This window comes from Hypanus sabinus, chromosome 3, assembly GCF_030144855.1.
Source record: "Hypanus sabinus isolate sHypSab1 chromosome 3, sHypSab1.hap1, whole genome shotgun sequence".
NCBI classification, from domain to species: Eukaryota; Metazoa; Chordata; class Chondrichthyes; order Myliobatiformes; family Dasyatidae; genus Hypanus; species Hypanus sabinus.
The window spans coordinates 183,931,839-184,076,017 of NC_082708.1; the positions used below are offsets into that span (position 1 = coordinate 183,931,839).

At 43.4% G+C, this 144,179-nt stretch overlaps 2 protein-coding genes across 2 annotated transcripts; both read left to right on the plus strand.

The window, feature by feature from the left end:
* Positions 1–3,405: 3,405 nt before the first annotated feature.
* mrps26 (mitochondrial ribosomal protein S26) lies at positions 3,406–15,595 on the plus strand. The gene is made up of 4 exons (XM_059965753.1): positions 3,406–3,712; positions 4,468–4,614; positions 7,167–7,290; positions 12,526–15,595. The coding sequence occupies exons 1-4, from the start codon at positions 3,510–3,512 to the stop codon at positions 12,655–12,657; spliced, it is 606 nt and encodes a 201-aa protein (XP_059821736.1). The 5' UTR covers positions 3,406–3,509; the 3' UTR covers positions 12,658–15,595.
* An 11,694-nt stretch (positions 15,596–27,289) lies between these two features.
* Positions 27,290–86,995, plus strand: aup1 (AUP1 lipid droplet regulating VLDL assembly factor). The gene is made up of 12 exons (XM_059965754.1): positions 27,290–27,540; positions 28,770–28,907; positions 41,788–41,938; positions 44,416–44,603; positions 47,519–47,591; positions 54,202–54,275; positions 65,771–65,837; positions 71,274–71,379; positions 76,179–76,337; positions 83,909–84,090; positions 85,735–85,826; positions 86,613–86,995. The coding sequence occupies exons 1-12, from the start codon at positions 27,500–27,502 to the stop codon at positions 86,677–86,679; spliced, it is 1,338 nt and encodes a 445-aa protein (XP_059821737.1). The 5' UTR covers positions 27,290–27,499; the 3' UTR covers positions 86,680–86,995.
* The last annotated feature ends 57,184 nt before the right edge of the window (positions 86,996–144,179 follow it).

A 144,179-nucleotide genomic window follows, 5' to 3' on the forward strand; every position in this document is an offset into this window, starting at 1 on the left:
TAGAAATACAAAAATAAATAATACTGAGAACATGACTTGTAGAGTTCGTGAAAGTGAATCCATAGTTTGTGCTCAATCATCCGTTCAGTGTTGAAATGAGTGAAGTTATCCACGATCAGGAGCCTAATGGTTGAGGAATAATAATTGTTGCTGAGCCTGGTGGTGTGAGTTCTGAGGCTCCTGTACCTCCTGCCTGATGGTAGTAGTGAGAAAAGAGCATGACCCAGATGATGGAGGTCCTTGATGATGGATGCTGCTTTCTTGTGGCAGCACACCTTATAGACGTGCTCAGTGGTGGGGAGGGCTTCTGAGAAAGTAGAGGAGTTGCTGTGTCCTCTTTGTCATGGAACTTTGTAATGTGCATACCCTCTGAAATGATAACACCGAGGTATTTAAAGTTACTGATCCTCTCCATCTCAGATTCTCTAATGAGGACATCCAGTTTCCACCTCCCATAATCGATAATCGTCTCTTTGTTTTAGCTGACATTGAGTGAGAGGTTGCTGTTGTGGCACCACTCAGCCAGATTTCCAATCTCCCTCCTGTATGCCTAAACAGTGACCTGATTACAGTGGACAACAAAGATTTTGCTTCCTGAATACCTTCAGGTGTATCTTATGAATTTTGGGCTACTGATCATGAAAATCACCGTGAAATTTCCCTATCTGGTACCATTTTTAATAAACTTATGTTTATTATTTCAATTCATAAATGAAGTCAATTAAAATGTTGCCTACAATGTAAGCTGGAAAGTTTCCTATCTTGTCCAGACATGCTTAGGCGGTGCGGCTGCTGCATGGCAGGACAGGATTTAGTAATAATTATTGGTTTCAGGACTGGAAGAATGGAATTTTCTATCGCCAGGCACAAAAATTTCTATGAAGGACTTTGAAATTTGAGACAGATGCTTCCCAGAATGACTGATGCCAAGATTAAAGAAAGCATTTTTGTTGGTCCACAAATCAAACAGGTCATCAATGACAGGCAATTTGAAAAATTTCTAGTGGGACCGGAGAAAATCACATGGAAGGCACTCAAGGAAGTTGTTGAAATTTTTCTCGTCATCTACAGAGCACCAAACTACGTGCAGCTGGTTGACAACATGCTTCAAGCATATAAAACCATGAAGTGCAACATGTCACTAAAGATTCATTTTCTGCATTCCCATTTAGACTTCTTCCCTGCAAATCTTGGTGCTGTTAGTGACAAGCACGGTGAAAGGTTTTTCCAGGACATTGCGGTCATGGAGAAAAGATACCAGGGCAACTGGAATCCATCAATGCTGGCGAATTGTTGTTGGACACTTAAGTAAGGAGCTTCAGACACTGAGTACAAATGAAAATCATTAACAAGATATTTTTAACTTAGTTGAACTATTGCAAAGCGTCAGCACTATTATGCAATTAAACACATTATATTCAATAAAAGTTAGTTTGCTGTTTCTCTAAATACCTACATAATACAAGTAGTCTGAATTTGTGTTCATCTTCAAGCATTCTATCATAAACAAAAGAAAATTCTGAGGAAGCAACACTTTTGAAAAAAATTTGTTGTCCAGTTTATTGGTCAGTCCTGCTCAATAGCACTGTCAACACAGAAGTACACAAAGTAGGATACGAGCTGACCCGATAGAGGTGTAATAGAGCCATAGTGTAAAGTCAGTGCCTTTTTCCCAGGGTGGCCATGGCCAATACCAGAGAACATGCTTTTAAAGCGAGTGCAGGAAAGTTTGGGGAAGCTGTCAGAGGTAGTTTTTCTCACACGTAGTGGTGGTGGGTGGTTCCTTAAGGTTGTCATAGCTTGGGGGAGGTAATGGGGATGAGCTTCCAATGGTGTGCGTCTCAAATAGCCCCTGACAACCAAGCTCAGTTCTTGGCCTTTACATGTGACTTAGCTACTTAGACTGGCAGAACCATTTCTACTGACAGAAGAAGGAGCAAAGGCAGGTTGCTGGTGCCTTAAAGCCAGTTGTTTCGGGCAGATGGGGCTCATGAGCCGTGGTTGGCAGCTCATCTAGGAGAAGGAAAACTCTGATCTCAAACCTCCACTGCCTTGCAGCTACACCCACTCATGGAGAAGGCTTTGGGAGTAAACCCCGAGGATAAAGCAGCATTCTGCAGATTTCAGATATGCACCGCATGAAGTGAATAATGAAGATCTCGATCGTGTATTCAATGGGTGGATTAATCACTGCAGAGTGAACGTTTGCCACTTAACAGTGTGCTGATCAGGATCTATCACAATGAACTGAAAATTGAAAGCTATTGCGAACATTCAGCAGGATGGTTGCAGAAATTTAAGAACAGGCACAGCATTATTTTTTAAAAGGTTTGTGTTGATACAGTAATGCATTTGCTGATGATGAAGCAGCAGAGAAATTCATTGATGGATTTGTCAAGATCTTTGCTGACGAAAATCTTAACACACTGACCGGCTGCATCTGTACTTCTGTGTGATGAACAAATGTAAGGAAATTCAGAACTGGGAATGATGGTGATGGCAAACAGCTGCTGATTGTTTCATGCACTAAATTATTTAAAATATTATATAAAACTACCTTCAGAGGGTACATATACACTGAATATGTAATGTAAATCCCATCCCCAAGTTATCTCATTATATAAATACAAATACTGTATTCCCAAATCCAATACGCTTCTGGCTTCAAGAATTTCAGGAATGCTCAACCTGTACTCTAAACACAAAACATTCTGCAGATGCTGGAAATCAAAGCAACACACACAAAATGCTGGAGGAACTCAGCAGGACAGGCAGCATCTACAGAGGACCACAAACAGTTGATATTTCAGGCTGAGACCTTTCATGAAGGCTGGAAAGGAAGGGGGCTGGGAGCCAGAATAAATCAGACGCTGGGGGAGGGGAGGAGTTCAAGCCGGCAGGTGATAGGTGAGGCCAGGTGAGGGAGAAGGTTGGTGGGGTAGGGGGTAATGAAGTAAGAAGCTGGGTGGAAGAGGTAAAGGGCTGAAGATAAGGGAATCTGATAGGAGAGGACAGAAGAGAAAGGGGAGGAGGAGAAATGTGGAAAAGTGACGGGCATCAAGCTGGGTTAAGACAGGAGTCAGAATAGAGAGTGAAAAGAGAGAGAAAGCTGCCTGCACTGCACCTTCTCTGTAACTGCACGCTAATTCTGCATTTTTTTTTAACTTCTTCGATGTGTGGAATGATCTGCCTGGAGGGCACACAAAGGCTTATTGTACCTCGGTGAATGTGACAATAATAAACTAATTCAAAATCCCTAACACAAAAAAAGTAGATGCCTAAAGATTGCAAAGTTTATCACCCAATTGTTCGCCCTTTATTTTTTAAAAACCATTCAAGCAGCTGCGAGAGCTGTTGGTTTCGGAGCCCACGTGGGCGAACAGCTGGGAGACCTTTGACCCCCGCTGGATACAGCAGACGCTTCCGGTCATGGCGGCGCTCATGTGAGAAGCCGGAGCTGCTGCTCGACCGACCGGCACCCGGACTCTTCGCCGTCCCGCCCGGCCGAGATGTGGGCCCGCTGCCGCTCACTGCTCGCGGCCCGAGCCTTGGGCGCCCGCCCGGCCCCTGCCCGCGGCCGCAAGTCGCGCACCGACCCGCCCGCCAAATCAAAGGTGGATCGAGTCCGCGTCCCCACGCTCGTCCACCCCGAGGAGCTGCTGGTGGTGCAGGAGCGCTACCGGCAGTACGACGCCATCATGAGAGCACTGAGGTCGGTGTGGGTGGGGAAATCAGCAGTACGTGGTTGTGTTCGGGCCACATCTGCGTCGAGAACAGGGGCAGAGAATGTGTGATGGCGGGGGGCGGGACACAAGTGGAAGCTGGACGGGGTGCTGAGGCACATCAGAAATATTGTCGGGGAGGGGGACTGGGAACCACCTGGAATCAGGGCGGGAGGTAGGCGCACATCTACGATTTGCACGGGGAGTTGGGACACATTTAGAATCTAGATGGGGGCTGGGGCTCATCTGGAATATGGGGTTGATGCCCGTCTGGAATGTTGTCAGGGGGCCGAGACACATCAAGAATCTGGATAAAGGTCCAGGACACACCTGGAATCTTGGCAGGGGCTGGGGCACATCTGGAGTCTAGTCAAGGGCTAGGGAACATTGGGAATATGTGCCAGGGGCTAGGACACATCTGGAATATGTAAAAGGGGACACCAGCAAAATAGACAGGAATACACTAATTATGTGCAGGGATGTGGGTTTATTCTGTCTTGAGTATATGGCTGGTGCACTGTGCTACCAATCGAATTGTCTCACAACTTGGATTGTTCAACTTGTTTCTCAGGGTTTGAGCTGAGACTGTAAATAGCAATGTTTCTCTTTCACCTGTCTTGTACTTGGTTGCTCAGTAAAGAGTCAGTATGTGAAGATTAGGACACAAAGTGAGATGCAGGAGAAGGTTATTCCACATCTTTTCTTTGCCCCACTGTTTGACTTATTTCACCCGCTCTTTACAAAGGGCTGAATTCAAGGAGGCAATGTTGCGGAAACGTTACGAGGAGGAGGTGGGCTCGCTGGCAGAGGAGCGAGCCAAGCAGGAAGCTGAGGAGCATAGACAGCTGATGGAATTCAATGACCGGGAGAATGAGCGGCTGCAGAAACTCCGGTGAGTCTGTGTAGAGGCAGTACTTCGTCAGTCACCACCCCTCAAGATCAGAGAGCAGCCATCTGTAAATCATAAAACTAGACATTCTGCAGATAACACCCACAAAATGCTGGGGGAACTCAGCAGGCCAGGCAGCATCTAAGGAAAAGAGTAAAGTTGACGTTTTGGCCACACACAAAATGCTGGAGGAACTCAGCAGGCCATTCAGATTCTACAAATGCTGGAAATCCAGAGCATCACACACAAAGTGCTGGGGGAACTCAGCAAGTCAGGCAGCGTCTATGAAAATGAATGAACAGTCAATGTTTTGGGCCAGACCCTTCTTCAGGGTTCTTCCAGCATTTTGTGTTTTTAAATCATAAAACTCCTGTCTCAAGGACAGTGGGTAATGAGGGCAGGCAGCTGTATGTCACAGCCACTGACTCATCAGAGGGCGATGAAGGCCAGCAGTTAAAGTATTATAACTCATACTCAAGGTTATGGTTGGCAGGGTGGAGATGTGTCTCCACCAGAGAAGATACAAGGTGCCCCTGCCCTATGCCAGCCTGCAGGTCACCCTTGAGCAAGGTGTAGCATCTGCTTAGCCCCTGATCTGGGTCATGTGAAGCCACGGGGGCAGGTTGTGGTGGTCATACGAGCAGCTGGTGCATATCACAAGTCCTGGTTATGCGACCACTGACACCAGACAGACAATCTCTGAAGACTATTGATAATGGCTGGGGTCACCCATTTTGTAAAGACATTGCCCGGAAGAAGGCAATGGCAAACTACTTCTGTAGAAGAATTGCAAAAATCCCATGGAAAGACCATCATCACCTATGTCATACAACATGGCACATGATGATGTCATACGACACGGCACATAACAAACGACTCAAGGCGAGGGTAATGAGGGTGGGCAGCTGTAAATCGTAAACTTCTGATACAAGGTCAGGAGATGATGAGAACAGTTCAAAGTAAGTTTATTATCGAAGTACATATATGTCACCATGTATAACCCTGAAATTCATTTTCTTGTGGGCATATTCAATAAATCCAATGACCATAACAGAATCAATGGAAGATCACACCACCTGGATCTACAACCAGTGTGCAAAAGAGAACAAAGTGCAAATGCCAAAAGAAAAAGAGAATTTTAATAATAAATAAGTGACAAATATCAAGAACATGAGATGTAGAGTCCTTGAAAATGAGTCCTCAGGTTGTGGGAACAGTTGAGTGGTGGGGCAAGTGAAGTTCAGGAGTCTGATGGTTGAACTTGAACATGGTGGTGTGAGTTCTGAGGTGCGTGTCCCTTTTTGATGGCAGCCGCAGTAAGAGAGCGTGACTTGTTCCACAGCCACTGAGCCGTCAGAGGGTGATGAAGGCCAGCGGTTATGTTCTGTGTTTTGGCTCAAGGTCAGAGGGCAACAATGGCAAATCACAACGATAGATAAGGTACAGGCAGGAAAGTTGTTTCCACTGGTAAATGAGACTAGAACTAGAATGGGTGGCATGGTAGCTTAGCGGTTAGTGTAATTCTATTTCAGCACTAGTGACCCAGGTTCAGTTGCTGCCGATGTCTGTAAGGATGTTCTCCCGAAGGATGATAAGTATGTTCTCCCTGTGATCACGTGAGTTTCTTCCAGGTGCTTCATTGTCCTCCCATATTCCAGAGATGTATAACCATATAACAATTACAGCACGGTAACAGGCCATCTCAGCCCTTCTAGTCCGTGCCGAACGCTGACTCTCACCTAGTCCCACTGGCCCGCACTCAGCCCATAACCCTCCATTCCTTTCCTGTCCATATACCTATCCAATTTTACTTTGATTGACGATACCGAACCTGCCTCTACCACTTCTACTGGAAGCTCATTCCACACAGCTATCACTCTCTGAGTAAAGAAATTCCCCCTCGTGTTACCCTTAAACTTTTGCCCTATAACTCTCAACTCATGTCCTCTTGTTTGAATCTCCCCTACTCTCAATGGAAAAAGCCTATCCACGTCAACTCTATCTATCCCCTTCATAATTTTAAATACAGTTATCAAGTCCCCCCTCAACCTTCTACGCTCCAAATAATAAAGACTAACTTGTTCAAACTTTCTCTGTAACTTAGGTGCTGAAACCCAGGTAACATTCTAGTAAATCTTCTCTATATGGGTAGGGTGCCACTGTTACTTATTACAGCTCATGGCATTCTGGTGTTCAGAGTTCAATTCCGGCACCACCTGTGAGGAATTTTTGCGCTCTCCCTGTGTACGTGTGGGTTTCCTCTGGGTGTCCCCATTTCTTCCTACAGCCCGAACACTTCCTGGTTAATAGATTAATTGGTCATTGTAAATTGTCCTGTGATTAGGCTAATGTCAACTTGGTGAGTTGCTGGCCAGTGCAGCTTGTTGGGCCAGCAGGGCCTGTTCGGCACTATTTCCATAAATTAATTAATTAAGTTGGTCACATGGGCGTAATTGCACCCTCCCCCCAGGCTCGTTGCACTGTTAGCGCCTGTTTCTTGCTGCATCTCTAAATAAATTTTAAATAAGCGCTGCCTTGTTTTTGTGTTGGAACAGAGAGGAGCGACTCCGGCAGGAGATGGAAGTAGAGCGGCAGCGGAAACAGCAGGCTGCGGCCTACAGAGAACAGAAGCGGATGGAGTTCCTCAGTGAGAAGGAGAGGGAGGTTCTGCAACTTCAGGTGAGCTCTGCGCTCTGGTACCAGGGCCGTGTTCACTCTTTATTTATTTATTTAGAAATACTGCAGGGTCAGTCATTTCCAGCCCACTGAGCAGGTCGTCCAGCACGCACCTATTTAACCCTAGCCTAATCACAGGACAATTTACAATGAACGATTAACCTATTGACCGATACATCTTTGGACTGTGGATGGAAACTGGAGCACCAGTGTATATTTACAAAATAAACAGCATTATTTGTACACAGTGGTTTAAAGTGTTTACAGTGCAGTGAATGGGGTAATAAATAAAGTATCCCCCTAACTAGAATGGTTGATCAGATTAACTGCCTGAGGGATGAAACTTCTATGATGATGTGAAGTTTTCGTTTTAATAGCACTATAGAGCTTTCCTGAAGAGAGCTTTTGGAAGAGACCGCTTACAGGGTGGGTAGTGTCCATGATAATTTTTCGGCTTGCACTTTTGTTCCGGGTACATGAAAGTCCTGCAGAGATGCTGGACTGCAGCCAAACATTTCAAGCAGTTCAAAGTTTTAAGTAAATTTATTGTCGAAGTACATACACTTAGTGACCGCACTATTAGGTACAGCTGTACGCCAGCTCATTAATGCAGATATCTAATCAGCCAATCATGTGGGAGCAACCCAATGTATAAGAACGTGCAGGCATGGTCAAGGGGTTCAGATGTTGTTCAGACCAAACATCAGAATGGGGAAGAAATGTGATCTAGTGACTTCTCCCTTTACCTTTCCCACCCACCTGGTAATCCTCCTTCCCTTCCCCCTACCTTTTTATTCGGTGTCTTCCCTTTTCCTTCTCAGTCTTGAAGAAGTTCACGGCTCAGAACGTTGACTGTTTATTCTTTCCATGGATGCTGCCTGACCTGCTGAGTTCCTCCAGCATTTTGTGTGTGTTGCTAAGGGCCTTTAGATAGGCACATGTACAGAATATGCAGAGAAGTTTTGTAGGCAGAAGAGACTAGAAGGCTCCTAAAAAATATGGTAGCATAGTGATAATGAAAATCCTTTAGTCATGTCTAGGACCACGCTAATGTTTGTAGTGTCATCATCATCGTCGTTGTTAAGTGCTGTGTCATATGACGTATGACCATGGTTTCATGACCACGATTGTCCTTCGCAAATTTTTCTACAAAAGTGGTTTGCCATTGCCTTCTGGCCAGTATCTTCACAAGACGGGTAAGCTCAGCCACTATCAATAAACTTAATCGATTGTCTGCCTGGTGTCAGTGGTCGCAAAACCAGGACTTGTGACCTGCACCGGCTTCACAATACCCTGATTGGGGGGGTGCGGCTAAGCAGGTACTACACCCTGCACAAGGGTGACCTGCAGATTAGACAATAGACAATAGGTGCAGAAGTAGACCATTTAGCCCCTCGAGTCTGCACCGCCATTCTGAGATCATGGCTGATCATTCACTATCAATACCCAGTCCCTGCCTTTTCCCCATATCCCTTGATTCCCCTATCCATCAGATATCTATCTAGCTCCTTCTTGAAAGCATCCAGAGAATTGGCCTCCACTGTCTTCCGAGGCAGTGTATTCCACACCTCCACAACTCTCTGGGAGAAGAAGCTCTTCCTCAACTCTGTTTTAAATAACTGACCCCTTATTCTCAATCCATGCCCTCTGGTACTGGACTCTCCCAACATCTGGAACATATTTCCTGCCTCAATCCTATCAAATCCTTTAATTATCTTATATTATATTATATTATAGTGGAGGGAAGAAATGCCTTACACCTTTGGTAGAGACGTATCTCCACCCCACCATCCTTTGGAGTGCAGCAGCTAAATTACTGCTTGGATCATCGTAAAGCTTTTGTTATTTGTCCTGGTTTGAATTCCTCCTTGGCATACACTGGGGAATTTAAATTAAAACGTTTGGGCTGGAATAAAAGCCAGAATGGTTGTCAAGAAACTATTAAGTGGTCCTTAACCACACAGAAGGCATCCAGTGCATGCCCTCTTCTCATTATTGCCTTCAGTTAGGAGATACAGGAGCCTGAAGACACACACTCAATGTCTTAGGAACAGCTTCTTCCCCTCCACCATCAAACTTCTGAATGTTCGTGAACACTGCCTCACTTTTTTCTCACTTTTTGCACTACTTATTTATTTTTTATATATATTGTGTCTTTGTTGTTGTGAATTATAGTAATGTTGATATGTACTGCTGCCACAAAGCAACACATTTCACGGCATGTGTCAGTGATGATAAACCTGTTTATGATTAAAACACATCACAAATGTCGTCCTCTGGTCTGACAAGTATATGACTCCAGGCCCATTAGGTGGTTAGTTCTTAACTGCTTTCTGCAGATGTCCAAAGAGAAGTTTAAGTTGTGCTGCAGATACACTGCGAGATCCACTTGGTTCATAGCCTGATCCCTGCTTCTAGGGAAAGTAACGTTCACTCTGGTCCACAGTGACACCTGTTAGTCACTCTCAGAAATACACTGGGTGCAGGCAGTAGATCACAATGTTGTATTCTTCGTACAGTTCCTGCAGAAATATTGGAGACCTTCAATTGAACAATAACCACACTGATTTTTTAAAAAAAAGCAATTGAACATTTCCATGGGGGTTTAACCTTTATTCTTACTGCTCCTTATGCTTTTGGTGCTTACACCAATGAAGGTCCTCCCTCTCTGTCTCCATACTTCCACACACACACAAAGAAGGATTTTTCATTGCTGTTTTTTTTTTAACCAGACAGGATTGTTAGCCCTGAGCTGAACCCCCAAACCTGGATGAGCGGTGGACCGGTCTTGGTCTGGCCTGTTTGGCATGGGTGATCCAAGAACCAAAGTACAAGGCCGTGACTCCAGCCAATGTAGCTCTCTGGGTCAGTGAGGCACACAAGCCTCCAAACCTACAACACGGTTATGGTCCCCTTGGTGGTTAATCTTCATGTTGAGGAAGAAATCGTGATCAGTCTTCCAGTATGTTTCTGTGGTAGGGATGAGTCAAAGTCGAGCTTATTGTCATATACTTAAGTACACATATGTGCAGGTGCAAAGAGAAACTTGCATGCGGCAGCATCATTTAAGCACCATTCACAAAGGAAATATACATGAAACACTATTTTACAGGAAAAAAACACGATTTAGAACATCGAACACTAAAGCACAGTACAGGCCCTTCAGCTCACAATGTTATGGTGACCTTTTAACCTACTCTTAAGATCAATCTAACCCTTCCCTCTTACACAACCATTTATTTTTCTATCATCCAAGTGCCTATCTAAGAGTTTAAATGTCCCTAATATATCTGCCTCTACCATCAATCCTGGCAGGGCATTCCACACATCTAGCACTCTCTGTGTAAAAGACTTACTCTGACCCCTCAATACTCCAATCACACCGCTCTCTCTGGGATAACCTATCTCTGACATCCCCCTATATTTTCCTCCAATCGCCTTGAAATTATACTGCCTTATTCACCCTGGGAAAAGTTTTCTTCCTCTCCTCTCGATCAATGCCTCTTATCATCTTGTACACCTCTATCAAGTCACCTCTCGTTTTCCTTCACTCGAGAAAAGCCTTACTTTGTTCAACCTATCCTCATAAGACATTCTCTCTAATCCAGTCAGTATCCTGGTAAATCTCCTCTGACCCCTCTCTGAAGCTTCTAAATCCTTCATAATGAGGGACCAGAACTGAACCCAGTATTCCAAGCGTAGAAATATTTGTTATACAATATGAATTGATCTGTATGAACAGCAGGCAAGTCAGGCTTTTCAGTGTATCATGGTACATGTGACAATAATAAACCAATACCAAACTATACATAAACAGATCAAGTCCAGTTTAAAAATAATATACAGGACACAGAACACAACAGTGCATAAGTAGGCCTCCGTTAGTCTCGATAGACCATGGATTTGCGCCTTGAAAAGTTTCCAGGGCGCAAGCCTGGGCAAGTTTTTTTTTATGGAGGACCGGCAGTTGCCCAAGCTGCAAGTCTTCCCTCTCCACGCCACCGATGTTGTCCACGGGAGGGGCATTAGACAACAGTACAGGAATGGGGAATAGGCCCTTCAGCCCACAGGGTTGTGCCGAACTAATTAAACAAGTAATTAAAATCGGAATCATAATCACTCTATTACCAGTCTGTGAAACACACCACTATTGATTGTGGTCTGGTGCCAAGCAAAAAACACAGGACAATACCATAACAGACAGCACAATAGCAACCAACAATTTACCGGACAAACAGTCATGAGCAATCAACAATTAGCAGAGTGGTCACACGTGCAGATGTCAATAATGGAACTGAAATAAATGTGAACATTTTAATGGGATCAACAATTATCAACAAAACAAGGAGAGCAAGAAAGACTATTTCATGGATTTTGTGCATGGACAGTTAGGGTATTACACCTGAGTGGGACTTGTTGAGAAATTGGACAGATACAGGAAAGAAGCTTCCTAAATTGTTTTAAAAAAAGTTTAAACTAGTAAATAAACCTTTCTAAGTGGTCCTGTCAGCCTCCATAAGTCTCTATCCCTCCATTTTATTCATGTTTATGTGCCTCTCTAAGAGCCTGTTAAATGCCTGTATTGTATTTGCCTCCACTCTTGGCAGTGCACTCCAGGTACTACCAAGGTGGGTCATCTCCTACCTGACGACATGAGAGCGATTTCTCCCCCTCCCCTTTCCTCTTCCATTTTCCATTCTTGCTTCCCTCTTGCCTCTTCTCTTTAAGTGCCTATCAACTCCGTCTGGTGCCTCTTTTCCTTTCCTTTTCCTGTTGGTCCACTCTCCCCTCCTGTCAAACTCATTCTTCTGAAGCTCATCACCTTTTCCACCTGTTACCTCCCATCCTCCGCCATCCACCTTGCCCCTCGCCTGGTCTCACCTGCCACGTTGTACTCCTACTCCTCCCCCTCCCCCTCCCCCTCCCCCATCTTGTTCTGGTCTCTTCCTCCTTCCTCTCCAGCCCTGAAGAAGGGTCTCAGCCTAAAGCATCGATTGCTTATTCATTTCCGTGGATGCTGCCTGACCTGCATTTTGCTGCCTGCTCCTGCATTTTGCGTGTGTCTCTCTGGATTTCCAGCTTCTGCAGATTCTCTTGTGCCTCTGCAGCCTTTTCTGATCCTGCGCCTCCAGACCAGAAGGTGATGCTGCAACCAGCTGGAAGTCTGTCCCTGCTACACCTGTAGAAATCTGTTGGGGTTGCTGGTGACATTGATTATCTCACTCTTCTAATTTACAGGAGGAAGCAAAGAATTTCATTACGCTGGAGAACCTGGATCAGCGCATCGAGGAAGCAATGGACAACCCACAGAACTATAACTTCGCCATCGACAAAGAGGGTAGAATTGTGAAACAGACGGTGCTGCAGTAGGTCAAGCCCAAGCGTAGTCTTGTTGCCTGAGTTCTTTAGTGGCAGTGTGTAGGGAATTGTTTTCCCCCTGCAAGGGAAGGGCGGGGAGGGGAGGTCTTTTGAGAATGAGTGAAGTCCATCAGAGCAGCCCTACCAGAGTATCGACACTTTCAGTCACAGTACGGGTGAGAAGATCAACTTTACTCACTATATATACTTACATGTATTAGAAATTTACTGTCCTGTGTTGGTGTGACATATAAGAATAAACAACAACGTTCCAACAATTATAAAGCAGTGTATAAAATAAAGTTAAAAGTACAGCTATGGGATAAAATATGTATAAATATACAATACTAGTAGGTATTTACAATGTAAATAGCATTATAAAGACTGGCTTAAAGTGCTTACAGTGCAATGATGAGAGGTAGAGGGTTTGTTGGGGGGGGGGGGGAACTTGATTGGTTGATCAAATTAACTGCCTGGCAGAAGAGACTTATAAGATGGTGTGAAGTTTTTCTGTTTCAATAGCCCTGTAGTGCTTTCAAGAAGGGAGCTTTTTGGGAAAACCAAACAAAAGAAATCCAAGCAACACACACAGAATGCTGGAGGAACTCAGCAGGCCAGGCAGCATCTATGGAAAAGAGTAAACAGCCTAAAACCCTTCAGCAGGACTGGAGAAAAAGCTGAGGAGCAGATTTGAAAGGTGGGGGGAGGGGAGAGAGAAATGCCAGGTGATAGGTGAAATTTGGAAGGAGGGGGATGAAGCAAAGAGCTGGGAAGTTAATTGGTGAAAGACAGAAGGCCATGGAAGAAAGAAAAAGGTGGGGGGGAGCAGCAGAGGGTGGTGATGGGTGGGCAAGGACATAACATGAGAAAGGGACAAGGGGATGGGAAATGGTCAATGTGGGGGGAGGCATTACTGAAAGTTTGAGAAATCAATGTTCATGCCATCAGGTTAGAGGCTATCTGAATGGAATATAAGGTGTTATTCCTCCAACCTAAGTGTAGCCTTATCACGACAGTGGAGGAGGCCATGGATGGACATATGGGAATGGGAAGTGGAAATTAAAATGGGTGGCCACTGGGAGATCCCACCTGCTCTGGCAGACAGAGCATAGATGCTTGGCGAAGCCAGTTTGTTGGGTGGGTACTGTTGGCAAAGATTTTCTCCTGCCTGCATCTTTGTTGGCAATAGGGCTATTGAAGGCGACGGGAGCACCCTGTTTCTTCCCACAGTTCAAAGCTGTGCCAGTTGGTAAGTTAGTTGATCATTATAAATTGTCCTGTGACTAGGCTAGGGTTAAGTTGGGCGGGTTGCTGGGTGGTGTGGCTCGAAAGCCAGAAGGCCTGTTCCACACTGTATCACCACAAATATAAAGTCCCTCAGTCATGGCAGACTGCAGCTAACGACCTTTTCTGCTGATCTGACAGTTCACTGTAATTTTGTGTAATGTGAGCGGATGCTGCTCCAAACTGGACAGTAGGGACCATAAAGCTGAGAAGAATATGAATTGTAAAATATCGTTTTTGTACCAGTGGCAATAGCCATCCTCCTCTGTTGCTTACTGCTCTATTACAAACCTGCTGAGATTTAAAACAATAAATTCTTGTGAAGTGAAGCCAATTGATTTCAATGTTAAACTTCAGCTGTGCGGGCTGTGCACTTTACAATGTAATAAAGGCTGAGACACATTGTATCAATAAATAAACTTTAATAAGCATTGTGCCACATTCTATCAATAAAGACACCACAGACAAATGCCTAAGGTTGCTTTACAGCAATAAATATACTTCAATAATCATAGAATAATAATGTATTAAAAAAGAAAATATAATGGTGGCCTGAAGCTGCATTGTATCAATAAATGTAACACTGTGGATATGTTCATACAGCAGATAAGGAAGTGCATAGGAACTCACAGATTGTAACAGGATTCTTTGTACAAATACGTATAAAATGGGTAGATGTAGTGTGGTTTATTTCGAATAAAGAATCGTTCAGGTTCACATTAATTTATTTATCATGTGTACAGTGCAGACCACATTGTTTCCCACACTACTGTGTAAAAGTCGTGGGTACATATACTGTATATAGCTAGGAGGGCCTAAGACATTTGCACAGTCTTCTCTTTGTCAACGTGAAACAGCGAGTTTGTAAATCTGGCGGGAGCAAAGGATGGTGAGAGGGGAGTGCCGCGGGATGGGGGTGGAACAGGTGGCGGAGGTGGTGGGGCAGGTGCAGACACACTCAGCCCTGAGACACCAGGCAAAGTGTGATTCCAAACAATTGGTTTATTGATCACTACAGAAAGTCTGGTGCAACAGTTCACAATAGAGATCCATATCAGAATCACTCATGTATGTCATCAACTTTTTTTTGCAACAGCTCTACAGTGCAATGCATAAAATTACTACAGTACTGTGCGAAAGTCTTAGGCACCCTATCTATCTTGCACTGTATTTATTAAGCAATACAGTACTGAGTAGGCTCATTCAGCCCTTTGAGTCATGCTGCCCCAGATTGTTGGAATTGTTGCTCGCCGCTGCTTGCGCGTGGGAGGGGGTACTTTGGGGTTCTCAAGTTTAAGCTGTCGTTCATTCTTTGGGACACTTCTCTGTTTTTGTGAATGTTTTGCAAAGTAAAAGCATTTCAGGATGTATATTGTATACACTTCTCTGACATTAAATTCGACCTTTGAACTTCTTTCCTCCCACAGACGCTGCTCAACCTGCTGGGTTTCTCCACGAAACTTATCCTTAACATCTGGATTTGTTGTGACCAAGCTCAGTTCCAAAGAAAATATAGTAGTTTAATGAAGGGGGTCAAAAGGAATTGCAAAAACTTAGCAATCCAGTCTTGGTTTTTCATTCCATCAGGTATTAACTTATTCTTCAAGGTCTTGGCAGGATTGGGATTGAGCAACGCACAAAATATAGGAGGAACTCAGAAGGTTAGGCAGCATCTGTGGAAGGAAATGAGCAGCTGATGTTTCAGACTGAGACTCGAATCAGACCCAATGAAAGATACTAATAAAGGGAATCGGCCAGAAGTATCACTTCTGCATTTCCCTCCACAGAGGCTGCCTGACCTCAAAGTCAAAGTAAATTTATCATCAAAGTGTGTATATATCACGTATACTACCTTGAGATTCATTTTCTTGCAATCATTTACAGGAAATAAATATAATAGTATTTATGGAAAATATACATAACAAAGACTGACAAATATCCACTGTATAAAGGAAGAGAAACCATGCAAATAAACAAAAAAGTAAATCAGTAATACCAGCTTGTAAAGCTCATAGCAGGATGGGGATCAAACTACATACAGAAAATGTTGGAGGAACATCACTCCAGACACCCACCACTCTATATAAAAAAGGTCAAAGTAAATTTATTGTCAAATTATATAAACAACACTGAAGTTCATTTTCCCATGGGCATACTCAGTAAATCCATAACAGAATAATGATCATAATGGGATCAATAAAAGACTGCACCAATTTGGTTGTTCAACTAGTGTTTCCCTGCTCTGCCATGTACATTCTCCTCCCACGTCCTCTGGTATTAGACATTCTGACTCGAGGAAAATGACACTGGCTGTCTTTTCTATCTATTGCCTTTGATAGTTTTATAAACTGCTGTCAGATTTCCCTTCAGTCTCTGCTGTGCCAAATAATACAACTCAAGTTTGTCCAATGTCTGCTTATAGTACATGCTTTCTATTCCACACAGCAGCCTGGTGAAAAAATGTGGCAAATGTTCAGGGGATATTTGCGTGGGGTTCTGGGTAGATACGTTCCAATGAGACGGGAAAGAACGGTAGGGTACAGGAACTGTGGTGTATAAAGGCTGTTGTAATAGATTTACAACATCCTTTCCTTTACAACGAGATGTCATGAAGAACAGAAGAGCTTACAGAAGGTTCAAAAAACTAGGTAATGGTGGAGATTCACAAAATTATAAGGCTAGCAGGAAGGAGATTAAGAATGAAATTAGGACCGCCAGAGGGGGCCATGAGAAGGCCTCGGTGGACGGGATTGAGGAAACCCAAGGCATTCTACAAGTATGTGAAGAGCAAGAGGATAAGATGTGAGAGAATAGGACCAATCAAGTGTGACATTGGAAAAGTGTGCATGGAACTGGAGGAGATGGCAGAGGTACTTAATGAACACTTTGCTTCAGTATTCACTACGGAAAAGGATCTTGATGATTGTAGGGATGACTTACAGCAGATTGAAAAGCTTGAGCATGTAGATATTAAGGAAGAGGATGTGCTGGAGCTTTTGGAAAGCATTAAGTTGGATAAGTCACCGGGACCGGATGGGAAGTACCCAGGCTGCTGTGGGAACCGAGGGAGGAGATTGCTGAGACTCTGCCGATGATCTTTGCATCATCAATGGGGATGGGAGAGATTCCACAGGATTGGAGGGTTGTGAATGTTCCCTTATTCAAGAAAAGTAGTAGGGATATCCCAGGAAATTATAGGCCAATGAGTCTTACTTCTGTGGTTGGTAAGTTGATGGAGAAGATCCTGAGAGGCAGGATTTATGAACATTTGGAGAGGCATAATACGATTAGGAATAGTCAGCATGGTTTTGTCAAAGGCAGGTTGTGCCTTACAAACCTGATTGAATTTTTTGAGGATGTGACAACACATTGAGGAAGGTAGAGCCATAGATGTATATGGATTTTAGCAAGGGGTTTGCTAAGGTACCCCATGCAAGGCTTATTGAGAAAGGAGGCATGGGATCCAAGGGAACATTGCTTTGTGGATCCAGAACTGGCTTGCCCACAGAAGGCAGAGTGGTTGTAGACGGGTTATATTCTGTATGAAGGCTGGTGACCAGTGGTGTGCCTCAGGGATCTGTTCTGGGATCCCTACTCATTGTGATTTTTATAAACCTCATTTATATATATGAGGAAGTGGAGTGATGTGTTAGTAAATTTGCTGATGACACAAAGGTTAGGGTGTTGTGCATAATGTGGAGGGCTGTCAGAGGTTACAACGGGATAGGGACATTGATAGGATGCTAAACTGGGCTGAGAAGTGGCAGATAGAGTTTAACCCAGATAAGTGTGAGGTGGTTCATTTTGGTAGGTCAAATATGATGGCAGAATGTAGTATTAATGGTAAATCTCTTGACAGTGGGGAGGATCAGAGGGATCTTGGGGTCCGAGTCCATAGGGCACTCAAAGCTGCTGCACAGGTTGACTGTGTGATTAAGAAGGCATATGGTGTATTGGCCCTCATCAACTGTGGGATTGAGTTCAAGAGCCGAGAAGTAATGTTACAGCTATGTAGGACCCTGGTCAGACCTCACTTGGGGTACTATGCTCAGTTCTGGTCACCTCACTGCAGGAAGGAAGTGGAAACTATAGAAAGGGTGCAGAGGAGATTTACAAGGATGTTGCCTGGATTGGGGAGCATGCCTTATGAGAATAGGTTGAGTGCACTTGGCCTTTTCTCCTTGGAGCGATGGAGGATGAGAGGTGACCTGCTAGTATTGTATAAGATGATGAGAGGCATTGATTGTGTGGATAGTCAGAGGCTTTTTTCCAGGGCTGAAATGCCTAATGTAAGAGGGCATAATTTTAAGGTGCTTGGAAGTAGTTACAGAGGATGTCAGGGATAAGTTTTTTACACAGAGAGTGGTGAGTGCGTGGAATGGGCTGCCAGCGATGATGGTGGAGGCGGATACAATAGGGTCTTTTAAGAGATTCTTGGATGGGTACATGGAGCTTAGAAAAACAGAGGGCTATGGATAACTCTAGGTAATTTCTAAAGTAAGTACATGGTCAGCATAGCATTGTGGGCTGAAGGGCCTGTATTGTGCTGTAGGTTTTCTATGTTTCTCATTACTATCAGTAGTCTGAAGACCCATATAAAAAGATTCAGAAACAGCCTCATCCCCTCCACTATCTGATTTATGAACAGACCATAAACGCTACCTCAATATTCCTTTTTGTACGATTTAATTATTTTGTAATTTATAATAATTTTGTCTTTGCACTGTCCTGCTGCTTCAACATAACTAATTTCATGCTGTGTAAGACCTAATTAACTAATTTCATACCATATTAGTGGTATGAGACCTAGTTCTGATCCTGAAATCTGATCTCCTTACCCAGCCTAATGTGCTTTCACTGTGGTTAATACCCACAACCTGTGAAATGTTAAAAAAAGAAGTCTCCAGACTAATTATTGCTATATGCATTCAGTGAGAATGATTTGCAGAGATTTGGGAACACAGCCCAGTCCACCAGAAAATCCAGACTCTCCTACCCATTCCCACAGTGACACGTCTGTCCTCAGTCTCCTCCGCTGGCAAGGTGAGCGGAATTAGAAACTAGAGGAACAGCACCTCCTATTCCACCTGGATAGTCTACAACCTAACTGAAGATTCAAATTTGTTTAATATATATCACTATCAGTGGTGGGGGTAGAGATGCGTCTCTACCCGAGGAGGTGTAAGGCCCTCCACTACCCTGTAGGTCACCCTTCGGCAAGGTGTGGCTCCTGCTTAGCCCCCTCTCCTCCCCGATAAAGGTCACATGAAACATGGGAGCAGGTGGTGGATGGTCGTATGAGCAGCTGGTCCATATCACTGATGCCAGGCAGATGTTTACTGAAGAGTACTGATAATGGCTGCGGTCACCCATCTTGTAAAGACACTGCCCAGAAGGTGGCAATGGCAAACCACCCGTTCAGAAAACTTTGCCAAAAGCAATCACGGTCATGGAAATTCCATGATCGCCCACGTTGTATGACATGGCACATGATGATGATATTGCTGAGAATATAGATGATGAAATTAGTAGGTTTGTGCATGACACTAGGATTGTAAACAGTGCACAAGGTAGTCCAGATGCAAGGTCTGAACCAGTTGGGAAATTGGCCGCTGGGAAGGCGGTTGTGTTTGAACTCAGGCTAATGTGAAGTGATGCATTACCTTCGTTACTCTTTATTGGCCACAATGTCATTTGGGATCTCCTGAGGCTTGTGAAAGAAATGGAAGTCCATCCACCACCATCTCATACCTTTAACACTCTCTCCAACACACCCTCATCCACAGCACGTTCTGTGAGCTATAGAACACTTAAACAGTATTGAGACCAGCTCTCTGGTGTTGTAAATATCCAGGAAGCATTTACACTAAACATACACTAACTCAGTTTTCTTCTCCCCACAGTCTTATCAACTCACCCCTTGTGAGGGGCAATTTACAGTGACCAGTTAACTTTCAAGTTTCAGTATTGTTTAATGCAACTTCCAGTTCACAAGTGCAAAGGAAATCGAAAGAATTATTAATCCAGATCTGATACAGCATGAAAAAACAGTTAATATAGAAAGCAATAATAAAAAACACAGTAAGTATAAATATAAATACATAAGGTAGCTTTATACATACATTGATTGCATGTCCACAAATTGATGCTAGGTACAGGGGTGTCTGTACATAAGGTGACTGACAGGAAATGATGAAGTAGTGGTGGTGGGGTGAGTTAGTGGGTTAACTGCACGAATGCTGAATTTTCAAATTTTTGGTAACTGCACAGTAACGTAAAGGGTGGCTCTGTAATGTAGCAGTCAGCGCACTGGTTTACAGCAATCGGACAGAATTCCTGTTGTTTTCTGTCAGGAGTTTGTACGTGATCGTGTGGTTTTCCACCAGGTACTCCAGTTCCAAAGGCGTACAGTTAGGGATAGTGAATTGTGGGCACGCTACCTTGATGTCAGATGTGTAGCAGCTAGCTGACTGAAATATAAAAGCAAGGATGTAATGTTGAGGCTTTATGAGGCCTCACTTGGAGTATTGTGAGAAAGGATGTGCTGACTTTGGAGGGGGTTCATGAGAACAATCCCGTGAATGAAACAGTTATCATATGGGTGGCGATTGATGGCCCTGAGTCTGTACTCATACGAAGTTAGAAGAATTGAGACCTAGCAAATGTTGAAAGACCCAGATAGAGCGGATGTGGAGAGGTTGTTTGCTATGCTGGAGGGAGGGTGAGTGTGGTCTAGGACCAGGATGTACAACCTCAAAATATAGGGATGTTCATTTAGAACCAAGAGCAGTAGGAATTTCTTAGCCAGAGGGTGGTGAATCTGTGAAATTCATTGTCACGGGCGGCTGTGGAAGCCAGGTCACTGGATGCATTTAAGTCTTGATTAGTCAGGGTGTGAAAGGTTATGGGGAGAAGGCAGGAGAATGGGGTTGAGAGGGAAATGGATCAGCTATAATGAAATCCCGGAGCAGACATGATAAGTCAAATGGCGTAGTTCTGCTCCTATGTCTCATGGTCTAGCTCTTGCAGGCTGCCCCCAGCACATTCTTAGACAGTGTTGATCATTGACACAAAAGATCCATCTCACTATATGTTTCAATGCTCACGTGACGAATAAAGTTAATCTTCTTTAAACTCTGTCCCTTTTCCTCTATCCTTCTGTTGACCTGCCCCCAAACCCTCTCCATCTGCTCATCACCCACACTCCTCCTACTGTTTACCATCCCTACCTCCTTTTATTCAATACTCCACTGTCTTCTCCTATTTGTCTTCATCATCTTTAGCCCTTTGTCACCAGCCCCAGCTTGTGACATCATTCACACTCTTCCCCTCCCTTGTCTACTTATCCTCCTCCCACCTCGTCACCAGGATCAGTTTATCACCTGCCAGCTCTTGCACCACCTCTTTACAGTGGCTATCTCCTCACTTTCAGTCCCGACGTAAGTTTTTGACCTAAAATGTAGACTGTCCGTTTCCCTCCCCAGGTAGTGCCTGACTCATCGAATTCCTTCAGCATTCCACGTCCCATTCCCATTCTGATATGTCTATCCATGGCCTCCTCTACTATCAAGGTGAAGCAACACTCAGGTTGGAGGAACAACACCTTATATACCGGCTGGGTAGCCTCCAACCTGATGACATGAACATTGACTTCCCTAACTTCTGTTAATGCCCCTCCTCCCCTTCTTACCCCATCCCTGATATATTTAATTTTTTTCCCCCAATCCCCCTTTTTTTTTTCTTTCTCTCTCTGCCCATCACTCTGCCTGTTCTCCATCTCCCTCTGGTGCTCCCCTCCCCCTTTCTTTCTCCCTGGGCCTTCCCACCCATGATCCTTTCGCTTCTCCAGCTCTGTATCCCTTTCGCCAATCACCTTTTTAGCTCTCAGCTTCACCCCACCCCCTCCAGTCTTCCCCTCCTACTTTCAAATCTTCTACTATCTTTCCTTTCGGTTAGTCCTGACGAAGGGTCTCATCCTGAAACATCGCCAGCGCTTCTCCCTATAGATGCTGCCTGGCCTGCTGCATTCCACCAGCATTTTGTGTTGAATCTCTCCGTGGATCCTGTGTTCATTTCCCAGTCAGGAAAGCAGCCAACATAATCAAGGATCCTTCCCAACCTGGTCTTTCTTTCTTCTCTCCCTCCCACCAGACAGAAGATTCACATACAACCATGGCGACAGCATTTATCCCGGTGTTGTCAGACACTTGAACAGACTTTGCATACGTGAAAGATGAACTGTTCATCTCCTATTCCACCTCACTATTGTTCTTGCACTTTATTTCATTAGCTGCACTGCAATTTGTCTATAACTGTAACATTACACTCAATACTTCCTGTACCTAATAAACTGGCCACTGTGTCGATGTTCATGGACTTTTGCTGTATACCATCCACTTCAAGGTTCAACATGTTGTGCGTTCACAGATGCTCTTCTGCACACCACTGTTGTATCGTGTGGTTATTTCAGTTACTGTCACCTCCCTGTCAGCTTGACCCAGTCTGACTGTTCTCTGACCTCTCTCATTAACAAGGCATTTTCATCCACAGAACTGCTGCTCACTGGATGACTTTTCGATTTTTGGATGACATTCTCTGTAAACTCTAGAGACTGTTGTGTGAAAATTCCAGGGGATCAGCAGATTCTGAGATACTCAAACCGTCTGGCACCAACAATCATTCCTCAGTCAAAGTCACTTCGATCACATTTCTCCCCATTCTGATGTTTTGTCTGATCTACATCTGAACCACTTGACCATGTCCGCATGCTTTTATGCATTGAGTTGGCTGATTAGATATTTGCATCAATGAGCAAGTGTACCTAATAAAGTGGCCATAAAGTGCATACTCTGCATTGTTTTCCTTTAACTCTCTCAGTATGATTCTGTTTGGAATGAACTATCTAGATGGCAGGAAAACAAGGTTTTTTTTTACAGTCTCTCGTTACATGTGACAATAAGCCTCAGTACCTCAGATTTGCCCAAGATATAAGACAAAGTGTAGGCAATTTATCTGAAGATAAGATCATAAAAAGCTGCAGAAATTTGTCAACTCAGGCAGCTCCATCATGGGCACCAGCCTCCCCAGCATCCAGGACATCTTCAAGGAGCAATGCCTCAAAAGGTGGCATCCATCATTTAGCATCCCCGTCACCCAGGACATACCCTCTTCTCATTGCTGCCAGCAAGGAGGAGGTACAGCAGCCTGAAGACACACACTCAATGTTTTAGGAACAGCTTCTTCCCCTCTGCCATCAGATTTCTGAATGGACAATGAACCCACTAATACTACCTCACTATTGTTTTTTTATGTTGCTCTCATTTTGCATAGCTTAATTAATTCCATTTTGTTATTTCTTATTGTAATTTATAGTTTTTTTTCCCAAAGTCATTAAAACATACAACACAGAAACAGGCCCTTCAGCCCATCTAGTCCATGCTTAACTACCTAAGCTGCCTGCTCCCATCGACTCGCACTGGGACCATAGCCCTCCGTACCCCTATCATCCATGTACCTATCCAAATTTCTCTTAAACATTGATATCGAGTTTGCATATTATGTACTGCTGCTGAAAAAAAAACACATTTCACGACATATGCCGGTGATAATAAACCTGATTCGGATTCTGGAGAATATAATCAGAAGTTAATGAAATGAGATTAGGTAGAAATAAAATATAATAAAGTTGTGAGAAATAAATCTGTTTTATTATTACTGTCTCATGTACCGAGGTACAGTGAAAAATGTGCCATCCATACAGATCATTTCATCACATCAGAATGTCAAGGTAGTACCAAGGGAAAACAGATTATTCTGAAGATTGCAGAATAAAGTGTTATAGCTGCAGAGAAAGTGCAGAACAAGCAGACAATAAGAGGCAAGATCACAAGAAGATTGACTATAAGGTCAACAGTCCATTTTTAAAGATTAAAGATTAGCTTTATTTGTCACATGTACAACAAAAAATTGAAAGATACAGTGAGATGTATCACTTACTTCAAAATCATATCAGTGAGGATTGTGCTGGAGGCAGCCCACAGGTGTTGCAACCCTTCTGGTGACTACATACCATGCCCGCAACTTGCTAATCATAACCTGTACGTCTTTGGAGTATGGGAGGAAACTGGAGCACCTGGAGGACTTGCTAACTCCTCACAGTCAGTGGTGGGAATTGAACCCCAGTCGGTGATCACTGGCACTGTGAAGCAGTTGCACTATTTTGCTACCACTCCACAACATACATAACTCTAACCAGAATGTCCTTGGAATGTGGGGAGGAAACCAGAGCACTTGGAGGAAACCCACAGGGAGTATATACACACTCCTCACAGGCCATGGCAACCCAAATCCTACAGCAGGTGCTGTAAAGCATTACACTAACTGCTACGCTGGTGGGACCTCAGGTGATTTACTAATGACAGATTACTCTTTTATAGCATTTCTAACACAATTCTGAGCAGCACTGAAAGAAAGATCAGAAGAAGGGACTGAGATAAAATAAAATAAATAAAATAAATTTTTAATGGGCTTCTGTTGGATCATATTTGGGGACCATTTTGATAACAGTGAGATTAGCCAGCTGGAGATGCAGTGGCGTCAGCACCAGTGTTCGAGGTGAATGGTTCTGAATTCGAATCCAGCAAGCTCCTTGCACGCTTTTCAAACGTGCAGGTTTGAGCATCAATCTAGTGACCTGGCCTTGTAAAGACCAGACAAATGCTACGGAAACAGCAAAAAAAAAGCCGACCGATGCGTTACAATGTGCGAAAAAGTAACAAGAGTGAGAATCAACAAGGTCGTTTTGACCTTGCCCGTCATTGTCTCCTTGCACTGCACTTTCTCTGTAACTCTGCATTTTTACTGTTTTACCTTGAACTACATCAATGTTCTGTATAATGATCTGATCTGTATCAACAGTTTACAAGACAGGTCTCTTCAGTGTACCTCTGTACATAAGACAATAATGAACCAATTCCAATTCAGATAGAAGCTAATCTTTCCTCATAAAAACCTCTACAGTTCTGATGCTAGGTCTCAACTGCATCCATGATAACCTTGAATTTGACTTGTCCAGATTAAACTTCATCAGCCATTTCTCTCTCCATCTACTTTCAATTGGTCTGTATCCTTTGACAGCATTATGGGATCATTATCCAAATGAGGAATCACACATACATTTTCATCCAAATCACTTAAACACTGGATATGTATGGCCTTGGCAATAAACTCAAAACTTAAAAGAGACAGAGTAGCATCGCTCCACTATTACCCTTTGACTACTATGGCCAAACCATTTTTGAACCCAATCTACCATTCATTTCATAGAAACATACATGACAATACAGGCCCTTTGGCCCACAATGCTGTGCCGAACATTTCATATGCATTAATTATTTGAATCAGCCTACCATGTGGAACCTTATCCAATGCTTTAATAAAGTTCATATATACAACATCCACTGCCCGATCCCCAGTAATCATCTCAAGAAAATTAGTCGAGCTTGTAAGGCATGACCACCACAAACCAGCCTTGCTCACTAATAGAGTCACAGAAAAGTACAAGCACAAAAACAGGCTCTTCAGCCCATCTAATTCATGCCAAAACCATTTAAACTGCCTACTCCCAGTGACCTGCACTGGAATCATAGTCCTCCATACCCCTCTCATCCACGTACCTATTCAAATTTCACTTAAGTGTTGAAATCGAGCTCTTTTGCAGATGCGACAAAATCCTAGCCCTAAAAATATTCAATGGTGATTTCTCTACCATTGTTGTAATGCTCAATGACCTATAGTTTCTTGGTTTGCTCTTTCTTTTTGCTCATCTTACGCAAGGACCGCCTCTTCCTCCTGACATATAGCACGGTAGTGTAGCATAACACTTTACAGTACCAGCAACTGGGGTTCACTTCCAGCTGCTGCCTGTAAGGAGTTTGTACACACAAAGTACACTACAGATGCTGTGGTCAAACCAAGATGTACAAACAAGCTGGATGAACTCAGCGGGTTGGGCAGCATCCATTGAAAGGGGCAGTCAATATTTCAGGCCGAGACCCTTCGTCAGGACTAAAGAAGGAGGGGGCAGGGGCACTATAACGAAGGTAGGGGGAGGGTGGAAAACCAATCAGATGAAAAATCAAGGGGTGGGGGGGATAGGCAGGAGAGGTGAAGAAGGAATCTAAGGGGAAAGCACTATGTGTAGTAGATGAAGGCAGAGTCATGAGAGATGATAGGCAGCTAGAAGAAGAGACAGAGTGAAGGTGGGATAGGGGAAGGGAGAGGGAGGGAATTACCGGAAGTTGGAGAATTTGATGTTCATACTACCTGGAGACTACCCAGACGGTATATGAGATGTTATTCCTCCAACCAAAGTTTGGCTCATCATGGCGGTAGAAGACGCCATGTATGGGCATATCCGAATGGGAACGTGAAGGAGAGTTGAAGTTTGTATGTTCTCCCTGCGACTGCGTTGGTTTCCTCTGGGTGCTCTGGTTTCCTCCCACGGCCCAGTGACGTTGGTAGGGTTAATTGGTCATTGTAAGTTGTCCCATGATTAGGCTAGAATCCGTGCTGCATCTAAAAATATACATGCATAAATAAATTAACATTTTGAATCTTGAAAGTGGGCAATTCGTTAACTTTATTCCTAGACAGATTTCTGATTTTATTCTACAGCATCACGTTTCGGTAGGACATTTTTTTTAACCAATGATAACATTTTATGTTATAACATTTTAATCAATTCACAACTTCCATTCCTGGTTAGTCATTATGACGCCTCCAATGCACAGGATTGCAGGGGCTGCGAAAAGCGGCAGAGGGCTGTAGACTTAAGTCAGTTCCATCATGTCACAGCCTTCTTCACCATGCCAATATCCAGAACATCTTCAACAGGCGATGCCACACGAAGGCGGCATCCATCACCGAGGACCCTCACCATCAGGGACATGCCCCGCTTCTTACTGCTACCTTCAGGGAGGAGATACAGAAGCCTGAAGAGGCAAGTTTCTTTCCCTCTGCATCAGATCGTTAGTTTTCACACTATTTATTTATGTTTGCATTTTATAGATTTTAATGCAGCTGAAAAAACAGCAAATTGCACACGATTGCTATTAAACGGATGCCAACCCGGCGTGAGTCTCCGGCAGTCAGGACCACGCATGCGCACTGAATCCCACACAGTCGACCTCCCCAGGAACCGGGGAAACTGAGGTCGCGTTGCGGAAGGGTTGGACGCGTGTGCAACGATCCTTGGCCGTGCAGCTTGCTGGGATTTGTAGTCAATGTTCGCTAAAAGTAATTGGGAATGGGGTCTTCAGAACTACATATTCCGGCAGGCGCCGCCGGAGCGGCGTACGGCGCTTGCAACACTGTTGAGAGACGGCTGGGGATAACATGGCGGTGGTGGTCGGGCTTGGGCTGCTCGGCCTGTGGTAGTGGGAGAGAGAGGGTCAGGATTTCCGCCTTCGGGGCGGTAGGGGCTGGTTCCCCCCCCCAGAGGACCTGAGAGCGCTAGGCTGTGGGTGGTGACGGTGGTTGCCGCCGGAGTGGCGGACAGCGGTTTTGGGACATGGAGACGCCGCGATTGGAGCAGCTCTTCGACTTTAGGAGGTGAGCACGACCGGATTCGGGGGTGGGGGGAGCGGTGGATGCGGAGAGGGACCAGGGCCCGTGGGAGGGGAGTGTGGGAAGTGAAAGAGAGAGTGTGGGCTGGCTTGGAGGGTGTGTGAGGTGAGGTGGGGTGGGGGTGGATCGAGGCAGTAGGTAGAGATAGAAGGGATTGGGGTGGAGTGATGTGTGTTGCTAAAGGTTTAGAAAGGGGTTCCGTGCGGGGTGGAGGGAAGAGGACGTGGGATGGTGGGTGGGGGAGGTGGAGGGGCCAGGAGGGTGATGATGAAGGCGGGAGAGGGTAGCTGGTGGGCTGGATTTGGGTAGTGTGAGAGTGGAGTAAAAGGAGGGGTGGAGTTGGCGGTGGTTGGAGGAAGAGAGAAGATGGGAATGGTAATACACACAGAATGCTGGAAGAACACAGTAGGTCAAACATTATCTATGGAGGAGAATAAACAGTTGACATTTCAGGTCGAGACTCTTCATCAGGACCGGAAAGGGTTATGGTTTCAGAATAAGAAGGTGGTGGGAGGGTAAGGAGGACAAGCTAGTGTGAGTTTGGATGAGCACATGGTTGAAGAGTTGAACAGCAGTGGAGATCACAGAGTGGGAGCAGTGAGAGAGGGTCGTTCTGTCAAAGTGGAGATTTAAACTTCAGGGTAGGCATCCCTCGAAGAGACTTTTTAGTGAAGCAGCAAATCATAAACATGAGAGATTCTGCAGATACTGGAAATCCAGAGCAAGACAAACAAAATGCTGGAGGAACTCAGCAGGTCAGTCAGCGTCTGTGGAAGTGAATAAACAGTTGACGTTTCAGGCCAAGACACTTCCAACAGGATTAGAAAGGAATGGGAGCAATCTCAGAATAGGGAGGTGGGATTGAGGGGAAGGAGGACAAGTTAGAGTGATTCCGGGTAAGCACATGGTTGAATAGGTGGTGGGCAGCATACATCTGAGAGAGGATTGCCAAGTGAGCTTTGACATGGCTCAGACAAGACTGAGGAAAAGGATGGCTTATGTATCCTGAATTCCTCGAAGTATGATTGCAAATGTGGTGCTGCCTTTGAGTTGCTTAAAGTCTTACAGGAAATGTTATGGAGTGCCTTCAGCAGACATGATTTTCTAATTGCTCAAGCTGGAAAACCACTGTCTTATTTCTAATTTCCACATCCTAGGTTTATCTGCAAGGTTTGAAAAAACTCCTTGCCCGTCTGTTTCTTTTCAATTTTCAGGTTACCTACAGATGGTTTAATCCTGACCCTCCTGGTGTTGTACGCTCCGTTCGGCATCTGTTTAATGCTCCTCAGGATATTTATTGGGATTCATGTGTTTTTAGTCAGCAGCGCCCTCCCTGATAACTTTTTGCGAAGGTAATTTTTTTTTCTCTCCCTTCTTGGTTAATAATATTTGGAGGCAGTTCCATTTCTTTTGCTTGCTAGTCGTCTGCTAAGTAATTCTCTGTCATCTGCCAGAGGTGCGAATGAGAAGTTCTTGCACTTTGCATGCAAACTATAATAGTGTGTTTCTTGAGACTAGCATCAACTTCTAGTGTAGTGGTTAGCGTGATGTTATTACAGTTCAGAGTGTCAGAATTCAGAGTTCAATCCTGGAGTTTGTATGTTCTCCCTGTGGCAAGAGTGGGTTTCCTCTGAGTGCTCTGGTTTTCTCCCACAGTCCAAAGATGTAACAGTTAGTAGGTTAATTGGTTAATGTAAGTTCTCCAATGATTAGGCTAGGGTTAAATCGGGTTTGCTGGCAGTAAGGCTTGAAGGGACTGTTCCACGCTGTATCTCTAAATAGAATAAAATAAATTAAATCTATCACCTCTCATGGGGCATAGGCTGCTGATAGCAGCTCACCGGAGTCCTCTGTCCTGTGCCAGTCTTTCACGTTGTCCCCAGGTGTAGCCCATCTTCTTGTTGTATCCTTCCTTTGCTAGCAATAAGGTCTTTGGAGCTACTGTTGGCATTTCTGCAGGACTTTGTTTTTACTGGATGTGGTTACTATCCCCATGTCCAACCCTTCTCCTCTCATATCCACAGTGGAGTTTGACACTAGCACCAGTCAATCAAAAGCTACCACCCCGGGGCTCTGGGAGATGAGAATTGTCCAAATACAAAAAAAAATAAAACTCTATTTGCTCGCAGAATGACCTTTCACAGTTCTAGTAACCCAATGAACTCCTCAGTTTATCAGTTAAGTAACACTTATTTGAAGCAGTGGTATAAAGTTCTATATCACAGAAACAGGCCCTTCAGCCCTTTTCATTACTGCTGATGAAATTGCCTCCCGGTTGCCTGCTTTTGGCCCATATGCCTCTACACCAGAGGTTCCCATGTATCCCTCGGTTAATGTTAAGGGTTTGGAACCTGTGCTCTGCACCTTTCCTACCCGTTAACCTGGTTGAAAATGTACCAGCCTCTACCACTTCCTATAGCAGTTGATTCCATAAATCTACCGAACTCCATGCGGATAAAGGAGACCTCTAGGTTTCCCCTCACACCGTAAACCTACGCCCTTTAGTTTTTGACTTCCGTACCATGTGGGGAGAGAAAAGAATGACATTATCTCTGCCCTTCGTGATTTTATAAACTTCTTAAGGTCTTCCTCATTCTCTTATGCTCCAGAGAAAACAGACCCAGCCGATCCAGTGTCTCCTTACAAAGCAGGCCCTCCTGTCCAAGCAAAACCCTAAATCTCTAAATCTCATATACCTTAGTCCTCTCTTTCTGATGGTATGGCAACCAAAACTGCAATCACTGTTTCATTTGTGGTTTCTACAGCTGTAATTTGAACTCCCAATGCAGAATTATGCTTTCAGAGCTCTGTGCAATCACTTCCAGTACCATGGACCATCATTTTAAGGTGATTGGAGGGATATATAGGGTGGTGTCAGAGGTAGGTTTCTTTTTACAGGAAGTAGTGGGTGCTTGTAATGCCCTGCCAGGGTGCTGATAGAAGCAGATACGTTAGAGTAGGGATTCCAAACCATTTCTTTGTGGGGACTAACCACAAGTCGCTACCATTAACTGAGAGGTCAGTGGACCCCAGGTTAGGATCCTATGCATTAGAGACATTAAAGAAATGCTTAGGCACATGGAAGATGGAAAACTGGAGGGTTGCATGGGAGAGACTGGCTTGATTGATCTTGGAGTAGGTTAAAAGGTCAGCTCAACATCGTGGGCCGAAAGGCCTGTTCTATGTTCTGGTGTGCTTGAAGTTATCTTTGTGAACATTCCTTTTAATTAACTACTTCCTCATTTGAAAATTTTATATATATAAAAAAAATTGGCTGGGCTAATATTTATTGCTTAGTCACCATCATCAATATTCAGATTCAGTTTATTGTCATTTAGAAACCACAAATGCAATGCAGTTTAAAAATGAGACAACGTTCCCCCAGAATGATATCACAAGAGCATATGACAAAACAGACCACACCAGAAAATCCACATAACGTTTGGCAATCCCCAATCCAGAGTCCGGAGAGGCTGCTGCGTATAATATCGCACTACCGTCTTAGCGCGTTCCCCAGAAAGGAGCTCCAAATCCAACAGACAAACAAGACCAAAAACTACATAATTACCAAACCACATAATTACAACATATAGTTACAACAGTGCAAACAATAGCATAATTGATTAAAAAAAACATACTATGGGCACAGTGAAAATAGTCCAAGATGTTAAAGGACTGTAAGTTAAAAAGAAATCGCCACAGTTTCCACAAGTCCCCAGGGTCCCGACAGACTCGCCATCCCACGCCGGTGGCAGAAGGGAATACCCCCGCTATGGACTTCCAAGGCGCCGCCCAACTCAGCCTCGCAGACGCAGCACACAATGGAAGCTCCGTCGAAACCAGCCTCGCAGACGCAGCACACAATATTTACTGTTCTGACAATATTTGTTGCTTGTTTTGTATCTTTGCTGTGTGCAAACCAAATAACGTATTTCCCTAATTTGTAATCATTTGGTTCAGTTATTAGAAACCACAGAAATTCAAGTTCTTAATTCTATTGAAGGTGGAAGTCTGATCTACCGTCAGTGCTCTTCCAGCTAGATTAACCGAAAGTATCTGATTATTAGAGGAAATTGAGGTCACTGGCAAGTTGCAGAAGTTGAAATATACGTGTCAGAGCCATATGTACATCTGTGTCTTTTTTAAACATGCAGTAGGAGCTGTGATATATTCACAGCTGCATCTGTAAGCTTTCCTTTCCCTGCCATTTCATCTATCCTTCCCTTACTGCCTGCATCTGCAGGATCTTAGTGGCCACTCAAGCCTACCCTGATTTAACAAGATTGTGTCTGATGCAGCGTAGGACTCCACATCCACTTTTTCTCTCACTCCCAATAAGCCTGATCCCATTGAATATCTTAAGTATATTTAATGGCTTTTCGCACAGCTCCTTCTTCATTCTTCTAATCTGTATCCTAATGGGCTTAATTCTGAAACTGCCCTTTGTTCCAGATATTCCATAATATGAATGGTACAGTAACATAGTAGAAAGTGTAACAATATTACAGTGCTAGTGTCAAGGGTTTAATTCCTACCCCTGCCTGTAAGGAGTTTGTATAGTACAAAGATATACAGGTTAGTAGGCTAATTGGTAATGTGGATGTAATTGGTCAGCAAAGGCTTGTTGGATTGTAAGGGCCCGTTACTGTGCTATAGCTGGATAAATAAGAAAAAATCCAAACATCCTTTCAGCTTCCACCATATTAAAATAAGAAATTAGGACTAAGAGCAAGCTATTCTACTTTTCAAGCTCACCCTGCCTGAAGAGCTGTGCATCAAAATACAGGTCTTTCCATTCACCATGTCCATGCTGACCATTTTGCCCAATCTACACCAATTCCATTAGATTTGTCTTTTACGCCTTGCCCATTTAAATGCTTCTCTAGACGTTGCGATTGCATCTGATTCCACTGCCTCTGACAGTGAGTTCCAGATATCTACCACTGTGTGTGTGTATATATATGTATACACACACACACACACACAAGTTTTATATAGATATATATATAAAAAACTTCTCACATACATCTTGATGTGGCTTTGATTACTTTATCCTAGCAAGACATTCTAATTATCTTCGCCTCTAATTTTTATAAACCCTGAACGAGGTTGAAGATCAACATTGTCTTGTTCACACTAGAGGTAACAAACCCGTGTCTAATCTCTCCCCATAACCAATCCTCCAATGTGGGCAATATCCTAGTACATCTCTGCACTCTGTCCAGTGTGACCACAACCTTCATAAAGTGTAGCGACTAGAACTGCTTACAATAATTTTAAGCTTAACTATTGAAGTTGCAACGTAATATCCTATTTATTCAATATGATTATGGCAGATCTGTCATCGGCCTCATTTTCTATGCCATTTTCCCACTGTACTCACTTCCTTGATCATTAAAAATGATCATTTAAAATGGTCATTTACCTGTAAGTATACCCGATGGAACCTCCGCAACCCGCTAAGGTAGAGAGTTCCAGTGATACACTGTAGTATGTTTTAAAAACACAGGATCTTATTTCAATACAATCACCTGTGATTGTGCTACATTTCAATGAGTACAAATCTGACCCGATCAGCCCTGTCTTCATATGTCAACCCCTTAATCTACTTTTCTATATTTATACTCTATAACCTTGCGATAAAGGTCAGCATGAGCCTTCCTGATTACTTTGTATTCCTGTGTGTCTACCCTTTGTGTTTTATTGAGTCGTAGATCTCTTTATTGCAGTCGTTGTAACCTTAGTCAAATTAAATAATTTTGTTCTTTCATTCTTCTTTCCAGAAAGGACAACTTTGCATGTTCCCTTAATTATTCGCTTGTCCACTCATAGAGTCATAGCACACTACAGCACAGAATTGGGCCCTTTGGCCCATCTAATCCATACCAAACCATTAATCTACCTAGTCCCATCAACCTGCACCCGGTCCATACCCTTTCCATCCGTGTGCCTAATCAAGTTTCTCTTGAATGTTGAAATTGACTCCGCATCCACCACTTGTGCTAGGAACTCATTCCACTCTCTTGCCATCCTTTGAGCGAAGAAGTTCCCCTTAAATTAGTGGTTGCGAACCTTTTTAAGCCCAAGATCCCCTACCTCGGCCTTAGTGAAAGGCAAGATAGACCTACTAAATCGTTTAGACACACTCATGCGCCTCAGGTAGAAGGGACCGGAAGTGGAGCCCCACAGCCCTGGAAGCAGTCGCTCTTTGCAGTCGGCTTTCCGTAGTGGGAATGTTGCTATCTTACCATTATCTTAATTGGTATTACTTGTTTTTATAATGCTTGTTTTTACAACACCTTTAGTTCTACATTTCATTATTTAATTTTATTTCAACAAGAAAACTAAATTAATAAAAATTGACTGTTGCACTCAGTGTGATGACTGGGTCTGAATACTTTCTGCTAGTTCCCTGAAATTTGTCTCATAACTACAGACAGCCAGTCTGAGTCATTCTGTGAGGTGTCTGTCAGTAAGACTGCTCCTGTACATAGATTTAATAATTTTCATCTGTTGCAGCACAACGCAAACCGGACACTGAATATTTGAATGGACAGTTTCCTTTGTTAGTCTGAATGTTGAATCTGCCACGTTTTTCAGGTGTTTTGTATTGGTAAACTGTTACTGAGACACTAGTATAAGTTTCAGAGGTACGCAAAATAATGACACCACTGTTTTTTGTTTCCCAGTTCTTTTACATTTGGGGAATATTGGAATTTAATGGGGAGAAGTGTTGTAATGTGAGCATTATAAAGATCGGTTGATGCTGATTAGGTTAATGGTGATGTAGCGGCGCTCCCGCTGAGGAGAGCTGCTTGTGGGGAGAGGTTGTTTCCGGGTTGCGGGGTTTTGCTTTCGGTCTTTTCTGCCAGGTGCGCATTTTTCTTTTTTTTTTATCTACTGGGAAAGTCTCAAAGATCGACCGGTCGATTGTGATCGACTGGTTGGCGACCACTACCTTAAACTCTTTCACTCTTAGCCCGTGATTTCTAGATGTAGTCTCACTTAACCTCAGTTGAAAAAGACTGGTTGCATTTACTTCTCAGAATTTTGTATACTTCTCTTAAATCTCCCCACATTCTTCTATGTTCTAGGAACTAAAATCCTAACCTATTCAGCCTTTCCCTGTAACTGAAGTCCTCAAGTCCCGGCAACATCCTTGTAAATTTTCTTTGTATTCTTTCAATCTGTTTGCATCTTTTGTATAGGTAGGTGACCAAAGTTACACACAATACTCATAATTAGGTCTCACCAATGTCTTATATAATTTCAACATAGCATCCCAAATGTAACTCTTCACAATTGTCTGCATTAAATTCAACCTGTCACTTTTCAGCCCATTTTTCCATCTGGTCCAGATCTCACAGCAAGCTTTGATAGCCTTTCTTGCTGTCAGTCATGGTGTCATTTACAAATTGCTGATCCAGTTAACTACATTATCAATGAGATCATTAATCTAAATCACAAACTGCAATGGACCCAGCACTAATCCCTGCAGCACACCACTAGTTACAGGCCTTCAATTAGAGAGACTACTATCTATTACCACTCTGGTTTTCCCATGAAGCAAACGTCAAATCCAATTTACCACTTCATCCTGAATGCCAAGTGATTGAACCTTCCTGACCACCCTCTCTATTGGGACCTTATCAAAGGCCTTGCTAAAGGCCATGTAGATGACATCCACTGCCTTGCCTTCATCAACTTACCTGGTAACTTCCTAGAAGATTGTTTAAACACAACTTACTACGCACAAAGCCATGTGACTATCTCTAATCAGTCCTGGTCTAACCAAATACTCCTGTCTCTGATTCTTTAGAATATCTTTCAATAACTGGTGTCAGGCTCACTGGACTATATTTTTCTGGCTTATTTTTAGAGCCTTTTCTTAAACAAGGTGAACAACATTCGAGCGGTGCAGGCTCGAAGGGCCGAATGGTCTACTTCTGCACCTATTGTCTATAACATCAGCATCTCACCTGTGGCTAAGGAAATTTAAAATATCCTCAAAGAACTGTGTGCCCTGTAGTTTTGTAATTACATCTTTTTTTCCTCTTTGGAGTGAAGTAGGATGAGAGGTGATTTGATAGTTGTATAAAATAAGAGGCATAGACAGAGTAGATGCCAGAGACTTTTTCCGCTGCGTGGATATTGCTTATAGGAGGTGGCATAATTTTGCGTTGGCCTACTTTAGCAAGGGATTGAGTTCAGGAGCTCGAGCTAATATTGCAGCTCTGTAAAACCCTGCTTAGACAACATTTGGAATATTGCCTTCAGTTCTGTTTGCCTCATTATAGAAAGGATATGGAAGCTTTGGAGACTGTGCAGAGGAGGTTTACCTGGATGCTGCATCGATTAGGAAGCGTGTCTTATGAGGATAGGTTGAGCAAGCTAAGGCTTTTCTCATGGTGTCATTTACAAATTTGCTGATCCAGTTAACTACATTATCAATGAGATCATTAATATAAATCACAAACTGCAATGGACCCAGCACTAATTATAAGGGTAATTATCAGAGTGAGAATGGATGCAGAGGAATGGGATCTAGTTGGATGGCACACATTCCTCATTATCCCCTATCTTCAACAATAACTCAAACCAGGCTGAAAGCAGAACAGACTGCTCTTAAAGAACTGCTAAATGAAATAAATATAAAGATATGAACCAGGGCATTACAGCAGAATATAGTGTTGGAGTTACAGAGAAAGTGCAGTGCAGGCTGACAGTAAAGAGCAAGGCCATAATGAGGTGTATTGTGAATTCCAGAATCCACCTTGATGTACAAGGGGATCATTCACTAGTCTTACAACAGTAGGGTAGAAGCTAAACACGTACAACATGCTGGAGGAACTCAGCAGTTCAGGCAGCATCCATGGAAACGAGCAGTCAACGTCTCAGGCCGAATCCCTTCGTCAGGACTAAAGAGGGAGGGGGCAGGGGCACTATCCTTGAGGTGGTAGTGTGTGCTTCCAGGTTTTTGTTTTCTTCTGCCTAATAGGAGGGGGAGGAGGGAAAGTCCAGGATCAGTATGGGGTCCTTGATCATGTTGGATGATTTTCTGAGGCAGCAGTGTAGACAGTCCATGGAGATGAGGATGGTTTGTGATGTGCTGAGCTATGTCTGCAACTCTGCAGTTTCTTGTGAATGAACTCCAATAATCACTTGTGACTTTAGCTCTGGATTAGCAGATTTTATGGACTGTGGATGTTTATTTATAATTCAACACATCTTAAATTTCTTCTCAGATGTTGCAGGTGATAAATTTCCCACTGAACCTCGTAAGTTTAGAGGGAACATGGGGAAACAGGACATTAACACAACCAATTCTGCAGATGTTGGAAATGCAGAGTAACAGACACACACATAATGCTGGAGGATCTCAGCAGAGTAGAAATAGAGTTGTGCCGAGACCATCTGTCGATGCTGCTGAGTTCCTCCTGCATTTGTGTGTGAAACAGGGCAAGGTCATTGATTTGTATTTTTCTTTAAACACAAGGGAAATGGTTCCCTGGTCAGTTTTAATAATCTGGGAACTGGGACTTTGAGTCTGAAAGGAGTGCCAGAACTGGGGCCCAGTGAGCCAGAAGAAACTGGCAGATAATACTCAGTGAACTATTGGAATTTCTAAATGGTTGAATTGTGGATTATTGGAATTTAACTCTAATATGAACTTCTTGTCAACAAACTGAAGTTGCAATCCTGCCACAGTGGGATTCTTTTTCCCTTGGGGTCCATTGGTATTAGGTCATTCATCAATCCTGTATCATTACATAATACTAGATCTAAAATAGCCTCCTTGCCAATTGGCTCCTTATTATGTCGCTCTGAGAAACTATCTCAATACATTCTATGCTCGTGACAGATGTTACTAGATAAGGAAAAAAGTACTTAAAATATAAACAGTAAAAATAATTTGTAATATGAAGCCTTAATGCTTCTGACTGTTATTTGCATAAGGGTGATGGCTTTGAGTCTGCTGGATGAGTGTTGTTTCACTTTTTTTTGCTGTTGCTAGTTTATTGTGGGTTTTGTATTCTTAAATCACTTTAGGAAAGCAGTAGTGAAAATCTTATTTCAAATTGCCCCTTACCCCAAATGACTAGAAACATGAATGAAGTAGCTGATAGTAGTTGGACTTGGGACCCTATGGTGAAGAACTGTTACAGTGATAATTTGTGATGAGACGATTGACCTCCAGCCACCACCATTTTCCTTTGATTCCAATGATTCCAACCAATGGGGGGGCTTTTGGCCTGATTCCCTTCAACTCCAGTTTATCCAAGGCTCCCTGTTGCCTTGATATCAGGGGCAGTTAGTTAACTTCATCTCAGGAGTTCAGTTCTGTGTCCATGTTGACTGACAGGACCCAAACTGAACCTCTGTGAGCAGTTTATTAGGCAAGTCGTGCTTGATAGCACTTTTGGTAATCCTTTCTGTCATTTTTCTGGTGATCGAGTGTGTAATAGGATACTAATAAGTTAAGTCAGATTTGTTCTGCTTGTGGACAAGTGGGTAGATGCCACTGCTATAGGCTTACCAGGAGAGCTTGGCCAAGAGTACAGCAAGTTTTGAAGCACAAGTCTTCGGTACTACTACTGTAATGTTGTTAGGTCCATAATTACTCATGATGTGTCAATTATTCTGATTGCATTCTGTGCTATAGAGGTGAAAGAACTGAAATTGAAAATTTTAATATATTTTGGTGCTGTTTTACTAACTGTATTGAAGATTTTCAGTAGTTGTACTTTGCTCCTTGGCACAGTACGAATTTGTTTTCTCCAGCTCCGACTTGCTCCAGTAGGCAATTTGGTCAGCATAGTCAAGCTGAGCCAAAGTTTCTCTGCTATATAACTGGCTCTGACTTGCGGTGCACCAAGCCTCATTATGAGGGATATGGGCTTTTTCCATAGAACCATAGAATATTACAGCACAGAAACAGGCCTTTTGGCCCTTCTTGGCTGTGCCGAACCATTTTTCTGCCTAGTCCCACTGACCTGCACCTGGGCCATATCCCTCCATACAACTCTCATCCATGTACCTGTCCAAGGTTTTCTTAAATGTTAAAAGTGAGCCCGCATTTACCACTTCATCTGGCAGCTCATTCCACACTCCCACCACTCTCTGTGTGAGGAAGCCCCGCCCCCAATGTTCTCTTTAAACATTTCCCCCTTCACCCTTAACCCATGTCCAAACACGAGGAAATCTGCAGATGCTGGAAATTGAAGCAACACACACAAAATGCTGGTGGAACACAGCAGGCCAGGCTGCATCTATAGGAAGAAGCACTGTCGACATTTCGGGCCGAGGCCCTTCCTTTGTCCTAATGAAGGGTCTCGGCCCGAAATGTCGGCAGCACTTCTTCCTATAGACCAGGGGTCGGCAACGTTTACCACTGAAAGAGCCAATATGGACCCATTTCCCACAGAAAAGAAAACACTGGGAGCCACAAAATGAAATAACACTGCATACAACGGTTTTTTTTTGCCTTTATGCTATGTATAAACAAACTATAATGTGTTGCATTTATGAAATTGATGAACTCCTGCAGAGAAAACGAAATTACATTTCTGCATGCAACAAAAACATTTTGAACTCCGAAAAAAAGACGTTGGGTTGAAGGTTACTACTTAGGTAGCCTACCTTGGATCGAAGAATTAAAAGAATGCGAGCACTGGCGGGTGTCAGGCATTGGCAGTTGTGATGTATATTAATAGCGATAAAAAAACACGTTGTAGCGGTGTGCTACACGCAGCGCTAAAATAAAGACTGCAGTCAAAGGTAACTTTATTCGAACTAAACAGCCTTGCTTTAAAGCCTCCCTCAACCCGTCCCCGTGGGCGCGGATGCTCCAAAAGACGTACTCACAAACCCCCGTAGGCTATCTCCCTTAGCCGGAACGGTGGCTAATTATGAGCCGGTTCGGATGTGCCAGGAAACGGTGTCTCCGCAAAGTTTTCAGATTGTACAAGATCACCATAATCTTCAAATTTCGAATTACATTTCAAAAGCTAACAAACCACGGGGAGCCGCATCACAGAGATCAAAGAGCCGCACGTGGCTCCGGAGCCGCAGGTTGCCGACCTCTGCTATAGATACTATCTGGCCTGCTGCATTCCACCAGCATTTTGTGTGTTAACCCATGTCCTCTGTTTATTTTCTCCCCAGCTTCAGTGGAAAAAGCCTGCTTGCATTCACTCTTTCTCTACCCATCATAATTTTATATACCTCTATCAAATCTCCCCTCATTCTACGCTCCAGAGAATAAAGTCCTAACCGATTTAAGCTTTCTCTGTAACTCAGTTTCTTAAGTCCTGGTAACATCCTTGTAAACCTTCTCTGCACTCTTTCAACCTTATTAATATCCTTCCTGTAATTCGGTGACCAAAACTGCACACAATACTCTAAATTCGGCCTCACCAATGCCTTATACAACCTCGTCTATACTTTCCAACTCTTATACTCAATACTTTGATTTATAAAGGCCAATGTACCAAAAGCTCTCTTTACTACCCTATCTACCTGTGACGCCGTTTTTAGGGAATTTTGTATCTATATTCCCAAATCCCTCTGTTCTACTGCACTCCTCAGTGTCCTACCATTTACCTTGAATGTTCTACCTTGATTTTTCCTTCCAAAGTGCAATACCTCACATTTGTCTGTTTTAACTGCATCTGCCATTTTTCAGCCCATTTTTCCAGCTGGTCCAAATCCCTCTGCAAGCTTTGAAAACCTTTCTCATTGTCCACTACACCTCCACTCTCTGTATCATCAGCAAATTTGCCTATCCAATTTACCACATTATCATCCAGATCAATAATATAGATGACAAATAATAATGAATCTCCTCAGGACCTCCTCTAATGCCAGCACATTCTTTCTTAGATAAGTGGTCTAAAGCTGCTCACAATGCTCCAAGTCCAGTCTGACAAATGCCTTGTAAAGTGTAAATATTGGCTTGGCTGGGCATGAAGGATAAGTTTGCTAAAATAGTGACAACAGTCCTCTACCCAGGTAAGCAAGTGGAGCCTCTATTTTAAGATTTAACATTTTACGATTAGCTCCATTTGTCACAAGTATATCGAAGCATAGAATGAAAAGTGTCATATCAAATCAGTGAGAATTCTGCTCAACACCCCGTAGGTAACACCACACTTAAGGCACCGTTGTAGCATGCCCCATAACTCACTGACCCTAGGCAACAACGGGAATTAAACCCCGATTGGTGATCACTGGCTCTATAAAGTGATGTGCTACCATGTCATCTCTTTCAATAGAAAGCAGCCCTCTATTATTGCACTGAAAATGTGAGGTGATGAATAGAAGCATATTTATGTTAAGGCTAGAATGATGGGTTGAATTAATGCACTTGGACTCTGCTTCCAGATAGCACTATTTAGCACCATTAGAAGAATCCCTCTTTCAGATGAAGTGGTACACCAGTCCTGAATTGTATGTAAAAAGATCTCATGGGACTATTGCAAAGAAGAGAAAACAGTGCTCTAGTGAGCTGTCTGATAATTAATGACTTGACAAAAATATCTATTCAGTTTGCTATCTGTAGATTAGGAGATTCATTTATAAATTGCTCATCGTTGCACTAAGGAGTAATTCACTGTTATAAAGTAGGTTGAGGCACCTAGATGCTGATGGACTTCGCATAACTATGGGATTTTCACTTTGAGTTTGGGGTCACTTTGGCTCTTGGGCTGTTCTGGAGGGAGTGATGCCTACTCTTCCGTACCCTGGGAGTGGGCAGTTGGTCTCCGCGGTGAAGAAAACTTGCACATACATTACACAACTAATGGGTTACCACGGTTAGCCTGATACTGTTGCAGCTCAGGACATTCTGGAGTTCAATTTCAGTGCCGTTTTATAAGGACTCTCTGCATCCTCCCTGTGGAATGTGTGGGTTTTCCCACTGTGCTTTGGTTTCCTCTGACAGTCCACAGTCATATTGGGTAGGTTAATTGGTCATTATAAATTGTCCTGTTTGGGTTAATCAGGGTTGTAGAGTTGCTGCAGTAGCATGGCTTGAATAGCCGGAGGGCTAAGTCGGCACTGTTGCGCTAAATAAATAAAAAGACAGAATCACGAGAGGTGATCAGACAAATGCTGCCCAATTTGTCAACTTGTTGGTCAACATTAGACGCTTAATATGAAGAACGATTCTTAAATCACTTATCCAAATTCCAGTTGATCTTAATTGTCTCTCTTTTCTGTGTCATGTTCCAGAATTATCGTGCGAACAATGTGCTCGGTTTTAGGCATGTTTGTTTCTCAAGCTGACCCCAGGCAACGAGATAAAAATGTCAAAACTTACATTGCCAACCACATTACCCAGTTTGACCACAATGTGCTGAGTTTCATCACACCATGCCACACGGTAAGTTCAAGGGAGTTTGAATGCTTACTTACATTTGGCAATTCCATCTGTCAAGTACAAGGCGTTTCAATCCAGTGACCCAGCAAGATTGCTTTTTATTGTTAGTCTATTCTTTTGCCACAGTCATCTCCAGGTTATCTGTGCAGGGATTAAAATCCGCAAATTTACCAGTCTGTATAGTCTTTGATCCTTAGAAAAACATTTTTAAACCTTTTTATTCATTTTACTGTTTGTTGTCATCATGACATGATTGTCTTTGGGGCAAAGTTCTCTGCGTCCCATAGTTTCCCAAATCCCTGCTTTTTCAAGAGGTGCTGCCTCAAGAAAATGACAGAAGCAACACATATATATATGCATGTGTATGTGTGTGCATGTATGCGCACGTGCGTGCGCACACACTTGCAAGAAAAAGTCTGTGAATCCTTTGCAATTACCTGGTTTTCTGCAATAATTACTCATAAAATGTGGTCTGATCATCATCTAAGTCATAATAGTTAAACACCATCTGCCTAAATTAATAACACAAAAATTGTACTTCTCATGTCTTTATTGAACATTTTGTTCAATCATTCACAGTTCAGGCTGGAAAAAGTATGTGAACCCTTGTATTTAATGACTGAACCTCCCTTAGCAGCAATAACCTCCACTAAATGTTTCCCGTAGCTGCTAATCAGACTTGCACAACAGCGAGGAGGAATTTTAGACCATTCCTACATACAAAACAGTTACAGTTCATCAATATTTCTGGGATACCTTACATGAGTAGCCCCCTTCAGGTCAGGCCGCAGCATCTCAATTGGGTTAAGGATTCCAAGCAACACATTTTCTTCTTTTAAAACCATTCCGTTGTTGATTTATTCTTCTGATTCTGATCACTGTCTTACATCATCCAACTTCTGTTAAGCTTCAGGTGATGGACCATTACCCTGACAGTCTTCTATAAAATGTCTTGAGCTCCTCCAGCAATTTGTGTGTTGCTTTTAACTGGAGGAAGCCGATGAGGTTACAGAGAGAATATACAAAACTCTTTACAGAGAGCAGTGAATTGAGCCCTGATCTTCCAATCACTGTCACTGTAAACCATTATGCTACTTTTCCACCCTCTTCCTTTAACTGGAGCTTTACTCCAGTGAATTCAGTTGAATAGAAAAATAGATTTATATTTTGTAATGTAAATTGGGATACTTATTTAGAAAGGGAGCATTTTGGATTGAGATTTATTCTCTGTTTTGATTGTTAACCCATTTAACAGCTCTAAGACTTCATAAGACATAGGAGCAGAATTTTCAGCACACTGAGTCTACTCTGCCATTCCGTTATGACTGATTTATTATCCCTTTTAGTCCTATTCTCCTGCCTTATACCCTTTGTCACCCTTACTAATCAAGGACCTATCAACCTCCGCTTTAAATATACTTGATGACTTGGTCTTCACAGCTGTCTGTGACAATGAATTCCACAGATCCAACATGAGAGGTTCCTCATCATCTCTGTTTTAAAGGGACATACTTGTATACTGAGGCTGTTCCCCCAGTCCTAGATTCTTCCACTACCGGAAACATCCTCTCTGTATATATTTGATAGTTTTTGATGAGATTCTTCTCTCCCCATCCCCCCCCCCATTCTTCTAAATTCCAACAAGTATAGGCCCAAAGCCATCAAACACTCCTCACATGTTAACCCTTTCATTCCTGTGATTATTCTAGTGAACCTCCTCTGGATCCCCTCCAATGCCAGCATAGCCTTTCTTATGTAACACTCGCTTCGCCTAGTGGCTTAACCTAGGGGATGAGAACCTCCCTGGCCGGCCAAACTTAATAAATCTTGTTTCGGTGGATGCGGCGAGATGTATCCCCTGTTTCAAATCAGTCCCCTGAAATAACAAACAATACCCAATATGGGGTTAAACGATTAAGATTTATAACTCTTACTTTGACCACGTGGTTAGTAGAGAAACAAAATATAAAAGAAAAAGGCACCAATGTTATAAAACAGTCTGTGCTCAAATTGTTGGAGCTCACTCAGCAAGATTTTCTTTCCACCATTCGATCTTCTCCGAGCATTGCCAACCCCAAACTCCCGTCTGGAGTCCACCTGGTCAGGCGGCCTGCCAACCCTCTCAAGTCGCATCTCTTCTCTTCATTCCCCTCACGCCTTCTGGCAAAAGCCCGCAAAACCAACAGCTTCCAGACATACAAGAAAGAATAACATTTCCCCCCATTGGATAGCCACTGAATATCAAAGTGCATTATCTCTAGTCATAACCCAAACATTGCAGCTACAGAAAAACCATTACCTCAGCAATTAACATTACAGAGAAGTCCTTACACTTAGATAAGGGGACCAGAACTGCTCACCATATTCAAAGTGTGGTCTGACCAATGCCTTATAAAGTCTCAGCATCACTGTTTTTGTTGTACGCCAATTATGAAAATATTTGCTTAATCTTCATGTTTCTGTTTTACATGTGGATTTAGCCCTTGCTGGAGGGTCGGCCTGGATTTGTGAGCTGGGCTCGTGGCTACCTGGAGCTGGGCTGGGTAGAGAGCCGGACGCGTTTGGTGGAGTCACTTCGAGAGTACAGCTCCCCAGAGGGGGAGCAGACATTATTGTTATTCCCAGAGGATGAAATGACCAATGGAAAGGTTGGGCTTCTGAAATTCAGGTACGACTCATATTCTATAAGCTTGAGATGTGCTGGGATTCAGTTGAGGCAGAAAAGACTCGTAAATTTATACACCTCATTGTCTCAATTGTTGTGAGTTGAGGTTACTGTAATTAATGTAGGAAGCCTGACAACCAATTCATTTACCCAAGATCCTGAACTTCTTTGTCTCTCAACAGTTCCGTGATATTACAATAGGTTAGGACAGGATGTGTGTAAGAATGAACACTTGGTGGACCTTGTGGACTCACTGAGCTTAAGAGCTACTGAGCACTGTTTTTCAAAGTCTAACCCTTCACTATGGAATAAAGTTTGCCCTTACAGAATTTATCTTGGGGTGGACTGTGTGTGGGGAGGGAGAGAAAACAGTTACAAACAGAAAACAGAAAATTGGACAAAGTGCTACGAGAACATCCGAGAGGATCATAGGAGTCTCACCACCATCCATTGGGTACGTTTATCAGGAATGCTGTATGTACAGGGATCTTAGTATTATCAGGGATCCCGCCCATCCATCCAGCATCCTCTGACTTTCTACCATTAGGCAGGAGACTCCGATGTATAAAGATGAGGATGGTCAGGATAGGAAATGGCTTCTTCCCTCAGGTCATTAGGCTTCTGAACTCCCTGCCACATCTAATGCAAATGTCACTGGGCAGTTTGTACTGTACCCCACAGTATTTAATTTATGCACTTTAATTTATCTAAAGGTAATTCATTTGTAGATTTTATCCTTATTCTAACTTATTCTGTGTTATGTGTGCTATTGTGCTTTACACCCCGGTCTGGGGAAACGTGGTCTCGTTTAATAGTCTACATGTATATAGTTAAATGACAATAAACTTGACTTGAAAATTATTTTTCAACTCCCATTTAACACATGCACAAATGACGTGAAGTTTGCATGTTATCTCTTTGGATTTCCACTTGGTGCCTCAATTTATGTCCATACCCCAAAATACGGCTGGTTGGTTAATTGGTCACTGTAAATTGCCTCTCAGATGAGTGGTAGAATCGAGGGTGAAATAGGAGCGTGAGGAGAGTTTAACAGGGTAGGTCAAAATTTACTGCTGTATGTCCCAGTGATTGAGGTTTACCCTAGTACAGAGACTGACAGCAGGTTCTAAACTCCTTTGCTAGCAACAGTCATCCCTACCTCCATCCTGGAAGACATATCAGAATTTTATCTATCAATGAGATTCTTGTTCTTCTAGATACTGGGATTCCTGCATCTGTACAGATTATTAATACAAATATCTATTCAGCCAATCATGTGGCAGTAACTCAGTGCATAAAAGCATGAAGACGTGCTCCAGAGGTTCAGTTGTTGATCAGATCAAACATCATGTACAATGTCCTGGGTATGTTACTCAAAATGGCCTCTGGTTTGTTACAAGTAGGAATGTTTCTTTGTCGGATAAGTGTTTCTCTAGCCGTTGTTTCACTTTAGAATGGCTGATATGGTAATTGTATTCATTTGTTAATCAATGGGGAATGTCATTGTGTCTTGTGATGCTGGGAACTTGGGGGAGGGGTTTTCGCGGGTTTTTTGGGAGAGGCCGAGGAAGACACTGAAGAAGGTGGACGTGTGCTGGACTGCTCGTAAGACCACCGGGGTGGTCCCAGGTGCGACGGCCAGATGGGTCGATTGGTTCGTTGATTGAGCTCCAACGAGTGCACTAAACAGACTGAACTTTGATAAGTGGCGCCTTTTTTTTTCCTTGTGTATATATATTGTATTGCTTACTACTCTTTTAATTTTAGTAAACTCTTTAAAGTGTATTTCATAACGGTATTTGTTGTGGATTTGATACTGTTGGCGGGCTCGAGGCGTAAACTCGATTCTCACAGCACCTGCGTGTACGGGAGGTGGGTTGGAGAGTGGCTGGATCCCCTTTTTCCCCTAGACATATACCAGCCTGTTGGGTAAGGGTTACAATCATAATGAGGAAGAAGTGTGATATTAAGTGACTTTGACTGTGGAATGTTTGTTGGTGTCAGGCAGAGTGGTGTGAGTATCTCAGAAACTGTTGATTTTCTTGTCCTGGGATTTTCATGTATACCAGTCTCTGAAGTTTACAGAGAATGTTACAAAAAAAAACATCCAGGGATCGGCAGTTCTGTGGCAAAAAGGCCTTGTTAATGAGGGGAGTCGGGGGAATGGCCAGACTGATTTAAGCTGACTCGAAGGTGACAGAAACTCAAATAAACACCTGTTACAACAGTGGTGTGCATCTCTGAATACACAGCATGTCAAACCTTGAAGTGGATGGGCTGGAGCAGCAGAAGACCACAAATATACACTCAGTGGCTACTTTATTATGTACACAAGGTATGTTGTGAAGTTTGTTTAATGGCAGAAGTACAGTGCAATACAAAAAAAAACTAAGTTGCAATAAGAAACATAAAAAAAACAAGTAGTGCAAAAAGAGCAGAATAGTGAGGGTAGTATTCATGGGCTCATGGACTATTCAAAAATCTGATGGTGGAGAGGGAAAAGCTGTTCCTAAAATGTTGAATGTATGTTTTCAGGCTCTTGTACATCTTTCCTGATGGTAGCAATGAGAAGAGGGCATGTCCTGGGTGGTCCTTAGCCCATTAGTGTCATTACCATTTGAAAATTACCTCAATGGTAGTGAGCGATGCACCTATGATGGGACTTGTTAAGCTTACAACCCTCTGCTGCTTTTTCCAATCCTGTGCAGTGGTCCCTCCATATCAGACAGTAATGCAACCAGTTAAAGTAGTTTCCACAGCACATGTGTAGAAATTTGCTAGAGTCTCCAGATACCAGATCTCCTCAAACTCCTAATGAAATATATCCACTGGTGTGTCTATTCATTATAATGGTCTTAAGTGCATATTGGAATAAGACTGAATGGTTTTGACGTGCTTTGTTCTTCTTACTGTTCCAGCTCCTGGGCCTTTTCTGTAGATAGTACTATTCAACCTGTGGTGTTAACTGTGAAGAGGCCCTTCATTGCTGTGGTAAGTTTATACTTGTATTAATGGAAAGATGCCCATTCATATAAGACCCCTTTCTTTTGCCTGCATGCTCTCAAATTTCTTCCACATTATCCCTAACTCCTTCCTCCTTTCCCTCTGGTTCTCACTCCATAGTCGAGCAAAAGGTCAGAAATAATTGCTTAATGGGGTACAGTATTTGTTGGATGACACTACGTCCACAGAGGATTGCTTGCATGGGCCACTGTAGTACTCTGGAACAAATTAGACTGCTTTCTGATCTGGATTGGGTACATTTGGTTAACTTGCCAATATTGCTTTGAGTTTGTGCTAGAGCAGGAGTTCTCATCCTGGGGTTCTCAGACTCCTTGGTTAATGGTAGGCATCCATGACATAAAAAAGGATGGGAACCCCTGTGTTTAAGGGAGGTACCCAGTCTTCTTGTAACTACTAACTCTATGACTGGAAAGTTGAGATGATGATTGTTGGTCAAGATTGAATGTAATGTGGCTGTGTTGAAAGCATCTGTGGTCTAGGAGTATTTGAAGCGTAAAACGCACAAAATGCTGGAGGAACTCAGCAGGTCAGGTAGCATCAAATCCTGATGAAGTTGATGTTTTGGCCGAGAACCTTTGAAGCATGACTTGTTTGTGATCCGTAACACCCAGCTTGAGGTGGCACGTTTCATAATAGTTCAAGCAGATTTCTCACCAGCTCAGCTTTATGCTGCATTCTGTGTTAAATTTGTAATCGGCCTAACCAGCATCTGTACGTGCAAGTTAGAGAAAATGCAGCTTCACATCAGGTGTTCTGATACTCCAATGAGCCACACAGAGAATAAGGTATAATTGGCGCCCAGGATGTACGTACAGTATATTAATCATTAATGGAAAGTAGGCCCAGTGGAAGAGGGCTGCTGTGCTATTCTAAGGCAGACTGAAGTACTGGTCCAACATAAGAGCATTAGAAATAGTTTGAATAAGTCTGTTGAACCTGCTTCACCATTCAGTAAGGTCATGGCTTTCTGTGGCCTGGCATGTTTTGAATTTGGTGCCATTATTTGGCAGGGCAGACCCCAGGCCACTGACTGTGCATTTTGTATGAGCAAAGTTTGAGACATGGAAAGAAAAAAACATTGCTCTTTAGGAACTTGAACATAGAATATAGATCGTAGAACTGTACAGCACAGTACAGGCCCTTTGGTCCACCCTGTTGTGTCAATTCTTTAACCTACTTGATCACTTTCACCTTTCACTCACACACAGCCCTCCCATTTTTCTGTCATCCATGCACCAAAGAGGCTCTTAAATGTCCCTAATCTTTCCATCTCTACAGCACCGTGCCCCCCATTCCACTCATCCACCAAAAAAATACTGTGTAAAATCTTGTACACTTCCACGAGAAAAGCCTTAACTCAATCTATCCTCATAAGATGTGTTGTCCAATCCAGAGAGCATCCTGGTAAATCTCTGCACCCTCTCTAAAGTTTCCAAGTACTTCCTATAATTAGGCGAATTATGTGTGTTGGAGGAAAAAATGAAATGTGTATGAAAATAATGAGGTGGGGAGGAATCTCATTGAAACTTGTTGAAAAACCTAGATAGTGGATGTGGAAAGCATGTTTCCAATTTTGGAAGAGTCTAGGACCAGAGGGTATATCCTCAGAAAATCAGAATAGAAGAATGTCTTTAGAACAGATGAGGACTTTCTTTAGCCAGAAGGTGGTAAATCTGGGATTCAATGCCACAGATGGCTGTGGTGGCCAAGTCATCAGGTATATTTAAAGCAGGGGTTGATAGGCTATTGAATAGTAAGAGTGTCAAAGGTTATGGGGAGAAGAATTGGGTTGAGAGAGTTAAGACCTCAATTATCATTGGATGGTGGAGTGATTCAGTAGGCTGAATGGCCTGTTTCTGCTCCTATGTCTCGTGGCCTTATAACTGAACCGATTTATCACAGACATTGTTCTGCAAGATGCCTATGGGCAGCAAGAGGCTGCTTGAGGAGTTGCTTTGAAAGCAGACAAGGCAGTCTCTTTTATCGATCCTCTACAATATCAGCACATCTTTTAGATAGGGACCCAAAACTGTTCATAGTACTCCCAAGTGTGGTCTGATTAATGCATTACAAAGCCTTAGCATTGCATCCTTGCTTTTATATTCTAGTTTTCCAGAAATGAATGCTAACCAGCAAATTAACCTTTAGGGAACCTGCATGAGGGCTGCCAAGCCCCTTTGCTGGTGGGATTTCTGAATTTTCACCCTGTTTAGAAAATCTGTTTTTATTCTTTATAAAGTACATGACTATGCACTTCCCTACACTATATTCCATCTGCCACTGCTTTGCCCATTCTCCTAATCAGAATAATTCCTTCTGCAGATTTCCTGCTTCATCAACATTACCTGCTTCTCTGTCTCCATATCATCCACAAACTTGGCCACAAAGCCATCAATTCTATCATCCAAATTATTGACATGTAAAATAAAGTGGTACCAGCACTGACTCCTGTGGAACACTGCTAGTCACCTGAAGCCAACCAAGGCACTCATTCCCACTCATTGCCTTCTGACAGTCAGCCAATCATCTGTCCTTGCTAATATCTTTCCTGTAATACTGTGGGCTCTTACCTTGTTTAGCAGCCTCATCTGTGGCACCTTGTCAAAGGCCTTCTGAAAATTGAAGTAAACAACATCCACTGACTCTTCTTTGTCTATGTCTCCTGTTATTCCTCAAAGAATTTGAACAGATTTGTCAGGCAAGGTGTCCTAGTAAGGAAGCCACACTGACTTGGGTTATTTTATGATGTGCCTCCAAGTACCCAAAGCCTCGTCCTCAAGAATGGACTCCAACATCTTTCAACTGTTGAAGGCAGGCTAACTGGTCTATAATTTCATTTTTTTCTCCCTCCCTTCTTAAAGAGTGGAGTGGCATGTGGAATTGTCCAGTCCTTCAGAACCACTCCAGAATGTAGTGATTCTTGAAAGATCACCATTGACGCCTCCATAATCTCCCATAATCTCTTTAGCTATCTCTTGGGGTATAGTACATCTGATCCAGGTGACTTATCTACCTTGAGACCTTTCAACTTAGCAAACAGCTTCTTAGTAGTAGCAAATGCACTCACTTCTGCCCCCGACATGCTCAAATTTCTGGCATACTGCTGGTGACTTCCACAATGAAGACTGATGCAAAATAAACTTAAGTTCATCTGCTATTTCTTTCTCCTCCATTTCTATCCAGCATCATTTTGTAGCAGTTTGATATCCACTCTTGTCTCTCTCCTTTATTCATTATATATATCTGAAAATATTATATTATTGGCGAGCTTATCTTGGTATTTCATCTTTCTTCTTACTGCTTTTAAAGGTGCCTTCTGTTCATTTTTAAAAGCTTCCCAATTCTCTAACCCCCTACTAATTTTGCTCTATTATATGCCTTTTGCTTTTATGCTGTCTTTGACTTCCCTCGTCAGCTGCAGTTACTTCATCCTCCCATTAGAATGCTGCTTCTACTTTGAGATGCATCTATATTTCGGATTGTATTGCTACCACAAAACAACGAATTTTGTGATGTGTCAGTGATAGTAGACCTGATTCTGATAATGTAGGTCATCTGGGGAAGCTGGACTCATTCTCACTGGTTGTTATCAACAATAATAGTCTGGCTACATGGCAAAGTGGTATAGCAGTGAGTGCATTTGCTGCACAACACCAGGAGCCCCAAGTTTAACCTGTCAATAAACACTGGTTTTCTGGAATTTACTTCCATGATTACATAGGTTTGTGCTAGTTTCTCCAATTTCCCCTTGCCAGGATGACTTGTTTGGCCAAATGGTTACTACAAATTGCTCTATAGTGTAGAAAGTCTGGGGACCAAAAGGAAGCTGTGGGGTATACAAGGGGATAAGTTGGTCCGGGGGGGGGGGGGGGTGAAAGGTTTAACACATGCGTAGCTTTTGATGGCTCTGGGCCTGTACTTGCTGGAGTTTAGAAAAGTGGGTGGGGGGGGGGTAGAATCTCTTTGTAATCTATTGATTATTGAAAGGCCCCAATATGCCTCAAAGGACTTCTGGGCACGGAGGGGTTTGCTATAGTGAGCAAGTATGAGATCAGAGGGAGCACCCTCAGAATACAAGACTGCCCCTTTAGAACAGAGATGAGAACAAAATTCTTTAGTCAGAGGATGGTGAATCAGTAGTATCTATTGCCATAGGCAGCTATGGAGGCCAAGTCATTGGGTACATTTAAAGCAGAGGGTGATAGGTTCTTGATTAGTATGTCAAAGGTTTATGGGGAGAAGGCAGGAGAATGGGACTGAGGTATAATAACTCAGCCATGATGGAATGGCAGTGTAGACTCAATAGACCAAATGGCATAATTCTGCTCTTATGATCTTACAAAATTACAAGTTATTATAAAAGAGGTACTGTTTGTGGGGTTGTGGGCAATTCAGAAATCTAATGGCAGAAGGGAAGAAAAGCTATTTCTAAAAACAGTAAGAGAGTTTTCAGGTTCCTGTGCACTGTCTTTTGAAGAAGTCCTCCATAATTTGAGACCTTTATCCCTAAATTATTATATCATATCTCTTTCTACATCTTTTGTCAAACCTTGAAGTCTTTGCTAAAGTATAATGCAGAGTACTATACACAGTACTCATCTATTGGCCAAAACAATTTCGTAACAAGTTGTTATAATTTAATGCCTTTGCATTATCTGCCATTATCTGCAAAGCCTGTCAGCTTTTTAAACACATTCTCAATCTCTGCCCATGTTGCCGTATCTTTAACTACCTTTTTCATTGCACTTAAAGTTGCAAAGTATGGACTGATGGGGGGATAAAACTGAAGTAGCTCTAAAAATCATTGCACTGCAGTCTGTGGGTGTTTAAGACGACAGTGCATATAAGAATATAATAGTGCTCTCTGGAGTTTCTTGATTTATTAAGGGTTTGGAAGAAAGTGTGCAACAGAAGAGCCTGCCTCATCTTTCCCTGAAGTAAGATTAAAACTTTTGTATTGTTTACATGACCCCCACACTCCATACACATGCATGTGTGTTGGCCTGCATTTGTTGGGGTATTGAGTTTAAGAGCCACTAAGTAATGTTGCAGCTCTGGTTAGACCACACTTGGAATCAGTTATGGTTGCCTCGTTACAGGAAAGATGTGGAAGCTTTTGAGGCGGTGCAGTGGAGAGTTTAACAGGATGTTCTCTAATCTGGCAACATGTCTTGTGAGGATAGCTTGAGTGACTAGGGCTTTTCTTTTTGGAGCAAAGGAAGATAACGGTGTACAAAATAAGAGGCATAGATAGAGTGGATAGCCAGGGGCCTTTTCCCAGGGTAGAAGTAACTAAAAAAAAAGGCTGCAAAATTAAGATGATTGGAGGAAAGTATAATGGGTTGTCAGAGAAGATTTTATAGAGTGCTGCATATGTGGAACTTGCTGCCAGGGGTGGTGAGAGAGGCAGAAACATAGGGGACATTCGAAAAATACTTAGACACATCGATGATAGAAAAATGGAGGGCTATGTGAGAGGGAAGCGATAGATTTACCTTAAGGGTTGGATGAAAGTTTGGCATAACATCTTGGGCCCAAGGGCCTGTAGTGTGCTGTAAGTGTGTACAAATATAGTGTCACAGCTAGTGGAGCTGCTTCCTCAGCTCCATCACCTTGCGTTTACTCCTGATCTTCGGTGCTGTCTGTAAGGGATTTGCGTGTTGTCTTGTGAGCACATTTCCCACTCTGCTTTAGTTTCCAGTCACATCTTTGAGACATGTAGATTGGTAGGTTAAATGGTCAATATAAGCAGCCCCTAATGTAGAAGTGATTTGGTTCATATGGGGAGAGAAAAGTGAAATTAGTGCAGATAGGTGCTTGATAGCAGGGTGTGGGGAGTGCACCAAGTTGCCCATTTCTGGACTGTATGACTTTATGGTTTGAATTAAAACTCTCCTTTCACAATGGTGATATTTAGACCATTAAATACAGAAGCAGAATTAGGCCATCGGTCCACTGAGTCTGCTCTGCCTCTTCATCGGGTTGAGAGGGATAATAAATCTTTGCAGGGAGGGATATATGCGAGGGTCCATTACGATGTATTTGAGAGAGTCCTGCACCACAGCTTGGGCCAGAAAAGTAAGAAGTGTCCTATGGTAGAATAATTACGTTTCAAAGCATTGTCTCTCAGGTGAAGCATCAAGGGTTAATCAATGCTGCACAGCTTCACAAAGTTAATCTTCCCCCATGTGTGCTCAGAAGGCGATTATCTATAACTCAAACTGCTAACAATGAGCATAAAGAGATTGGGAGACCAAAAGAAGTTCAGAGAGGAGTAATTCAACACATCGTTCTACATCAGTGATTAATCCAGTTGAAATTAGATTTAGATTAATATCCACAATCTTTCTTAAGCCTATTGTCCATTTTTGAATCTTCCGGTTTTGCAATGGAAGGCAAAAGACAGATGTGAAAATTGACATTTTATGTGAACAGTGTCTTAGCAGTCTTGTGAACAAGAGGCTTGTTTGTTCATTCTTCCTCTGCCTATTTGTGAGAAGAGATTCAGTGACAGAACGCAGGATGGTTGTGTCCCCTGTGAAAGTTAGACTTATTTCTCCCCCCTTTCTCCCCCTAGAGTGTCGTCGATTCCTCTTGGGTTGCCGAGCTGCTGTGGATGTTTTTCAGTCCCTTCACCATATACCAAGTAAGGTAGTAACTGTCGTTAACTCACTGGGGGTCCAGTAGGTAAGGTGGAGTGAACTTGCTTGTATTTAGCTGCCTCCTTTGATGTCCCACACCCCATCCCACCCTCAACACACGTACATATATCTGGTGCCCATGTTCAATTGCACACGGTGTCGATGTGCTTCTCAATGCTTGGTAGTCTGCTACCCTTTGTTATTCCAGAATCAGAATTTGCTGTTTTGTGGCTGCAGTACATTGCAATACATAGTAATAAAACAGCAATGTTACATATAAGTTGTATATTTTCATGTATAATACCTCACTATATATATAATATACACACATGGGTTCAATGTCCATTCAGAAATCTGATGGCAAAGTGGAAGCAGCTGTTCCTAAAATGTTGAATATGTGCTTTCAGGCTCCTGTACCTCCACTTTGATAGTAACAATGAGAGGAGGGCACGTCTGGGGTGATGGGGGCCCTTAATTAAGGATGCCATCTTTTGGAGGCATCCCCTTTTGAAGATGGGGCAACTAGTTCCCGTGATGGAGCCGGCAGAGTTCACAGCTTCCTACAGTTTTTTCCGATTCTGTGCAGATGTCCCTCCATACCACATGGTGATGCAACTGGTTAGAATGCTCTCCACTGCTGAAATTTACGAGAGTCTTTGGTTACATACCAAATCTCTTCAAGCTTGTAATGAAATACAGCTGATGTCATGCTTTCTTTGTAATTGCACCAATATGTTGGGCCCACACGTCTGATATCTGTGGCTATCAGAGTAACTTTGTCCTGTGTCATTCATTCATTATGTGTCGTGTGGTAAGATGCGGCCGATCATGATTGTTCTTGGCAATTTTTTCTACAGAAGTGGTCTGCCATTGCCACCTTTTGGGCAGTGTCTTAACAAGATGGGTGACCCCAGCCATTATCAATACTCTTCAGAGGTTGTCTGCCTGACGTCAGTGGTCACATAACCAGGCAGCCGCTCATGCGAACATCCAGCACCCACTCCCATGACTTCACATGACCCTGATCGGGGTTGGGGGGGTGCTAAACAGGTGCTACACTGCCCGAAGGTGCACCTTACACCTCCTTTGGTAGAGACGCATCTCCAACCTATCACCCCAGTCCTGTGTCAACATTGGAATAGTTTCAAGCCTGAATAAGAAGAGGCTTTTCTTTAGTGTATCTGGCTTCTCTCTGCCTGTACACAATCTCACTCTACCGACATCATGATGATGCTAATAGTCTCACAACTCTATATTCCCATTGCAAACAATATTAGTCAAAAGGCAGGCAATTCAGCCCTTCATTGATTTGCTGATTTCATTATCATGGCTGACAATGTCTGCTGCTCTTCAAAATGTATCACTGCGGAATACGAGGTTACTGCAAAACCTCGTCTAGTTCCTGAAAATAAAAATCAACAAAAATAATCTAGCAGATGCCAGAAATTTGAAATAAAAGAAAGGTGTGGGAAATCCTTAGAGGGTCAGGCAGCATCTGAGGAAAGAGGTTCAGTTCAAATCCCTTCAGCTGAACTGTGATAGGGGCTCTGACTGAAATGCTTCTCCCCATAGATGCTGTCTGACCTGCTGAGTATTTCCAGCCTTTCCTGTTTATAATGTCCTCTTTACAATTTAACTGAACTACATGGTGCAGTGGTTATATGTTGATCTACTTCTAGCAGTCACTAGGTAATGTCAAAGCTTGTTTGTTCAATGGTTGCAAATGAAATGAGACTACATAATATTTCAGAACTTTCTCTCTTGTCTTTTGTATGCCTTCAAATTTTGAAAAAAAATGATTAATTGCAAAATTATTTACTCTCCTGTGCTCGCTGACCACGTGTAAGGACATAAAGAGCTTTCAAGTTGTGCTGCATTTGTAGAGAACACTGGTTGGATTCACTAATTTGAGTGTTATAAACATGAGATTCTGCAGGTGCTGGAAATCCAGAGCAGTAACACACACAACATTGGAGAAACTGATGAAGAGTCTAGGCCCCGAAACATTGACTGTTTATTCCTCTCCACAGATACTCCCTGACCTGCTGAGTTCCTTCAGCATTGGTGTTATCTAATTTTGGTCACTCCCCTTTACGAAGGATGAGAAGTTCCTAAAATAGGTGCAGGCGTCTGGAGCCATTCCAGTAAAAGACAGATTTCAACTGCAACGTTAGATTGAAGAACCTGGAATTGTGCTTGAATGAAATGTTAAGAGTAAAGAGTTTACTATAATTATGGCAGAATCTGCTCCAAACTGTTTTCTGAGCTGTATGACTGTGATGAAGTAGGAAAAGATGGAAGTTAAATATGTTTTGGAGATGGAAGACAATGATCTGGAACGTGACGTACACAATGCAGGAAGAACTCAGCAGGCCAGGCAGCATCCGTGAGAAAAGAGTAGCCAACTTTTCGGGCCGAGACCCTTCAAGAGGAATTGGGGGGAAGAGGGGGCCGAAGCCCAGTAATAGAGATAGGAGAGGGGGTAGGGCCTAGAGGCACCAGGTGGAAAACCAATCAGAGGAAAGATAAAGGGGGGAGGGGAGGGGATAAGCATGAAAGAACTGTAGAGATAAAGAAGCAGAAAGTTGAAAGGGGAGAGAGGCAGAGAGGGACTTGTGATAGGGGGAGGGGGAGGGAATTACCAGAAATTGGAGAATTCAATGTTCATACCACCAGGCTGGAGGCTACCCAGACGGTAGATGAGGTGTTGCTCCTCCAACCTGAGTTTGGCCTCATCATGGCAGTAAAGGAGGCCATGTATGGACATATCTAGATGGGAATGAGAGGCAGAGTTGAAGTGGGTGGCAACCGGAAGGTCCTGTCTATTGTGACGGAGGGAGCGTAGGTGCTCAACGAAGCGGTCCCCCAATCTGCGTCGGGTCTCACCGATGTAGAGGAGTCCGCACCAGGAGCACCGGATGCAATAGACAACTCCGGCAGACTCGCAGGTGAAGTGTTGCCTCACCTGGAAGGACTGTCTGGAGCCCGGAATGGTGGTAAGGGGGGAGGTGTGGGGACAGGTGTAGCATTTGCGCTTGTAGGAATAAGTGCCAGGTGGGAGTTCTGTGGGGAGGGAAGTGTGGACTAGGTAGTCACGGAGGGAACGATCCCTGCGAAAAGCTGAGAGGGGTAGGGAGGGAAAGATGGGCTTGGTGGTGGGGTCCTGTTGAAGGTGGCGGAAGTTGCGGAGCTGTGAGGATATTGAAAGGTTATTAATTGCACCTACTCTGATGAAGATGGTACATGAATTAACATACTCATGAGATGTTTAAAAAGAAAAGAAATTTTAGTGCTATCAGTTCTGCATATGCAGGAAGTATTCAGCAGGCAGGATACCATCAATGATGAAAGAAAAGTTGAGTTAACATTATAAACTGATCTTTCATCAGAATAAAGCAGTTCCGATACAAACTGGTTATCTGAAATTGTTGACTTCAGTGTTAAGTCATTGGACACAGGAAGTAGAGACAAACTTCCATTATTCATTTAAGGTAATTGCTGGCTTTCAGTGGTCCAGTTTCCCCAGTCTAATCTCACATTCTCTATTAGCCTAGAATTAATTTTTTGCATGAAGTGCTTTGTAGCCCTCTTGGTAAAATAATTCTGAAGAATCCCTATACTAGAGATTCTGCAGATTCTGAAAATCACAAACATGCACAAAATGCTGCCTGAACTCAGCAAGTCAGGAGAGGAGCAGGTAGTTTTGGGCCGAAAACCTTCATCAGGACCAGAACAGAAGGGGGAAGAAACAGAATAAAGTGGGAGGAGGAATACATGCTGGTAGATGATAGGTGAGGGGAAAGGTGGGAGGGGGCCCTGTGAAATGAGAAGCTGAGAAGAGATTGGTGGAGAAGGTAAAGGGCTGAAGAAGGAGGAATCTGAAGGAGAGGGGAGTGGACTGTGGAAGGAAGGGAATGAAGATGGTGAGAGGCAGGTCAGGATAAGAGAAGAGATCAGTGTGTGGCGAGGAAGCCGGAATGAAAGAAGATACGTTCCGGTGAGACAGGGAAAGGATGTTAGGGTGCAGAACTGTGGTGTACAAAGGCTGGTGTAAATCTAGTCAAGAAAAGAAGAGCTTACGAAAGGTTCAGAAAAACTCGGTAATGATAGGGATCTAGAAGATTATAAGGCAAGCAGGAAGGAGCTTAAGAAAGAAATTAGGAGAGCCAGGAGGGGCCATGAGAAGGCCTTGGCAGACAGGAGTAATGAAAACCCCAGGGCATTCTGTAGGTATGTGAAGAGCGAGAGGATACGACGTGAGAGAATAGGACCAATCAGGTGTGGAAAAGTATATGGAACTGGAGGAGATGGCAGAGGTACGTAATGAGTACTTTGCTTCAGTATTCACTATGGAAAAGTGTCTTCGTGATTGTAGGGATGACTTACAGCTGACTGAAAAGCTTTAGCATGTAGATATTAAGAAAGAGGATGTGCTGGAGCTTTTGGAAAGCATCAAGTTGGATAAGTCACTGGGACTGGATGAGATGTGCTCCAGGCTGCTGTGGGAGGCAAGTAAGGAGATTGCTGAGCATCTGCCAATGATCTTTGCATCATCAATAGGGATGAGAGAGGTTCCGGAGGATTGGAGGGTTGCAGATGTTGTTCCATTATTCAAGAAAGGGAGTTGAGATAGCCCAGGAAATTATAGACCAGTGAGTCTTACTTCAGTGGTTGGTAATGGAGTTGATACAAATTGGTTATCTCCCTTAATCCCGTTCTCCTGTCTTCTCCCCAAGACCTTTGGCACCCTTACTAATCAGGAACCCATCAACCTCTGCTTTAAATATACCCAACAACTTGGCCTTCAGTCTTCTGTGAAATTAATTCCAGATTCACCACTTTCTGGCTAAATAAATTCCTCAACTCTTCAAAAGGGATGTCCTCCTATTCTGAGGCTGTGCCCTCTGGTCCTAGATTCCACAATGATTAAAAATATCAGGAAGTTATAGACCAGTGAGTCTTACTTCAGTGGTTGGAAAGTTGATGGAGAAGATCCTGAGAGGCAGGATTTATGAACATTTGTAGAGGCACAATGTGATTAGGAATAGTCAGCATGGCTTTGTCAAAGGCAGGTTGTCCCTTACGAGCCTAATTGAATTTTTTGAGGATGTGACTAAACACATTGCTGAAGGTAGGGCGGTAGATGTAGTGTATATGGATTTCAGCAAGGCGTTTGGCAAGTTACTCCATGCAAGGCTTATTGAGAAAGTAAGGAGGCATGGGGTCCAAGGGGACATTGCTTTGTGGATCCAGAACTGGCTTGCCCACAGAAAGCAGAGTGGTTGTAGACGGGTCATATTCTGCATGGAGGTCGGTCACCAGTGGTGTGCATCAGAGATCTGTTTTGGAACCCCTACTCTTTGTGAGTTTTATAAATGGCCTGGATGAGGAGGTGTGGGGATGGGTTAGAAAATTTGCTGATGACACAAAGGTTGAGGGTGTTGTGGGTAGTGTGGAGGGTTGACAGCGGTTTCAGCGGGACATTGATAGGATGCAAAACTGGGCTGAGAAGAGGCAGATGGAGTTCAACCCAGATAAGTGTGAGGTGGTTCATTTTGGTAGGTCAAATATGATGACAGAATATAGCATTAATGGTAAGACTTGGCAGTGTAGAGGATCAGAGGGATCTTGGGGTCCGAGTCCATAGGACACTCAAGCAGCTGCACAGGTTGACTCTGGTTAAGAAAGCGTACTGTGGTGATGAAAGTATTGGCCTTCTCTAATCGTGAGATTGAGTTTAGTAGCTATGTAGGACCTTGGTCAGATTTACGAGGATGTTGCCTGGTTTGGGGAGCATGTCTTATGAGAATAGGTTGACTGAACTCTGCCTTTTCTCCTTGGAACGATGAAGGATGAGAGGTGACTTGATAGAAGTGTATAAGATGATGAGAGGCATTGATCGTTTGGTAATCAGAGGCTTTTTCCCAGGGCTGAAATGGCTAGCAAGAGAGGGCACAGTTTTAAGGTGCTTGGAAGTAGGTACAGAGGAGATGTCAATTAATTAATTAGTTAATTAATGCAGAGAGTGGTGAATGTGTGGAATGGGCTGCTGGCGACGGTGGTGGAGACGGATACAATAGGGTCTTTTAAGAGACTCCTGGACAGGTACATGGAGCTTAGAAAAATAGAGGGCTATGGGTAACACTAGGTAATTTCTAAAGTAAGGATATGTTCGGCACAGCTTTGTGGGCCGAAAGGCCTGAATTGTGCTTTAGGTTTTCTATGTTTTTTAAGAGGGGATGGGGAGAGGGAAAAATACCTGAAGATAGAGAAATCGATCTTCATGCCTTCAGATTGGAGACCACCACTACCCTATGTGGAGATTTCTCTTTTATATCTTCCTAAATGACCAACCACTTGTTTTGAGTCTGTGTGAACCCCTAGTTTTAGCTGCCCTGGAGAGGAGCTCTGAGACCTGAAACGTGTGAAGTCAGAATATGAGGTTCTGAATCTTAAGCTTGTTTTGGGCATTGTTGGAATAGCGCAAGAGGCCAAAATGGGAGTTCAAAGTGTTAAAACCGAATAGGCTGGAAAATCTCAGATGGTCAGAAATCACCCATAGAAGGGAAATTAGCCTTTCTGGTCTGTAGTCCTTCGGCAAAATATCAGGCAGATATCAAAATATCTTTTAATTTCAAGGTTCTATACTTTGGTACCTGAGAATCCACAATCCTCTGATGGAATTTAAAAGGTTAATGACCTATTGGGAGAAAAAGTTTCTTCTTGTTTCAGTCTTAATTGGCTGCCCATGAAACATGACTATGATTAGATTCTTGACTTTCCTCTGTTCATCACTGATCTTAACATCCCTTCTACTCAAATTCTTGTGAGCTACTTAATTTGAAAGATTTACACCTAATGGAAAACCATGACAGCGCAGTGGTTAGTGCTATGCTGTTACAGCTGGGGGGCGGTTTCACAGTTAAAATTTGTACGTTCTTAATGTGCTCACATGGGCTTCCGGGTGCTCCAGTTTCCTCCCACAGTCCAAAGACTCACCAGTTAGGTTAACTGGTCATTGTAAGTTGTCATGTGATTAGAATAACGCTAAATAGGTTGCTGGGCAGCACGGCTGTTTGGGACTGTTCCATGCTACCTCATAATAAATATAAATGAAAACTTAATTTTGAATAATGTCTTTTGAGGGGCTAACAAGTGTAAATTATCCCTATAATAGCTCCTGATAGTTTTAAATGCTGCTTTGTCAGAATAGACTGCATTACTGATCTAGCTTGCCCACTCAGCCTGCATTGTCAATTTCGGCCCTTTTCCAAGACATGGTTATCGATAACCATGCAATACCAGCAATAGAAATCCAGAGTAACACAGAAAATGCTGGAGGAACTCAGCATCTATGAAGGAAAATGTACAGTTGACATTTTGGTCTGAGACTTTCCAATACTGGAAAGGAAGGGGGGGGTGCAGAAGTCTGAAACATCAGCTATTCCTCTCCGAAGATGCTATCCGACCTGCTAAGTACCTCTAGCATTTTTTAATGAGGAGATCAGTGCTGCACTTAATGCTGTGCTCTCCAGTATTGCTGATCTCTGTCTCTGACACTCGACAATCTGGCTGATAGTACAGCCTGTTGTTGCACAGGATGAGGATGGTCAATCCAAAAGCTGTTTTATTTTTCTCTGCAGTGCTGTGCTTGTCAGAAACATTTTGCTGCTCTGTCTCAGCACTTAACAAAATCCCAGCTCCAGCTAACATTCCTGCAAAGAAATCTTTCTTAACCCACCTCACTTCCTGATGTTTCATAGGAATTAAATTATTCACTCCCAGACAAGAGGAAATGACCATTCTCTCATCAAAATTATTTATCATTTTAAAACCCTGTGATAGGTATCTTCTTTTCCAGTCCCAAGTTCATCATTCACTCTTTGGATTGCTAAGTTTCTGTCCAGCCACTCAAGTTTAAAATACATTCATTAAAGTAAATACGGTACTTTATGGAAGTCTTAGGCACGTATATATTGCTAGGGTGTCTTTAAGACTTTTGCATAGTGCTGTAGTAATCTTATGTATTATATTGTACTGTTGGATAATAAACTAATTTCAAGATGTGAGTGATGGTGTATCTTATTCTAATATGGGTCTCTATTCTCGATTGAGAGTGGGAGGGGGCCAGGGAGAGGGGAATCATGGTTGGGAAAAGAAGGGAGGGGGAGGCAGTGGGAAGCACCAGAGAGACATTCTGTAGTGATCAATAAACCAATTGTTTGGAATCAGATGACCTTGTCAGGTGTGTCTCCAGCCGTGTTACCCAGCACCTTCCCCCCCCCACAACCCCTAGCACTCCTTTTATGCCATCTGTCTTACATCTTCTCTGCGGCACTTCAACATCCTTTGCTTCCACCAGATTTACAAACTTGCTTCACCTTGACAAATGCAGGATAGTGCAAAAGTATTAGACTCGCTGCCTATATATGTGCCTGAGACTTTTGCACAATACTGTATATGTAGGGGAGTCCAGGACAAGATGACACAGTCATTGGGTGTATTTAAGGCAGAGATAGATAGGTTCTTAATTAGCCAAAGCATCAAAGGGTATGGGGAGAAGGCAAGGGTGCAGGGATGACTGGAAGAATTAGATCAGCCCATGATTGAGCAGACTCAATGGGCTGACTGGTCTACCTCTGCTCCTGTGTCTACTGGCCTTATACTTATATTGTCACATTTACTCCATAATGCTGCCTGACTTGAGTTTTTCCAGCATTTTGTGTGGGGGTCTGAGATTCATTTTCTTGCAGGCATTCACAGTAGAACAGACATTCAATATAATTTATTAAAACTACACACAGAGTGACAAATAAACTGTAAACTGTGCAAAGAAACAAGTAATATAAGAACATGAGGTGTAGAGAGCTTGAAAGTGAGACTAGGTTGTGGATTCAGTACAGTGTTGAAATGAATGATGATGTTATTCATGTTGGTTCAGGATGGTTGAAAGGCAATAACTTCCTGGACCTGGTGGTGTGGGAGATTGTGTGATCAGCTTTGACTTTTAATGTCGTTACTCAGCTGGGACATATTTGATGATAATCTAATCCAGAGTTTCCTGACCTGGAATCAATGGATCCCTTTTGGTATTAGGCAAAAGGCTAGGAGCCCCTGGTCTAATCTATCTTTTAAATAAGTTTGCCATTTCATTGTACTAGTATTTTCATGACTGAACCAGGTGAGGGTAGCCGACGGGTCTCAAACTCTTGGTGAGATAGGGAGTTGTCTATCCCAGCATGTGAAGACAGACTCAGGTGGATTGAGCGGACGAGACCAGTGGAAGGTCCAATGGTCAAGCAGGTGGTCTCTGTAAGCGTCACTGAACACATAGAGCACGACAAGACACAGAAGATGTGCTGGTCATCCACTGCGCCTAGTCCCATCCTCAGCCGTCTCGACTCTTGTCTTGCCACTGGATCCAGATGGGAATTGGGAAGAGAGAGTGAGGCTGACGCCCCGCAACTCTCCCTCACTTAAATCCAGATCAAGCACTCGTTTCAACACCATCATCATAATGGTATTGAGGTCTTCATCGATGACAATGGACGAACAGCCAACCATTTTCATGACCTAAAATACATCTCAGCTTTTCTTCCAGATGGTACAGCAAGAGAGTGATCCTAGCATGGGAGCCTAGAAGTGATGAATACAAACCTCACAATAGCATCTTTGGGTAGTGACCACACCAGACAGTTATAAGAACATCCGCTGCCCCAAATGTGCCTGGCCAGTCTATGGAATTAGGTTCATGCCACGTAGTGAGGGATATAGATAGGGTAAATGCAAGCGGACTTTTTCCATCGAGGTTCGTTGAGACTAGAGATAGACATTAAGGGTGAGAATAAAATGTTCAAGGGAAACTGAGGGGGATCTTCACTCAGGTTGCTAAGAGTGGAACAAGCTGCCAGTGGTGGATGCAGATTTGATTAAAACATTTAAGGGCAGTTTGGCTAAGTACATGGTTTTGAGAGATAGGGTCTGGGTGCATGTCAATGGAACTAGGTAGAATATTTCAGTATGGACAGCTTTTTTTCTGTACTGTAGTGTCTTCTGGTCAAAGAACACTGAGGCTGTCTATAAGAAGGGTCAGAGAGTATTTCCTGAGGAGACTGAGGTCCTTTAACGTCTGCCAGATGATGCTGGGGATGTTCTACGAGGCTGTGGTGGCCAGTGCTATCATGTTTGCTGTTGCGTGCTGGGGCGGCAGGCTGAGGGTAGCAGACACCAACAGAATCAACAAACTCATTCGTAAGGCCAGTGATGTTGTGGGGGTGGAACTGGACTCTCTGACGGTGGTGTCTGAAAAGAGGATGCTGTCCAAGTTGCATGCCATCTTGGACAATGACTCCCATCCACTCCATAATGTACTGGCTAGGCACAGGAGTACATTCAGCCAGAGACTCATTCCACCGAGATGCAACACTGAGCATCATAGGAAGTCATTCCTGCCTGTGGCCATCAAACTTTACAACTCCTCCCTTGGAGTGTCAGACACCCTGAGCCAATAGGCTGGTCCTGGACTAATTTCCACTTGGCATTATTTACTTATTATTATTTAATTATTTATGGTTTTATATTGCTACATTTCTACACTATTCTTGGTTGGTGCAACTGTAACGAAACCCAATTTCCCTCAGGATCAATAAAGTATGTCTGTCTGTCTGTCTTAACTTCTGACACTGTCATGTTAAATAGGGACAGTGAAACCAAGAATTGTCCTTGGGTGTCTTTGTTTTAATTTCAAAATATACAGCTTATATGCTTCACCTCCAGGCCTACAATATGTGGATGACTACACTTATCCTAACATGCATATCTGCCACTTTCCCTCCCCGATCATCAATAATACTGTGAACAGTGTGTAGCAGGAGTATTTCTGCAGCAAGTACATGTATCCTGTACATGCTTCCACAGGCTTAGTCTGTGGGACAATTTCGGGAAGCAGTAATCATTTTCTTATTCTGTTTTCTCCCAAATTATATGAACAAGTTATAAGAGTTCAGTTCCTCTAGTGTCAGACAGAATTGGTCATCTTCCCGGTCAGTATTGGTCTTGCGAAGGCAGCTCACATGATTCTAATCTTGCCTCACCAAATTCTAGGACTAATTCACTTAGCATGTGAGAAGTAGTAGGATTGATGCCCCATCCTTTAAGTTTCAGGCGGCATGGTAGCATAACATTATTATAGCCTCAATGGCCTGGGTTCAACTCCCCAGCTGTCTTTAAGGAGTTAGTACATTCTCCTTATATGGGTTCCCTCCAGATTCCTCCCACTTTCCAAAAGCGTGCATGTTAGGTAGTTAATTGGTCACATGCATGTAATTGGGTGGTGTGGCGCAGGCTCACTGGGCCAGAAGAGCCTGTTACCATTCTGTACCTCTACAAAAATAAAAATATTAACAGCTAAATTATTTTGGGTTGGAAAGTCCAGCTTTATCTGAATGCACGTTTAGCTGTTGCAACAAAGAATTTCACTGCATTTCTATTTCCTGCGTCTTGTAGGTGGCTGCCCAGAATGACCCAAATGGAAGATGAATCAGAGGAGGAATTTGCTGTCAGAGTGCAAGAGGTAAGGTACTTGATGAACAGTATCCTTTACCTCCTTAACATTAAAACAAGCTTTCAGAAACCTGGAGGTGACCTGTCTGTTTGTCAGCTTGTGGGAATGGGACAAAGGGTGCTTCTTTTGCTCTTGTTATCGTTTTGTTCTGTTGTTGTTTGTGCTGTGTTGAACATTGGGGTCTTGCAATGTAGGCCCCAGTACATGTGGTGATAATAAGACCATAAGGTATGGAACAGAATTGGGCTGTTTAGTCCATCGAGTCTGCTCTGCCATTTCAACTTGGCTGATCTATTTTCCCTCTCAGCCCCAATCTCCTGCTTTCTCCCCATTCCTTCATGCCCTGACTAATAAAGAATTTATCAACCCTTGCCTTAAATATTCCCAATGACTTGGCCTCCACAGCCGCCTGTAGCAACAAATTCCACAGATTCACCACTCTATGGCTAAAGAAATTCCTCCTCATCTCCGTTCTAAAAGGACATCACACTGTTCTGAGGTTGCAGTGAGTGGATCCAAGTAGGAGAGGTGATGGGAGGATAGTGACAGTGTCCAGGAGGTGACAAGTCAGGGCAACAAAGAGATGGAGTTCATGGCGTATGGTGGGTGAGAACAGTAAAGGGATTTAGCCCAGTGGGAGCAGTGTGTGGGTAATGGGTAGATGAGAAGAAGGAAAGTGATGGAAGTGGATTGAGAGGACTTGTGGGCTGACTGGTTCTAGAAGGGACTGTATATCAGGAGGAGAAGGGACAATGGGGGTGGGGGGGGAATGGAAGGATTCTCCCTAACCTGCTGAGTTCCACCCCTCTCCATACAGCTGATGAATACAAAGGAATGGTAGAGACCAATACAGTTTGGCACCAGTGGTGTTGCAGAAGTTGCCAGTCAGCATTGAATTCAATGTAGGACTGACTTGGAGACTCCAGCTCTGGATGTTTCCTCCAGTTTACTCCTGTAAGCCTTCGCCATGAATAGGTATAGCTGTAAGGCAGCGGAGGTTTGAAATCAGTTTTCCTCCTAGATGAGTTTCCAATTATGGCTGAAGAGCCCAATCTGCCCAAACTGACCAGTAATCCACCATTCCTCTGCAGGACTTGGTAGCGAAGCCACATGTGAAGGCCAGGAGCTGAACTTGCTTGTCAGGCTATTTGAGATGCCTGCCATTGGGAGCATTTAAAAAGGAGTGGGAGCATGACTTTGATGCAGGTAGCTAGGGTGCAACATCCATTGTTGACCTTGACCAATGGAGGGCCTTGGGTTCCAACATCTGCAGTCTCTTGTGTCTCTGTTCAGCCCATCAAGCCTAATTGCTGTTCATCAAGATCAAAGCCAGTAGTTGACTTTATTCCTAAATCGTGCATGTCTTTAATGTCACTTGGACCTCTCCTAATGCATCAGTGAAAATGGTTCTTGTTTTTAAATGTTTCTAAATCTTAAATCAGTGCATCTCCTGGGAGGATCTCTGAAACGAGATTCTGCAGATACTGGAAATCCAGAGTAACACCAAGTGCTAGAGGAACTCAGCTGGTCAAGCAGCATCTATGGAAAGGAATAAACAGTCGACATTTCAGGCCGGGACCCTTCATCAGGGCTGCAGTTTTGGCCAGAACCATTGACTGTTTATTCCCCTTGATAGATGCTGCCTGACCTACTGAGTTCCTTCAGCAGTTTGTGAATGGAAGAGCTGGGTCAGGCAACATCTGTAGAAGGAAATGGGTGACCCCTCAAGCCTCTCATCTGGACCAAAGCAGAAGAGAGAACTGGTCTAAAGGGAGGCAGATTGGAGCAGGGGCTGGCAGCATGAGGGAAGGGTTGAATAGGCTAGGTCTCTGATCCCCAGAGCATAAGAGAATGAGGGAAGATTTGATAGAGATATACAAAATTGAGGGCTATAAATAGGGTAAATGCAATCAGGCTCGCTGTGGTCATAGGTTAAGGATGAAAAGTGAAATGTTTAATGGGGAACATGAGGGGCAAACTACTCAGTGGTGCATGTGTGGAATGAACTTCCAGTGGAAGTTATGAATGCAGGTTCAATTGCAACATGGATGGGAAGGATGAGAGGGGCAGTGGTCTCAGTGCTAGTCAAAGGGACTAGGCAGAAAATTTGTAGATGGTATTTGAGCTATACCTAGCCACACAGTCATGTTTATAGAGAGTAGAACAGTCGGCTAAGTACACGCCCCTGTGGTGGACCAGTGTCATCAGCGAGGAGGATACGTTATAACCAACTCACATAGATTGTGGTCTTCCATTTAGGAAGTCGAAGATCCAATTGCAGAGGGAAGTACAGAGATCCAGGTTCTGCAACTTCTCAATCAGGATTGTGGGAATGATGATATTAAATGCTGAGCTATAGTCAATAAACAGCATCCTGATGTAGGTGTTTGTTTTGTCCAGGTGGTCTAAAGCCATACGGACAGCTATTGAGATTGTGTCTGCCGTTGACCTATTGTGGTGATAGGCAAATTACAATGGGTCCAGGTCCTTACTGAGGCAAGAGTTCAGTCTAGTCATGACCAACCTCTCAAAGCATTTCATCACTGTCAATGTGAGTGTTACTGAGTGATAGTTATTAAGGCAGCTCACATTATTCTTCTTAGGCACTGGTATGATTGTTACCTTTGTGAAGCAAGTGGGAACTTCAGCCTGTAGCAGTGAGAGGTTGAAAATGTCCTTGAATACTCCCGCTAGTTGGTTGGCACAGGTTTTCAGAGCCTTACCAGGTACTCCATCGGGACCTTCCACCTTGCGAAGGTTCACTCCCTCTAAAGACAGCCTAACATCGGCCTCTGAGACAGATCACAGGGTCATCAGATGCAGCAGGGATCTTCACAGTTGTAGTTGTACTCTCCCTTTCAAAGCGTGCATGGAAGGCATTGAGTTCATCTGGTAGTGAAGCATCACTGGCATTCATACTATTGGATTTCACTTTGTAGGAAGTAATGTCTTGCAAACCTTGCCAGGATTGTGATTGTTAAGAATATAATATAATCAAATCTTTGTACAAGTTCATCAAGTTGAATGGCTAATTCTTTAACTTTCATTCTTTCAAAAGTACTTGAGTTACAGTGGATAAGGCTTGCAGTTTGTCTACATTGAAATTTATTTGAGATTACTTCCTGTTTTTATTATTTAACTGTGTAATGCCTTGTGTCTTTGTAACATTTGTGAGAGCTGTATCAATGCTTGCTAATATTTGTTCACTGTAGATTGCTTTGAAGGGAACTGATATTCCTATTGCATTTTCAGTGAGTATTTATGACTTTGTGTGTTAATGACAGGGTATGGGTGTGCAGGGGTTTTGAAGGTAATTAAGTGGGTATAGTTTGTCAATTTATGCAGATAAAAGGTGATGCAATTTTCACCTTCCTATCAGTTTCCATCAGCTTCAGCCCTTTGTCAATTCCACCTACCACTTCTCAACTTCTGACACCATTCAAAAAACCTGCCCTGCACCTTCCAGCTCTTACTTCACCTCTTCCCACTACCATTCTATGTCAGCTTCTTTCTTTTCAGTCCAGGATCTTAATCTGAAGTGTGACTGTCCAATTCCATTCCCTCCACCCATAGAAGTTGTGGAGAGGATGTAGAAACATAGAAAACCTACAGCACAGTACAGGCCCTTCAGCCCACTAAGCTGTGCTGAACATGTCCTTACCTTAGAAATTACCTAGGGTTACCCATAGCCCTCTATTTTTCTAAGCTCCATATACCTGTCCAAGAATCTCTTAAAAGAGCCTATTGCATCCACCTCCGCCACTGTCGCCGGCAGCCCATTCCACGCACTCACGAATCTCTACGTAAAAAAACTTACCCCTGACAACTTACCTACTTCCAAGAAATTTAAAATTGTGCCCTCTTGTGCTAGCCATTTCAGCTCTGGAAAAAGCCTCTGGCTATCCACATGATCAATGCCTCTTATCTTGTACACCGCAATCAGGTCACCTCTCATTCTCGGTCGCTCCGAGGAGAAAAGGCCGAGTTCGCTCAACCTATTCTCATAAGGCATGCTCCCCAATCCAGGCAACATCCTTGCAAATCTCCTCTGCACCCTTTCTATAGTTTCCACATCCTTCCTGCAGTGAGGTGAGCAGAACTGAGCACAGTTCTCCAAGTGGGGTCTGACCAGGGTCCTGTATAGATGCACATTACCTCTCAACTCCTAAACTCAGTCCCATGATTGATGAAGGCCAATGCACTGTATGCTTTCTTAACAACAGAATCAACCTGCGCAGCAGCTTTGAGTGTCCTATGGACTGGGACCCCAAGATCCCTCTGATCCTTCGTGCTGCCAAGTGTCTTGCCATTAATACTATATTCTGACATATTTGACCTACCAAGATGAACCACCTCACACTTATCTGAGTTGAACTCCATCATCCACTTCTCAGCCCAGTTTTGCATCCTATCAGTGTCCCGCTGTAACCTCTGACAGCCCTCCTCAACTCCTCTAACTTTTGTGTCATCAGCAAATTTACTAGCCCATCCCTCCACTCCTTCATCCAGGTCATTTATAAAAATCACGAAGAGTGGGGGACCCAGAACAGATCCCTGAGGCACACCACTGGTGACCAACCTCCATGCAGAGTATGACCCGTCTACAACCACTCTTTGCCTTCTGTGGGCAAGCCAGTTCTGGATCCACAAAGCAATGTCCCCTTGGATCCCATGCCTCCTTACTTTCTACACTACATCTACTGCTCTGCCTTCATCAATGTGTTTAGTCACATCCTCAAAAAATTCAAAACGTTCAAAACACAGATATACGTTTCCACAGATGCTGCCCGACCTGCTGAGTTCCTCCAGCTTGTTGTATGTGTTGCTCAAAAAATTCAGTCAGGCTTGTAAGGCACGACCTGCTTTTCACAAAGCCATGCTGACTATTCCTAATCATATATGCTTCTCCAAATGTTCATAAATCCTGCCTCTCAGGATCTTCTCCATCAACTTTCCAACCACTGAAGTAAGACTCACTGGTCTATAATTTCCTGATGTTTTCAATCATTGTGGAATTTAGGACCAGAGGGCACAGCCTCAGAATAGGAGGACATCCCTTTTGAACAGAGATGAGGAATTTATTTAGCCAGAATGTGTTGAATCTCGAACTAATTTCACAGACGACTGGAGGCCAAGTTGTTGGGCATATTTAATGCAGAGGTTGATGGGTTCCTGATTAGTAAGGGTGCCAAAGGTCTTGGGGAGAAGGCAGGAGAATGGGATTGAAGGAGGTAATAGATTGACCATGATTGAATGGTGAAGCACTCAATGGGCCAAGTGGCCTAATTTTGCTTTTGTGTCTTGAGTGTGCAGCCAGTGCTTTTGTGTTGTTGCAGATTCAGCATCTGTTGTCTCTTGTGTGTCCGCTATATATTTGCATGCATAATGGACAAAAGGAGAGGAGCTCATCCATAGCCCACCAACTCTGATTTTTTTCTCTTGTAGCATTTAGCTATGGAACTCGGCATTGTATCGACTCCACATACCAAGTCTGACAAATTGGAATACCTCAAAAGAATGAAGCACGTGGCACCACAAGAGGCCAGCTCAGGTCAGGCTTGTATATCAGCTGCTTACTTGTACTCCATCTTGCTAGGGAAGCACTAAATAAGAAATTGGTTAAAAACACTAGATTGCAAAGTTAATCATCATTTAACGTAAATTTATTGACCAAGGTAACTTCTGCCAACGCGCTGCGCTCAAAGTAAAGAATCCAAATAGAAGATTGGTTATGTTGAGGCCACAGAAGCAACAGTACTAGGTCATTTAACCCCGTGAGTGTGTAACTCTACCAATTGAGGTCAAGGCTGATGAGTGGCTTCTCCATTTTGTCCCATATCTCTTAATAAAAGCCTACAAATCTTAAGATTTAAGATTAACAGTCAGCCCATCTTCATTCGCTCTTTGTAGAAAAGGTTTCTAAATTTATGCCACCATTTGCATGTAGAACTCTTTATAACTTCATTCCTGACACTTGATCTTGAGGCTTTTAACAGAGCAGCTTCTCCTGTAATTATGCCCTGGAGTGTAGGAGAATGAGGGAAGATTTGATCGAGGTACACAAAATTATGTGTTTAGTATTCCTTTGCTGTGGTAGGCTTAACATCACCCTAAAGCAAGCTGGTGTCCATGGACCCTTGCATAGTGATGTCGGTCCATGGCATGAAAAAGATTGGGAACCCCTGCCTTCAAGCTGTTCTTCTTGGGCTCTTGGCTCCCAGTGGAGCATAGGCCATTGGTGATCTCCCATCTCCATCGTCCAAAATTAATGGTACGATTGGAGTTCATTAATGTATCTATAAATCACCCTAAACCTATGCACACTGATATTTGATGTTTACTTTTGCACTGAAAGGGAGGCTTTACCCACTAGGTTGTGTGAGATTAGAATTGGAGGTAATGGGTTAAGCATGAAAGGTGAAATATTTAAGGGGAACCCGGGGGAAACTTTGCTCAGAAGATGGTAGGAGTGTGGAATGAGCTGGTAGTGGATGCAGATTTGATTTCAACATTTAAGAGAAATTTGGGTAAGTACATGGTTGGGAGAGGTATGGAGGGTTGTGGTCCAGCTGCAGGTCGATGGATAGGCAGAATAATAGTTTGGCAGGGACCAGGTAGGCCAAAGGGTGTGTCTCTGTGCTCCAGTGTTCTGTCACTCTGATACAACCCTCTTAAGTCAATTCTTGTAGTAATCCTTGGTATCTGCTTAATCTGTATGCATTCTTTCCAATCCCAGTATCTTTAAATGGTATATACAACCTCTTATTGTTCTTCATAAATCAGAATTTAGCATTGACGTAATACAACTTCTATCCTCATGTATTCTAGTCTCCTAGATATTATGAAGAAAAGAATTCCATTCGGTTTTTTTTGTGATTAATTTCAGCGCCAGCAGCTGACATTTCAGTGATTAATTTCCATAGACCCTAAATCTCTTTGGGCATTCATTGCTATCTTTACACTGTTTAAAATTACTCTGCTCGATCCATTTTAGGTCCAAAGTAATTGACCTTACAGATGCCAGCACTGAAGTCTGTTTCCCATTTGTTCAATATATTAATATCTCCTTTTGTAATTTAATGTTTCTATCTAGCTTGTTTGCACTGCCAGTAGCAAACGTTTTCTACCCTGTTTTCCACATTATTTTACAAATACGATGAATATTTTTGGTCTTGGGACCCCCACTAGTAACTTGTCCATTACTCTTGCCAAGTTAATAAATTCTCTTACAGTCCATATAACCATAACAATTACAGCATGGAAACAGGCCATCTCGGCCCTTCTAGTCTGTGCCGATGCTTACACTCACCTAGTCCCAGTGACCTGCACTCAGCCCATAACCCTCCATTCCTTTCCTGTCCATATACCTATCCAACTTTACTTTAAATGTCAATACCGAACCTGCCTCTACTCCTTCTACTGAAAGCTCATTCCACACAGCTACCACTCTCTGAGTAAAGAAATTCCCCCTCATGTTACCCTTACACTTTTTCCCCCTAATTCTCAACTCATGTCCTCTTGTTTGAATCTCCCCTACTCTCAATGAAAAAAGCCTATCCACGTCAACTCTATCTATCCCCCTCATAATTTTAAATACCTCTATCAAGTACCCCCTCAACCTTCTACACTCCAAAGAATAAAGACCTAACTTGTTAAGCCTTTCCCTGTAACCTAGGTGCTGAAACCCAGGTAACATTCTGGTAAATCTTCTCTGTACTCTCTCTATTTTGTTGATATCTTTCCTATAATTCGGTGACCAGAACTGTACACAATACTCCAAATTCGGCCTTACCAATGCCTTGTACAATTTTAACATTACATCCCAACTCCTATACTCAATGCTCTGATTTATAAAGGTCAGCATACCAAAAGCTTTCTTCACCACCCTATCCACATGAAATTCCACCTTCAGGGAACTATGCACCATTATTCCTAGATCAATCTGTTTTACTGTATTCTTCAATGCCCTACCATTTACGATGTATGTCCTATTTGGATTATTCCTACCAAAATGTAGCACCTCACATTTATCAGCATTAAACTCCATCTGCCATCTTTCAGCCCACTCTTCTAACTGGCCTAAATCTCTCTGCAAGCTTTGAAAACCTACTTCTTTATCCACAAAGCCACCTACCTTAGTATCATCTGCATACTTACTAATCCAATTTACCATCCCATCATCCAAATCATTAATCTATATGACAAACAACATTGGACCCAGTACAGATCCCTGAGGCACACCGCTATAGTCACCGGCCTCCAACCTGACGAACAGTTATCCACCACTACTCTCTGGCATCTCCCATCTAGCCACTGTTGAATCCATTTTACTACTTCAATATTAATACCTAACGACTGAACTTTCCTAACTAACCTTTCGTGCGGAACCTTGTCAAAGGCCTTACTGAAGTCCAACATCCACTGCCTTACCCAAGTCAACTTTCCTCGTAACCTCTTCAAAAAAATTCAGTAAGATTTGTCAAACATGACCTTCAACGCACAAATCCAGGCTGACTATTCCTAATCAGACTCTGTCTATCCAGATAATTATATATACCATCTCTAAGAATACTCTCCATTAATTTACCCACCACTGACAGGCCTATAATTGCTGGGTTTACTCTTAGAACCCGTTTTAAACAATGGAACCACATGAACAATATGCCAATCCTCTGGCACCATCCCTGTTTCTAATGACATTTGAAATATTTCTGTCAGAGCCCCTGCTATTTCTACACCAACTTCCCTCAAGGTCCTGTGGAATATCCTGTCAGGACCCGGAGATTTATCCACTTTTATATTCCTTAAAAGTGCTAGTACTTCCTCCTCTTTAATCGTCATAGTTTCCATGACTTCCCTACTTGTTTCCCTTACCTTACACAATTCAATATCCTTCTCCTTAGTGAATACTGAAGAAAAGAAATTGTTCAAAATCTCCCCCAGTTCTTTTGGCTCCACACATCGCTGTCCATTCTGATTCTCTAAGGGACCAATTTTATCCCTCACTATCCTTTTGCTATTAATATAACTGTAGAAACCCTTCGGATTTATTTTCACCTTACTTGCCAAAGCAACCTCATATCTTCTTTTAGCTTTTCTAATTTCTTTCTTAAGATTCTTTTTACATTCTTTATATTCCTTGAGCACCTCATTTACTCCATGCTGTCTATATTCATTATAGATCTCCCTCTTTTCTGGAACCAAGTTTCCAATATCCCTTGAAAACCATGGCACACTCAAACTTTTAACCTTTCCTTTCAACCTAACAGGAACATAAAGATTCTGTACCCTCAAAATTTCACCTTTAAATGACCTCCATTTCTCTATTACATCCTTCCCATAAAACAAATTGTCCCAATCCACTCCTTCTAAGTCCTTTCGCATCTCCTCAAAGTTAGCTTTTCTCCAATCAAAAATCTCAACCCTGGGTCCAGTCCTATCCTTCTCCATAATTATATTGAAACTAATGGTGATCACTGGACCCGAAGTGCTCCCCAACACATACGTCCATCACCTGACCTATCTCATTCCCTAACAGGAGATCCAACACTGCCCCTTCTCTAGTCGGTACCTCTATGTATTGCTGCAAAAAACTATCCTGCACACATTTTACAAACTCCAAACCATCCAGCCCCTTTACAGAATGGGCTTCCCAGTCTATATGTGGAAAATTAAAATCTCCCACAATCACAGCCACAATGTGCTTTAACTTCAGCTATTGTCTAGTCAGCATTTTCATTTTTATTACCTGCCTTCTAAATGGCCACAAAAGAGATTCTGCTGCTTCAGATTCCTGCTAAAAATGCTCAAATGGGAAGAGTCAGAGTTATAGCAAAACCAGACACTTCTGCCGGTCTAGTCCACAGTGAACCATTAATCCGCCTAGTCCTGTCAACCCGCATTCAGCCCATAGATATCTGTACCCTTTCCATCCATCTACCTATTCAAATTTCTCTTAAGTGTTGATATCAAATTCACATTCAACTGTTTCCCTGGCTGCTTGTCCCTCATGTTCCCCTTTAAGCATTTCACCTTTCACCCTTAACTCATGTGACCTCTGGTCCTAGTCTCACCCAACCTTAGTGGGAAAAGCCTCTTTGCATTTACGCTCTATAAAACCCTCATAATTTTGTATACCTCTATCAGATCTCCCCTCATTCTTCACAGGGAATGAGTCCTAACCTATTCAACCTTTCTCTCTGACTCAGTTCCTCAAGTCGTGGCATCAGCCTTGTAAATTTTCTCTGCACTCCTTTAATCTTCTTGACATCTTTTCTGTAGGTAGGTGACTAAAGCTGCATACAGTGCTCCAAATTGGGCCTTACCAACTTAATATTAACTTTGTTTCAGGAACTAATGCTCCACCTTCGGGAGCTCGACCTCGTACCTTCCTTCCAGGATTGAGCCTTAGCAGTCTGTCCGCAGAGGATATTCGGATCGCTGGGATGGCGAAGCAGGTCAAAGAGGTTTTGCCTCACATCCCACTCAATGTCATTAAAATGGACTTGGGTATGACTTTGTCTTCTCTCCTTTTCATCAGCTCCTCCCTCTTTCATTTGCACTTGTTCCCATATTAGAAGGGACATTATCATGGTTATTATTGGTATTGATTTGCAATTGTCTGATGTACTGAGATACAGTGAAGATATGTCTTGCACACTGTTCATACAGATCAAATCATTTACAGTGCATTGAGCTAGAAAAAGGTAAAGCAATAACAATGCAGGGTAACATGTAAATACGACTTAAATATTACAGTGCAGGTAAGCAATAGAGTGCAACATCATAATGAGATAGACTGTAAGGTCAAGAGTCCATCTTATCACACAGGAGGTCCATTCAAGAGTCTGATAATGGTGGGATAGAAGCTGTCCTTCACCCTGGTGCTACATGCTTTCGGGCTTTTGTATCTTCTGTCTGATGGGAGAGGAGTGAAGCCAGAATGTTCAAGATGGGTAAGGGTATTGGCCGCTTTACTGAGGCAGCATGAAGTGTAGGAAGAGTTCAAAGTAAATTTATTATCAGAGTACATGAATGTCACCATATACAACCGGGAGATTTATTTCCTCGCCGCCTTTCACAGTGAAAAACAAGCGCAATAGAATCAATGAAAGACTGTGAACAGGACAAACAAACAACTAATGTGCAAAAGGTAACAAATTGTGCAAGTACAGAGAAAAAAAACAAAATAATAAGCAATAATTATCAGGAACATAAAATAAAGTCCTTGAAAGTGAGTTTGGTGATTGTGGTTCAGGTTGGAGTGAGTGAAGTTATCCCCTCTGGTTCAAAAGGCTGATGGTTGAGGGGTAATAACTTCCTGAACCTGTGGGCTGGGTCCTGAGGCTCCTGTACCACTTTCCTGATGGCAGCAGAGAGAAGAGAACATGACCTGGATAGTGGGAGTGCTTCCTGATAATATATGCTGCTTTCCTGCGACAGCGGTCCTTGTAGATGTGCTCAATGGAGGGGAGGGCTTTACTCGTGATAAACTAGGCAGTATCCACTACTTTTTGTAGAATTTTCCCTTCAGAGACATTGGTGTTTCCAATACAGGCCAAGATGTAACCAGGATATCAGTATTCTCTCCCATCACACATCTATAAAGTTTGTCAAAGTGTTAGATGACATGTTGAATCTTCACCAACTGGCACTTCTATGCTTTGTAATGGCACTTGTACCCATGACCAGATCCTCTGAAATGATAACATCAAGGAATTTAAAGTTGGGAAGGCTCTGATCCTATGATGAGGACTGGCTTTTGGACCTTCATTTTCCTGCTCCTAAAGTCAGTACAGCTGTTTGGTCTTGCTGACATTGAGTGAGTTATTGTGGCATTACTCAGTCAGATTTTCAATCTCCCTACTATATGCTGACTTATTTGGCCAATAACAGTGGTGTTAGGAAACTTAGTCTCACAGCCATAAGTATAAAGCAAGTAGAGCAGGGTGCTAAGCACACAGGCTTTTAGTGCACCTGTGCTGATGGTGATTGTGGAGAAGATGTTGTTGCCAATCTGTGCTGATTGGGATCTGCAAGTGAGGAAATTAAGGAGGTATTGAGGCCTAGGTCTTGAAGCTTATTGATTAGTTTTGAAGGGATGATAGTACTGAATGCCAAGCTGTAGTCACTGAAGAGCATCCTGACTGTCCAGATGTCCTGGGATTGACTGAAGACCCAATGAAGTGGCACCTACTGTTGACCTGTTATGAAAGCAAATTAGAGTGGTTCCAAGTCGCTCCTCAGCCAGGAGTTGATTTGTTTTATCATCAACCTCCATGGAGGGGAGGCTGTTTGCCATGATGGTTGAGCTGTGTCCACAACTCTGCAGTTTCTTACAGTGGTATGAAGATCATTTGAGGTACCAAGCATTATGCACCCAGAAAAATGGAGATTATCGGATGAGGTAGAGTGGGGGGGGGGGGGGGGTGCCATTTGGCTGTCAGTGCCTGCCCTGCTGTTAGTTGGGTCATGGCTGGTTGCCTATGTTAGTGCCACCTTGCTACACTGACATTATTTATTGAGTTTCCATTTGAGTTGTTTGCTGCCCGAGTCTTATCTCTAACTTTCTTTGTAGCTGAGTGTCGCAGATCTCAGCAGTGACTCTGAAATCTCACCACACAGCCTCTATTAATCTTTCACACTGGGCAGTGAACATGCCTGACTGCTCGGCTGACAAGAACATTGCATGCTCATTTGGCATGTACCACAGCGTCTGCCGTCAGCACTCTCAATTAAAGATTAACTTTGTTTGTCACATGTACACCGAAACACAGTGAAATGTGTTGTTTGTGTCAGCAACCAACATAATCTGAGATGTGCTGGGGCCATTCTTCCAGCACCAGGTATGTGAGAAGAAACCAGAGGACCTGGAGGAAGCCCGTGTGGCTACGGAGAGAGCATGCAATCTCCTTACAGACTGGACAGGAATTGAACTCCTGATAGATGTTAGCATTGCAATAGCATTACGCTAACATGTATCATAGTTCAGTTTTCAATTCTGACACTGTCTGTAAGAAGTTTGTACATCTTTCTCACAAAGTGCATGAGTTTCCTCTGACATTACAAAGGCTTACTGGTTAATAGGTTAGTTGGTCATAGTAAACTGCCCTATGATTAGGTTAATATTAAATAGGTGGGTTGCCAGGTGGAGTAGTTCATTGGACTGAAAGGTCCTGTTCCATGCATCTCTAAATAAAAATAAATGAATAAATAAATGTGGTGGATCTTTCCCAATGATATTCCCTCCCAAAAAATATTCCCTCCCCCTCCCCTCTTCTTCTATTTCCCAATCTGGCTTCTTAACTTTTCTCACCTCCCCCCGGGTCCTTTCCTTTCCTTTCTCCTTTGGTCCACTCTCCTCTCCTATCATACCTTCCTCTCCATCCCTTTACCTTTCCCATCCATCTGGCTTCACCTTTCTCCTCGTGTCCTTCCCCTCCTTCTCCTCTTATTCTGGTTATTTCCTCCTTCCCTTTCAGTCCTGAAGAAGGGTCTCAACCCAAAACGTTGACTGTTTATTCCCCTCCATAGATGCCCCGTGACTCCAGCACCCACCGAATCTCTTGTGCTAATAAAACTTTGGTTAGGTCATACTCAGAACATTGCGTGCATTTCTGGTTACACGTTACAAAAAGGTTGTGGAAACTTTGGAGAGAGAGAGGAAAAATAGTTCACCAGGCTGTTGACTGGATTAGACATAATTTGCCATAAGGAGAGTTTGGACAGAGATGGATTGTTTTATTTGAAGTGCTGGAGGCTGAGGAGAAACCTGATGGAAGTATATAAAATTGCAAGAGGCATGGATGGGGTAAATGGTCTTTTCCTCCCCAGATTGGAAATGACAAATATTAAAGGAGATTAGGCCTACGTGGCAAAGGGAAAGTTGAAAGGGGTCTTTCAAAACAAGGTTTTTACAGAGAAACCAGCACAAAATGCTAGAGAAACTCAGCAGGTCAGGCAGCATTTATGGAAATGAATGAACTGTTGACGTTTCAGGCCGAGACCCTTCTTCAGGGCATAGCTGAATTTCTGGATTTCCAGCATCTGCAGAATATTTTTTTATAGTCTTGAACCAGGAAATGTGGTGGAATCAGATACATTAGCAAAGTTTGAGACATTTAGACACACACATAAGCAGGCAGAGAATAGAGGGATATAGAACACATGCAGGCAAATGTGTAGTTTAAATCAGCATTATGGCCCAAAAGGTCTATTATTGGACTGTGTAAAAGGTCTCAACCTCAAACATTGACCATCCCTTTGGCTCCATGGATGTGGTCTGACCCAGAGAGTTTCTCCAGCAGTTTGATTTATTGTTTGAATCGGTCATATCCCAGATGTGACAAAATACCTCCTTGAGTTCAACCTTAATTCCTAAATTTAGTCGCTAATGAAGAATTCCAGTTTCTACCATGGGAGGGCACTGTTGCACCAAAGAAATCTGTTTTTCTTTTTAGAATTTTATTTTAGAGAGTAGGCCCTCCTAGTGTGCACGCCCTCTCCCTCTCCCCCTCTCTTTCACACACACGCATACACACGTGCACAAAAACACACCTGCAATTTAACCCTAGCCTTATCACAGAACAATTTACAATTAATCTACCCGGTTAATACAGAGAATGCCAGGATTAACATCTGAATTCCAACACATCAAAATGTAATAACGCCATGCCACTGTGGTGCCCCATCGATGTACCATTCTAAGAATCTCTACGGTAAGTGTCCTTAATTTATCATCCTTCACCAGAACCTGGCATCATGTTCCATGCACCCTCCACTCCCTGTGCAAAAACAAAAGTCTACTTCCGACATCTCCCCGATACTTCCCTCCACTCACCGTAACTGATGTCCTCTAGTGTTGGCCATTGCACCGTGGGGCACTTTCGCCTTTGGGGTGGTCGTATGTTCAAGCTTCATTCTAAGAATTGAGCACAACATCTAGGCTGGAAACCTGTGCATTAGGGCAGTGCCAGGAATGCTGTCGTTCAGGTGAGATGTCAGCTAGGAACTCATCTGCCCTTGTTGGTATATATAAAGGAAATGCACTGTTAATCAAAGATGGTAAAAGACTGTACTGTCTGATATTTATCCCTTGTCAAGTTTACTGAAAAATGCTCAGTTTTTGGACACACATAAAATGCTGATGCAGGTCTCAGACAGAAACTTTGAAGTTAACATAAATTTATTACCAAAGTACATTGTGACCATTTACAGTGGATTCCAGTTAATTGGGGCACATCAGGACCAATACATTTTTACCCAATTAAGTGCTGCCTCAATTAGCCAAAGTTTCTTGGAAATAGTTAAAAAGGTATATTAGTAAAACTGAGTAATAAATTATCTATTTAAATGAAATATAGAACAAATTAGAACACTACCAAAACTACTAAGGTTTTTGCATTAGATCCAAAAGTTGTCAAAGGAAGAATTAATCAGCATTGTGTTCTTTTGACTGTAAGTGAACAGAATCAACTTAGACATGTTGTGCAGATAATGGAATGATTTCATACGATGCTTTTGATGACTGCGTCCTCCAAATCTTCATTTTCATTGTAACATTCAAGATGATTATCAATTCCTTCAAATTCTCAGTAGTTTTTAAATTTTTGAAGTAGTGAATGCAGAATGCTTGAAACTGCAGTGAGCAAAACAGTTCCGAGCACATACACAAAGTACACTGCAGATGCTGTTGTCAAATCAACACTTATAAATAAGCTGGAGGAACTCAGCAGGTCGGGCAGCATCAGTGGGAACGAGCAGTCAACACTTCGGGCTGAGACCCTTCGTCAGGACTCATTTCCGAGTTGTCTTGCTATTTATTTCTTGCCAGCCATCAGTGGCAAAAATTGTTGCTATGCAAAGACAAGCACATGCGGCTAATGTATTTAAAAACTGTTCATTTAAAGCATGGTGTTTTGTCTAATAGCAACGCAAGTGCATGCGATTGACGCTAGTTAGAAACTGCTTGGAAACTGTCTGCTGCCCCAGTTAAGCAGCATATTGTCCCAGATAAACAAAGGGAATCCCAACTGTTTTCTCATTTAGATTTTACTCTTTAAGAGTTGTCTTAAGTAAGTGACTGTTCTGATTAATCGATGTCCCAATTAATCGGAACCTTCCTCTATACTTCCTTGAGATTATTTTCCTGTGAATGTCTGCAAGAAAATGATAGGAAAGCAATAGAATTTATGAAAAACGATACGGAAAGACTGACAAACAGCCATTGTGCAAAAGAAGGCAAATTGTGTAAATGAGAAACATTAATAAGAACATTGAGCTATAGTGTCCTTGAAGGTGAGTCTACAGATCGTGGAATCAGTTTGGTGTTGGAGTGACCGAAGTCATCCATGCTGATTCAGGAGCCTGATGATTGAAGGGGAATAACAGTTCCTAAATGTGGAGGTGTGGGTCCTAAGATTCTTGTACCTCCTGACTGAAGATAATATCAAGAAGAGAGCAGGGCCTGGATGTGAGGATCCTTAATGATGTGAATGTGCTCAGTGGTGTGGAGGTCTTTCCTGTGATGGACTTGCTGTATCAACCACTGGATATGAATGAACTAGTTGTTCCCCTGTCTGACCTGCTGAGTCCCTCCAGCATTTTTGTGTGTGTTGCTCTTCTGTGGTGCCACACACAGCTCCAGTCTGCTGATCAGGTTCACAGATGATACTACTTTGATCGGCCTTATTTCTACCGGTGATGAGACAGCCTGACACAGTGGTGCCAGGATAACAACGTCTCCCTCAATGTCCAAAAAACAAAAGACCTGATTGTGGATTACAGGTGGAAAGGAGAGAGGCTCGTCCCAATCAACATCATTGGGCCTGCAGTTGAGAGAGTTTCAAGTTCCTTGGTATGCACATCACCAATGATTTCATCTGGTTTTGTGGCAATAAAAGCACAGCAGTGTCTCTCCCACCTCAGGCGACTGATGAAGTTCAGCGTGGGTCCCCAAATCCTCGAGAACCTCTACAGGGGCACCATTGAGAGCATACTGATTGGCTGTATCACTGCCTGGTACAGGAACTGCACCAACCTTGATTGCTGTGCACTGCAGAGAGTGAGTGGTATGGACAGTCCAGCACATCTTTGGAGGTGAACTTCCCTCCACTGAGGACATTTATAGCTGCATGTGCAGCAAGAAGGCTTGGAAGATCATTGGGGACACCAGTCACCCCAACCATAAACTGTTTCAGCTGCTTCCAAATGGCAAATGGTACCAAAGCATTGCAGGACCAGCAGGCTACAGCTTCTTTCTACAAGCCGTTACACTTACAAATTCACATGTCTGTACATTGCAACGGTGTCATAACACAGAGATTTTTACTCCCTGACATTGTAGGATGGATGTAAGATTTAAATAAATTCTAAAATCTAATCTGCAGAATCTTGAATGTTAGCTATTATTGTCTTGCCTGAGCCCATTTTGACTGAGCAACACACACAAAATGCTGGAGGAACTCAACAGGCCAGGCAGCACCTATGGATAAGAGTATTGTCAACATTTCGGGCTGAAACACTTACGAAATAGGTGGTGTACTGGTGCAGTGACTTCACCTCAAAAGTATCTCCTGAATCATAAATCAAAATCAGGTTTATTAACACTGACATATGTCATGAAATGTGTTGTTTTGCGGTAGTAATACGGTACAATACATAAAAATTACTATAAATTACAATAAGATCATATAGTAAAAAAATACAAAAAGAGCAATATAGAGGGTAGTTCATGGACCATTCAGAAATCTGGTGGCAGAAGGAAGAAGCTGTTGCTAAAATATTGAATGGGTCTTCAGGCTCCTGTACCTCCTCTCTGATGTAATGAGAAGAGTGAGGATCCTTGGTGACAGATGCCTCCGCCTTGAGGCATCAGATTTTGAAGATGTCCTCATTTTTGGGTGAGACTAGTGGGGTTGGTTGCAAAAACTACTTTTAAGAATTAAGCCCATTTTCAAATTTTAAGTAATATTTATCCCATGTGTAATTATATGTACTGTTGATTGCTGGGTGTGTGTGTGTTGCTGATCTCAGTGGCATGACCCTATTTGTTCACTTTCCTTTGTCTTTTGCTCCCTCAGTAACTACAAAGTGTGTGGATACAACCATCACCAACCTGCTGGAGGGAAGGGTGCAGTTTGCTCCAGAAGAAGTTTCAGTCAGCTCTTCCAGCTTGTCCTTGTCAAATAAGCCTCACGCTGCGCTTCACAATTTGACTTCTATGTCTCAGAAGAAGGTGCCAAGGGATGTACCTGCACCCAAGGTATTTGCTAGGATGGCATCCATCACATTAACATTAGTCAGTTCCTGAGCCCCCTTGTGCAACCATGTAGGTGGTAGACCAAGAGCTGAGTCAATGGCTGTACAAGTCCCTCCCTGCTTGGCAGATGTGAACAGTGTTGAAAGTTAAAAGTAAGGGGATCTGTGTGTGTGTGCACGCCTGCGCGCACACACACACACACACAATAATGGGGGGAAGTAAGCTATCAGTTGTTTATTACATAGATGGAAAAGTTCTGCAAATGCTGGAAATGCAGAACAACAAAGCGCTAGAGGAACTCAGCGAGTCAGGCAGCAACTATGGAGGGGAATAAGCAGTCAATGTCCCTGATGAAGGATCTTAGCCTGAGAAAACAACTGTTTATTTCCCTCCACAGCTGCTATCTGACCTGCTAAGTTCCTCCAGCATTTTGTGTGTTTTACTGTGGATTTCCAGCATCTGCAGAATCTTCTGTTTATGGTTGTATTTTTGTTCACTAAACTCGCAAGAATAGTGCTTGGCGTCACGGCTTCAAACCTGTAAATGGGAATGGCGGCCCAAAAATGTTGAGAGTGATAATAAATTATCACGATGGAATGGCAGAATAGACTCAGTGGGCCAAATGGCCTAATTTTTGTTTCTGTCTTAAGATTTCTGCTTAAAGAACTTGTCCCTCGTGTTTTTAAACTGACTGCCCTCCCCCCTCCAATCTGTAGAAGGATGTGTTATTTGTTTGTTTTATTTAGTGATACTGCATGAGCCACACACCCAATAATCCCCTGACAATCAACAAACCCAGTTAACTCTAACCTAACCTTGGGCCAATTTACAGTCACCACTGAACCTACCCGGTATGTCGTTGGAGTGTGGGAGGAAACCGGAGGATCCGGGAAGACCCACACACTCCATGGCTAGGATGTACAGAGACTCCTTACAGAGGAGACTGGGATAGGACTCTGAACACTGCCCTGAGCTGTAAAGGCGTCACACTAACCACCACACTATCCTATCATCAGTGTTGGATATTTCTACCCTGGGGAGAATCCTGACTCCCTATCTGCTTCTCATCATTTTGAAATCTTAATCAGCTATCCCCTCAGCCTCTGGTGCTGCTTAATAGACAACCCATGTTTATCCAACCTTTATTTGTTTATTTATTCAGCAGTACAGTGCAGAACATATCCTTCCAGCCCAATGAGCTGCACCATCCAACAACCCATCTATTTAACCCTAGCCTAATAATCACAGGACAATTAATAATGAACAATTAACAGTACATCTTTGGGCTGTGGGAGGAAACCACACTCTCACAGGAAGAATGTAGAACATTGGAATTGTACTCTGATGCCCGAGCTATGATCATGTCAGACTAACCACTATGCTACCATGGCACTCATGCGCTCTAATGTAGACAGCGTCCTGGAGGATGGAGGTGTCCTGTCTGCTAATCATCCTGGACTTAACACGATGGAGAAGTTCTCTCTCTACTGGTCACATAAGCTGTACAGATGTGCAGCAATTTGGGAAGGAGCAGTGGCCGATTTACTTGGCTTAAGGAAACATGCACGTGGTAAACAGAATTTAACTGAACTGGAATGTAGATTCATGCAGGTTTTCTGATCTGACACTTTTTTTTCTTCTTTAAAGCTTATTTCTAAAACGACATTTGAGAAATCGCCAGTTGACAGACATCTGTCCTTGCAAGAGAGGAAAGAAGCCTTGTATGCTTATGCAAGAAGGTCAGTACCATTTTATATAAAATTATTAACTATAGATAGAACACTTGAAAGAAAAATGGGAGGGAAGGGTTAGATTGATCTTAGAGTCGGTTAATAGGTTGGCTCCATAAAACATAGGAACAGAATTAGGCCACTTGACCCATCTAGTCTGCTCCATCATCCCATCAAGGCTGATTTATTATCCCTCTCAGTCCCATCCTCCTGCCTTCTCTCCATAACCCATAACCTCCTTACTAATGAAGAACTTATTGATCTCTGCCTCAAATATACCCAATGACTTGGCCTCCATAGACAACTGTGGCAACAAATTCCAGAGATTCACCACCCTCTGGTTAAAGAAATTCCTCATCTCACTTCTTTATTCCTGAGGCTGTGCCCTCTGATCCTGGACTCCTACTAATGGGCTGAGAAGTGACAGATGGAGTTCAATCCAGAAAAGTGTGATGTAATAAAAAGAATAAATAGCATGGACAGCCAGTGCCTTTTTCCAAGGTTAATACAAGAGGCTATCATTTTAAGATGATTGGAGAGAAGTGGGATGTCAGACACAGAAAAGTGGAGGGAAGGGTTAGATGGATCTTGGGGTAGTTTAAAAGTCACCGTAATGTTTGGGACTGAAGGGCCTGTGCTGTGTTGTATTATGTTCTATGAAGCTTCCTCTTCACATCCACTCTATCCAGGCCTTACAATATTCAGTAGCTATCAATAAGATCTCCTCTTGCTAGGGGTGAGTCCCGCTGAATTCTAGTACAATCTCTGACTGACCTTCTCCCTTCTTGAAAACAGGCGATACATTGAGAAGCATGGGCTGCAGACACAGACGGATGAGAGCCAGGACAGCGACAGGACCTGAGATTTGCTCCAGCATTTCAGCTCGTAGCTCCACAGAAATGGCACTTGAAGTTTTTTTTTTCTTTCTTTTTGCCTTTTTTGGAGATTGTTTGTCATTTATTTTGGAAAAAAACTTTCTCTTCAATAATATGGGTCTAATTTTTAAGATATTTTATGGCAAACTTTTCAACAATCACTTGCTGGGGATGGGGTAAGGGAGGGAGGAGTTCTGCAGAGTGATCTGTGTAGCAATCATGCATATTCCTGTCATGGATACCTCTGGGAAGCGGTTGTGTCCTTGTATTTTTTGGAGTCTTTATAAAAGAGCTTACAACTGATCTCCTGCCTCCTTTCGCTGCCCTACTGTTTATTGAAACGTTTTAGTCTGTGGAATAATTCCTTGTGCACTTGGCTTTTGAATGTTTTTTTTTATTTAGAGAAATGTCCCCACGAGCTCATGCTGTCCATTTGGGGGATGCAGTGTGTGGCTGGTGCGAACAGTAGACTCGTATTCCTTGTCTCTGACGGTTGGTGTGGGGAGAGGCAGGAATGGAGAGCGGCTTCTGTAATTTGACACTGCACACTCCGCAAGCACTTTTAGAGATGTAGCACAGTATCCGGAACAATGAGCTCGCACCACCCAGTTACGCCCATGTGACCAATTAACCAACCAACCCCATGCCTCGTCGGAATGTGGGGAGAAACCAGAGCACCTGGAGGAAATCTGTGCAGTAACGTGGAGAACATACAAATTCCTTACAGACAGCGGCAAGAATTGAATCTGGGTCACTGGTGCTGTAAAGCGATACACTAACCACTACGGTTCTGTACTGCCTACTGTTTTCTGTTGTAGAGGGGTAGCTCCGGGTTTATCAGAAGCTCAACTAGCACTGAAGTTCAGCAGCTGTCTTAATGCATTGGTCAAACACTGATTCTATTAACAGCTAAACATGAGACAGTCTATGTGGCTGTCACCTGATAATTATCTGTTGGCAGTAATGAATCCCAGCAGCAATGGAAGACTGATTGTCAGTAATTACATTGTGAGTTAACACAGTATCTGAGCTGTTCCTAACCCTCCTCTCTCCTACCATTGAGATGTTCCTCTGTATGCCTGTTTTGTAGTTTGGAAAATAAAGGACGAAAAGAAGTTTTTGAAGAAAAATAATTTGGGCAAGTGTACCAGTGGGGTCTCGGTAAAGGGTTTTGTCTTTGAATTTGATTTGATCGTGTTCTTAGCTATGATGATCTTCAGTGCAAATTTCACCCCAGAATTTGCCTCAGGAAAATTTGAAGAAGCAAAACAAGGTTGTGTTGAACTGGTTCATCTCAGGAATAATATTTGTTGTACCCAATTATACATGGTCCTTCTTCATTGAAAGCTATGAGAAATCCTTATCAGTAGCAAACATTTTCCATTGTTTTAAAAGAAGCACTAGCTAGTGCAAACAAAGTTTGGCCAGTCAATATATTGTCATATCTACTGAGATGCAGTGAAAAACCTGCATGCCATACATCACATCAGTGCATTGAGGTAGCATAAGGGGGAAAACAATAACAGAATTCAGAATAAAATGTTGAAGGTGCAGTGCTGGTAGACTTAAAGTACAGGATCATGATCAGGTAGACTGTGAGGTCGAGTCCATTTTAGCTTTCTTTTTCCAGCCAGCATGAATATACACTTAGTGACCACTTCATTAGGTACACTTGCTTGTTAATGCAAATATCTAATCAGCCAATCATGTGGCAGCAGTTCAATGTATAAAAGCATGCAGACATGGTCAAGAGGATCAGTCGTTGCGCAGACATCAGCATGGGGGAAGAAATGTGATCTAAGAAACTGACTGGAATGATTCTCGGTGCCCTATGGGGTGGTTTGAGTATCGGAGAAACAGCTGGTCTCCTGAGATGTTCATGGACAGCCGTCTCTAGAGTTCACAGAGAATGGTGCGAGAAACAAAAAGCATCCAGTGAATGGTAGTTGACTGAAAACTGGGGAATTGACAGGAGTGCAACAGTAACTCATAACCACATGCTACAACAGTGGTGTGCCAAAAAGCATCTCTGAATGCACAAACTTCAAACGTCATCTAACGTCAAACTTAGAAGTGGATGAATAACAGCAGCAGAAGACAGCACCAGATTCCAATTTTGTGCCTAATAAAGTAGCCATTGAATGTAGCATGAGAATTAGATCATTTGATTCAGAGAAAGATGGTTTGTAAATGACACTGAGATTGTAAACCGTGTGCAAAGTAGAAGATCTGAACCAGTTGGGAAATTGGCCTCTGGGAAGGCAGTTGTGATTTAACTCAGGCTGATGTGAAGTGATGCATTACCTTCATTGCTCTATATTGACCACAATGTCATTTGGGATCTCCTGAGGCTTGTGAAAGAAATGGAAGTCCATCCACCACCATCTCATACCTTTAACACTCTCTCCAACACACCCTCATTCACAGCACGTTCTGGGAGTTATGGCATGATTACACTATTGAGTTGAGCTTTCTGGTGCGCTGACTATCCAGGAAACATTTACACAAAACGTATACTAACTCAGTTTTGTTGTCCCCGCAGTCTTACCAACTCACCCCAGTCATCTGCACACAAGGAGCAATTCACAATACCCAGTTACCCAAATCCACATCTGGGATGTAGGGGGATAGATAACCAGAGCACCCACATGGTCACAAGCAGAGTGTACGACTCCATGTAGTCTGTGCTGAAGGTTAGGATTAAGCCAGGGTCACTAGAGCTCTGAATTACTGGTTGAAAGTGTTAAAGAGGTGAGGCAAGCAAGGACACATGGAGTTTTGCATGGCTACTCAGGATGTACCTCAGTGACACAATTGGAGTGTTATACTTAAGAAACTGAAAAAGAATGATTGAAAATGCTGTCAATTTGAAGTGCTGATGAGATGGCTGGAGATGGCAAAAATCCAAAAATTGCTTGAGGCTATTCTCATCCTAATATTCCAAAATTCTTGAAACACAAGCTTAGATGTCTTCCATTAGGCAGAAAATTCAAAAACCTAAAAAAATACCACCAGGCTCAGGGACAGCTTCTCCACAACCCCCACCCCTACCACATGTAGACATGCAGTAAGGGTTCCCTACTATGATAAGATGGACCTTTAACCTCACAATCTACCTCAAAAGGATCTTGGATTTTATAGACCACCTGCACTGCTCTTTCCCTGTAGCCATTGCACTTTGTTCAGCATTCTGTTAGTGTTTTATCTTGTTTTGCCTCAATTCACTGTAATAATTTGATCTGTCTGAGCAGTTTGCAAGACTATCTCGGTGCATGTGACAATAATAAACCAATTCCAATTCCAAGAAGATTGATTTCTTCTCAACATTAGAGAAGCAGCAGCTTCATCAGACTGTTCTTTTGGATAGTAATGTGATCACTCCAGTCAAGTAAGATGTTCTCCTAAATGGTAATTCCCCTAATGGAGAACTGTTTAATGTGGGGAGGTTGATAAATGGGCAGTCACTACACAGTCCTTGACAGATCAGGGTCCGGTGGTGTGGAATGCAGGATGACTGGGGACCCTTCACTGCTGCAGCCTTCCTCCACCTTCACTGCAGTTGTAGTTGCGTCGGCATCTTCCATCAGCTCCAACATTGCGGTTTTGGTTGTATCGCTCTTTGGAACTTTCCCTTTGACCTTGTCACCATAGATGACCCTACCAGGAGCTAAGCTCCAGAAGGCATCGCTGTCAGGATCTCAGTTCCACACAAGCCTCTCCAGTATGACAAGGTGACAATTCTCTTTTTGATGGACAAGCTTAAGAACAACAAATTGCATTGGTATAGCATTTTTAATCAGAATTCTTGTTAGTTACCTCACAGACATTTGATGCAGCCACTCAGCATTTTTGAGGCCGTGATTAAAAGCTTTGTTCAAAAATGCTGAATGTCTTAGTCATAGTCAAAAAGAGTCATACAGCACAGAAACAGGACTTTGGCCCAACTCAATCTTGTCTACTTGAGCTGGTCCCATTTCCCCATGTCTGGCTTATATGCCTCTAAGCCTGGGGTCCACAAACCCCATCCACAGTTAATGATAGGGGTCCATTTTTTTAAAAAAAAGATTGTGAACCTCAGCTCTGAGCCTTTCTTATCAATGTACATATCCAAGGGCCTTTTAAACATTTTAATTGTAGCCACAGTGTAGTTCATTCTGCATACCCACCTCCTTGCCCCTCAGAATCGTTTAAACCCCTCACCTAATAGCTATGCCGTCATGGATTAACAATAATTGGAGGCAGTGCTTACTAGTTGTCTGCTAAGTAATTCTCTACCATCTGCTAGAGGTGTTAATGAGAAGTTCTTGCACTTGGCATTCAAACTATAAGGGACTAGCAAATACTACTGCTAGCATAGCAGTTAGTGTGATGCTATTACATTGCAGTGCATCAGGTCAGGGTTCAATCCCAGCGGGTTCTGTAGGGAATTTGTATGTCTTCCCCCGAGGCAAGAGTGGGTTTCCTCTGGGTGCTCTAATTTCCTCCTACAATCCAAAGGCGTTAGTTGATCATTGTGAATTGTCCTGTGATTAGGCTAGGGTTAAATTGGGGGTTGCTGGTGTGGCTTGAAAGGCCTGTTCCACGCTGTATTTCTAACTTGTTTTAAATACCCTTACACTGGGAAATAGACTGTGACCATTGACTTTATTGGTGCCTCTTAAAGCTGAATAGAGAATTCCAGAGGTCTGGACAAAAATACTGCTGCTGCTCAAACCTTGAGATCAATTTGGGTGAGAGATGTTAACAAAAGTCTTGACCCTCATGATCTCGGGCAGCGTCTGACTATTTCAATGAACATTGACAGAGTTTCTCCAACTGTTACAATACAGCATCATTCTTTTAAAACACATTGTTGGATAAGTTAAGAATCAGAATCAGGTTTATTATCACCGGCATGTGACGTGAAATTTGTTAACTTAGCAGCAGCAGTTCAATGCAATACATAATATAGCAAGAGGGAGAGAAAAATAAAATAAAACATAATAATAAACAAACAAGTAAATCAATTACATGTATTGAATGGATTATTAAAAAATGTGCAAAAACCAAAATACTGTATATTTAAAAAAGTGAGGTAGTGTCCAAAACTTCAACGTCCATTTAGGAATTGGATGGCAGAGGGGAAGAAGCTGTTCCTGAATCACTGAGTGTGTGCCTCCAGGCTTCTGTATCTTCAACCTGATGGTAACAGTGAGAAAATGGCATGTTCTGGGTGCTGGAGGTCCTTAATAATGGACGCTGCCTTTCTGAGACACTGCTCCCTGAAGATGTCCCGAGTACTTTGTAGGCTGGTGCCCAAGATTTACAACCTTCTGCAGCTTCTTTTGGTCCTGTGCAGCAGCCCCTCCATACCAGACATGCAGCGTGTGGTGTAAATGTCCATAATGGCAGGAAGAGAGACCCCAATGATCTTCTCAGCTGACCTCACTATCCGCTGCAGGGTCTTGCGATCCGAGATGGTGCAATTTCCGAACCAGGCAGTGATGCAGTTGCTCAGGATGCACTCAGTATTCAATATTCAGTCCTGACCTTGGGGTTGTCTGTGGAAGTGTGACCGTATGGGGATTCCTCCCAAATCCCAGCAGCTTTTACTTTAACTGGCTGCTGTTGATGGGAATAAAAATTGGGATTAATGCAGGATTAGCCGGTAGATGGTAGGTGTAGATTCAGTGTGCCAAAGGTAAGGGGGCTGTTTCAGTTTTCCCTATCTCTATTCTCTATCAAGCTCTATATCTTTACCTACCTTCTATATATCTCTCTCTCCCATTGCCTCCATCTCTCTCTCTCTCTCTCAGAAACAGAAAGATCATAATAATTTTAAAAGCAAAATAAATATAGATATATAAAATGACTTATATGCATAGATTGATTGTATGCACATGAAGTGACACTGGGCTGTATATAAGGTGACTGATGGAAAATAATGTAGTGGTGGAGATAACGGGTGGAGGTGTTGACTAGTCTTACTGCTTGGAGAAAGTAACTGTTTTTGAGTCTAGTGATCCTGGCGTGGATGCTACAAGCTTCCCTCCTGATGGGAGTGGGATGAACAGTCCATGAGCAGGATGGTTTGGGATCCTTCATGATACTACTGACTTTTTCCAGTACCTTTCTGTTTATACTGTACCTCCTTGATGGCGGGTAGGCTGCTGCCAATGATGCATTGGGCAGTTATGACCACCCAATGTCCTGACTGCCACAGTGCAGTTTCTGTACTAAATAGTGATGCAGCTTGTTAGGATTCTCTTGTACTGCGAATCTGTAGAATGGTGTGAATATTGATGTGCAAAGTCCCACTCTCTTCAGCCTTCTCAAAAAAAGGAGTCATTGCTGAATATATATACAAACATACGCATATGCACATACATAATAGTATCTTTTTTTCTATTCCCCCTCTCTCTTTCTCTCTCTCTCTCTCTCTCTCTCTCTCTCTATATATATATATATATATATATATCTTTGTCTAACTTGGATAATCTACAATAGAACTGCACAATTCTAATACAAATGGACAAAGTATGTTCTTTGATCTTGCCCTTCCAGCTCTAAGGAACACATTTTCCTTGCCCGTGAGTTGCCACAACACCTTCCCGTGGCCTTGAATCTAGAGCACCTCAAATCTGGCTTCATCACCAGCATTCCACTGGCTGATCTCTTTTCAGGCCACAAAAAAAGTTACCTTCGGTGTTTATAACCCTGAGAATGTGAACATCTCCCGAGAGCCACTCAGCCTGTGGTGGATTTTTGTCTGTCTGTTCAGGGGTGCTATAGAAATACAGAGCCTGTGGGACAATAAGCCCCTCAGTACATACGTGCTTAATGGTTAATCAAACACCCGTGTGTGTATGTGTTGCTTGTAACTCATTTATTAAGAATCGACTGGTCTGCCTCAGTTGTGAGCCATTCCCATCCGTCGTCAGATGAATGGGCTTCAGACGATGCCTCCTAATGAAACTGCACTCCATTAGTGCTGCTCGAACAGATTGCTCTGATCCAGAAATGAATTGAGGGTTTTTTTTTCCTCCTCTGTGTTTCTTGAGATCATTCTCATTCCATTATGTGCCATTTACTCATCCTAATCACAGCCAAATTGCATTAGCCAGCAATGATTAGCTCTGCTCGCCTCTCCTTCCAGCTTTTGATTCGATTTCCTTGCTCAGTCAATAGGGCCATGAGCCTCAATAGTTATATAGTTTGGATCCTTAAGTGGAAACGCTTCCTTAGATATCCATCCGATACACTCTGTGGCCACTTTATTAGGTATAGCTTTATCAAACTGGGAACCTTTGTTCATGTATTTCTTCATGGCATGGATTCAACAAAGTTTGGAAGCATTCCCTATGGTTTCTGCTCCATGTTGATGTACTAGTGTCATGCAGTTGCTGCAGATCTGTCGGCGACACCAGCCTGAACCGATGACATAAGGCAGGATGGAGCCATGGGTCCATGTTGTTTATGCCTATCATCTGCATGTCACAGTAGAATTCAAGATACATCACACCAGGTGTTTTGCTAATCTGCTACTGTCCAGTTTTTGTCAGCCAGCGCCACCGTTTTCTGTTCTTGGCTGACGGGACTGGAACCCCGTGTGGCCTTCTGCTGCTGTAACACATCCACTCAAGGTACAACGTGTTGTGAGTTCAGAGATGCTTTTCTTCACATCACTGTTGTAACGTGTGGTTATCTGAGTTACTGTCGCCTTCCTGTCAGCTTGGACCAGCCTGGCCATTCTCCTCTGACCTCCCTCATCACCCACAGAGCCATCAATCACTGGATTTTTTTTTGGTTTTTTTTGGCATTCTCTGTAAGCTCTTATAAACTGTTGTGCACGAACACTTCAGAAGAACTCTAGTTTCTGAGATACTCATACCACCCCGTCTGGTACCAACAACCATTTAACAGTCAAAACTCTTAAGTCACATTTTTTTGCCCATTCTGATGTTTGGTCTGAACAACAAATGAACCTCCTGATCGTGTCTGTCTGCTTTTATGCATTGAGTTGAGTTGATTAGCTGAATAGATATTTACATCAGCGTGCAGGTGTACCTAATAAAATGGCCAATGAACCACTCTTCTCAGAGAATTGAACTAAGCCAGCAGAAGGTTCGGGAGCATGTTCTGCAGCTGGTAGAGTTACCGCCTCACGATCTTGGAGATCCAGGTTCAATCCTGACATTGGATGTTGCTTGTGTGCAGTTCACTCACTCTCGTCGTGACTATGTGGGTTTTCTCCAGAATGTTTTGTCCCACATTCCAAAGACGTGCAAGCTGATAGATACATTGGCCACCAAACACAATGTTATGCCTCCCCACACCTTTGCTTTCCACAGGAATTATTCCCGACATGATTCCCTTGACCATTTGTCCCTCCCCACTGATCTTTATCCCGGCACATATCCTTGCAAGTGGCCAAAGTGTTACACCTACCAACCTCCTCCTCCCTCAGCTCCATTCAGGGCCCCAATTAGCCCTTCCAAGTGAGCCAACACTTGACGTGCAGTTCAGTTGGGGTCACCTACCATACCCGATATTCTCAATGTGGCCTGCTGCATTTTTGAGATCCAGTGTAGACAGAGGAACCACTTTATCCGGTACATTCATTCCATTCTTAAAAACCAGGATTTCCACTGGCCAAATTTCCAATCCCCATTCCCTTTCCAACACATCAGTCCATGGCTCCTCTCCTGCCACAATGAGGCCACTCTCAGGTTGGAGGAGCAGCACCTTATATTCTGACTTGGTAGCTTCCAAATTAATAGCACAAGCATCAATTTTGCCAACTGCCAGTCATTTTACCCCTCCCTATTCTCTCTTCATTTCCCCAATCTGGCCCCCGTGTTTCTTCTCCTCACCTGCCTATCGCCTCCTCCAACTTCCCTTTCTCCCCCCACCTCTGCTTTCCACAAGAATTATTGCCTTTATGATTCCCACTCCTATCAGATTCCTTCTTCTCCTGCCTTATTACCTTTTCCACCTATCACCTCCCAGTTTCTTACTTTATTCTCCCTCCCCACTCACCTGCCTTCACCTATCTCCTTGTATCTTGTCCACCTTCCCCTCCCCACCCCCACCTTTTTATTCTGGAACCTTTACAGCCCTAAAGAAGGGTCCCGGCCTGAAACGTTGACTGTTTATTCATTTCCATAGATGCTGCCTGACCTGATGAACTCTTCCAGCACTTTGTATGTGTTTCACAAGATATATCACCCAGTTATGTATGTTGTGTCCCAATAACATAGTTGTTAGTGCAACTGCATTGTAGTGCCAGTGATCACTGACTGGGGTTCGATTCCCACCGCTGACTGTAAGGAGTTGGTACGTTCTCCCCAATCTCCGGTTTCCTCCCACAATTCAGAGATGTACGGGTTAGGGTTAGTAAGTTATGGGCATGTTATGTTGTCACCAGAAGCATGGCAACAGTTGTGAGCTAACCTCAGCACAGTCCTCACTGGTTTGAGTTGAAACAAATGACGCACTTCTCTCTATGTCTCGATGTAATGTGAAAGGTAAAAACTAATCATTAACCTTCTCAAAACTTCGCTTCCCACTTTCTCTTAAACATGTGCAGCATTAGAATGCTCCAACATGTCTTAAGGTAGGTAATCACAGCTGTAGATCTGAGTGTGTACAATGAAGGCCAGGGAGCAAAGATAAAAAAATGCCTCCAGTCCCCATTTCCTTGTCATTCTCGGAATTAATCCTCACTTGCTGTGCCTCCACTAGTATAGCCATCCACTCTGGGATTCTCTGCAAACCTCACAGTCTCTCCAACAATCTTTGTTCCTTATAACATTCCTCATTGGCCAAATATTCTTTAAGTCCAATTGTCACTTGTCCAAGTATCACTTTGTAGCTTTATATCAATAATAATAACCGACCCACAGGAAATATATCAATAAGATAGAAAGAGTAGAAAGAAAATTTACAAGGATATTACTGACGTGACACATAATGAACGATCAAGGATGTTACTGGGGCTTGAGAAGCTAAGTTTAAGTAGGTTAGGACTTTATTCCCTCAAGCATGAGGGGAGATTTGACTGAAGTTTACAAAATTAACTTGACTTGAGGGGGAACTTCTTCACTCAGAGGGTTGTGCGAGAGTGGGACAAGATGCCAGAGGAAGTGATGGATGTAAATTCAATTTCAATATTTAAGAGAATTTTGGAAAGATACATGGATGGAAGGGTATGGAGGGTGCAGGTTGATGGGACTAGTCAGACTAACAGTTTGGACTAGAAGGACTGAAGGGTCTGTTTCGTTACTGTAGTGCTCTATAACTTTCTGACTCTAAAACTAACCTGTGAACAACTTTGGGGCACTTTGACACGTGAAGGGAACGATATTAACGAATGCTGTTGTTCATAAGTGCTTAATGTGTACACATTAAATCTACCTTGCAATTATTGTAAAAGCTTCAGTAATGATTTATAATTCATTTGGAATAGAAATTTGATACGTGCACACAGGCAAATATTGCTGACAGCATCAAGTTTAGAGAAGGGGAATAATCAACTGAACCAGAGCCGCCTTTGCAGACTCACCACCACACCTGGGTGACTGCTGGCCACCGGTAATTCCCTTTCTTTTACTCCCCCTCCCCAGAACGTGGGTTACACAGCCAAGACCTTCTAAAAACCTACCTTTTCAATTTGGCCTACTTATTGGATTACTTAATGCTTGCTGATTTATATATAATTTGATATATTTGATTACATTTTTATTCTATATGTTTGTCTTTAAGTATGATTTTTAATTTTGTCTCATAGTTTTATGACTATATTTATTTATCTTTACAATCTACAGTATGTAAAGCACTGCATCTTACAGGATGAAAGCTGTATAGTTCTGTGCAAAAAGTCTTAGGCACATACTGTATATATAGCTATGGTTTCTGCTCAGTACTGCAGTAATTTTAGATACTGCACTACTGCAGCCACAAAAAAAACAAATTTCATGAAATATGTGAGTGGTGATAAAGCTGATTCTGATATGGGTCTCTATTGCAGTGGGAATGGGGCAGGGAGAGATTCTGTAATGACAATCCCAATTATTTGGAATCAAATGACTCTGGCTGGTGTCTCAGGGTTGGGTGTGTCTGCACCCACGTCATCCCCTGGCACTACTTCTCCTCGGCCTGTCCCACAACATTCCCTTGGCTCTCCACCCTCGCCATTCCCAACATCCTTTGCTGGCACCAGATTTACAAATTCATCTCCACTCCACGTTGACAAATACAGTACTGTGCAAAAGTCTTGGGCACCTTAGCTATATATATATATACCTAAGACTTTTGCACAACGCAATATATAAAGTTACAGTAATAATTATTATCACAGCCTACAATCATAGCACAGATCCTGAGGTCTTCCTTCCAATAAACCAATGGCAACCATCCACCACTGAACACTAGAACATAGAACAGTACAACACAAAACAAGCCTATCAACCAACAGTATTCTAAACTATTATTTTTAAGAGATACGGGCAACATCCTCTCTAATTTTTTGAACAGTTGCACAAACCAGCTGTTGCTCTGAGCAGGAAATTTTTACATCCTGAAAACTGTGGCACTTTATATGTATTTTGTTTTGTAATATGCACATCAAACAAACACAAACCACAACTCACAAGACAAGTAAACAATGTCAGGCAGTCAAAACAACTGACCGACACAGTGACCAAAGTACAACGATTTGACCGGATGGCGTCAGCATTCAGTGGGCTGACAGTTTATTAACAATGAGCTACCCAGCTTCCATTCTGTGTTTATTGTTACAATTTGTAACAGTGTTCTAACTTGAAACTCTGACAACGTAAGTACGTTGAAGCTCTAGACTGTTCCTAGGTAAAGGTTGGGGTATGTTTATTATTTAGAAAATTTATGGATTATGTTCATTAACACATAATTACAGGGTATTTCACAACAATATTAGCATAGATTTCTAAATTATATTAACATGATATAAAGGAAAATTCTAGCTGCATGGGAACTGTGTGTGAGAGCATTTCAGTTGCTGCACAGCCAGACATCCATGCAGCTTAGAGGGAACAACAGGTGCAGACCTTTACCGGCTCAACAGGCTGTCTACAATCGATTAACCGACTATCTCATAGGTCCCTGGACTGTGTGAGGAGGAACAGGGCACCTGGAGGAAATCTACACACTCATAGGGAGAACGTACAAACTGCTTAAGAAGTTTGAAATGCTTAAGGACAGTGGCAGGAATCGAACCTGGGCTGCAGGCACTGTAATGACCTTATACTAACTGCTACACTATCTAAAGCATTCAGGCGACTCTCAGATAGACGTGTCAATGTGAAGGAATTGGAAGGGTATGAACAATTGTATAGGTTGTGTGGGAAGAAAATGTTCCAAATTCATTAGGTTTGGGTTTCAGATTCTTGTACCTCCTCCAGAAGTTTATGTGAAGAGGGCATGTTGAAAGTCTTGAATGATGAATGCCACCTTTTTGAGGCACTGCCTCTTGATGATGTCTTCAGTGGTGGGGAGGGTTGTGCCTGTGATCGAGCTGGCTGTCCACAACTCCCCACAGCCTCCTATGATCCTGCTCTTGGAGCTCCCAGACCAGGCTGTGATGCAACCAGTTAGAATGCTCTCCACTGCTTACAGAAATTTGATAGAATCTTAGTGACGTACCAAATCTCCTTGAAATCTTAACAAAGTAGAGCTGCTGGTGCAGCTTTGTCGTAATTGCCTCAATGTGACAAGATTCTTTGATTTATCACATGCTTGTCCTCTCAGCCCTGATGCACCATCAATAACTCTCTCTGAGATGTAAAGGCGAGATATCGACTTTTATTGACTGGAAGAAGGAACACCATACTACATCCTGGAGGCAGAGAGGCCGGGCTCAGACCTCAATCGCCTTTATACAGGGGTCTGTGGGAGGAGCCACAGTCAGTGGGAGGGACCACAGGAGCAGTCAGCAGGGGGCGTGTCCAGACAGGTATATGTTGTTCACCACAAGCCCCAAACTCCTCCCTTCTCCCCATATCACTTCATGCCCTGACTAGTCAAGAATCTATCAACCTCTGCCTTAAATGTGCTCAAAAACTTGGCCGCCACAGCTCTCTGTGGCAACAAATTCCACTGGTTCACCAGACACCGGCAGGCTCTCCTCTTGGCCTACATTGGTTGTTGATCAAAATGGTGCATTTCACCGTATGTTTCAAATTTTCGATGTATATATGCCAAGTAAAGCTAATCTTCACTCTTTAATTAAAAGTGAGAGGCAGATAATGGTTCAGGTTCATTGTCTCAGCCAACAGAGGGTCTCCCTGACAGGACGGCACTCTCTCAGTAGCCCTCCACAGATGCTGCCTGACCAGCTATTTCCTTTCTTTTATCCACTTTTATGTATTGCATTGTACTGCTGCCACAAAACATCAAATTTCACAACATATATCAGGGATATATGTTAATATACCTGAGTCTGTTACTAGGAAAGTAGGAATAACCAGGTGGTCTTCGTGGATTCATGGACCATTCAATTAATTATAGAGCCCTTGAGCACTACAGCACAGAAACAGACCTGTGCCAAACTGATCTTCTGCCTGGTCCCATGTACCTTCAGCAAGACCATATCCAACCCCCCAGTCTCCTTCTAACCAGGTACTTCCCTTCTCTTTAATGTTACTATTGAATTCATGTCTTTCAGATTTCCAGAAATTCATATTGGAAGTGGGAAGTTGTCCTGGAAGTGTGATATGTCCACTGAAGGGAGCTGTTTCACTACACAGAAATGAGCTCTGATGAGACATTAGAATGTGAAATAAAGAACAGAACAATACAATACTCAGCTCACAATATTGTGCCGATTATACAAACCTGCTCCAAGATCTGGCCCCTACTACACAGTCCTAACCCTCCATTTTTTGTACAACAATGTGTCAATCTAAGAGTTGCTTATATGTCCCTATTCTATCAGCCCCTACCACCATCCAGGCTCCCACCCACCTCTGAAAACTCCCCTAAACTTACCTCCACTGACATCAAGAGGATGTCCTCTGGTATTGGCCATCGCCAACCTGGGAAAAAGGCACTGGCTGCCCACGCTATCCATGCCTCTCATAATCTTATACACCTCTGCTAGGTTGCCTCTCAATCTCCTTTGCTCTAAAGAGAAAATCCCTGCCTCACTTGACCTTTCCTCATAAGACATGCTCTCTAATCCAGACAGCATCCTAGTAAATGCACAGTAAATATTTGGGTGGACAAGGACTGATTAGGGATTTGGATAGGTATATGGCTGGGTGATGTATGGAGTGTGAGGGTCAACGTGCAGGCCAGTTGGATTAGGCAGGTTAATAGTTCAGCTTGGACTAGATGAGCCAAAGAGCCTGAATCTGTGTTGTAGTGTTCTATGACCCTAATCTCCTCTACACCCTCTCTAACTCTTCTACATCCTTCCTACAATGAGGTAACCAGAATTGAACACAACACTCCAATTGTGAACATAAAGTGCAAAGACCAGACAACACAAGAACAGGGTCTTACACTGTCCCGCCAGCTTGTAAGCCTTTCCCTCTCCCCCCACCCCACCTTCATATTCTGGCTTCAGCTCCCTTCTGTTCCAATAGACAATAGACAGTAGGTGCAGGAGTAGGCCATTTGGCCCTTCTAGCCAGCACTACCATTCACTGTGATCATGGCTGATCATACACAATCAGTACCCCATTCCTGCCCTCTCCCCATATCCCTTGATCCCGCTATCTATAAGAGCTCTATCTAACTCTCTCTTGAATGCATCCAGAGACTTGGCCTCCACTGCCTTCTGGGGCAGAGCATTCCACATATCCACCACTCTCTGGGTGAAAAAGTTTTCCTGTTCTAAATGGCCTACCCCTTACTCTTTAACTGTGGCCTCTAGTTCTGGACTCACCCATCAGCGGGAACATGCTTCCTGCCTCCAGTGTGTCCAATCCCTTAATAATCTTATATCAGATCCCCTCATCCTTCTAAATTCCAGTGTATACAAGCCCAGTTGATCCAATCTTTCAACATATGACAGTCCCACCATTCCGGGAATTAACCTTGTGAACCTACGCTGCAATCCCTCAATAGCAAAAATGTCCTTCCTCAAATTTGGAAACCAAAACTGCACACAGTACTCCAGGTGGGGTCTCACCAGGGCCCTGTACAGCAGCAGAAGGACCTCTTTACTCTTATACTCAATTCCTCTTGTTATAAAAGCCAGCATGCCATTAGCTTTCTTCACTGCCTGCTGTACCTGCATGCTTGCTTTCATTGACTGATGTACAGGAACCTTGATCTAGATCTAGATCTCATTGTACTTCCCCTTTTCCTAACTTGACTCCATTTAGATAGTAATCTGCCACTATTTAGATAGTAATCTGTTCTTGCCACCAAAATGGATAACCTCACATTTATGCACATTGAACTGCATCTGCCATACATTTGCCCACTTACCCAACCTGTCCAAGTCACCCTGCATTCTCATAACATCCTCCTGACATTTCACACTGCCACCCAGCTTTGTGTCATCAGCAAATTTGCTCATGTTACTTTTAATCCCTTCATCTAAATCATTAATGTATATTGTAAACAGCTGCGGTCCCAGCACCGAACCTTGTGGTACCCCACTGGTCACAGCCTGCCATTCTGAAAGGGACCCGTTAATCACTACTCTTTGTTTCCTGTCAGCCAGCCAATTTTCAATCCATGTCACTACTCTGCCCCCAATACCATGTGCCCTAATTTTGCCCACTAATCTCCTATGTGGGACTTTATCAAAAGCTTTCTGGAAATCCAGGTACATTACATCCACTGGCTCTCCCTTGTCCATTTTCATAGTTACATCCTCAAAAACTCCAGAAGATTAGTCAAGCATGATTTTCCCTTCATAAATCCATGCTGACTCGGACTGATCCTTCTACTGCTATCCAAATGTGTTGTAATTTCCTCTTTTATAATTGGCTCTAGCATCTTTCCCACCACTGACGTCAGGCTAACCGGTCTACAATTGCCTGTTTTCTCTCTCCCTCCTTTCTTGAAAAGTGGGACAACATTAGCCACCCTCCGATCAGCAGGAACTGTTCCTGAATCTATGGAACATTGGAAAATTATTACCAATGTGTCCACGATTTCTAGAGCCACCTCTTTAATTACCCTGGGATGCAGACCATCAGGTCCCGGGGACTTATCAGCCTTCAGACTCAACAGTCTATCCAACACCGTTTCTTGCCTAATATAAATTTCCTTCAGTTCATCCTTTACCCTAGTTCCTTTGGCCACTATTACATCCGGGAGATTGTTTGTGTCTTCCCTAGTGAAGACAGATCCAAAGTACCTGTTCAACTCATCTGCCATTTCCTTGTTCCCCATAATAAATTCACCCGTTTCTGTCTTCAATGGCCCAACTTTGGTCTTAACTACTTTTTTTGCTATTCACATACCTAAAGAAGCTTTTACTATCCTCCTTTGTATTCTTGGCCAATTTACCTTCGTACCTCATTTTTTCTTGGCGTATTGCCTTTCCAGTCCTGATTGAGGGAGTGTGGAGCAAAATGCCAATGGAAGTGATGAATGGAGAATGGATTTCAATACTTAAGAGAAGTTTGGATAAGTGCATGGATGGGAGGGGTGTGGAGGGCTGCGGTCTGGGTGCAGGTCGATGGGACTGTTCGGCATGGACTAGATGGGCCAAATGACCTGTCCTGTGTTGTAAAGTTCTATGACTATAATAACCTGATCCTGACTGCCTTAATGAAAGGATGGTTGAGGCCCAGAGAGAGAGAGAGAGAGAGAGAGAGAGAAAGAGGGGGGGGCGAAGAGAGAGAGAGAGAGAGAAAGAGGGGGGGGCGAAGAGAGAGAGAGAGAGAGAGAGGAGAGAGAGAGAGAGAGAGAGAGAGAGAGAGAGAGAGAGAGAGAGAGAGAGAGAGAGAGAGAGAGAGAGGAAGTTGAAACAAGTTAGTCAGCCCACTATGTGCAACTTATCAGCCATCAACCTACCTGTTTATTATGTTTAAAGCACCAGATGATCACAAATGTACAAGAGGTACCCAATAAAGTGGCTAATGGGTGACTCAGAAATAAATAAATAGGACAGGAAGAGAGTAGTTTCGTGAGGTGGTTTTCATGGGTTCACAGACCATTCGTAAATCTGACGGTGGAAGGGAAGGAGCTGTTCCTAGTATGCTGAGTGTGTGTCATCAGGCTCCTGTATCTTCTTCCTGATGGTGGTAATGAGAAGAGGGAGTGACAGTCTTTCAGAATGTTTGCTGCCACTTTGAGGCATCGCCTTTTGAAGATGACCTCAATGGTTGAGAAAGCTAGTCTCCATGATGGAGGTGGCTGAGGTTACAGTCCTCTGCAGCTTTTTCTGTTACTCTGCACTGGAGCCTCCAGATGGTGATGCAGCCAGTCACAATGTTCTCATTGCAGAAATAAATATTTTTTATTATTCAGAGATACAGCATGGAGCAAGCCCTTCCAGCCAATGACCCACCAATTTAACCCGAGCCTAATCACAGTGACCAATTCACCAGTACGTCTTTGGACTGTGGGAGGAAAAGGAGTATCCAGAGGAAACTCACAGCTTCACAGGGAGAAAATACAAACTCCTTACAGATGGCATTGGAAATGAACACCCTGAGGTTGTCTAAAGAAGTTGCTGATGTTGGAGGAGGTTCAAAGGAGGTTCACGAAAAAGATTCCGGGATAGAAAGGCTTATCGTATAAGCGTCTGATGGCTCTGGGCCTCCACTCACTGGAATTCAGAAGAATGAGGGAGATTCTTATTGAAATCTATTGAATGTTGAAAGGCCTCAATAGGGTGGATGTGGAGAAGGTGCTTCATATGGTGGGGGCATCTAAGACAAGAGGACATAGCCTCAGAATAGAGGGATGTCCATTTAGAATTTCGATGAGGAGGAACTTCTGTAGCCAGAGGGTGGTGAATATGTGGAATTTATTGCTACAGCTGTCTGTGGAGACCAAATCATTGAGTATATTTAAGGCCGAGGTTACTAGCTTCTTGATTAGTCAGTGCTTGAAGAGATACAGGGAGAAGGCAGGAGACTGGGGCTGAGAGGGAAATGGATTAACCATAGTGAAATGGCAGAGCAGACTCAATGGGCCAAATGGCCTAATTCTACTCTATATCTTATGGACATGGTAATAGCATTACACTACCATGGTATCTATCCTCAATAATACTAGTTTTTTTTTCCCTGTATTCCTAATCCCTCCCTTCCCTCCCAATCCTCTGATTCTACCAGTCATCTGCCCACATGGGACAACCTCCAATTAACTGACTGGTCTTTGGGACGTGGGAGGAAACTATGTGGTCAAGGGGAGATTGTGAAACTCCACACAGACAGCACCCAAACAGGTTTGAATTTGGGGAAACTGGATCTCTGGCACTACACCACTCAGTCATCCAGGTTGACCAAATCTATCTCTGTTATTAGCTTCTTTGAGCAGTAACATCAAGGAGTCCACAGACGACATGGACTAGATGGGCCAAAGGACCTGTTTCTGTGCTGCACTTTTCTATGACTCTATGACTCTTTTGGATAGATAATGAAACCATCTTTTTCACTTCTTTTATGTTTGTTTCTTGTCATGTATGTGATTCTGGATCTGATGGAGCTTGAGTTTGCTGTTTGGAGATCATTCAGCACTCTGCATTCTCCTAGAGGATTCCAGGAAGCAGAGACAGTGTGACTGAACCTTGTAGCGAGAATGTCTCACCCCATTTCGTCACCCAGTCTTGACGAAGGGTCTCGGCCTGAAACAGTCAACAGTGCTTCTCCTTATAGATGCTGCCTGGCCTGCTGTTCCACCAGCATTTTGTGTGTGTTGTTTCACCCCATTTCGCTGGTTACAGCTTCCATTGTTCACCGATTAAAGTGACGAAGGTGATTGAAACATTAAGGCCAGGGCAGAAGTTCGGAGATTGTTTGGGTGTTCCAATGCTCTGCAGTCACTGAGAGGATTCTGGGAGGTAGAGGCAGTGTGCATGAACCTTGTAGCAGGCGGTCTGCAGGACGGAATGCAAGCTGAGGTTTGGCTCCATTTCGCCAACTATAGCTTGCATTGTTTATCAATAAAGCGACGAAGGAGATTGAAGTACTGAAGTGAGTGCAGAGGGTGAGTGGCAATTGCTTCCCTTTTGATTGGTTGCTCTGTACCAGAGAGAGGAGAGCCTGCTGCTGCACCCAGAGAGTGCTGCCCAGGTTTTTCCTTATTTTGGATGTGGACTTGGACTGTAGACTCTTTTATCAGTCTTATAGTTTTTATATTCTGTCTTTTTTCTGCCGATCTTCTCAGATTTTTTGTGTGGGCAGGGGAATTTGGGGGTTCCGTTTTGTTCATTTTTTGTGTGGGAGGAGGTATTTGGGAATTGATGTGCCTGTCCAGTTTTGTTTGTCTTTTTTTTGTGGGCAGCTGGGATTTGGGGGTTGATGATCGTGCTGCCTTTCTTTCCATTCTTCATTTCATGGCTACCCGGAGAATTGAAGAATTTCAGATTTGTAAATTTTGATGATAAATGAAGCATTAAACTTTGACTCTATGACAACACAAACCCTGAATTAACAAGTAAAATAAAAAGTCCTGTTACATTCTGAATGGGCAGCTCGGAGACACAGCTCTGGTGATCTGGGTTCAGCCCTTGATCTCTTCTTCTTTTTAAGCCCATCACCCCTACTGGGGCATGAGCCACTGATAGCAGCTTACCGGAGTTCTGGACCAGTTTTTCAAATTGTCCCCAGGAATAGTCCATCTTCCCCCAAGAGGACTACAACATTGTCATTGGGTTTGGAGGCTTGCGTGCCTCAGTGACCTGGAAGCTCTATTGGCTGGAGTCAGGGTTTATGCGCTGGCTCTTGATAGGGTCACCCCTGCCAAACAGGTCGAAGGGTAGAGGCCAGACTAAGAGTGGTCCACCGGTTTGAGGCTTCAGCTCAGGACCAAGAACTCTAACTGGTAAAACAAGACTGTTCCAGAATCGGCAATGAAGAATCCTACATCAGAGCGAGATGGTACCCCTGTCTCCACCCTGGACTTGTATGACTGACAGGAGTGAAAACTGAGAGAAAGCTACTGACACGATGGAGGAAATCATTGAAGAATGGAGGACTTTCATTACTGCCCTAAATGCCCGAGGCATAATGGGCTTTAGGTAAGTAATTGTCCATCTTGCATCTTCCAGGAGAAAATCCTTCCTCTCACAGAGATGAGGTCTTTGGAGTTTCTATTGGCATTTCTGTAGCTCTGGGTTTTTATGGGATGGGGTTGCTGGCCCCATGTTCAACCTTCCTGCTTTTGTAGCCAGTCTTGGCTACGTCCATGGTGGAATTCAATCCTGACCTTGGATGACCTTCAACACCCTACACCAGGGGACATAGAAGCATAGAAGTCTACAGCACATTACAGGCCCTTTGGTCCACAATGTTCTACCAACCATGTAAGCTACTCTAGAAACTGCCTAGAACTTCCCTATCACATAACCCTCTATTTGTCCAAGCTCCACGTACCTATCTAAGAACCTCTTAAAAGACCCCATTGTATCCACTCTTCCATCATCGCTGGCAGTGCATTCCATGCACCCACCACCCTCTGTGTGGAAAACTTACCCCTGACATCCCCCAGTATGTACTTCCAAGCAGCTTAAAACTATGCCCCCATGTGTTAGCCATTTCAGCTCTGGGAAAAAGCCTCAATAGGCAGAGTTTTCACACAGAGGATGGAAGGTATGAGGACTGAGCTCCCAGAAGACATTGCAATAGGGCTCCAATTACAGTGTTTAAAAGATATTTGAACAGGTACTTGGATAAGACAGGTTAGACCATAAGACCAGAGGATATAAGAGCAGAATTAGGCCATTTGGCCTATTGAGTCTGCTCTACCATTTCATCATGGCTGATCCATTTTCTGTCTCAGCCCCAATCTCCTGCCTTAATCCCTTATCCCTTCATGCCCTGACTAATCAAGAATCTATCAATGTCTGTCTTAACTACACGCAATGCCCTGGCCTCCACAGCCGCTTGTGCAAACGGATTCTACAGATCTGCCACTCTCTGGCTAAAGACATTCCTCTTCGCCACCATTCTAAAATGACGCCCCTCTATTCTGAAGCTTTGTCCTCTTTTCTTAGACACCCTCACCATAGAAAACACCCTCTCCACTTTCACTCAATCAAGGTCTTTCAACGTTCAATAGGTTGCAATGAGGTCACCACTCATTTTCATGAACCTCCTTTGAACGCTCTCCAATGTCACCGCATCCTTTCTTAGATTGGTGGACCAAAACTGTTCACAATACTCCAAGTGAGGTATGGGGTTAGAGGGACATGGGGTGAAATATGGGAATAACTCAAGAAAGAATGTTGGTCAGCATTGGACAAGTTGGGCTGAATGGCCTAATTCCCTGCTGAATAACTTCTGACTACACTCTTTCCTTAAAGTCAGTTGACTGTACTGAACAACTGAAAAATATCGACTGTCCATTTCTCTCCAAGTTGCTGCATGAAACAGTTGTGAAACATTGACTGTTTACTCTTTTCCATAGATGCTGCCTGGCCTGCTGAGTTCCTCCAGCATTTTGTGTGTGTTGCTCAGATTTCCAGCATCTGCAGACTTTCTTGTGTTTGTGCTGTATGAACCGCTGAATTCTTCCAGCTCCTTTGTATCTTGCTCCAAATTTCCACCTTCTGCAGTCCTGATGAAGGGTCTTGGCCTGAAATGTTGACTGTTTATTCCCCACCATAGATGCTGCCTGACCTGCTGAGTCCCTCCAGCATTTTGTGAGTTTTGCTCTGGATTTCTGCAGAATCTCTTGTGTTTATAATCTGCAGCCTCCATGACTTACTTTCTATTTACTTGTCCTTGAAGATATTCTAAATGTCGTTTTAACTTGAGCTGAGCTGAGCTGTGGCCTCCGTCTGTCAGAGTTGACTATGGATGTTGTGTCCTAGCTGTCTAGATACGCAAGACTGGGCAGTACGATATGGAGAGCAAGCTGTTGCCCATTTAGCAAGCTCCCCTTTTCCACACGTCTGATGAGCCCAAGGGAGCGGCAGAGGCCAATACAGTTTGGTACCAACAGCACTGCAGGAGTTGCCAGTCAACATTGAACTCAACGTAGCACTGCCTTAGGGACTCCAGCTACAGATTTTCCCTTCCCCGTCGGTGGGTACAGCTGCAAGGAAGGCCGCTGTGTTCGAGCGGTCGCTGAGATTTCTGTGATTATCGATGTGGTTGGAAGTTCATACTAGCTGTAGTTCAGATCGGCCTCCTTCAGGTTTTTGCGCTTCCTTTCTCGTTGCTGATTGGCATGTTGGGGGGGGGGGTAGTTTGGGATTTGACGCCCTTGTTGCCATTTTCTGGGTGGGCAACACGTCATGTTTTTTGTGCGAGGTAGGGGATTGAGGGTTTGGGGGGTTCGGGGGTTTCGACGTTCTTGTTGCTGTTTCTCTGTGTGGGTGATCTGTTGGCTTTTGTACGATGGGCTGTTGGGGGCTTGGGGTTTGTGAGTTTTTGTTTCATTTTCTTTTCTTTGTGGGGGTAGGGGCTGATGCCTTTCTTTCAATGACTTCATGATTTTTCTTTGTTATGTAGCTATCTGGAGAAGATGAATCTCAGAGTTATATACTGCATCCATATGTACTTTGATAATAAAATGGATGTTTGAACTTTTGAAGTGCTGTTACCAAGAAAGAGCAGTGCCTCTGCTTCCTTAGAAGTTTGTGAAGATCCAACATGACAAGCATCTATAAAGTGGAGAGTATATTGACTGGTTGCATTACAGCTTTGTATGGAAACACCAATGCCTTTTTTTAATGCAAAGAGTGGTAGGTACCTGGAATAAGTTACCAGGGGCAGTAGTGAAAGCTTAAGTGGGAGTTAGTGGGAGTTTAAGTTTAAGTTTAAGTTTAGGGAGAGTTTAAGATTTTAGATAAGCAGATAAATATGAAAGGAATGGGGGATATGGATAATATGCGGGAAGAGGCCACATCATGGAAGCTGGGTAACTGCTGGTCTGATGGCATTAACATCAACTTCTCCAACTGCTAATAATTTCTCCCCCTCCTTCCTTCCTTCTATTTCCATTCCCCATTTTGGTCCCTCTTTCACCCCTTCACTTCTTCTTACCTGCCTATCACCTCCTCTCCTCCCTCCCCCCGCCCCCCATACTTCCATGGTCCACTCTCCTCTCCTATCAGATTCCTTCTTCTTCAACCCTTTACCTCTTCCACCTGTCATTTCCCAGCTTCTTACTTCACCCTCCCTCCCCTACTCACCCATCTTCTCCCTCACCTATCTCATGCCAACTTGCACTCCTTCCCCTCCCCTCCACCTTGTTATTTTGGCTTCTGCCCCTTTCCTTTCCCATCCTGATGAAGGATCTCGACCTGAAAAGTTGACCGTTTACTCACTTCCATAGATGCTGCTTGACCCGTTGAGTTCCTCCAGCATTCTGTGTTTGCATGTTGGATATTTATCTATCTATCTAGATATTTATTTATTTACTTACTTACCTACTGAGATGAAAGAAGAGTAGGCCCTTCCAGCCCTTTGAGCCATGCCGCCAGCAATCCCTCGACTCAGTCCTAGCCTAATCACAGGACAATTTGCAATGATCAATTAACCTACCCAACAGGTACATCTTTGTGTCTGGGGGAGGAAATTGGAGACCCTGGAGGAAACCTGCACAGTCATGCTGCCTTATAGGCAGCGGTGGGAATTGAACCCAGGTCTCCTGTACTGTAAAGTGTTGTGCTAACCACTACGCTACCGTGGCACTCCATTTGGTATTATTTAGTATAATGGTCGGCACAATATTGTGGGCCTGTCCAATGCTCTTCTGTTCTATGTTCTACAACTTTATATAAGCAAAGAAAAACATCCCTATACCTGTCACTTAACATCATCATCATCATCATGTGCTGTGTCGTATGACAATGGGCGACATGGTCCGTGACCATGATTGCTCTTTGCAAAGTCTACAGAAATGATTTGCCATTGCCTTCTTCTGGGCAGTGTCTTTACAAGTCGGGTGACCCCAGCCATTATCAATACTCTTCAGAGATTTTCTGCCTGGCATCAGTGGTCACATAACCAGGACTTGTGATATGCCCCAGCTGCTGTCGTGGCTTCACATGACCGTGATCGGGGGCTAACCAGGTGCTACACCTCACCCAAGGGTGACCTGCAGGCTAGTGCTTGGAAGAAGCACCTTACACCTCCTTTGGTAGAGACCTATCTCCACACTGCAACCCAATAGATTTCCACACTTTATTGAATTATATATTTTTAGCTTATCATGTCAACATATCTCACAGGGCTTCTGTCCTTATTAAACCACATCTTGGGTTCCACGCTTTCCCAGAAAAAAATCCTGCGGGTCATTTTAATTTTTTTGTATATGTATATATAAAATATATTATCTATATATCGTCATCTTTGGTTCAGTCGCAACAGAGGAACAACATCATTTAATAAAGAGATGAGAAAATGAAGGAAAAGCGGAAGGCAGGGAGATTTCAGAGTCCAAAACAGGATTACTGCGCAGCCAACTTGGAGCCCAGTAAATGGCTATTATTTTATAACAATGTTTGTGTGGAAGTAATGGCAGGGGCTAATTCAAAGCAGAGGATGTTAAAAGCAATGAAATTTTATTAGTTTTTGAATGCACTATGTATTACAGCAAAGCTTAACAGGGACAGTAAGCACAGGACGGAGAGTGAGTTACCTTGGCTGAGAGGCAGCATGATGTGATTTATGCCTGGCCGGGTGGGGCCTGTCTTAATGCAGCAAGACGAGCCTTTGTTAACCCCTCGAGTGCTGCCGTTAAGGTCCTGTGCAAGAGGACTTGGGACAGATTAGGAGCAAAGGGCAAAGAAGTGGCAGATGGAAAGTGGGGGCGGGGGTGGAATCTCATTGAAATCTATCGAATATTGAAAGGGTTGGATAGAGTGGACATGTAGACGGTGTTTCCTATAGTGAGGGAGTGTCTAGGACCAGATGACACAGCCTCAGAATGGAGGGACGTCCATTTAGAACAGGTTCAGCTGTTCAAAAGTTCAAAGTAAATTTATTATCAAAGTATGGATGAACCATCATATCCAACCCTGAGATTTATTTTCTTGAAGGCATTCACAGTAGAACAGAGAAATGTAATAGAATCAATGAAAAACTACACCCAAAGACTGACAAACAACCAATGAGCAGATGAAGACAAACTGTGCAAACATAGAACATAGAATAATAGTACAGCACAGTACAGGCCCTTCAGCCCACAATGTTGTGCCGACCCTTAAACTCTGCCTCCCATATAACCCTCCACCTTAAATTCCTCCATATACCTGTCTAGTAGTCCTTTAAATGTCAAAAATCTGTTACGCAAATAATACTGAGAACACGAGTTGTAGAGTCCTTGAAAGTGAGTCGATAGGTTTGTGTTCAGTGTTGAAGTGAGTGACATTATCCGCACTATTTCAGGAGCCTGCTGGTTGAAGGGTAATAACTGTTCCTGGACCTGAACCTGTGTATGATCATGCTCTTTGGTCGAAGGAATAAATACGCAGACTATACTTGGAGTATTGTGAGCAGTTTCGGGAGCCTTATCTAAGAAAAGATGTTTCCCATACTGGGAAGATTCACAGGCTCAGGATAGAGGGACGTCTATTTTGAACAGATTCTTGATTAATCCAGGTGTTGAAGGTTATGGGGTGAAGGCAGGAGTATGAGGCTGAGATGGATAAATCAGCCATTACTGAATCGTGGAGCACACTTGATGGGCCGACTAATAATGATAAACATTTTCAAATGAGTAGCTTTATTTAATCGACACTGAAATGCGTTATTTGCATCCGGTTTTTTAGGATGGTGCTGTGTTTGCCACACTGCTGGCAGCGACATAGCAAGTTACTAACCTCGGAAGTGCGTCTTGGGAATGTGGGAGGAAAGTGGAGCTCCTGGAAGAAACCCACACAGTCACAGGGTGAGCACACAAACTCCTTCTAGGCAGCGGAAGGCAAGCATGCCTCATCCCCTCTTTACCACCCTAACGAATTGTTCAGCCATCGAGTGTCTGATTCCAGCTCATTCAGAGACGGACGTTATTCTCAGTTCCGTCCCAAGGGGGGTCACCCCTTTCCCTGCCACTGCACCCCATTTTCTACACTTCTCAGCCTGAGGAAGTGACCTCCCTGTACACTCCTGCCATCAGTCAACATACCCTGGAGGTTTCAATCTGTACGATAATTATAACATTTACAGCATATTTTGACTCTGTTCAATGCAATTCATCATCTGCATGGACTGCCTGCAATACAACTGCAAGGCTTCTTACTGACACTTCAGACTTATTTAATGCCTTTTAGCTTCGATGGTTTGAAGTCTGGCAGTGGATTTTGGCCGGCATTTAAAACCAACATATTTAATAGTAATTGCTGCATTTCACTGTAATTATACCATGAGTTTTATAGTTTTTAAATTATCGGGGTTGTTTGAAAAATGAGGATGGAGAGGGAGGGAGTGATGTGCTGCAGGTAAAGTGTGATCAGGAGTTTAGGCAAACTCAACGCTCTGAAGTTGGATCCTGGTGATTTTTGTGTTCCAAAGGTTCTTTGGACGTCAAGTATGAGGCATAAAAGCTGGTGGTGACGGCCATTGATTAAGTACAATACAAACAGAGAGCAAAACGAAGACAAGGAACAGAAAAGCGATCATCTTATGCTAGAAACCATAAGATCATAAGACATACTTGCAGCAGAACTAGGCCATTCAGCCCTTCAACTCTGCTCCACCATTCCATCATGGCTGATTTATTATCTCTCTCAACCCTGTTCTCCTGCCTTACTTATCAACCTGTGATTTAAATATAACTACTAACTAGGTCGCCATGGCAATGAATTCCACAGATTCATTGCCCTCTGGCTAAAGAAATTCTTCCTCATTTCTGTTCTAAAGGGATGACCTTGTATTCTGAGGTTGCACCAATTGGTCCTTGACTTCCCCATGATAGGAAGCATCCTCTCCACATCCACTCCATTTAGGCATCTTAATATTCGATGTTTCAATGAAATCCCCTTCATTCTTCTAAACTCCGGTGAGTACAGTCCCAGAGCTATCAAGCGCTCTTCATACATTAACTCTTTCAATCCTTGCATCATTCTTGTGACTCTCCTCTGGACCGTATCCAAAGTCAGCACATCTTTTCTTAGATAAGGGGACCAAACTATCGATTATGCTCCAAGTGTACTCATAATACCATAAGGCATAGGAGTAAATTAGGCCATTTGGCCCATCGAGTCTGCTCTACCATTCCATCATGGCTGATTTATTAAGCCTGCTTTCTTCCAGTAACCTTTGATGTCCTAGCTCAAACTAGAAAGACAACAAGAAGCCAGATTCAAGTGGTGTGAAACCCACTACAGAAAAACTAAGAAACTTTTAGAAAAATACTGGTATGGCGATACCACACTTACTAAAAAACACTCACTGAACAATTACACAAACGTACAGTCAGTGGCCACTTTATTAGGTATGCCTGTGCACCTGCTCGTTAATACAAATATCTAGAGCCAATCTTGTGGCAGCAGCTCAATGCACAAAAGCATGCAGACATAGTCCAGAGACAAACGAGAAAATCTGCAGATGATGGAAATCCGAGCAACAAACACAAAATGCTGGATGGACTCAGCAGGCCAGGCAAGCTTGTCCTTGCAAGCAGAACAAGTGCATCACCTGCCCCGATACCTCCTCCCTCACTACCATTCAGGGCCCCAAACAGTCCTTCCAGGTGAGGCAACACTTCCCCTATGAGTCCGTTGGGATCATATACTGTGTTTGGTGCTCCCAGTGTGGCCTCTTGTATATTGATGAGACCCGACGTAGATTGGGAATCCGCCAAAACACGTGTGATCTCCCCGTGGCCACTCATTTAATTCCACTGCCTATTCCCATTCCAATATGTCCATCCATGGCCTCCTCCACTGTTGTGATGAGGCTACACTTAGGTTGGAGGTACAACACCTTATATTCCATTTGGGTAGCCTCCAACCTGATGATATGAAGATCGATTTCTCAAACTTCCAGTTTTACCTCCATCCCCCCCCTTCCTTCACCATTTCCCATCCCCTTGTTCCTCTCTCATCTAATCTCCTTGCCCGTCCATTGCTCCCTCTGGTGCTCCTCCCTCCCCACCTTTCTTCTTTCTTCTGTCTCTTCTCTTTCACCAATCCACTTCCCAGCTCTTTGCTTCATTCCTTTCCCTTAAGATTTCACTTGTCACCTGGCATTTTTCTCTCTCCTCTCCCCCCAGCTTTCAAACCTACTCCTCAGCTTTTCTCCAGCCCTGCCGAAGGTTTTCAGCCCAAAACATTGACTGTACTTTTCTCCATAGATGCTACCTGGCCTGCTGAGTTCCTCCAGTATTTTGAGTGTGTTGCTCGGATTTCCAGCACCTGCAGATTTTCTGTTGTTTACGCCCTTCACTATTAGATTTCTTAATGGTCCATGAACTTAAGAACACTATTTGTCTTTAACCCTACTTACACTATTAGCTTACAGCAGTTGCAATTATTACAACGTACTACTGCTACAAGACAGCAGATTTCACGAGATACGGTTCCAATGTTCAAAGTACATTTATTATTGAAGTAGGTATGCAGTATACAGTCCTGAGGTTCGTCTTCCCCACAAACAGCCACGAAACAAAGAAAACCATGGAACCATTCAATGAAAAGCACCAACCCTGCATGTGCAAAACAAACAGATCATGCAAACAGCAACAAACCAATGAGTGAAAAGCACAGAATATAAAACACAACATCAAAAGAGTCTGGGCATATTCAGCGCAGCCCACTGTTCATTATCTGCAGGGTGCCCCAAGTCAAAGTCACCCGAACCAGCAACAAGAAAAGGAGTGACCAGAAACCAGAAACACACAGACTGTGCCAATTAAACCTTGGCCAAGACCCCAGACACTGGCACCATCCTCCGACAGGACTGGGGGAGAGAAAGAGACCATTCCAACGCAGGGGCCTTCCTTTGGGAACAGTGAACGAGAGAGAGAGCGTGCTAGATCAGTGATAATAATTCTAATTCTGATTCCTAAGGTAGGAGATAGGCCTGAATGACACTGAGGCCATGACGTTTATATTTTATCAGCCAATGTCTGTGGTCCATATGAGTGTTCAGGCTGAGCCCTGAAAGATATGCACCCTGAAACCTGCATCAGTGCGATAGATCTCAGTCCCCGAACTTAACTATAGGTCTTGTGAGTTACCGCGGAGTCAGTGTGTCATAATTAATTAATTGTCACAAATTGTCTACCAGTATATTTTATTGATCAATTGTTCAGCTCTGAATGGATATGAAGTGGAATTGTGAAAGGAGGCAGAAGGAAACGTTCAGCAGCTTCTCAGGATGGTGATGGTCACAGATGAAGTTTTGAATGGGTGGAGCTCAATTAATATAAAATTGATAATTCGTTTATTATTGTCATATAAGCTGAACCAGGCCATTCGGCTCATTGACTCTGCTCCAACATTCCATCACGGCTGATTTATTATCTCTTGCAACCCCATTCTGCCTTCTTCCCATAACCTTTGATGCCCTTACTAATCCTGATTGTGGGAGATGAGGAGCCTTTGGTGGCTCTGAGCCTGGGCTCAGAGGAATTCAGAAGAATTATGGGGGTGGGGAGAATCCTCATTAAAACTTGTAGAATGTTGAAGATATTTGATAGAGTGGATGTGGAGAGGATGTTTCCTATGGTGGAGGAGTCTAAGGCAGGGGAAACAGCCTCAGATTAGAGGGATGTCCACTTAGAATGGAGATGAGGAGGAATTTCTTTAGTCAGACAGTGTTTAATCTGTGGTATTCATTACTACCAGCAGCTATCAAATCCAAATCTTTGTGTAGTAGAACTAGGTGACATAGCCTCAAGATTTGGTGGAGTAGATCTAAGACGGAGGAACTGCTTTTCCCAGATAGTAGTGAATCCATGGAATTCTCTGCCCAATGAAGCAGTGGAGGCTACCTCAGTAAATATATTTAAGACCAGGTTGGATAGATTTTTGCAAAGTATGGGAATTAAGGGTTATGGGGAAAAGGCAGATAGATGGAGATGAGTTCATGGCCAGATCAGGAATGACCTTATTGAACGGCAGAGCAGGCTCGACAGGCCAGTTGGCCGACTCCTGCTCCTATTTCTTATGTTCTTATGTCCTTATGCACATTTAAGGCAAAAGTTGATAGATTCTTGATTAGTCACGGTATGAAGGGATATTGGGCTTGAGAGGAAAGTGGATCAGACATGACAAAATGGCAGAGCTGACTCAATGGGCCAAATTGCTTAATTCTGCTCCTATATCATGTGGTCATATTAGGAAACTACCAACCACCGCTTTAAATAAACCTGATAACTTGCCCTTCACAACCTTCTGCTGCAATTAGTTCTACAAATTCACCACCCTCTGGCTAAGAGAGAGAGAGAGGGAAAAGAAAATTAAGGAGTTGAAATTGGAACCTGTTCATTATTGTCACATTTATTGAGGCACAGTCTTGCATACTGTTCATAGAGATAATTTCATTACACTGCTAAAAGGTAATAAAGCTCAAAGTAAATTTTATTATACAAGTACATATACGTAGCCATAATCAACCCCGAGGTTCATCTTGTGGGCATAGACAACAAACCTATAGGTTAGTAATTAGAACAAGGACAATGAAAGATCAACCAGAGTGCAGAAGACAACAAGCTGTGCAAATATAAATAAAAAGCAATAAATAATGAGAACATGAGATAATGAGATAAACAGTCCTTAAAGTGAGATCATAGGTTGTGGGAAAATTTCAATGATGGGGCAAGTGAGTGTAAGTTACCCCCTTTTGTTCAAGAGCCTGAAGGTTGCGGGGTAGTGATTGTTCTTGAATCTGGTGGTGTGAGTCCTGGGGCTCTTGTACCTTCTACCTGATGGCAGCAACATGAAGTGAGCACGGCCTGTGTGGTGGGGATCTCTGATGATGGATGTTGCTTTCCTATGACAGCACTTCATGTAGATGTGTTCAACAGTGGGGAGAGCTTTACTTGTGATGGACTGGACTGAATCCACTACTTTTTGTAGGATTTTCCATTCAAGGGTATTGGTGTTTCCAAATCAGGCTGTGATGCAGCCAGTCAATATACTCTCCACTAAGATGGTAGTGCGATATTAATAAGTCTCTCCGGACTCTGGATTTGGGGATTACCAAACATTATGTGGATTTTCTGGTGTAGACTGTTTGTCGTGTGCTTTTGTGACATTATTCTGGAGGAACGTTGTTTCATTTTTTAACTGCATTGTAGTTGTGGTTTCTAAATGACAATAAACTGAAATTCAATTCAATTCAATATTTAAGGTCAAGTCAAGTCAACTTTTATTGTCATTTCGACCATAACTGCTGGTACAGTACACAATAAAATGAGACAATGTTTTTCGGGACCATGGTGTTATAAAACTAGACTGAACTACGTAATAAAAAAAAACACAGAGAAAGCTACACTAGACTACAGACCTACACAGGACTGCATAAAGTGCACAAAAACAGTGCAGGCATTACAATAAATAATAAACAGGACAGTAGGGCAAGGTGTCAGTCCAGGCTTCAGGTATTGAGGAGTCTGATAGCTTGGGGGAAGAAACTGTTACATAGTCTGGTCGTGAGAGACTGAATGCTTTGGAGCCTTTTCCCAGATGGCAGGAGGGAGAAGAGATTGTATGAGGGGTGCATGGGGTCCTTCATAATGCTGTTTTCTTTGTGGATGCAGCGTGTAGTGTAAATGTCCGTGATGGCTGGAAGAAAGACCCCGATGATCTTCTCAGCTGACCTCACTATAAAGTGGAGGTTGATAGGTCTTGGTTAGTCAGGGTGTCAAAGGTTATGGGGAGAAGGCGGGAGAATGGGGTTGAGGAGGATAATCGGTCATAACTGAATGGCAGGACAGACTCGATGGACCTAATGGCCTAATTCTGCTCTTATGTCTTATGACTCTGTCCCCAATCACTGTACAATGGGCCAGAATAGGGTTAGAAAAGGCCATCTAAATGCTCCTTCTACAGAACGTAAAACAGTACAGCACAGCTCAGTCTAGGCCCTTCTGCCCACTATATTGTGCTGTCCTTTTAACTTACTCTAAGATCAATCTAACCATTCATTCCACACATAACCCTCCACTTTTCTTTCATCCATGTGCCGATATAAGCCTTAATCTTAAAGACAATGTTTCTGCCTCTACCAATTCTCCTTGCAGCACAGTCCACGCACGCACCACTCTCTGAACAGAAAAACCTACCTCTGACATCCCCTCTGTACTTTACTCCAAACACCTTAAAGTTATGCTTCCTCGTATTAGCGGTTGCCAATTTGGAAAAATGTCCCTTGCTGCCCACCCGAGAGGACACAGACGTGTGGGAACAGGCAAACGAGATGCAAGAGATTGCATTAATGGCTCTTGTTAGGGGCCGGAGAATCTAATTCAGTCACAGAAGATGCAGAGTTCATCCACAGAACCTTGGTGGGAGCCTGCTGCCAGGATTAACATGGCAATAAATCACTGCAATTACAAATTTAGATCCGATTTTCCCATTAAAGCTAAGACTGCAATAATATCAGGATTCCCTGTTAGTGTAGAACTGTTATGAGTCAGACTCCAGCACAGGAAGAGAAGCTGAACCAATTGTTTATGCTTTTTAATCTTATTCTATTATGGTCAGTACACTTAAGTTGTATGACATTCAAATTAGAATGATGCTTTTTAAATTAAATTGCGGTGTAATGGGCTTCGCTGGCAATGGTGAGCATTTGATGCCCATCACCGCAGGAGTTCCTCAGGGCAGAGTCCTGGGTCAAACCATCCTCAGCTCCTTCTGCGATGATTTTCCTTCCGTCACTATCGCAGGAGTAAGTATTTATTTTTATTGATACAGCAGAGAGTAGGCACTTCAGGCCCTTTGAGCAGGGCCACCCAAGCACCCTCCGGAGAACAGGAGAGACAATGGCACCTAACGGTGACTCCTTTGCTCACATCTTCAGAAACAGCTCTATTTCCAGCTTTAATATCTCTATTTTTCCCTTTCAGGGCTCTTTTGAAGACCCAGACCTGGAGTTACACACTGACTCCAGTTCTTTGCGGGAATGGGGCCTGCTCTCGGGGCCTCATGACTGGCCGTTATTCGACATGCCAAGGATGCAGCCTAGGAGATTAGCTCGCCTTCGGAGTTCCGGGATTCCATGGCTCTGGAGGCAGACGGACTGAAGGTTGTTGCCTGCGCAGGAGTTTGGTGAGTTGTGGGAGATGGAAGATCGAAGGCAGCGAGCTGGCTGTTGGCTTGTGTGCCCAGAAACTTGAGTTCCTTGGGCACAGAGCTCGGCAAAAACGATGCAACGGAGTTTTAACACTGTAAATCAGCGGGTTTTTTGTTATGTCTCCCCTCTCGCTGTGAAAAGGAGACATATTTTCCCCTTATTAGGGGGAGAGAGCCTGTGGTAAGTCAAATTACCGGGTGAGCAAGTAGTCTTTGTGGTACTGCAAGTCTGTGTCTTTAGTGATGCTTTGCTGCATGCTTGTGTTTGGTGGGGAGGGGCGCCGATGCTTTTTTACTGGTGGGGGAGGGGGGATCCTTGCTTTGCTGCTGCTTACACATGGGAGGGGGGAGATGGAGGGGACCTTGGGGTTCTAACATTTGACTGTCATTCATTCTTTGGGAGCACTCCTCTGTTTTCGTGGATAGTTGCGAAGAAAAAGTATTTCAGGAGGTATATTGTCTACTTTTCTCTGACATTAAATGTGCCTTTGAAACCCGCTACATCTTCAGACAGTAGGCAGAAACTGGAGCTCCCGGAGAAAACCCATGCATTCCACAGGGAGGATGTACAGACTCCTTACCAAGGACACTGAGATTGAACTCTGAACTCTGACAACCCAAGTGGTCGTGCAGAAGAGACGCAACTGTGGCATCACAATGGTACCACGATGACATTTTCTGATTGCATAATGTATTGGTATTGTATTTGTTTGTTATTGTCGCAAGTACCAAGATCAGAATCAGGGATTATTTTATTAACTTATTTGTGCTACTAATTTGTTTTCTATGCAGTCTGTGCTAAATGTTATGTAGATGCACTATGGCCTGGAGGAACGTTGTTTTGTTGGGCTGTATACATGTAGTCAGATGACAATAAACTTGAACTTGAGCGAAAGTCTGGTTCATTGTCACTGACACATGCTGTAAAGTTAGTTTTTTTACTGCAGTAGTACAGTGCAATACATAAAAATTACAATGTATTGAAAATGAATAAGTAAGGCATAAAGAGAGCAAAATAGTGAGATAGTGTTCATGGGTTCATTGTCCATTCTGAATTCTGAAATATGATGGCAGAGAGGAAGAAGCTGTTCCTAAAATGTTAAGTGTGGGTCCTTAGGATGCTGCACCTCCTCCCTGATGATAGTAGCAAGAAGAGAGCATGTGCTGGGTTGTGGGGCGGCTTTAATGATGAATGCCGACCACATGGGTTTCCTCCGGGTGATCCAGTTTCCTCCCACAACCCAAAGACATACCAGTTGGTAGCGTAATTGATCTTTGTAAATTCTCTCATGATTAGGCTTGATTTAAATCAGAGGACTGTGGGGCATTGTGACTTGTAGGGCTGGAAGAGCTGTATCTCTATAAGTAAATGATCTTTGCATTTGGCCCGGTTAAAATCCACCTGCCATTTCTCAGCCCATAGCTGCAACTGATAGAATCTGGGGATGTAGAGTCAGTATGGATAGAACTGAGGAATTCTAAGGGTAGAAAGACCCTAATGGGAGTTATCTTCAGGCCCCCAAACAGCAGTCTGGATGTAGGGTGTAAGTTGAATGAAGAGTTAAAATTGGCATGTCGCAAAGGTAATGATACAGTTGTCATGGGGGATTTCAACATGCAGGTAGACTGGGAGAATCAGAATGGTACTGGACCCCAATAAAGGGAGTTTGTGGAGTGCCTCCGAGATGGATTATTAGAACAGCTTGTACTGGAGCCTACCAGGAAGAAGGCAATTCTAGATTTAGTGTTGTGCAATGAACCGGATTTGATCGGGGACCTGGAGGTAAAGGAACCATTAGGAGGTAGTGACCATAATATGATATGTTTTAACCTACAATTTGAGAAGAAGAAGGGAAAATCGGATGTGTCAGTATTACAGTTGAACAAAGGGAACTATGGAGCTATGAGGGAGGAGCTGGCCAAAGTTCAATGGAACAATACCCTAGCAGGGAAGACAGTGGAACAAAAATGGCAGGTATTTCTGGGAATAATGCAGAAGGTACAGGATCGGTTCATTCCAAAGGGGATGAAAGATCCTAAGGGGAGTAAGGGGCGGCCGTGGCTGATGAGGGAAGTAAAGGGCAGTATAAAAATAAAAGAGAAGAAGTATAACATGGCAAAGATGAGCGGGAAACCGGAGAACTGGGAAGCTTTTAAAGAGCAACAGAAGATAACAAAAAAGGCAATACGCCAAGAAAAAATGATGTACGAAGGTAAACTAGCCAAGAATATAAAGGAGGATAGTAAAAGCTTCTTTAGGTATGTGAATAGCAAAAAAATAGTTAAGACCAAAATTGGGCCATTGAAGACAGAAACGGGTGAATTTATTATGGGGAACAAGGAAATGGCAGATGAGTTGAACAGGTACTTTGGATCTGTCTTCACTAGGGAAGACACAAACAATCTCCCAGATGTAATAATGGACAAAGAAACTGGGGTGAAGGATGAACTGAAGGAAATTTATATTAGGCAAGAAACGGTGTTGGACAGACTGTTGAGTCTGAAGGCTGATAAGTCCCCGGGACCTGATGGTCTGCATCCCAGGGTACTTAAAGAGGCGGCTCTAGAAATTGTGGACACATTGGTAAACATTTTCCAATGTTCTATAGATTCAAGAACAGTTCCTGCTGATTGGAGGGTGGCTAATGTTGTCTCACTTTTCAAGAAAGGAGGAAGAGAGAAAACAGGGAATTATAGACCGGTTAGCCTAACATCAGTAGTGGGAAAGATGCTGGAGTTAATTATAAAAGAGGAAATTACGACACCTTTGGATAGCAGTAGAAGGATCAGTCCAAGTCAGCATGGATTTATGAAGGGAAAGTCATGCTTGACTAATCTTCTGGAGTTTTTTGAGGATGTAACTATGAAAATGGACAAGGGAGAGCCAGTGGATGTAGTGTACCTGGACTTACAGAAAGCTTTTGATAAAGTCCCACATAGGAGATTAGTGGGCAAAATTAGGGCACATGGTATTGGGGGCAGAGTACTGACATGGATTGAAAATTGGCTGGCTGACAGGAAACAAAGAGTAGCGATTAACGGGTCCCTTTCAGAATGGCAGGCTGTGACCAGTGGGGTACCGCAAGGTGCGGTGGTGGGACCGCAGCTGTTTACAATATACATTAATGATTTAGATGAAGGGATTAAAAGTAACATTAGCAAATTTGCCGATGACACAAAGCTGGGTGGCAGTGTGAAATGTCAGGAGGATGTTATGAGAATGCAGGGTGACTTGGACAGGTTGGGTAAGTGGGCAAATGTATGGCAGATGCAGTTTAATGTGGATAAATATGAGGTTATCCACTTTGGTGGCAAGAACAGGAAGGCAGATTACTATCTAAATGGAGTCAAGTTAGGAAAAGGGGAAGTACAATGAGATCTAGGTGTTCCTGTACATCAGTCAATGAAAGCAAGCATGCAGGTACAGCAGGCAGTGAAGAAAGCTAATGGCATGCTGGCTTTTATAACAAGAGGAATTGAGTATAAGAGTAAAGAGGTCCTTCTGCAGCTGTACAGGGCCCTGGTGAGACCCCACCTGGAGTATTGTGTGCAGTTTTGGTCTCTAAATTTGAGGAAGGACATTCTTGCTTTTGAGGGAGTGCAGCGTAGATTCACAAGGTTAATTCCCGGAATGGCGGGACTGTCATATGTTGAAAGATTGGAGCAACTAGGCTTGTATACACTGGAATTTAGAAGGGTGAGAGGGGATCTGATTGAATCATATAAGATTATTAAGGGATTGGACACACTGGAGGCAGGAAGCATGTTCCCGCTGATGGGTGAGTCCAGAACTAGAGGCCACAGTTTAAGAGTAAGGGGTAGGCCATTGAGAACAGAAAAACTTTTTCACCCAGAGAATGGTGTATATGTGGAATGCTCTGCCCCAGAAGGCAGTGGAGGCCAAGTCTCTGGATGCATTCAAGAGAGAGTTAGATAGAGCTCTTATAGATAGTGGGGTCAAGGGATATGGGGAGAGGGCAGGAACGGGGTACTGCTTGTGTATGATCAGCCATGATCACAGTGAATGGTGGTGCTGGCTAGAAGGGCTGAATGGCCTACTCCTGCACCTACTGTCTATTGTCTATTGTCTATTGATCTATATCCCACTATACTTTCTGCCTGTGTTCTATGCTATCCACAACACTATCAATCTTTGTATCATCTGCAGACTTACTAACCCATATTTTCATCTGTGTTCTTTATATACATCACAAACAGCAGAGGTCCCAGTGCAAATCCCTTAGAACACTACTGGTTACACAGATCCAGCTAGAGTGAGTCCTTTTTACTACTGCCCTCTGCATTCTATGTGCAAGCCAGTTCTGAATCCAGAGGGTCAATTCGCCATGGATCCCATGTATTGTAATCTTCTGGATGAGCCTCTCATGAGGGACATTGTCAAATTCTTTACTAATGTCCATGCAGAAAACATACATAGCTCTGCCTTTATCAATCACCCTCAAAATCACACCAAAGGACCCAATCAAGTTAGCAAGACACAACTTGTTCCACACAAAGCCATGCTAGCTCTCCCTAATTAGGCCATAGTTTTCCAAATGGTCATGGATCTTATCCCTATGAATCCTCTTCTCCACCATTGACGTGAGACTCATTGGCCTATAGTTTCCAGGATTATATCTTGTTCCCTTTTTGAATAATGGAACATTAGCTACTCACCAGTTTTTCCACCATTGGACAGCAATGAACTTCAAGACAGCAGAAGAACAGGCCAATTAGTCCATCAGTCCCACATGGACCTCTTCTCATTTCTCTCCATCTCTCCCCTTCACCAAACTTTTTTGTTCCTTCACTCTTTCAGTATTAATCCAATTTCCCATTAAAACAAACAGTTCACCTCAACTAGTCTATGGAGTAAAACTCCCCTAGATTCCTTCAATATTTATTTCTCATCCTCTATTAATGACCTCACAGGTAGATAGGGTTGTAAAGAGAGCTTTTAGTACATTGCCCTTCATAAATCAGAGTATCAAGTACAGTATTTGTGATGCTATGCCTTGGTTGTATGAGGCGTCGGTGAGAACTAATTTGGAGTATTGTGTGCAGTTTCAGTCACCTACCAATAAGAAAGACGTTAATAAAATTGAAAGAGTTCAGAGAAAATTTACAGGATGTTGCCGGGTCTTGAGGACCTGAGATATAGGGAAAGATTAAAGATGTTAGGACTTTATTCTTTAGAACTTTCCCTGGACCACATGAAAATGAAGGGAAATTCATTCAAACGAGGAGAGATGATGATGATGATGATGGCATCCGAGATCACGGATCTGCGCCTGGAAAGTCTTGCTTCAGTCTGTGTTGGTAGAGCAGCGTCTGTTGTGGCTATAGAGGCCCACACGGGAGTGACAGTCTCGGCTGTAGCGACTGCACTTGAAGGCGCTGTCCTCCACTGTTGCCTTGGTGCTGTTTATTCGACAAGTGCGCTTTTCTTCAGCAGCAAGCCTCAGCTTCTCTTCTCCTCTTTTCAGACCTCTGCGTAGTTCCAGCCTCCAGTGAGAGCAATCGCTTGCATTGACCTCCCACCTCTTGACGTTCATGTTCAGTGACTTCATGTCTCTGTTGCAGACATCTTTGAAACAAAGACGGGGCCGCCCTTCTGCTCTCTTGCTGGAGGCCAATTCCCCATACAGCAGGTCTTTCGGAATCCTCCCATCTGAAATGTGGTGTAGGTGCCCAGCCAGCGGAGACGGCGTTTTTGGAGCAGGGTGAAGAGGCTAGGTGTCTGGGCACGGGCCAGGACCTCATTGTTGGTGACTCGGTCATGTCCAGGATGCGCCTCAGGCTGCAAAGGCGGAAAACGTTGAGACACCACTCTTGTCTGGAGTAGAGGCTCTAGGTCTCGCTGCCATAAAGCAGTGTGCTGAGGACGCAGGCCTTGAAGACTGCAACCTTGGTGTGCGTTGTCAGCTTTCTGTTCTCCCAGACACTCTTTGTCAGCCTGGTGAATGTTGGGGCTGCTCGTCCGATCCGTTTGTTGATCTTGGGGTGTGGGGAGAGACTGTCCATGATGGTGGAGCCAAGGTATGTAAACTCGTGAACTACCTCCAGCTCGTAGTTGTTGATGGTAACCGCAGGGGGGTGCTCAACATCTTGGCCCAACACATTGGTCTTCTCCAGGCTGATGGTCAAGCTGAAGTCCTGGCAGGCTCTTGAGAAGCTGCCCATGAGGCATTGCAGTTGCTCTTCAGAGTGTTTTGCCAGTGCCGTGTCGTCGGCAGACAAATGTCCCTGCTGAGTACTTCATGAACATTGGTTTTCGCCCTCAGCTGGGACAGACTGAACATCCTCCCATCTGATCTGGTGTGAAGGTAGGCACCATCAATTGATGTTCCAAAGGTGTGCTTCAGCATGACTGTGAAGAAGATGCCGAATAGGGTGGGGGCAAGCACACGGTCCTGCTTCACACCGCTGCGGATATTGAAGACCTCCGAAGAAGAACCATCAAACTGAACGGGTACAGACAAAATAAATGAAATAAGGCTTTTTCCACTGAGGTTGGGTGTGACTACAAGAGGGCGTAGGTTAAGGGTGAAAGGTGAAATATTTAAGGGGAACCTGAGAGGGAACCTTTGCACTCAGAGGGTGATGTGAGCATGGAACGAGCTGCCAGAGGAATGGGGGATGCAGGTTCAATTGCAGTGTTTAACAAGCTGGTGGTGGGCTATAGTCCAGGTGTGGGTTGATGGGACTAGGCAAAGTAACACTTTGGCATGGACTAAATGGGTCAAAGTGCCCGTTTCTGTGCTCTATGACTCTAATACTCAACTAGCATCTAGCTCTGGTCTTGTCTGCAAGTGAAAAGCATCTTAGCTTCCTCTAAACCTAAAGTTATCATGTCACCCACACATAAAGTCCAACATTCAAAATAAATTTATTATTCAAAGTACTGTACATATATGTCACCGTATACAATCATAAGATTCATTTTCTTGTGGGCATTCACAGCAAATCCAGGAAACACAATAAAATTAATGAAAGAATTATTAATTCAATAGAATTAATGAAAGACTGCATCCAATAGGATGGACAAACAGCAAATACACAAAAGGACAACTGTGCAAATACAAAATAGAAAAAAATTAATAATAGTCAATAAATAAACAATAAATATCAAGAACATGAGATGAAGAGTCATTGAAAGTGAGTCCATAGGTTGTGGGAACGTTTCAATGGTGAAGTGAAGTTGAGTGAAGTTATCCCCTTCGGTTCAAAAGCCTGATGTTTGATCGGTAATAACTGTTCCTGTACCTGGTGGTGTGGCTTCTGAGGCTTCTGTACCTTCTTCCTGATGATAGCTGCAAGAAGAGAACACGATCTGGGTTCTAGATCCTCATTCCCCTCAGTTTGACTTTAATATCACCCCATGCAAGGACCCTTATGTCTCTTCTCAGGTTAGGATCCCTTCTGCGATAGATGTATATTATCTGATAGAATTTTAGAAAATTATGAGAGGTAGAGAGAGTAGAAATGCAAAATACTAAAGGGAATGTATTTGTGAGAGAGTAAAATTTCAAGGTTTTTTTAAAGAGAGGTGGTTTGTTCGTTATGGGCCGTGTCATATGATATAGGCAAGCATGGTCTTTCCATGACCATGATTGTTCCAGGCAAATTTTTCTGCAGGAGTGATTTGTCATTGCCCTCTTCTGGGCAGTGTTTTCATAAGCCGGGTGACCCAGCCATTATCAATACCCTTCAGGAATCATTTCCCTGGCATCAGTCTTCACATAACCAGGACTTGTGATAGACACCACCTGCTCCCATGACTTCAAGCTACACCCCACTTGGAATACTGTGCTCATTTCTGGTCACCTCACTACAGGAAGGATGTGGAAGCTATAGAAAATGTGCAGAGGAGATTTACAAGGATGTTGCCTGGATTGGGGAGCATGCCTTATGAGAATAGGTTGAGTGAACTCGGCCTTTTCTCCTTGGAGCGATGGAGGATGAGAGGTGGCCTGATAGAGGTGTATGAGATGATGAGAGGCATTGATTGTGTGGATAGTCAGAGGTTTTTTTCCCAGGGCTGAAATGGCTAACAAGAGAGGGCACAGTTTTAAGGTGATTGGAAAGAGATGTCAGGGGTAATTTTTTTTTTAAATGCAGAGAGGTGAGTGTGTGGAATGGGCTGCTGGCGATGGTGGTGGAGGCAGATACGATAGGATCTTTTAAGAGACTCCTGGATAGGTACATGGAGGTTAGAAAAATAGAGGACTATGGGTAAACCTAGGTAATTTCTAACATAAGTACATGTTCTGCACGGCTTTGAGGACCGGAGGGCCTGTATTGTGCTGTAGGTTTTCTCAGTGAGCCTGACTGGGGTCCAAGCAGGAGCTACACCTTGCCCAAATGTAACCTGCAGGCTGGTGCAGGGAAGGATTGTCTTACACCTCTTTTGGTAGAGATGTATCTCCACCCTGTCACTCAATAGTTCTCTACGCTTTATTAAATTATATATTTTTTGCTCATTATAACAGCATATCTTTATTAAACCACATCTTGAGTCCCACACTTTCTGGGTCATTTAAATCTTTTGTATATGCGTATATCTCCACCTTGCCACCCAAATAAAGGGTGTTAGGGTGCATGAATTGAGCAGTCAGGTGTCATGGTGGAGGCAGATATGATAGTAGTGTTTAGCTGGGCACATGGATCCTACGCAAGCAGAAGAAATTTAGTGTGTGGTGCAGAATTTGCTGGCCAAAAAGCCTGTTCCTATGCTGTATCATTCTAGTTTTAATATATAAAGCGATTCAGCATGATAAAACAGGCCCTTCTGGTCCAGTGACGCTGCACCACCCAATTACAATTAACGTACTAACCCATATGACTTTGTGTGGGAGGAAACCAGAGCACCAGGAGGAAACCCACACAGTCACAGGGAGAGCGTGCAAACTCCTTGCATTCAGCGGTGGGAACTGAACCCAGGTTAGTAGTGTTCTTATAACATTCAGCGAATCACTACGTTAGTATGCTGCCCCTTATGTTTTATGCTTTTTGTTCGATTATAGTTATAACATGTTCAGTTCTGTGTGCAGTTCCCTCAGCAGCAGCCCTGGACACTGTTGAGGTGGTACAAAAAGAAAAAAATTACTGCCTTAATTGTAAACCCAAAAGTTCTGCAGATGCTGGAAACCTTGAGGAACACCCACAAAATGCTGAAGGAGCCTCAGCAGGCAAAACAGCATCAACTTAAACCCTAATTCTTGGAAGTTTATTCTGTAAAACTGCATTCCCCACCTTGGAAAGTATGGTCTCTGGCTGCCTCACAGCCTGGTAAGGAGGCTTCAATACAAGGGATTGCGAGAGGCTGAAAAGGATTTGTAGACTCAGTCAGCTCCATCACGGGCACAAGACTTCCCACCATTGAGGATTTATTCAAGAGGTGGCACCTCAAGAAGCTGGCATCCATATTAAAAACCCTTACCATCTGGGACATGCTTTCTTCTCATTACTACCATTAGGGAGGAGATACTGGAGCCTGAAGTTGCACATGCTACACTTTAGGAACAGTTTCTTCCCCTGCATCAGATTTCTGAACAGTCCATGAACACAAAATTTATGCTCTGTACTTCTCACACTATTTTTTATCGCAACTGATAGTGATTTGTCACACCTGCGCTCTACTGCTGCCACAAAACAACCTATTTCTCCTTCTTGGTGCTTGGACTATTGAAACGCTGTTCCAGATAGACTGGAAAGCTCGAGCGTTGGGAACAGGGGTGAGAGTCGATCCGATCTTGCTCACTCTCTCGCGAATGTTCATTCCCTTCACAGTGGCGCTGAGGCTGTGAACTGTTCCGGCTGTTGTGCATTTTCACCCTGCTGTCACGACGAACTGGGGACTGAGGCTTGGGCCTACTCTGGCTTCTCCAGGAATGGATCGGGACTCATTCCGGTTCAGAATGCTGTTGGCTTGCTTCTATTGTTTGCAGAATGTGTATTTTTTTTCTTTTCTCTCTTAATCTACACAGTGGTTTTGGGTTTTTTTAAATTGGGTTATTTGGATTTCTTGCTTTGTGGCTGCCTGTAAGCAGACAAGTTTCAAGGTTGGATAATTTAAACATTCTTTGATAACAAATGTGCTTTGAATCTTGAACCTTTGAATTTCATGACACATATTATTAAAACCATAAGACAGGAGCAGGATTAGGCCATTTGGCCCATCGAGTCTGCTCCGCCATTTCATCACTGCCAATCCATTTCCCTCACAACCCCATTCTCCTGCCTCTTCCCGGTAAACTTCCATGCCCTGACTAAACAAGAACCTATCAACCTCTGCTTTGAATATAACCAATGATCTGGCCTGCACAGCCACCTGTGGCAGTGAATTCTGCAGATTCACCACATCCTGGCTGAAGAAATTCCTCCTCATCTCCATTCTCATCTTCACTCTGAGGCTGTGCCCTCTGGTCCTGGACATTCCCCACCATAGGAACCTTCCGTGGCACATCCAATCTATCAAGGCCTTTTAACCTAGAACCATAGAACATTACAGCACAGTACAGGCCCTTTAGCCCTCCATGTTGTGCTGACCAACATTTGATAGGTTTCAATGAGATCTGCTGCCCCCCACCCCCTTATTCTTCTAATTTCCAGTGAGTAAAGGCCCAGAGCCATCAATCATCCCTCATACTATAAGCCTTTAATTCTCAGGAACCTCCTCTGAACCCTCTCCAATGATAGCACAACTTTTCTTAATTAAGGGGCCCCAAACTGCTCTTAATACTCCAAGTGAGGCCTCACCAATGCTTTATAAAGCCTCAGCATTCCATCCTTACTTTTATATTCTAGTCCTCTCGAAATGAATGCCAATGTTGCATTTGCATTCCTCACCGCTGACTGAACCCGCAAATTACCTTTAGTGTCAGTGATAGTGAACTGATTGGGACTCTGGGCCTGGTTCTCATACGGAAACTGGGCCTGGTTCTCATATGGACAGGGAGGCTCTTCAATGGGTAGTCAAAGCTGCCCAATGCATTGCTGTCTACCTGCCATCAGGGGGATATACACAGAAAGGTGCCAGAGAAGAGCTATTGACATCACGAGGGATCCTGATGGACTGTTTGTCCCACTCCCAGGGAGGAGGCTACACAGCATTCAGACCAGGACCACCAGACTCAAAAACAGTTACTTTCCCCAAGCAGTAAGGCTGATCAACACCTCCACCCACTAACCCACCCCTCCACACCCCCAACCACCACTACTTTATGATTTCCTGTTCATCACCTTATGTACAGACCCTCCTGTGTCTAGCGTCACTTTATGGACATATAATCCATCTATGTATATCAGCTATCTTATGTATTTATATTTATTGTGTTTTTTTATTATCATGTTCTTTATCTTATTGTGTGTTTTTGTGCTGCATTGGATCTGGAGTAACAATTATTTTGTTCTCCTTTACACTTGTTTACAAGATATGACATTAAATAATCTTGAATTCTAATTCTGATTCAGATTTTGACTCCATCTCATGTTTGCAATAGTGTTTATTTATTTATTTCTCTGTTTTTGTATTTACAACATTTGTTGTCCTTTGCACATTGGCTATTTGTCCATCGTGTGGGGTGCAGTCTTTCATTGATTCTATTGTGCTTCTTAGATCTACTGTGTATGCACCCAAGAAGACAAATCTCAGGGTTGTATATGGTGACATTTACGTGCTTTGATAATGAATTTACTTTGAGCTTGGAGCTCCTGGGACCTGAGCAGATCTCTGGGTGAGGAACATCACGGTCTGTTTCCAGCAGAGGGTGACAGAGCTGTTCCATGGCCATCGCTCATTACCTTTGGCTCCGTCCCTCTGTGCATCGGCCACATTTCCAGCCTTGCTGCTGTCAACTCTGACAAAAGAGGGGAAAATCCTGCATTTCTTTTCAGTCCTTCGTGAAGCCAGGAGAATCTGGAAGGTGGCAGAGCCAAGGATAATCGATTCAACATTCTGTCACTGGGGTTTTCAGGCCTGTAAATGACTATTTGATCTCCTTGCTCTGGTTCAATCTGCTGTTCATAGAAGATGTAATTGTACCTCACTGTTCTTGTGGTGCCACTATACATTGGACCTAGGTATCTCGGTTCTATTAAAACATAGAACTCAGAACAGCATCATGCAGGCCCTTTGGCCCATCATGTTGTGCTGAGCTTATAACCTACTCTAAGATCGAACCGCCCCTTATCTCCCACATATCCCTCCATTTGTCTATCACCCATGTGAGTCCCTTAAATGTCCCTAATGCATCTGCCTCTACCACTACCCCTGGCTGAGGGTTCCAACCACCTACCACCCTGCTTAAAAAGCTTCCTTCTGACACCCCCCCTACAGATTCCTCCTGGTAGGCCCCCTGTGAAAAAGTCTCTGGCTATCCATTTGATCTATGTCTCTTGTCATCTTGTACACATCTATCAAATCATCTCTCCTCCTCCTTCACTCCAAAGAGAAAATCCCAAGCTTGCTAAGCCTTCCCTCATGAGACATGCTCTCTAATTCAGGCAGCATCCTGGTAAATCTCCTCTGCATTCTCTCTAAAGCTTCCACATCCTTCCAATAATGAGATGACCAGAACTAAAGACAATAATCCAAGAATTCCTGGCTTCTTAACTGAAGAGATGCAACAGGCTTCTATGGCCCTTGGCCATGATTCCACCAGTCATTTAGAGTCATCCTGATCAGTAATTTAGCTTAGCTGCTGGTATTTTTTTCTTTTTTCATTCACATCATGTGGACACACTGCCAACAAGGCTGGCTGTCCGTGTATGTGTCCCTGTGCCTTGAACTTCTAACATCCTTGCTGAGCCACTGGGTGTGGAGATCCAGATCTAATTCTAGACCATGGACATAAGATTAGAATTTGGACCTCTTATCTAAGATTAGATGTGTTAGTATTGCAGAGGTTCCAGAGGAGGCTCATGAGAATCATCATGGGAGTGAAAGGGTTAACATATGAGAAGCATCTGATAGCTCTGGGCCTGTACTCACTGGTGTTTAGAAAACTTGGGAGGGGGAGGGTTCTAATTGAAAGGGTGGCTGTGGAACAGATTTTTTTCTATAGTGGGTGAGATTAGGACCAGAGGGCACGGTCTCAGAATAGAAGGACAACCCTTTAGAACAGAAATGAGGAGAAATTTCTTGAGCCATTCTTGAGGATGGAATTCAATGCCATAGATGACTCAATTAGACCATAAGGCAATTAAGACAAAGGAGCAAAATTAGGCCAGGCAGCTCATCGAGTTTTCCCACTATTCTATCATGGTTGATCTACGTATTTTCCCTTTCAACCTCATTCCCCTGCATTCTCCCCATAACCTTTGACTCACTGATTAATCAACAACCTATCAAACTGCACTTTAAGAATACCTAATACTTTTGCTTCCACAGCTGTCTATGGCAATGAGTTCCACAGATTCACCACCCTCTGGTTAAAGAAATTCATGGCTGCCTTGTTAACTCATCCCTCACCACTGGTCTCCTACTTGGCACTTATCCCTGTTAGCTGGACTAGTTCTACACCTGCCCCTACACCTCCTTTCAGAGCTCCAAACAGTCCTTCACCTGTGAGTCTATTGTTGTCATCTACTGTTTCTGGTTCTCCCTGTGCAGCCTCGTCTACATCATTGAGACCTAACGTAGATATGAAGGGCAGCTTTGTTCACCGTTCTGATGATATGCCTGGAGCAGAAGGATCATGTGACAGACTGCTACTTCTGTCTGACCAGTATGTTTGGTTTTTCTGCTAAAAACAAGAAATCCATTGAATACCCCAATCTCCCTTCGGCCTTGAGACATGATGGTAGTTTTCCAGTACCAAGGCCATCAGAGACGTGGAGTTTAGAGAGGCAGACATAGATGCCATGATGCACGAGCCAGGAATGGAAAACAGCACTGATACTGATACAGATTCTGAACCCTTTATATTGAGTTAGCCACATCTGATAACTCCACTGGAATTAAATAACCTGGTCAGAGACTTGGGTTTGTCAACCTATTCAAGACTGCAAGGATAGTATCTGCTGTCACCAGGCACAAGCATTTCCGTGAAGGATTTCGATATTTGAGACAGATGTTTCCCAAAGTAACTAATGGCAAGATGAAGGAAAGCATTTTTGTTGGTCCACAAGTCAAACAGGTCAACAATGACAGGCAATTTGAAAAACTTCCAATGCGACCTGAAAAAAATCGCATGGAAGGCATCTGTTGTTGGCAACGACAGAGCACCGAACTACATGCAGCTGGTTGACACCATGCTTCAAGCACACAAGACCATGAAGTGCAACATGTCACTAAAGATTCATTTTCTGCATTCCCATTTAGACTTTGTCCCTGCAAGTCCTGGCACTGTCAATGACGAGCATGGTTAAAGATTTCACCAGGACATTGTACTCATGAAGAAACGGTATCAGGGCAACTGGAATCCATCAATGCTGGCTGTTTATTGTTAGACACTTAGGCGAGAAGCCTCAGACACTGAGTACAAATGAAAATCGTCAATAGTTGTACTATTTCAAAGCGTCAGCACCATTATGCAACTAAAAGCTTATTTAATAAAAGTTAATTTCTCTAAATTCCTATGCGATGCAAGTAGTCTGAAATTATATTTGTGTTCAGCTTCAAGTGGGCTATCATAACCAAAAAAAATGTTTCTGAGAAGGACACACCTTTAAAAAGATTTGCTCACCATGTAATTTCTCCCCGTCCCTCTTATTTCCATTCCCCGTTCTGGTTCTTCTCTCAACCCTTCACTTCTCATCTGCCTATCATCTTCCTCTGGTGCCCCTCCTCCTTTCTTTTCTCCTGTCCTGTCTGATCAGCTTCCTTTTCCTTCATCCCTTTACCTCTTACACCTTTCATGTCGCAGATCACTCCATCTCCCTTCCCCCACCCATCCACCACCCCACCCATCCACCATCCCACCCATCCACCATCCCACCCATCCACCACCCCACCCATACACCACCCCACCCATACACCATCCCACCCATCCACCATCCCACCCATCCACCACCCCACCCATCCACCATCCCACCCATACACCATCCCACCCATACACCACCCCACCCATCCACCATCCCACCCATCCACCACCCCACCCATCCACCATCCCACCCATCCACCACCCCACCACGGTTTCACCTCACACCATGCAGGGTCCCAAACAGACCTTTCAGGTGAGGCAATGATTCATCTGCAATTAAGTCAGGACACCTATTGTATCCGGTGCTCCTGGTCTTCCCTCCTTTGCATCGGTGACGCACGCTCTACCTTCTTTCTTTTTTCGTTCCCCACTCTGGTTAATCCCTTGCCCCTCCTCTCTCATTTTTTCCATGGACCATTCTCCTCTTCTTTTAGATTCCTTTGCTTCAACCCTTCGTCTCTTCTATCTATCCCCTCCTAGCTTCTACTTTACCCCCCACTTGCTACTCACCCAACTCTCCCCTCACCGAGTTTCACCTATCACCTTCTAGCTTGTAATCCTTCTGCTACCCCCCCCCCCCCCCCAACTTCTCATTCTGTCTTTTCTTACCCATTCTTCTCCAATCCTGATGAAGGGATCAGCCGGAAACTTTGACTGTTTACTCCCCTCCCTGGATGAGCCCCTCCAGCATTTTGTGTGTGTTAGTATTAGAGTCATAGAGAAGTACAGCACAGAAGCAGGCTTTTCAGCTCTTCTAGTCCATGCTGAAAGTATTTAAACTGCCCACTCCCATCAACCTGCACCTGAAAACTCAGGTCGTCCAGACCCAGCAACATCCTTGTGAATTTTCTCTGCACTCTTTCAGCCTTGTTTGCATCCTTCCTGTAGGTTGGAGACCAAAACTGTACACAAATTAACTGCACTCCAAATTAGTCCTCACTCGTGTCTGATATAACTTCAATGTAACATCCAATCTCCTGTACTCAATACATTGATTTATGAAGGCCAATGTGCCAAAAGCTTTCTTTATGACCTGTGACGCTAATTTTAACAATTTATGTACTTGTATTCCCAGATGACTTTGCTCTGTCACCTGTCCTGTCTCATTCCCTAATCGCAGATCCAGTAACGCATGCTCCCTCATTGAACTGACAAAGTAAATGTTCCTGAGCACATTTGACAAACTCTATTCCATCTATTTCTTTTACAGTATGGGATTCCCAGTCAATACGTTGAAAGTTAAAATCACCTACTATAGTAGTAACCTTGTTTCTTGCAACAGTCTCTGACCTCTTTACCAATTTGTTCCTCTAAATCCCAAAGGCTGTTTGGTGATCTGTAATACAGCCCATTAACGTGGTCATATATATACATATAAAACTAGGGAGCATAAGATTTTTGCACAGTACTGTAGTAATTTTATGTATAGCACTGTACTGCTGCCGCCAAAAAAAGCAAATTTCATGACATGTTTCAGTGACGATAAACCTGATTCTGATTTGGGTCTCTATTGTGGACTGAGACTGGGAAGGGGGAAGGGAGAGGGGAATCATGGTTGGGAAAAAGGGGAAGGGAGGGAGGAGGGAACAGGAAGCACCAGAAAGACATTCTGCAATGATCAATAAAACAATTATTATTATTCCTCTCCGCATCTTGTGGTGCATCAGGTGGAAACCTTGCCATTTCTTTAGCATCTTGTCTGTTTTTTTAAATGAGGCCACGATGCTAGCTTGACGCTCAACCCAGCACGGATGGAGAGTGTGCATAGAGTTACCTGGATTCGAACCCAGGACCACTTGCCTTGAAGTCCAGTGCTGATGCCACCACACCACCAGCTGGCAATAAACCAATTGTATGGAATCAAATTACCTTTCCTGGAATCTCATTGCTGGGTGTGTCTGCACCCATGCCAATAACCCCCAACCCCATCCCCTGGCACACCTTCCCTGCCACCTGTCTCATAATCCTCCCGCAGTGCTCCACCCTCGCCATTCCCAACATCCTTAGCTCCTGCCAGATTTACAAACTCGCTCTCTGCTCCATGTTGACAAATACAGTACTGTGCAAAATTCCAAAGCATGCTAGCTATATATACTGTATGTTTATTATGTCCCTGACAATTTTGCACTGTTGTTGCTGTTGTCTATTTTGTAAGTGTGTAAGTTATGTATAATGTAAGTTAAGTTAGTTGAATTTTCTATATGTTGACATAACTTGAGTAAGTTAAGTTGACATTTAAGTTAGATCTGAACACTATATTCTAAGTGTGATCCAACCAGGGTTTCATAGAGCTGCTCGTGTACTCAATACCCTGAGTAGTGAAGACCAACACACCAGATGCTCTTTCAACAACCCTACCAACTCGTGCAGCAACTCTAAAGGATTTATGAACATGGATCCCAGCCCCAACTTGCTAAGAATCCTGCCTTAACCCTGTATTCCGCCTTCAAATTCGACCCTTCAAAGCGAATCTCTTCACTGTTGGCCCTTGTTTTGTAATGTACCGTGTTACTGTGCCATAAAGCTAACTTCCATGGCATGTACGCCCTGAGCATGTATGCCTTTGACAACAATAAACTTGAACTGACCTCAGAAAATGCCCCGATCCCATTCCTCACCTGTTACCCCACTACTGTATCAAAAGATGAACGCTGGCCAAAGATATCCCCTAAGTTGCAGAGTTTCATTTCAGAGTAAAAGCAGCTGAGGAGGCAACACAGCACATCAAATGCCGAGACTTAAAAATGTAATAGTTAGAACAAGTAATTTGAACATGATGTAAAACACTGTAAACTTAGACCACAAGACCATAGATATTGGAGCTGAATTAGGCCATTTGTCCCATCGTGTCTGCCCTGCCATATCATCAAGACTGATCCATTTCCCTCTCAGCCCCAATCTCCTGTCTGCTCCCCATAAACTTTCATGCCCTGCCATGTTAAGATTCTATCAACCTCTGCCTTAAATACACTTAATAACTTAGCCTCCACAGAGTACAGTCACTGGCCAGGTACAGTGTCAGTCTGGGTACAGTCACTGCCCAAGGACAGAGTCAGTCTGGATACAGTCACTGGCCAGGTACAGTGTCAGTCTGGGTACAGTCACTGGCCAGGTACAGTGTCAGTCTGGGTACAGTCACTTCCCAAGGACAGTGTCAGCCTGGGTACAGCCACTTCCCAAGGACAGTGTCAGCCTGGGTACAGTCACTGGCCAGGTACAGTGTCAGTCTGGGTACAGTCACTGCCCAGGTACAGTGTCAGCCTGGGTACAGTCACTGCCCAGGTACAGTGTCAGCCTGGGTACAGCCACTGGCCAGGTACAGTGTCAGCCTGGGTACAGTCACTGGCCAGGTACAGTGTCAGTCTGGGTACAGTCACTTCCCAAGGACAGTGTCAGTCTGGTACAGTCACTGCCCAGGTACAGTGTCAGCCTGGGTACAGTCACTGCCCAGGTACAGTGTCAGCCTGGGTACCAGTCACTGCCCAGGTACAGTGTCAGCCTGGGTACAGTCACTTCCCAAGGACAGTGTCAGACTGGTGCAGTCACTGACCAGGTACATTTCCAGTCTGGTACAGTCACTGCCCAGGTACAGTGTCAGCCTGGGTACAGTCACTTCCCAAGGACAGTGTCAGCCTGGGTACAGTCACTTCCCAAGGACAGTGTCAGCCTGGGTACAGTCACTGCCCAGGTACAGTGTCAGCCCGGATACAGCCACGGCTGAGGTAGAGTTTACATCCCAATCGCTCTTTGTGTGTGCAGCCATACCCTGCAGGAAGCTTTTACAGTGCTTCCCTTTCATTCTTTCATTAACAGATGGGGCATCACCCGCCACTGAACTGACCTTGGTGAGCACCAAAATCTCCATTTGCCCAGCAGCCAAAATCCCTGCAGAATCAATCTAATGAGTTCCGCACAAAGGCATTGAACAACTTTCCCTTCTGGTACAAAGCCGAATTAAACAGTTGATCTATTGTGTGATTGCTTGTCGCGTTATACTCTCAATCTAGGAAGGCATACGTCTAAATTAAAACCCCATTCACAGTCCATGTTGCCAATCATCAGGGCCCGAGCAGCTTTGTGATTGCTGCCCTGTTCATTGCCTGCGGAGGGAATCCCAGAGGGAGCCTGATGGCTTTTGATTGAGTCAGACCATCTCCTCGTCAGCCATTCTGTGATTTATGAAGCTGCTTTGGTCTCTGACATTTTAATGTCTCCTATTTATAGCAAGGGCAGAGTTTGTATATCTACATTTGACACCAGCACTGCAATAAAAACACTCATCTCTGTTACAAAACATCCTGATGACCGCTCAATCTCCCACTATCATTATAGATCCTTTGGCTTCCCTAATGATCTCCTCTGTTCCTTTCAAGAGCCATGAGGTAATGTTGCAGCTCTGTAAATCACCAGTTAGACCACGCTTGGAATATTCTGTTCAGTTCTGGTCACCTCATTATAGGAAGGATGTGGAAGCTTTGGAGAGGGTGCAGAGGAGATTTACCAGGGTGCTGCCTGGATTAGAGAGGAAGGGTTGAGTGAGCTAGGGCTTTCTGTTTGGAGGGAAGGATGTTGCGAGATGACTTGATGGAGTGGTGATGATAATGGTCCTATATAGAGGGGGAAACCAGAAACCTTTTTATCCAGGGTGAAAATGGCTGATATGAGAGGATATAATTTTAATGAGATTGGAGGAAAGTATAGTGGGAGGACTTTTCACACATTCACATTCAGATTCATTTATTTATATCATCTACATCGAAACATACAGTGAAATTAGTGTCAACAATGAAGGCAAGGATATCCTTGGGGCAGTCTGACAGTGTTGCCACAATTTCAGAGCCAACATATCATGCCCACAATGCTCAGCAGAGGAACATGGCATGCCAGGAAACAGAACTTACCAAGCAACAAAGCAGCAACAGCAAAAAAAGCCCCATTCCTCACATGCATCCACACAATCGTTTAACCCCAGGGCAGGCTACCTTCAGCCTACAGCCTCCAGCATACTCGTCAATTTGCACAAAATGGGCCTTCAACTTCTCCAGCAGACCTGAGACAAGAGACCTGCGGGCCTCCGGGGGACCTCCGGACAATTGGGCTTCAACTTCCCCGGGGGACTTGCGGACAATTGGGCTTCAACTTCCCCGGGGGACTTGCGGACAATGGGCCTTCAATTTCTTCAGGGGACCTGCAGACAATGGGCCTTCGATTTCTTCAGGGGATTCGTGGACAACAGGTCTCTGACTTGCCCAGGGGACTTGTGGACAATGGGCCTTCGACTTCCCCAGGAGACCTGCGGACAACGGGCCTTCAACTTGCCCAGGGGTCTCGTGGACAATGGGCCTTCGACTTCCCCAGGAGACTCAGGTTTGCAGATGATTCGAAGATAGGTGGAGGGGCATGTAGTTTTGAGGAAATAGAGAGGTTACTTAGACAGATTAGGAGAATAAGCCAGGAAGTGGCAGATGGAATACAGTATCGGGAAGTGTATTGCTATGCACTCTGTAAGAAGAAATGAAAGGATTGATTATTTTCTAAATAGAGAGAAATAAAAAAAAACCTGAGGCACAAAGGAACTTGGGAGTGCTTGTGCAGGATTCCCTAAAGGTTAATTTGCAGGTTGAGACTGTGGTGAGGAAGACAAATACAAATTTAGCATTCATTTCAAGAAGATGTAATGTTGACACTTTATAAAGTATTGCTGAGGCCTCATTTGGAGTATTATCAGTATTTTGGGCCCCTCTTATCTTATAAAGGATGTGCTGAAACTGGAGAGGGTTCAAAAGAGGTTCACACAAATTATTCAAGGGATAAATGGCTTGTGATATGAAGAGCGTTTGATGGCTCCTGGCCTCCATTCACTGGAATTCAGAAGAATGAGGGGTGACCTAATTGAAACCTATTGAATGGTGAAAGGCTTTGATAGAGTGTGTGTTGAAAGGATACACATGGCGGGAATGCCTAAGACCAGAGGACACAGAAGAGAAGGGCATTCTTTTAGAGTGGAGATGTGGAGGAATTTCTTAAGTCAGAGAGCAGTGAATCTGTGGAATTTGTTGCCACAGGCAGCTGTGGAGGCCAAGTCTTTATGTATATTTAAGGCAGAGGTTGATAGAGAAAATGGATTGGCCATGATGAAATGGCCGAGAAGAGTTGATGGGCCAAATGGCCTAATTCTGCTCCTATAGCCTATCGTCTTATGGTTGTAATGTTAAAATGAACCTTTGACCTTACAATTTACCTTGAAATGTCCCTTATATTTCTTTGTCTATCCGCTTTATCCATAACTTTAACATTGTAATCAGCTTGCTGTTGCTGCTGATGAAAGGTCTCAGCTCAAAACGTCTATAGTTATTCTACTCCATAGATACTGCCTGGCCTGCTGAGTTCCTTGACCATTTTGTATGTGTTGCTCTGGATTTCCAGCATCTGTAGGATCTCATGGGTTTACCAACAGCAACATGATTCGGACTGTTCTGGCTCAAACCTCATCTCCTGATGTTTCAGGAGTCCGGTGATGCACATGCGATTGGCTTAGTGAGTGCAGTGGAATTGACTGAGTGTATTTATTGGGTGTTGGACTGGGAGAGACCACTGACATTTGTTCACACTTCCTGACACTGAGACTGAAGGATTATGCAGAGACATGGCTGTTGCTCTCTCTCTCTCGATGTCGAAGATGTCCCCTGTAAATCTGTCATGTCTCCGAAGCAAACTGGAGGAAAGAGATCACTGTACTGAAGCACATCAGACAGCGGCTCTGTCTCATTAGGAGTTGGAAGAGATTTGGTATGTCACCAAAGACTCACTCATGTCTACAAATGCACAATGAAGAGCATTCTGACTCGATGCAGCACTGTCTGGTACGGAGGCTCTAACGAACAGGGTTGAAAGAGGCTGCAGTGGTTGTAAACGCGTCTGGCTCCATCACGGGCATAACCCTCCCCACCAGCGATGACATCTTCAGGAAGGTGCATCCACCAAATGAAGGGTAAATGCAAGCAGCTTTTTTCCCCACTGAGATTAGGTGAAACTAGGACAAAAGGGTTAAGGGTGAAATATGCATTAGCTTGATTTAAAACAGACCTTTTCTTTTAATTGTCTTCTTTTTGTAAAATGTATAAAATATTTAAGACATTAAGAGTCTAAGATATAGGAGAAAAATTAGGCCATTTATCCCATCGAATCTGCTCCGCTATTTCATCATGACTGATCCATTTTCCCACTCAACCCCAATCTCCTGTCTTCTCCCTTCATGCCCTGACAAATCAAGAACTATCAACCTCTGCCTTAACTATACCCAGTGAACTTGGCCTCTACAGCCACTTGTGGCAATGAATTCTGCAGATTCACCACTCTCTGGCTAAAGAAATTCCTCCTCATCTCCATTCTAAATGGACATCGCTGTATTCTGAGGCTGTCCTCTGGTCTTAGACTCTCCTACCGTAGGAAACATCCTCTCTGCATCTACTCTATCAAAGCATTTCAACATTCAATAGATTTCAATGAGATCCCCCACTTTCTCCTGAATTCCAGAAAATATGTTTATGTTCATGGTTTACTTGTGAGTGCTGACTATTTGATGCTGTATGCCTTTGCATCCATGTGCTTGTACATCTGATAGTCAGCATTGAGTTTGTACTAACGTGACAAAATGATCTGTGTGGATAGAGTCATAGAAAAGTATAGCACAGAAACAGGCCCTTCAGCCCATCTAGTCCATGTTGAACCATTTATACTGCAGAGTCACATCAACATGTTCCCAGACCATAGCCTTACCATCCATGAATGTATCTAAACTTCTCTTAAACATTGAAATCGGGCTTGCACTGGCAGCTCGTTCCACAATCACATGATCCTCTGAGTGAAGAAGTTTCCCCTTATGTTTTCTTTAAGATTCTTACCTTTCATTCTTATCCTGACCTCTAATTGTAGTCCCACACAACCTCCGAGGAAAAAAAACCCTGCTTGTATTTACCCTTTCTATACCCCTTATAATTTTGTATATCTCTATGAAATCTCCCTTCAATCTTCTACATTCCAAGGAGTAAAGTCCTAACCTGTTCAATCTTCCCTTCTAACTCAGGTCTTCCAGTTCCAGCAACATCCTTGAAATTTTTCTCTGGACATGTTTCCTGTAGATAGGTGACCAAAGCTGCACACAATACTCCAAATTAGGCCTCACCAATGTCTTATACCTCTTCAACATAACGTCCCATCTCCTGTACTTTGATTTAGGATGGAATGCAAAGCTAAGTTTTTCGCTGTGCGTATCTCAGTACATGCGAAAATAATAAACCAACATGAATACATTCAGAGAAAAGCCATGAGCGCTTGATGGTGCAGGAGGGAAAACACGGGGAGGAAAGTTACAGAGTGACCTTCGTTGACAAGACTGAAATGAAGTTCAGCACAAGTCAGGTTCAGCTTATTGTCATGCCCGCAGGGACAGTGAGGTGGGACTTCCACGTACCGATGAAGGACACTATCCTGAGCACTTTTGTTAAACTCGATCCCGTCCAATCCTTTCACAGGATGGGAGTCCCAGTCAATATGTGGAACGTTAAAACCAACCTCATGTTTCTTGCAACAGCCTGCTTCTCATAATCTGAGCTCATTAACGTGCTTATCCCTTCCATATTCCTCCAGTTCTACCTACACAAGCCCAACCTAAGAAAGGATATGCTGACCTTGGAGAGGGTTCAGTGGAGGTTCATAAGAATGATTCCGGGAATGAAAGAGTTATCAATTGAGGAGTGTTTGATAGCTCTGGGTCTGTACGTGCTGGAATTTAGAAAAATGAGGGGGGTTATCTCACTGAAGCTTGTCGAATGTTGAAAGGCTTCAATAAAGTGAATGTAGAGAGGTTGTTTCCTGCAGTGAGGGAGCTTAGGACCAGAAGGCACAGCCTCAGAATAGATAGTCTAATGACTTTTTTGTATTGTAGTTCAATGGCCAATCAAATATTGGCCTCAACTCCATGTCACTGGCGCTGTGATAGCATTATGTTAATGCGCCACCCAATATTTACCGACAATTGTACACAAAGTGCTGTGGAGCAGTTAAGTATCATTTTAGCACAAAGACTAGAGGGAGAGGTGCTATGGGCCAAATGCAGGCAGGTGGAAATGGTTTGCTGGGAAACTTTGTCAGCATAGGTAAGTGGAGGCAAAATGCCTATTTCAAAGTAAATGTATTATCAAAGTACATATAT

Coding starts and splice junctions, on each gene's coding strand:
- mrps26 (XM_059965753.1), top strand. CDS start 3,510: ATGTGGGCCCGCTGCCGCTCACTGCTCGCGGCCCGAGCCTTGGGCGCC. Junction 3,713..4,467: donor GCCATCATGAGAGCACTGAG/GTCGGTGTGGGT, acceptor CTCTTTACAAAG/GGCTGAATTCAAGGAGGCAA. Junction 7,291..12,525: donor GGGAGGTTCTGCAACTTCAG/GTGAGCTCTGCG, acceptor TCTAATTTACAG/GAGGAAGCAAAGAATTTCAT.
- aup1 (XM_059965754.1), top strand. CDS start 27,500: ATGGAGACGCCGCGATTGGAGCAGCTCTTCGACTTTAGGAG. Junction 44,604..47,518: donor GTTGGGCTTCTGAAATTCAG/GTACGACTCATA, acceptor TTACTGTTCCAG/CTCCTGGGCCTTTTCTGTAG. Junction 84,091..85,734: donor GGGATGTACCTGCACCCAAG/GTATTTGCTAGG, acceptor TCTTCTTTAAAG/CTTATTTCTAAAACGACATT.